The sequence below is a fragment of the Chaetodon trifascialis genome, chromosome 17, assembly GCF_039877785.1.
Source record: "Chaetodon trifascialis isolate fChaTrf1 chromosome 17, fChaTrf1.hap1, whole genome shotgun sequence".
In the NCBI taxonomy this organism is placed as follows: domain Eukaryota; kingdom Metazoa; phylum Chordata; class Actinopteri; order Chaetodontiformes; family Chaetodontidae; genus Chaetodon; species Chaetodon trifascialis.
Genome location: NC_092072.1, coordinates 5,815,520 through 5,958,242, shown reverse-complemented (window position 1 = coordinate 5,958,242; position 142,723 = coordinate 5,815,520). Strand labels below are relative to the sequence as shown.

At 43.6% G+C, this 142,723-nt stretch overlaps 9 protein-coding genes across 13 annotated transcripts in view; 4 read left to right on the top strand and 5 right to left on the bottom strand.

Annotated features, from left to right (window-relative positions):
* Positions 1-54,592: 54,592 nt before the first annotated feature.
* On the bottom strand, positions 54,593-58,640 carry cdca8 (cell division cycle associated 8). Its single transcript, XM_070984899.1, has 11 exons — positions 58,576-58,640; positions 58,132-58,224; positions 57,377-57,505; positions 57,009-57,049; positions 56,835-56,910; positions 56,575-56,642; positions 56,357-56,439; positions 56,172-56,270; positions 55,651-55,780; positions 55,368-55,454; positions 54,593-55,247 (listed from the first exon to the last, which is right to left on the bottom strand). The coding sequence occupies exons 2-11, from the start codon at positions 58,220-58,222 to the stop codon at positions 55,212-55,214; spliced, it is 840 nt and encodes a 279-aa protein (XP_070841000.1). The 5' UTR covers positions 58,223-58,224; positions 58,576-58,640; the 3' UTR covers positions 54,593-55,211.
* Positions 58,641-58,752: 112 nt separating this feature from the next.
* Positions 58,753-61,226, top strand: airim (AFG2 interacting ribosome maturation factor). The gene is made up of 4 exons (XM_070984901.1): positions 58,753-59,225; positions 59,465-59,644; positions 59,724-59,842; positions 60,293-61,226. Exons 1-4 carry the CDS (start codon positions 58,957-58,959, stop codon positions 60,331-60,333), a joined length of 609 nt encoding a protein of 202 aa, XP_070841002.1. The 5' UTR covers positions 58,753-58,956; the 3' UTR covers positions 60,334-61,226.
* On the bottom strand, positions 61,107-61,796 carry cldn35 (claudin 35). Its single transcript, XM_070984900.1, has one exon. The coding sequence runs from the start codon at positions 61,794-61,796 to the stop codon at positions 61,107-61,109; it is 690 nt and encodes a 229-aa protein (XP_070841001.1).
* Positions 61,797-68,975: 7,179 nt separating this feature from the next.
* Positions 68,976-88,042, bottom strand: ago4 (argonaute RISC component 4). 3 transcript variants are annotated; one of them, XM_070984145.1, is made up of 19 exons: positions 87,844-88,042; positions 80,829-81,000; positions 80,502-80,622; positions 79,876-80,057; positions 79,117-79,253; positions 78,249-78,383; positions 77,409-77,496; positions 76,596-76,743; positions 76,310-76,429; positions 75,952-76,113; positions 73,308-73,456; positions 72,536-72,720; positions 72,272-72,431; positions 71,779-71,950; positions 71,516-71,659; positions 71,275-71,409; positions 70,534-70,635; positions 69,627-69,826; positions 68,976-69,460 (listed from the first exon to the last, which is right to left on the bottom strand). In XM_070984145.1, exons 1-19 carry the CDS (start codon positions 87,860-87,862, stop codon positions 69,352-69,354), a joined length of 2,640 nt encoding a protein of 879 aa, XP_070840246.1. In that variant the 5' UTR covers positions 87,863-88,042; the 3' UTR covers positions 68,976-69,351. The 3 variants fall into 3 exon arrangements, with proteins under 3 accessions (XP_070840246.1, XP_070840247.1, XP_070840248.1); XM_070984146.1 differs by having other exon boundaries at positions 73,308-73,441; positions 87,844-88,034; XM_070984147.1 differs by having other exon boundaries at positions 73,308-73,441; positions 75,985-76,113; positions 87,844-87,998.
* Positions 88,043-89,422: 1,380 nt separating this feature from the next.
* Positions 89,423-101,140, top strand: LOC139346106 (claspin). Its single transcript, XM_070985006.1, has 24 exons — positions 89,423-89,449; positions 90,313-90,418; positions 90,725-91,149; positions 91,355-91,507; positions 91,814-91,876; positions 91,968-92,040; positions 92,168-92,270; positions 92,497-93,104; positions 93,483-93,671; positions 93,792-93,958; positions 94,063-94,247; positions 94,368-94,420; positions 94,575-94,765; positions 94,975-95,503; positions 95,764-95,797; positions 95,895-95,982; positions 96,095-96,219; positions 96,302-96,466; positions 96,830-96,951; positions 97,141-97,265; positions 97,455-97,575; positions 99,024-99,100; positions 99,641-99,802; positions 100,863-101,140. Exons 1-24 carry the CDS (start codon positions 89,423-89,425, stop codon positions 100,986-100,988), a joined length of 4,017 nt encoding a protein of 1,338 aa, XP_070841107.1. The 3' UTR covers positions 100,989-101,140.
* Positions 101,141-105,968: 4,828 nt separating this feature from the next.
* LOC139346397 (uncharacterized) lies at positions 105,969-109,596 on the top strand. 2 transcript variants are annotated; one of them, XM_070985443.1, is made up of 2 exons: positions 105,969-106,115; positions 107,965-109,596. In XM_070985443.1, exon 2 carries the CDS (start codon positions 107,987-107,989, stop codon positions 109,076-109,078), a length of 1,092 nt encoding a protein of 363 aa, XP_070841544.1. In that variant the 5' UTR covers positions 105,969-106,115; positions 107,965-107,986; the 3' UTR covers positions 109,079-109,596. The 2 variants fall into 2 exon arrangements, with proteins under 2 accessions (XP_070841544.1, XP_070841542.1); XM_070985441.1 differs by having other exon boundaries at positions 106,110-106,261.
* Positions 109,597-122,672: 13,076 nt separating this feature from the next.
* On the bottom strand, positions 122,673-124,232 carry cdca5 (cell division cycle associated 5). Its single transcript, XM_070985461.1, has one exon. It carries the CDS (start codon positions 124,230-124,232, stop codon positions 123,444-123,446), a length of 789 nt encoding a protein of 262 aa, XP_070841562.1. The 3' UTR covers positions 122,673-123,443.
* A 34-nt stretch (positions 124,233-124,266) lies between these two features.
* psmb2 (proteasome 20S subunit beta 2) lies at positions 124,267-136,115 on the top strand. The gene is made up of 6 exons (XM_070985462.1): positions 124,267-124,594; positions 125,139-125,261; positions 125,429-125,499; positions 134,447-134,609; positions 135,083-135,132; positions 135,895-136,115. The coding sequence occupies exons 1-6, from the start codon at positions 124,504-124,506 to the stop codon at positions 135,994-135,996; spliced, it is 600 nt and encodes a 199-aa protein (XP_070841563.1). The 5' UTR covers positions 124,267-124,503; the 3' UTR covers positions 135,997-136,115.
* Positions 136,116-140,087: 3,972 nt separating this feature from the next.
* Positions 140,088-142,723, bottom strand: part of tfap2e (transcription factor AP-2 epsilon) — a 13,582-nt gene continuing 10,946 nt past the window's right edge. For both annotated transcript variants that reach the window (XM_070985446.1, XM_070985447.1), the window contains exons 5-7: positions 142,496-142,614; positions 141,841-141,979; positions 140,088-141,175 (exon numbers count right to left, since the gene is read on the bottom strand). In XM_070985446.1, the coding sequence (XP_070841547.1) occupies positions 140,914-141,175; positions 141,841-141,979; positions 142,496-142,614 (520 nt within the window). In that variant the 3' untranslated portion in view covers positions 140,088-140,913. The remainder of the gene's footprint in view (positions 141,176-141,840; positions 141,980-142,495; positions 142,615-142,723) is intronic.

Below are 142,723 nucleotides of genomic sequence, written 5' to 3'. Positions count from 1 at the left end.
CTCATGCTCTTCATGTTTTTAGCAGCATTTTAGCTTTTTTGGATTTTTTTTCAATTGCAAACAGGCTCCAAAAGTCTCATCTTCTCATCTCAATCTTTATTCCAAATGTAAAGAAGTGAGTCATTTTACCTCCAAAGTCAGAAATGTATCTGAGGTGTTTTGATTCAGCTGCAGTGTTTGTTGCTTTGTTTTGCTGCAGTGTGTTGTGATGAAGCGATGAAATATTGTTCTTCTTTTTCCTAGTAGCTTTCATTATTCATGCTAAATTAGGTCTGTCCCTGAACCAGGATTTTTTGAGTCACTTCAGAGTTGGCACTTCAAACCAATGCATCAACTATGGGGCGGGGGGTCTTCTTCAGTATATTAATTTGTCATGTGCTTTTGGCTCATTGGTGCGTGCGTTTTGTTGTCTATAGATTTTTTCATGAACACTAAAGATTATTACTCACATCTTACGCACCTAACCTTCAAATATGAAAGAGATACAAAGTATTCCATTCCCCTTTTCTTCTATTCATTCCAAACAAATTGCTTTAACACAACATACATTGACATTTTCATTGTGACCACCCTAACACCTGCTGTCTGGAGCTGCAAATGCAAAATGGGCATACAATAAAACAGCTGTGATACAAACAGACGTGTATCATCACACTGCATATTACAGTTCATTAGTTTTCAAATGAGTGTGGGTGAAAGCTCTCCCTTTCATACACGTTCATTTACTGTAATCCCACGAGTCATATAACATGTACAACTGAACCTAATGCAATATGCTCACATGAGACAGAGACATTTAAGTCAGCAAATGTTAAATAAACTATATATCCCCTTTCAAATCCTTTGCTTGCGAAGTGCCTTGCAAAAATCAATAAGTCCTTCAGCTTAGATGACAAAGCAGGTCATTGTCACTGCCTTCCAAAATGAAGCATGAGGTTTTTTAATCCTGCACCTCTGTCAGCAGGACAATGCAATTTGTTACTGCCTTCCAACAACATTACATACAACTGTTGACTGATTTTGAGGTGTTTTAACTACACTGTCAATGTTGCATCCATCTTTCTTTGAGGCAGCAGCTCTGCCAAGCTGATGTATGAATCCTTACAGGTACCCTGTATGGAGTTTTAAAGCAAGTTTCAGCTCACTGTTAGCTATCCTGCCTGTAAACTTACTGTTGGTTCTCGCTCACTGCTATCAGGGCCTTGTTTACGGTGAAAGCAAGCAGCTGTTTTCCACAAAAAGGCTCTAAAAAGCTACTATGCACAACCAACTCAGCATTAAATGGCTGACAGACCCGACTGGTACATATACTTTAGCATTTGATGCTGTTCCTCTCTCCACTTGCATTGCAACCGTCACATGCAGACTTTTCATGTAGTACAACATTGGTGCATAATATTTACTGTAATAATACTGCTTCTTCTTTTGTTGTGCCAGTAGTTTTTTCTGAAATGGAAAAGTGATGTTCACCCTCTTGCGGTTTGAAAGTTAATACACATGAGCTGCAGAGAAATCAGTTGCTGCAGGGTTAAGCAGGAGGTCAGCGCAGGCGAGAATTTCAGGGGGTGTCATGTTAATCGTCACACAAAAGATCATCCCCTGAACCTCACAAATCTTTACTGCTATGGACGGTTTCACAAAAAGAAAGGACGTACAACAATGTTACAGACACAAAACAGAGATGATAAGGACACTGATATGACAGACAGTGAGGGAGGTTATGGGAGAGGCAGATAGAGGTGAGGAGAAAAACAGGTGGTCAAGGAGAGAGAGAGAGAGAGAGAAAGAGAGAGAGAGAGAGAGAGGTCTCTTGCTCTGATAAACTCAGTGATATTGATGTCTCCTCCCTCCCAAACGTTAAGAGTGATTGCTCCAGAGACTCATCTCTCTCTCTTTCCCTTTCTCTCTCTCTCCCTCCACCTGCCCTTTCTCTTCCTCCCTCCGTTTATCTGTCTGCCAAAGAATAGTAGGGGATATGGGACCAGAAGAGATAAACAACCCCCCAAAAAACACTCCCATGCACGCAAACACACTGTGTTTGCCGTGTGGCGCACGCATACACACACAGGTACTGAAGCCAATCAGATAACATTCACACAGCAGAATGTCATCATACACGCAGCCAAACCTATCTCTCACAGACATAAAATGGGTGACAGATACTCACTTCTCTCGCTCTTCCAATTCAGTTTATTTATTTTTTTACTGGCATGACTTGTAAATTCATTTGTGCTGCCGAAGCATGCGCAGAACGAAAGGTGATATGAGAGAAGAATTATGAGCACTAAATGTATTGAATGTTGCTCGCTCTATCTACTTGTGTTGTTTCGCTGCACACACCACCCAAACGCACACTCTGACGGAAAGCCAATTAAGTTAAAGGCAGACATAAGACATATCAAGACAGCAGAATGCCCTGCATGCAGGTAAACACACCCTATCATGAGCACAAAATGGCAGGATACATACAGACAGACACACACACTTGCACAGGAAGGCCGGCAGGAACAGGAGCCCACTGTAATGCGATTTTGTCTCGATTAAAATGGTGGGAATTGGATCTGAGGTAAAAGGCCATGTCAAGAGAGAACAAATGGGAGCGGCGGCATACGGAGGAAGATGAACGACTGTCTGGGAGATGGAGAGATGAGATGGAGGGGAGGAGGTGATGGAGGGAGAGAGAAATGATAGGAGAGGAGAGAAAAAAGCACAGGAAGAGTGGGGTGCTACGGGTCTATATTAATTCATTATGGAGAGGGCTCCCTCCCTCATATCTGTAACCCTCTTCTCCTCCACACATGATGATAGCACTGACCTCCTCGTATAGAGGGGAAGTCATGAGCTGAGAGTAGCAGTACATACATCCTCATCTCCCTCCTTTTTTCCTGGACTTTGCTCTGCTTTCATCTGCCTCCACCTTTGCTGCTCCATCTATAGGCTCCTTCCATTTACCTTCATTATTTTTGCCTTCATCTTTATGCTCCAGATGTTCTTCACTATCTCTTCAGTCCCTCTCCCATGTGCCTTTATTTTCCATTTCCTTCTCCTCTTTATCTCATCCAGCTATTTTTGCCACCAAATGTTTACCAAAATCTATTTGGTTGCCAGCTCCAATAAAGTAGTGGAGGGAGGGGGAGGCAATTTGGCCATTCATAGTTATGAAAGTGAAAGTTCTGTTCATTTTCTCCAAGGACACCTTTGGTGAAGTGATTGATGGAGCTCTTCTAAAGCTTGGATGACCACAAAAGTCTTCCAGGTGGTCATTAGTAAATGAAGTGCATTATAAAATATCAACTACAAGGCATTTTAAATTGGCTAAAGCTTCCTCATACCAGCTTCTTCTCCATAATATAGTTTAGCTGCTAAAGCTAATGGGTATCATGGTATTTAGAGCCATCTGCTATACCATATATATATAATTCTATCGCCCCCTTTTCCTCTGGGTACTTATACAAAGACTGACACACACACACACACACACACACACACACACACACACACACACACACACACACACACACACACACACACACACACACACACACACACACACACACACACACTTTCACCTGTCACTTGTCTGATAACAGTATATCATATATGCACAGTCAAGGAGATTCTACCAGCTCGTAGAATTCATGTATTGTGCAATAAACCTTTTTGACATAGAATATCTACATGCCCAGGCTGAACATGGAGACACTGATAACTACATATATCTCACATGTGTGCAACATTTACACACTGCATGCTGATGCAGAGTGGATATGACAGTACACACATGTACTGTCAAGAAAAACACAGGCACTACATGCACTGCTGACAGTCGTATAATATATTTAGTCTGTGTGGGACAGCTATATTTCTTACAGTGAACAGTCTGTAGATCTATTATGAGCATGGATGAGGCCATCTGTATATTTGCAGACAATCCATCTCACCATCTGAGGTTCTCAACTGAATGGAGGAACTAGTGTTGTGGTATAGAAGGTGCCTATGGAAACGTGGCTCAGTTTGAGTTGGCTGACCAAGTTTTAGAACGCAGACTGGAAAGGCTGCTGGAAAAATGTAATGATGATTAGTCCGAAATCAAACAACCACCTCAGTCTCAACTTAGTGTTTATAACTATGTCTGCTGTCTTGGGTTGGGTGTTGCAAAATCCTCCCGCAAAGAAGTTGTAATGCTTTGCAGTGTTTGGCTGTCTAAAAGGTCCTGTAACTGGTCCTTATTTCATCTTCATATTAGTACATTTAGCAGCACCCACACCCACTCAGACCCTGAAGCTTTTAGGCAACAGTCTGAGCACGGCCTTAACACGTTAGCCAACTTTGCCTTTGGACAAAATCCAATGATAAAGATTGGGATAGTATGGATTTTTTATACTTTGATACTGAATGCATCTACTGTCTGTCTGTCTTGAACAGCAAAAACTAATATCATTCAATTTCTTGCACCAAATGCACCCCAAGCTTTAGAACAACTGACACAAAGACACACTTTCCTTAAATTGTGATTTGTGCCTTGATATGGTAAAGTACATTGTGGCACAGGGTGCATTGCGATAAGAAGATGATCTGATCTGCCAGACAGCCTGTGAGGGAGAGCTGGCTGGCTCACTCTGTGATGAGATCTCAGCCAGAGAGCCAGGTTCATATGTAATCTGTCCTGTGTATTTATAAGTTTACCATCTACTCGCCCATTGTTGATGTTTCTGTAGCTCATCCACAGTGAATGCAAGGCTTTATTGTAACAGCACTGCAAACATATGCAGTGTATAATCTAGAGTGGAAACAATTAATCAATTAATTAACACAAAATGAATCTGCAACTATCAATTAATCTTTGAAAAAAAAAATAAAGCTGAGGATTTGCTGCTTTGCATTATATGTTGAATATCTTTGGGATTTAGACAGCAGTGTGGGCAAACCAAAGTAGTTGAACATGTCGTCATGGACAGACTGAAATGAACATTTTTCACTATTTTCTGATATGATATACATTAAACAATCAACTAATTGTCATTTTGTGTTGTCTCCTATGAAAGTGTGAAATTTCACACCTACTGCCTGGTTGGATAGCTCATAGGAGGAACGTAAATAGATCGCAATGTAGAAGAAATGTGTTAAAACTGTGGATTTAACACTTGCTATAGGTATTCACTCTTACCTGTAAGGTTGCGATTGTCTTTTACATTAAAATATCCTTTTTTACAGTGCACACACTATGGAAAAAATGGCAAGGTAACATTTATAGTGACAAAGTCATATTTCATTTGATAAAGGCTAGACAGGCTGTAATCATGGTATGAAGCATGATCAGAGTGGCTGTTAGGACACAAGCAGCCTGCATTGCAGAGCACTCCCTTGGGTGATTCTGGGCAGAGAAAAGTGATCTGTGATGAATCTCTTGTTAAAAGGTCAATACAAAATATCAGCTGGCCAGATTGCTTGCATTGATTTGAACTGGAATGTTTTGGAGACAGCCATTTGGCATTGGCCAGAGAACGGCACTGGTGGTAAAATGCTGTGTTGAAAGGCCACCCTGACAGTGATAAAGATTTCAAAAAGCAAAACAGCAGTAACTGAACCTTTCTGAGCGAAGGAGACCATCATTTCAATGAGCACTGCACTTTCCCTGGCATGGTGGTAAAAAAAAAAGTGTGAAACCCTGGTTCACTTTTCAACTCGAGGCAACCAGCAGGTGCTTTTTTTTTTTTTTAAACTTGCACCAGGTCAGTACTTCATGGACACAGAGTGAGCAGTTTTCTGTCAACACGGGCCTCCTCTTACCACAGGAGTGATTCCTATGTCTCATATAGTTTCACACTCATAATCTTAAGAGGCCTGGTAGGATTGGAATAAGATAAGAGAGATACGATAAGATAAGATTGCTCATCAGCTATCTTTTTCATTTGGCTTTTGTCACCATGTGTTAGAAAGCATTCACCTTATGTATGTTAAATAGTTTTAATGTGAAGCGCATTCACAAATGCAAAATGACGGTTACTCTCATTGTGAGAGCTGTAATAGCTTTTTGAGAACTGCTGCTCTTGTCTCATTATTCTGCCTTGGAGTCTGACCACAAAAACTAAAACTTTAATAAAACGCTGGAGGCAGCATTTTTAATCGCAAGAATATGTTCAGCACCAGTGCCCAGTTACATAAACTACCTTGAGTTTTAGAGTTTCAAAAACTAAGTTGCATGAGTTTGTCCCTTATGCAAAATATTTCCCTAAGACAGGGAGTTAATTTAGGAGCATTACATAAAGCCTCTTAGGTTGTCTCCTTGCCTAAATGATTAGACTAAGGCTTTCACAGAAGAGGAAATGTGAAAATATTAGGAAATAACCAAAAATCAACAGGAGTCGACAAAAACTGGTCAGATTCAATAAAACATTATAGCTAACATTAATATAGGAGACAGAGTTATGTTAACATTTGGGTAGCTAGCTACTTCAAATCTATACTCTGTAACAAGTTCCACACGCTCATAGAGTCCAGTGGGTTTTTCCTCTTTCCCCCTAATATCACATTTAAAATAGTCTTGCAACGGCTTCAGCAGGTCCCAACAGATATCTCCTGTAAATTAAAATGAAAAGTATGGCCCTGCATTACATTGCGTATTTAAATAGGTTCTGTTATGTGTAGTGTGTGTGTGTGTGTGTGTGTGTGTGTGTGTGTGTGTGTGTGTGTGTGTGTGTGTCTCTATGCATGCATTAGGACAGGTGTGAAAATGTGTGACAGCATATGAGAAAGAGACCGATGGAGGCTAGAGAAATGGAAAATGGGTATGAATCAGTGTTGACCCCTGGACCACAGAGCGACTGATGAAATTACCCTGCTGCTGAATATTGTTTTGAATGGAGCCAACTGTGAGATGGCTTCTAGACACACATGGCTGGACTACATGCAATCACACGCAAACACACACAAACACACACACACACACACACACACACACACACACACACACACACACACACACACACACACACACACACACACACACACACACACACACACACACACACAACCTTCCGTGCCACTTATGGAGCACACTCGTGAGAGGAAACGCACAATCTCACATGGGTAGAGAGGGAAAATATGGAGAAAAATCTTGAAAGTGGGAATTGTGGGGCGGAGAGAGAAATTGAAAGAGGAAAGATTGAGAGGGTAAGAAAGGGGTAGAAGACAGAAGCAGGCACCTGAAGAGGCAAAGTGAGAGGAAATAGATATGTATATGAAGAAGGAAAATGAAATAGACATACAAAATGAAAAGAGACGCAAGGACAAGCAGTGAAAAGGGTGAAATAGAGTGCAGCTTATTTGAATGGCTCTCAGACTCAAGTCTTTGACTTCCTTTCCCCTTGTTCCACTTTGACTGTGCTTGAGCGTACTAATGTATCGATCTGGGACAGAGACTGACTGACAAGAGCATGGAGTCATTTAAAGTTTAGTCTGACTTACTGTCGCTCTCAGAAGACAAGAGTTAGACATGATAGCTTCAACTTAGTAGTTCTGTCCCACTCTCTGTGTCTCGTTGGCACTCTCTGATTGTTCCTTCTTTTGTTATTACTTTATTCTTTTCTTTCCCTCTCCCCATGTGCTGTCTGTTTTAGCCCCACTTGTCATTTCACTGCTATTTTTGATATCTGAGATGTGACATTCTGAGACCACACCGCTGGGCATCCTGTTTTGGCCTGAAAATGTCCGTTAAAAATCTCCTGTGGCTGTGTATCTTTTCAACCTGCAGGCTCTTTGCATTTTCTAACTGTCTTTCTGTGGCTCATGTGTTGTGCTGCCTTCATATGATGTCAGGGTGTGGTTACAATCTGAATCTGAATTAAGGAAAATCAATGGATGCTAATAAGACTGTCATCACACAATCACATGTTAGAAATGACATGTTTCATAACAGCGAATCACTCCGTGGAAGGCTTTAGTGAACAGCTAAAGACCTCCCTTTTGTTAGTGTTAAGGTATGTTAAAAAACTGTATGAGTTTGGAGCGGAAACAATTGTTCAATCAGTCGATTAGTAGATTCAATTTGTTGCTCAGTAAGATGGTCTGGCAAAACAAGCAATGTGTCACCTTAGGCCTTGGGATATTTTAAAGCACCTTTTTCACTCATTTCTATTATTCAAGGCAATAAAGCTGCAAAATTCTCCAACATGACTACCTAAACGTCATTTCTAATCTGTGAAACACTGTCAACCAGCGCTCCTTAAGTATTCATTTCAAATTAGTGTAATCCTGTTAAATGCAAGCATTTACAACTCAGGCGGTTATGCTTAAAGCTTCACTTGACTGGAATTTCACAAGGCATTATGATTCAGAAAAGGCTGAATCATAAACTAGAGCTAAAAACCTGAGCTTTTATTGGTCCAATGTATTCTGTCAAATGACGATGTAAAGACTTCCTGGTGATTTGTTTTCTTCAGCAGCCAATATTAAAATAAACTGTCTCTGCTCATTGTTAATCCCCAAGTTATGTATTTTTTACACATTTTCAGGAGTTCACGCCTAAAGGCCTCCTGCTTCAGCATCACGTAAATGTTTACAGCATTGCAGTAATCATAGGACAAAACCTACATCTGATAACAATGCTGTTTTTCCAGTATTTACAGCTGATATCAGTCACGATATCTGTGATCATATTACAGTAATTGCATTACATGTAATCTCCAGCGTGAGATATAAGCAATCTGGAGCTCTGCAGCACTGCGTTGCTGGCTGCCTGGGGACGGGAACACTCAGAGCATTGTAGGGGCATTAAGAGAACATCACAGAGACAATGGGAACCATGACAGGGAATCATCATTGTGGGTTTTGATTCTATCATTGTGAACAATGAAGCATTTCCCCCCCTGAGGCTCAGTGGTGAGATACTACGAGAAACTGCAGGACTAATGCTGAGAACGTCCCCGGAGGATGTGGAAGATGAGGAACATATCAGTCTGCTCACTGAGATGTTTTTGTGCAACAGCACAATCGCACACACGTACACACCAATACTGTTGCCCGACAAGTAGGAACCATGAACGAAATCATTTCATTCCAAAATCATCAAAATCATTTCAATATCTCACATGAACGCACACACAAAGCATACACCAAATCATGTGTGTCTAAAAGAAGAAGCATGCTTCTGAGCAAACACAATCAAACACCCATTTTTCGATACTGAATGATTTGAATCATGTTTGTGTGACGTCTATCCTGAAAATATTATAAATTTTGAACAGCATATTTTCAGGTTACACATTTCATCTTTCTAGGCCGCCACAACATCAGATTATAATACAAAGGTTTATGTATAATTAAGTTCTAAAGATCTAATTTTCTTAAAACAAGAGAAAACATCTGCCAGCACAACTGCATCATTTCAACCTGTTTACAATCCAAATACATTTGTTTAAAGACTTTTAATAATGTGTTTATATCATGGTTTGTATTAAGAACACAATCTACTGTAGCCTCGCCATAACTGGCTTACCTTATGATTGGTTTTGACAGGAATTCTGCTGGCAAGCTAACGTTTTATGTGAGGTTACAGTGACCCTTGACGATCAAATTCTAATCAGTTCATCCTTGAGTCTAAGTGGATGATGCCAAACTTGAAGCAATTCCCCCAATGTGCCCCTGAGATATCATGTTCACAAGAATGGGACAGACGGGTGCTCTGAAAACAGAATGCCTAAAAGCATCAAATGCAGAGGCATCAAAAAAGTAGAACATTTCTGACTGCACTGGCAATTTTTTTCTCTTATTCAAAGGAAATTAGCCTTTAAGGACTTGATTTACAGAAAATAAATGACTTGAAAAAGTTTTATTTTTGCAGTGTAGGTGATCACAGGCCCTGCCATGACACGGCCTGAGAGATAGACTAGATGTTGAGCTCTGACCTGCATTAAGAGCAAATATGATTGAGGGTCCAGAGACAGACCTCCAGGACCAGGAAAGCAAACTAACAACTCACAACTAACTCAGCTGTTTTCCTTTATGAGCAGCTGGATTGCTATGTTGCTCTGCCTGTCCCAAAAATATAGCAGCGATACTAGTTCTTCATATGAACTCCGGACAATGTCGTGCAGCAGTATATTCGTGCATACACTGTGAATGACAGTGTGTAAATACAGCTTGAGGGATAGCTGCTGCAGTGGAAACAGCATTGCCAAATCTCTACCAGTGGATGCATTTCTACCATCACACATTATATAGCATCATACCGTCCAACTTTACAAGGGAAGCTATGATAAATTGTCATTCCCATCTCCCCACATTTGTCTGATCAGGCCATTTTCCGCTTGATATCATGTCGCCTTATGCCAGAAGTTTTATTACCCACATGTAGATGCATGTATCCTGCATCCCTTCATCGTTTTTACTGCAGGTACCATGAACACTACCATTTTCTCTCGTTCTTCTTCCTCCCTGTGTGTCTCTTGCTGGCAGGAGATAAAGTGGAAGTGACATTTGTGTGGGTAAGATGATATTTATGTAGCGCATGGAGGTCATTTATTAAAAGAAAAATGGCTTATTACCAGCCACGCATGATGAACACAAAGGATTTATTTTCTCCTCAGGTTTTTTCTTTGCAGCCAACCCTCCTTGTAAAACAACTGAGATTCTTTTTCTCTTCCCCACTTACTAAATCTATACATTTTCTCTCACTCTCACCTCCCTCAGACTCTCGCCCTCCTTCTTCTTCACTCCCGCTCAGGGCTGATTAACTCAGAGGACAAATTACAGCCTTGTAGCTATTAGTGCCGTCCAGGTGCTCTGGCCTATTGAACGATCAGAACTAAAAAGGTCTACAAAATACACGTGCTGTCAGGCCCTTTAGATTTAGATGAAGTCTATGCAGCAAAGGACAAAGGAACATGACAGTTTGGAGATTACATCATTTTGGTTTCACACCAGCTATCTGCTCTGCAGTCAGGTTGGCCAGCAGATTTACGATCTATTCACATTATTCTAACTGGCTGCTCTTGCTGTCCTTCTAAAATAAATGATTGTACACAGGGAGTTGATTTAATTTGTGCCATGCTGAGTCCCCAGTCAAATTAGAGTGAGTGTTTACGAGGAATAAATGCAAAATGGCCACTACACAAAAGACCTACAAACTGTAGGGGCTCTGGCAGCAAATGAATAGAGAGAAACAGTGTGAACTCCATGCTCACTCAGCTGGGAATTTGTTGCAGACAATATAATTTTTCCTATTTTTTGATAAAGAATGCATCATATGATGGCATCTCCAAGCTACATTGGGAAGCTCTGACATAGACTCTGTGGGATTTTTAACATTGTCATTAACAAAGATGCGGCTATTCAGTGCTTCTCATCTCCTCCTCAATTAACTCCTCACAATTAAAAAACAACTTACATAGTTTGTAACTGCCCTGAATGACACATAGAAGTTACTGATCTGATGCAGGACAGTATAATTTGTATGCGCCTTGCAAAACTGTTACAACCAGCCAAAATAAAACTACTTTTTCACCTAATTAAGGTCATCATCATTGTAAAAAGTCCGGTTGGTCAATATGCTATTGTCCAGCCACATTCTCATTGGTCGGTCCAACTGATTCAGATGTTTGCATTTTCACATTAGGGCTGTAAAACTGGCTAATAATTATGTTTAATTATTCCTTTGCAAAGTAACACATCGGTTCAAACCATTCAAAGATCTATTTCTGCGCATTAAGTCCATAAGAGGGGGAAAACCAGTACAACAACATACATACTACTTGCTATCTTTTAAAAGATCTACATAGCTACACATTACAAAATAAACAAATATAATAATGTCCTACACCGTGCTGAAAGTGACCTTGTGTGCAGAGTTTCCAGGTGGTGCTGGTCCACATGTCCTGGAAGATTTCAATGTCCCAAACAAATGTGAGACATGAGACGTGAGACACATTCAATTATAGGGCCCATTTTTCCATTTTTTTGTGCCCAAGTGACAAATGGAGACAACAGTTTTTGAAATTGGTCCAGTATTGAGCGACTGCACTGCAAACGGGCTACAATGTAGTCCCTCCGGGCATTTGCACACCATCAATGTACGTCCACTAAAAGTGCTTGTTTTTCCACTGACAGGGTCAGATTGTTACTGTTTATGTCTGACAACATTATGGAAAAGACCCCTACAGAGTTAGACCTTTTAGTTAAAGAGCAAGATCCTTTTTGTTTAACCAGGAACAGTCAATATATTGTTCTCGCCAAAGCCACCAGACTCTCATATTGTAAGACACACTTCATTCAAACTTGACACAAACAAAATATTCTTGGTTCATCTTAATGGAATTTACGAAACAATTACTGTACCATGATACATACCTTAATCGTGATATAAAATGACATACACTATGATACAAGACTTTAGCCATACTGCCAACTGTTAACATACAGTAAATAAACGAATTAAAGATTTAGAATCACACATGAAAAATCTGAAAAAATTTGAATGTTTTTCAGCTGATCATGGCCAAAAATATAGACCTATTTTACTAGTTTACTTTAAAAACATTAGGTAAACCTTTAACAGCATCAGAAAACAATATTTCAAATATGTTCTCCTTTACTGTGAATCAGTGTTTTAAAGGCAGAGTTTACCTAAATGTTTTATAGCTTTATACCACTTCTGCTAACATCATAAGAAATTTGAACACTTTCTATGAAATAAAAGATGACCTTCAAGGGGAAAAGACACAGACGTGATATTCCACACAGTGAGTGTGGCTGTTGTTTAGGAATTCACCCGCTAAATAAACTGATCAGGAGAAGAGATGATTCAGAATTGACGTAGCTCACCTCAGCTAAACAAGCTCCTGGGCAAAAGCTAAACAGACCTAGATCAGTCATACTCAAAATAATCCCATTTTCTGACTTTAAATTGTGATTTGTGGTAGTGTATGTGATCATTTTGTTTACATTTAGATTATGAATTATGCCTTTAATACAGTTTCCTGTACCTCCCCCAATTCTTTCCTCAGTACTAGATAGCTATGAGAGAACTGTTTTTCAAAATGGGAATCAAGGACAGCTCTGAATATTATTCATATCAAGAACATGACATTTACACAGGCAAGTCTCTCTCTCTCCCTCCCTCTCTCCCTCTCTCTCACACACGACATATATAAAATTGAATTAGATATAGAGGTTCATTCACCTGAATGTCATATGAGCTAATGAACACATCACAGACACAAAACAGAGGGTATAAAATCCAATTAGATGGAAGATATTTTCATAAGTGCAATCAAATAGAGTAACACAACCAAAAACATCACACATGCCTACCGCACATACCATTCGTGACAAAAACCCCAATGAAGCATCTTAAGTTCACATTTCTCAAACCACACACACTGATGTGCATGTATGCATCCACGAAGCCAGAGCCGCTGGTCCTTCATTACTTTTTAATGCTTTCAGACAACCTTCGTAACTGGAGAGCTATTTCAGGAGGCAGAATGATCTTCGAATCATCTGCCAGCAAGCCAATATCTCCCCGTGCTCATCACTCTCCCGCCCGACTCTCATCACTTTTTCTCCCCCGTCATCGCTCCTTTCCTGAGAGCAGGAGGCTGGCTACGGCCAGGGCATAACAGGTTGGATGTTGTGTATGTATGTGTGTGTGTGTGTGTGTGTGTGTGTGTGTGTGTGTGTGTGTGTGTGTGTGTGTGTGTGTGTGTGTGTGTGTGTGTGTGTGTGTGTGTGTGTGAGTGAGTGTGTGGGGAAGAGAGAGAAAGAAAGGGGGTCTACAGTGCATCATGTAGTTAGATAATGCCAGGTCACGCTTGTCTGACTCTGCATAGTCAAAGGGCACCCTCTATAGGTCACTGAGCAAACTACATCCTCATAAAAAGGGTCAAAAAGGTCAAAGAAAAACCTAAAAACCCATGTCTACAAATTATTCTGTTGCTATTCCTGTGTTTCTATCAATACTGAGAGACTTGGGGTCATAATGGTCTGCATTTCTGGCCCTTCCCATCCCAGAGACAAATACTTATCATGCAAGTACAGATTTATTTTGGATGAAGCAAGAAATATACTGCAGTCTTTTAACAGCTGCCTCCGTGGTGCAATACATTTGTCCCAAGCTTGTAGTGCTCTATGCTAGCCTACACTACAGTCAGTCATTATCCAGTCAAAATCAGTATCATGATAGCGCAAACAGCTCTTACAGGAATGATTTTCAGGATTTCTTGCAAACATTGACTGATCTACTCAAAGATTATCTTATGTCTGACAGACCACTGAAAATTAAACAAAAGGGGGAATGGAAGTGAATGAGGGAATAGGAAAGTGCATTCCCAAAGCAAATGAGCAGGAAGATGAGGCACAGAAGTGCAGCAGCGACGGATGATTACAGTAAAGGTATATGCAACTGAGAGCCAAATGGGGAGGGAAGAATGGGATGAAATAATGATAAAAGGATGAGAGTACAAGAGGGAACAATTAAGAAAAATGTCTGCTTAAATGAATGCAGCCCAGAAACAAAAATAAGTTTGGCTGTTAGGTGGAGTCTGCTGTTTGCTGCTGCAGCAGCTATTCTGTTTAATCACACCACCAGTTCTCATAAACACCAACAAGCAGAGATGCACAAGAGGAGAGAGGGGAGGGAAGGGGGAGTTTAAATGAGAGGGAATAAAAGGAAAGCAGCATAAGGTAGAGGTACAAAGAGACGGGAGTGTAAAGGGGAGGAGGGAAGTAAAGATTGGACCAAAGAGTTGTGGGCACCAACTCCATCCCTTGATGAAATGTGAGTATATACACAAAGCATTTGATGTGAAATTGGAGAGGTGCATTCATCTCGACAACAACTGAAAGAAATGGACAAACTTTCAAAATTTTTGCTAATTATACAACTTAATTAATTCCCTGGGAAAACAAATCCTGTCAATTCAAAAACTTGAATGTTATCAGTCACTTCAAAGGCTGTTTTAACTAGCCCCAAATGTATTTAAAATTACGAGCCTTGTTGCCTGACAGATTTCTTATATACAAATTTAGTGATTGTCAGTTGTTTTTTAATAAAATGGGTTGCCAACAGTGGTGAGAGAGAGAAAGACATTAGGGGTCGGTTGTATACAGTATGCCCAAAATATGAAAAAATTGTAAGAGTCTCTTAGAAAATTAACCCAAATATATCCAACATTTGGATCATCACCAGGGACAGGAACAGGTGTGAGGAAACAACAACTAACAAACACCAAGTGTGTCAACTGATTGCTCAGTTGCATCAATTAGGCAGATGATGTCACAGGCCTGAACGGTTTGTAAGAGAGACAATATTCTCAAAGTCATGCAGACAACTTCTGCTCCTCAGAAGCTTTACCAGACCACCTTTCTGAGAAGGTTTGTATCTGATAATGTCCATTAATTGTTACCTGCAAAAGAAGTAAAGTTGTTTTCAGAACATTAAGAGGAGTGGGTGTTGATTTGCACTGATGTTCAATCTGTTCAGGCCTGTGACATCATCATCTTAATTGTTGCAAGTGAGCAATCAGTTGGCACACCTGCTCATCATTAGCTGTTTCCTGGCACCTGTACCTGGTCCCCATAATGGTTATAAGAATATAAACAGTAATTTTGTTTGTTTGTTTCAATAGCATGATAAATTGCTTTTTTCTTTTAATGATGATGAGCATTTCTCACTTTTAACACTTATTATTAACCAGCTGCAAATGCTGGTAAAATCTGAAAGTGGCTGGTAGATTTCAGACACAAAATAATGATTTATTAGTGAGTGGCAGGTCAATTTGAACATTCATCTGAGGGTGGCTGGTACGTAAAAACCTAATTTCCCACCCTGCATGGACCGGATTTGGATTTTATGGCATTAAACTTCCACTGAGATGAAAAAGAGAGAAAGAACTTGTCATCGTGTGTTTTGGAGGTAAAGTTACAAACTAGTTCCATATTAATTCATAAGCCCTTGTTTCACTTCAACAACTCTTTCGTCCATTGAACTTATAAGTCCATGTACAGTTTCTGCCTGTTTTCATTCCATCATGCCAGTTTTGTCTCTCAGAGCTGTCGTTTTGAGGAATACTGCCACCCACCCTCATAGATCTTCATTCTGAGCCCACTGCAAACGTTCCTCTTGGTGAACACTGCTTAGGGGTGGCCAAAATACAGCTTTAAGCACAACTGCAAGCCTCTGCATCAAGAGGTTCTTGGACCTCCAGAGATACCATCAGCTTCAAATGCCTTTTGCTGCTCAGCAGTAGTGTTTTATAGCTGCCCCTTTAACACTATTAGTTTGTTTACAGAAACTTTCTTTCAGGCTTTATCCGAACAAATTCATCTGTGCTCTGAATCATGCACAAATCTTTTTAAGAGTTCATATTATGCTCATTTTCAGGTTCATATTTTCATTTTAGGTGTCTACTAGAATAGGTTCACATGCTTTAATGTCCAAAAAAAAAAAAACCACATTATATACTGTCCTTTACTGCAACATCACTGTTCTTTCTGTCTGAAATTTTAGCTCCAGTCTTCTTTATTTAAGGGCCCCTCTCAATGAGGCCAGTGTGCTCCGAGTAACAGTAATTTTACCATCATAAAACACACTTCTTTCAAACTCGACAGAAACACAATAGAACTCGCCAAAACCTTCTTTACCTTTCAATAAATCCTTAATTCAACAAATCGGGAGAGGAACGAGAGGGAGGGTGGACATTAGAGAACCAACAGGTGAAAAACAGTGTAGAGTCTAATTATTTCTGCATCTAACTCTGGAATCATTTTCACGGCACATTATGAATTGAGAGACTTAAATATGTCAGATTTCAACAGATTTTTCAGGTAATTAAAACTCTCTTTGTGTGACACACAAGAACAGCCATTGTGGTAGTGCCGTGGTAGTGCAGCTTTATTTCACAATCAAATATTCGTTTTCACCATCAAATGTCTGTTTTTACAATCCAACCATGGATTCAAACTTAGAGTATTTGTTGACAGCCCTATCATTTAGTTGGCTTCAACTGAGATTTAACATTCACACTGACTCTATATATTGCAAAATTAGTCAAACGATCGATCCATTCTTGAAGTTGTACAGTTATTGTAATTTATAAAGCAGGCAAGCAGTGTAATATTAAAATGCACACATATTTCCATCACAATTCCATCAAAAATGAAGTTAATCCCCTGGGTTTTAACATTCTCAGATTGTGGCAGAAGATGACGAATTTTATGTTGGTTCTTGCATCCAACAACAGAGCAGCTCCCATGCTTAGGTCTTAGCTTTGTACTGGCCTTCAAAGCAGTCCAAAGTAAAATGATTAGCACACACTCAAGAGTTTTCCAGTCCTTTTAGGTACCTTTCCTTCACATTTCTACCGAACACAAAATTAACCCACTGTGTCAGTCTGGCATGTCAAGCACTTCAAGAGCAGTGTTTTCTGTGGGAGAGAGTAATGCCCCTTCGGCATGGCCTTTGGGCTCTGTAACTTTACAGATGTTTTACATGCACAGAAAAAGATACGTAATCCACTGAAGGAAAAAGGAAAATTCAAAAAGCAAAATAGGGCCTCTCAAACAGTTTCATGATTTCCTTTCAGTTTTGTAAAATAATGTTTTCATGCCTTTCTCATGCCATAGAATAAATAAATTAAATAAATGAGAAAAAACTTACAACTAAGTGAACTGATATCCGACTGATACATCACTTGCACAAAAAACTTTGAACACAGGGTAGAGTGTATGTTTGTCAGTGTGTGTTTGTGTGTGTGTGTGAGAGAGAGAGAGAGAGAGAGAGAGAGAGAGAGAGAGAGAGAGAGAGAGAGAAGGTTCCCTGCAGGTTTCACTGCAGCTTTCCTATTTCACTTCAAATGCGCGCGCACATGCACACACGTGCGCACACACACACACACACGCACACACACAGAGTCATGGCTGCCGATCTACCGAGTCTTCCACAATGAAAAACTCCATTTTTGCTGAAAAAAACAAAAATACATGCAGCATGAGCGTGTGATCTCATCCTTCTTCAGGTCTTTTTTCCCTCCTTTGATTTGTGAAATAGAGTTTACCAAGCTTTGAAATCACAATATAAATCTCTCTTGTAGCATGTTGCATGATATTGATAGTTAAAATAATGCAACATCCAACATATAGTAAAACATATTTGCTGTTGTTGTTCATATTGAAAGCTGCTATCGGCCCACCTGATACTCTTACAAAAAATACATTGTACATATCATAAATCTGGCATCTCAAAAAACTTGACAAGTAAAATGGAAGGAGACAGTGTGCTACTGCAGCCAAAGCTCAAGAGTGCCTGAAACCCCCTGGAATAAGTTAACCGCTTCTTTGGGAGCAACAGCTTGACATGTTCAATGTACTGCAGAAAGTATAGAAGGGCTGAAGTACTGATCACCTTGTCTGAATCAGCCATGATGCTCATCAAATGAAGTGGCAACCACAGTCTTCTGTGAGGAAGAAAGCTCTACCATCTTCATGATTGCCCCAATCCAGGCCAAACTAGCAGAGCACTCCCAGCTATGTGAGCACGATGTGCCAGTGATTTTTGAGATGAAAGTCAAGACTTGTGATGACCAGGAAACAGATCTTCCAGACTTGTACCTCTATTTCCTTTCATCCCACAATTCTGACAACATGCTTTGCGTAATGGTAAGAATGATGTTGATGAGGAGAGAAGTGCAGGTGGTCAGGATTCAAGACAAGATGAAAAGCAAAAAAATGTTGTTCCTTAGATGAATCATTTGCACCACAAATAACCACGGCTTAGCCAAAACATCAAACTTATTCAGTCTCTTTTTCCTTTGAAAGGTTCAGTTTATTGTCATGTATGGAAATGTTCCAGAGGAAAGGTTGAGACCACAGAGGTAGTCAACATACTACTTTAGCATATGTTATGCAAACAACATATATGTGTGTGTATGTATGCATGTTTGACTGTTTTGAAAGTTAAATGACTTTCCTCTATCTGTTGAGAAACATCCAGTACATCATAATAAATTACATTGCAAATAGTATGCAACAGAGCCCATTTGAATTTTTCTCTCACATAACTGCACTGTGCTGATTTATGGTTTACAGGAATTTTTTTCTTGCAACTGATGTAGAAACACAGCAGAATTAAAATGGAACTGTTTATGCTCCACTGAATCATATCACATCATTCCACATTATGTCGCATCATACACTGAAATGATGCAGTATAAATATTTTAGACCACAGCAGTCTAAAATATATCAGTCATGAATTGGATCGTTGATCATATGTTGAAATGTGTGTCATGTGTATCAGTCTGGAGGGAAATATAGTCATCTATAATAAGAAAAAGGCAACGGCTGGTTCTAGGCAGAGTGCCATCCTGGTATGGGGCCTGCAGCTCTAACACACACCAAGCTCTCACCATTACATATTTAGTCCTCAATATGTATCAAGTACATCAGCACAGAAGCTCCTGAAAAGAACTGTCCAATCACAGCTTAGCAACCGTAACTAGGCACAGCAGGCCTGTCATGGTTTAGGCTGTGTCCAAAATCACCCTCCATTTACTTTGTAGTGCGCTACATTTACAGTCCACCATTTTATTTGAGTGTCCAAATTCTGCATGTAAATGTATCCACCCCCCAAAAATCCACAATGCAGCGAACAAAGCAACGTCCACGGCATTACGTTGTCACGGTCCTACGATGCAGTGAGCTGCATTTTACCATGCAAAAATGAATGCCCCATCACTCAGCAGCTGTCAGTGTGGAAGGAAAATGATGGTAAGCTTTTCCCCAATATACCTACCAGGACAAATTAGCTCAATGCTACAACACAAAAACACTATTGTTTCTTTATCCACATGCATGCTACATGGATCATTAAAGGGTGAGGCTGCTGACTTTTTGATCAGGACCTTCTAATTCTAGCCTCTGCCTTTTAGTATGACATCATGTACGTAGACGTCAAGTGGATAATTTACAACCTCCCTTTTGTTAAAAAAAAAAAAAAATAAGCCAACTGGAAACATTAAAAAGTCAGACAGAGACAGTGATTAGCTCATATGGAGCTGACATGGCTAAATAAGCTAGGTAGCTACAGTTGATGAAAAGTTATCTTTTCAACAGGTAGGTGGCTGAAAATGAGAAGATTGGATTTCTTTACTATTGTCTGAAATGAAGTGTGGTAAATCTGCCAGCGTTATCTGTAAAAAGCATATTTGCTCTGCTAGAACAGAAAACTTGTCAGAGCTAGCAACAGTAGCTAAGGGGGGCGGGGCATAGAGAATTGTCAATTACATTAACACATAAGCTGGCGGGCTTCTATTTTGACATTACCCAATGACCTCTTTAATCAAATAAGACCTGACTGTGAGCCTACAGAGTGACCCCACAGGGGTGAAGGTCAAATGCCCAAGATTTGACAGCAGTATACTGCCTCAATATGGTCAGTTGATAAAAGTTAGAAGAACTCAGCCCTGAATGATTTAGAGCTCTGCCAAAGTCTAGGAGGATATCACAATACTTTTGCATGTAAGAGTCTGATTAATGCAGAACAAACTTGCTTTGGTAGTTTAAAATATCTTTGATATTGAAGTTTGAACTTGGGTGAACCAGGTAGAAACCATCACCTGCCTCCCTCTCACAGTGCCACTCATGGGCAGTCACAATCAATTTACAACTCAGCCCTCAGCACTTCTGCTAGCTGTCAGAGTGATACAAGAGGTATGAGAGCAGTGTGGGCAACCTATTGCTTTTCTCTTTCTACATCCCTTTCTCCCTCTTGACTTCTTTCCCATCAAACCTGATTCACAGGAAACTGCTCATTCTAGGGTTACCTATTGAAGCCTGTGATTAGCAAGCTATTAGGCCTCCAGTCAGACAGAGAGAATGAGACAAGGGCCAAGAGAAAGAGAGGCATAAACACTACTGAGAATGCTACTGCATGCCTATGGCTCTTTTTAGTCAATTTCTATAGAATGACACTAGCGTAGCTGCATGAGGGCAAGACATCTGAGATGTAGTGTTGCTCACTACAAGGCAACTTCACAGCCAGATCTAAAAGGGCACTGTAGGGCGACAATAACACAGCGCAAGAGAGGGAGAGAGCAAAATGAAAAACAACAGCGAGGCCCTCAAAAGACAGGGACAAAAGAGCTTTCCTCCCGCTGCCTGCTCCTCGGACATGACTAATAAATCACCTTCACACCATCAATCACCAAGCATCAAGTGCGAGACTCACACGATCGATTCAGATGCCTTCATACCTAAGGAAAATCAGGGAGTAGATACGGAGACGGGGCTCTGTCATGTATGCAGGGGAGCACACAAGTACTCACAGGAGTACCCATGAACCCATGGGAACACATATAGTGCCTACACGGACACACACATACTACAGGCACCACTACAAAAAGCACAGAACTGCCATTACTCATCTGAGTATCAAACATGGCAATCTACTTCATGTGAGACACCAACTATTTTCTCACATACACTACCCCTCATTTCTTCCTGGTAGCCTAGCCTATAATGCAGTGTCACTGGTTCGATTTCGGCCAGAGACCTTTGTTGCATGTTGCACCGCTCTCTCTTCCCACATTTCCTGTCTGTTTCTAGACTGTCAGCCACCAAGAGGCCAAAATGCCAGGGGAATTATTACAAAACAGCTTCATAAAAAAACATAAACCCACATGAGCACATGAAAACAACAGGTACTGCAGTCGGAAAGTTGACCAGAGAACAACGGTATGAGGCTTTCTACGGTATCATTTTGTGTGTTAACCTGCAGTCAAACTCAAGGATAAGTGTTTCGGATGATTTTATGTTTTTGGAAAGCTGTAGAAGACTGACCTTTCTTGCCTTGATTGGAACAAGACTGTTTGCCAAATCTATCTAATTGAGGTGGTGGTAAAATGCTATTAGGATCAATAATCATAATGGACAAAAATACAGGATTAAGAACAACTTTGAATTTCCCTTTAAGCCTTAAAATGTGCACGTGCAATTTTGCGAGAGAAACTGCAGAAATTGTGTTGTTAATATCATTCTTGCAGAAAGTGTGGAGGCTTCATTCAGAATTGAACAATTTCAATTTGCAAAGTCAGGAAGTAAAAATACATTTTGTCAATACTGCATATCTCACAGCTCAGATGCACACACTGACAGATGCTCATATACAAACAGGAAATGATACAACTACACACACGCACACCAAAGTGACAAGGAAAAAGAAAAAATATATCACAATGTAAATAAAACCAACAAACCCCGCTATATGATCAAAATCCCTTTTGTCAGGACTATACATTTTCACTTCAACCCCCCCCCCCCCCAAAAAAAAGAGTGGACTTTCTGAACTCTGGCCCCCTGTTTCTGCAAGCAAAGCAACCAGAACAGCAACAGAAAGTTTCTTTAGTGCCATTCTCCCTACAGCAAGAGGAGAAGAGAGGGGGCAAGCAGAGGGAGAGGACAGCGCAGCACTTTGTTGGCTTCCATGGATGTTGCCTTCAAACGCCTTATACCCATCGAGGCAAAAGTGCTGAGAAACATGAGAGACTTTTATTTTTAACGCAGCCTTCCCTAATCTAATTACCTCAGCAATTAGAGTGTGCTGTCATGAAAATGAACTTGCAGAAGGCGGTGCGGGAGCTGTGGCATGCTCCGTTTGCCTTGGCCAGCCTGAAGACGGAACAAACGCTTCTGAGAGTTGGCATAAAATTTCATCAGTTTTTCCGCCTGTGGCAAGTGTGTGGCCATGCTTGTGTCCATGCCAGTATGTGTGTGTTGAAAAAAAGGATACTGTGCATACATGTATATATCTGTGCGGCTGTAAGTGTACGTCTCCTCTCTGGTTTTTCAAAGAGATTTTTCTTCCCACATCACTGACAGCTATAGCTCAGCTTCACAGCTTGTCGCAACAAAGCATCAGATCATGTGATCTAAAACAGGGCGTTCAGGAACACATCCATACCTCCTTGGTGCTGGACTCACGTGTTTTGGACACCAGCCTGAGCTTGTTGGCAAAAGGTAGTCACACACAGACAGAGAAATGAGAGGCAGCACACGGTTTGGTTTAAGTACAGACAGGCATGGACAAACAAGACAGAGGAGGGATGAATGTACCCAAGGGAGAGATGAGAGGACCATGAAGTTTGGCTGGTGGTCACGTGCCCATGAGAAGAGGAAATAATACATACTTTCATCATTTGTCTGTGTTTAAAGCTGTGTGTGTCCACGGTGTGAGTCTGCGTTTGTGTGTGTATCAGCTCATCTCTTTACCGCCCAGTACCCCAGAACACTCGTTCTCATCTCACCAAAGTCAAACCAAAGCTGATTTATTATGTATTTCCCTTGACGGGACATTATGGCTGCTGATTACCATACACTGGTGGGTGGAGTGTACACACACACACGCACGCAAAGGCATACACAAGAGAGCACCACCAATTTGCTGGATTGACAATATCAGCTAGCCACTAGATTGTATGGTGTACTTCTCAAAAATACTTATGTGTTCAGGTAAAATTCTCATCAAAAATATCGGTTGAGCTACAGTAGGCGCAATAAAAGTACACAACAGATGAAATGCAGACATAATGAGAAATATGTATGCACACAAGAGGCGTGACACATCACTACTGTCAATTGCATCTGCACCGCTTCGAGTACATCTGTTGTTTTTGGCAAATAGAGTGTTCCTGATTTTCATGACACTCATCACACTCACAAATATATAGGCACGTCTCCAACATTTAAACCCAGTGCCACCACACACACACACAAACACAGACACAGACACACACACACAGACACACACACACACACACAGTCATGTCTTCTGTCTCCAGTGGTAATTTTCAAGCTGTCAGTCAGAACCTTGAGATTAATGGTGACAGAGAGAGTGGAGTTACACACACATGACCACTGCATGTGCGTGTAGCCACAGCACTTTCTGAATTGCAGGTGATTGATTGACTGTATTTGATAAATGTCCAAACGCGTGTCATACAGGGAAAAGCTGGCGGCTGACCGTGTGCAAGTAAACTGATTTTTCAAATTGGTTCAATAATTCATTTTTGGGACAATTGCACCATTTCTTCTATTTATATTAAGAGATACTCACAGATACCGCTGTGTTTTTCTGCATGCAACTGTAGGGGGTGTAACAGTGAGATTAGTGCAGTTTAGTACCAACTGTAGTCACTGAATCCTCCAACAGTCCACAGGACATACATTTCATCCTTTGCCAATGTCTGCAGGGGTTTGCACGTTCATTAGACACATACATACCGACTGTGCATGCCTGAACACATACAGCACATGAACACAGACACATTAAGTCGTATAAATAATATCTGCTGTCCGCCCTGCTGTCCATCCATATCTGTTAAGAGTGTCTGGGCCTTTAGCCCACAAGTGACAATATCACATCCTTATATTGCCACTTGGAAGTATTCTCTCTGCTGCACTGAGCACATGTGAACTGACAGTTGATTGGACTTTTGATTTAATGCCATTTCATGCTGACTTGAATATAAAATAAAATATGCTAACTTTGAGTTGCTAGTGATCTTACGCACATAACATTCAGTAATTAAGACAAAATATGCAAATCTCCCCACTCTTCCAAACTGCATGCAGACATAAAGAAATGCATGCATGAGTAATGTTTCTCTGACTCCGGGTGAGTAAAGCAAAACTCTCCAAAAACAAAACAATCTGAATTCTGAAACTGAATTCTACTGGCCTGACTGCGCGGCAATAAAAGGATGTTAAACTTGGATTCTCTTTTGGTGTCGACCATCAAACGTGAGCAGACACAACAACAACAAAAGATTAGAGCTCAAAGCTTCTATCAGGGCAATAAATCAATGAGGAAACTCCTTTACCTGGCATAGCTGAGGAGCAGAAGTCCTCTGAAAACAACACTGTTGGCCTTGCTACTGCACTGTGCTCTGTCATAACATGTTGCTGTGCCACAGCCCTGCATGTAGTGGCTGTTTCATATTCATATTCCGTTGTCAGGGGTGTATGACATGAAGAAATAGAGGCGAGCAGAGAGAATTTTCTGAAATGTATTCCTTCACCTCATTCACTGCTTCCTCCATCTCTAAATTAAATCAATTTCACCCTCCTTCTCTTTACCTCCATCTTCCTCATTCTTTCCATCTCTCTCTCTCTCTCTCTCATACTCTCAATCTCTCTCGCCCGCTCTCTGCCCTGTGTGACTCCCCGGCTGCACTTGATTGATGATGAGAGAAATCTCCCAAGGACAGGCGCCTTGTTAAAGACAGGCCAGTGCGTTCTGTCTGTGGGAGCAAACGAAGATGGAGGGGGTGAGTTGGGGGGATTACAAAGAAAGCAGCACCCTGATATACCCCTGCTCCACATCTGCTAATTTTTTTTTCCCCTCTCCCAATTTCATTCTCTTCATCTTCTCTTTCTGCTCCTATTGCCTCTACACTCTGCCTCCTACTTTTCCATTTCTTTTTTTCTCCCATCTCTTGTTCCATATTTTGTTCTCCCCTTTCTCCCCTCCCCATCCTCACCAGCTTCACTACCAGGCCCCTTTTTAGCATCTCCACTGAGGGAGAGCCTCATCACCAGAGGGACTGCAGGAGAGGGGTGATAGCTGTCAGGTGGAGGATAGTGGAAGGAGAGGGAAGCTCTCAGGCCTCTGCTGAGCCCCCTCCGAGGCCCCTCCAGGGAGGGCCGAGGTGTTTTGGACGGGGGGCCATCCCAGAGAGAGACAAGCTGCGGTCTGATTAATGACAGGGAAGCTATCGTATTTATCACTGCCCCACATCAGCCCTGAGAGAAACACTGTTTGTTGCCAAGACTGGTGGCTTTTCTGCCTCTGGATATGCCTTTTTTTTTCCCTTCCAGTTTTCCAGCAATTAATTTAGAATAGTGACTGATGAGGCAAACAGAGCTAGAATATATTAAGGTAAATATTAGATAACTTAATGATGATAAATTAGATTCAGGAGGAATATTTTATATTGGCTGTGTAGAAAAGAATTTGCAGCTTTTCTCTGCCTTATGTGATATTAAACTGAACATCTTTGTGTTTTGTAGTGTGTGTGAAATTGTGACAGGCATTTCTCACAATTTTTCTGACATTTTATGTAATTTATATTTTCTATAATAATAAGTAGATTGATTATTAAAACAATCTTGACAATGGTTGCAGCCTGAGATGAAAGCATGGAAAGGATTACATTTGGAAGCATGGAAGGAGAAAAAACAAAAAGGCAATGAGATGTTGTTTCTGTCAACACTTTGTTGAATTCTCAAAAAATATTACTGGATTTGCAAGCAGGTCTTTGTCCAGACAGGGATTCTCCAAATATGTTACACTTGGAGGAGGAAGAAAAACGACCACCCAGTAACAGGCTATGAGCACCTGAACAAATTGTGATAAATTGATGCCTTCCATGGTTAAATCAGAGTGCTTGTTGTGAAATCCATGGGCTGCAAGGAATTTTAAATGAATGTAAATAGCTTTGTTTTAATTTACAAGCAGAATTTATTTAGTCTCTTAGTGCCTGATTAAACCTACAGCATTCAGTATACATGGTCATGCAAGGCAGATCATTACTTTGATGTCAATGACACAGACACGCACATGAGGAGGACGCTTTCTTAATCTCAAACGCTCATTACAGCAGTAAAAAGATGATGAAAATGAAAATCCCTTTGATTCAGGAGGAGACACACTGTGACTCTCTCTCATATGTGACATGTTTCGAAACATTTCCGTAATTTCTGAACAGAGGCCAAGATCATTTAGTCCTTCAGAGTCTTTTAATCCAGAAATAAGGCATACTACTGTAGTGACAACATGGAAAGTCACGTACGCACATGAAAACAGACTTTTTAAAGATGTTATAGACACACTGCACACATTAGTTAAGCATACTTCCTGGCCTTGAATATGTTCACCCGAGTCTTTCCCTCTACTGCAACCACCACCAACTAGTCACTTTTGTTCTCTTCCTCCTCTCATCTTCCTCTTCTTCCTTTTCCTCTTCCTATGCTGTCCTCTTTTTCTCTACTTCCTTTCCTCCTCCTCTCCTCTCCTCTCCCCAGGCCCTCCACAGACTCATACAACATTTATGACTGTCTGGAACATACGCTTGCAGCAGGAAACTGAAGGACATATCGTCTTATCCAAAAACCAATACTAACACTGTCTAACAACCCATCATGGTATCTGGCTATTAGAATCACTGGTATGTTTTCATTTTACACCGGACATCATTACACCAGTTCTCTTGTGTCACTGGCCTTCTGAAAACTTTTGCTGGAGCAAAAGTCTGAGACAAATTTCCCTACAGGGGGATCAACCTAATCTAGTCGATCTTAACCTCCCATGTGAATGTAAATCAGAATACTCCTTGTCTGCTGTGTTTCACAAATGCGGTACAGAGTGCAGGATGGAGGGTGAACAACAGTGCTGCAGCAGCAGTGCAATAAACCTGAAAAAAGTAGGACCTCTCGCATCTGTACACACTTCACTTTTTATTTGTTTCCATTGTTTTTGAATGGAAAGTTGACTGTGTGTGCAAGGTTTCCCTGCAGCACATTTACAAACTTTTCCACCTGAGACTGGTCTAATATGATCACAGCAGTCGGCCGTCGACCACAGGGCAGCTTCACTGCTTTGCTCAAGGGCACCCTGATGGTAGTTGCTGAGTCATTTCAGACTGAGATTTGCACCAACAACTTGCTTGTCACGGGCCATTTCTTTGGCCTCATGGCTTTTTCTGCTCCACCTGCATCTCTTAGTAGCAGCATGGTGCTTTGCTTTGTGGCAACACTTCTCTATATCCTCACTGTGATGGTTACTTGTCTAAGGTTTATCACAGAGGTTCATTTTAAGGCTAATAAAATTGCTTAGCCCTGCCTTAAATTTGAAGAAGTGACATTAAGACTAATTACAGGAAGTACATCATCTGGATTTGTGTGGTTAGAACATATAACTGTATATAATACACAGCACACTTGTAAAACAGGTATGTAGGAAATAATATTTTTGGCTGGTTACATGTTGGTCCGTAGGTTCATATGCATACACACATATACACACAATGTGCTGCACGGCAGGCCGTGGCCAACACCCAGCTGGTGTGCCATATGATCCACCACACTGATTGGCAGTGTGGTAGAGGGTGAGGGATTCAAAGTCACAGAGACCCACTGTGACTATGCGCTTTGAAAAACACTATAAGGGAAAGAAGGATGAGCTTAAAGTCAAGCTAGCAGGGTCAGACAAGCTAGGTCTGACCACCGACTACTGGACAGCTCTCACAAACAACAGCTACATCACAACTACCTGACACTTGCATCAATTGCAAGCAAGGTCTCCATTATCAGTTTTTTACCCGGAAAATCTGTTGAAGTCCCACATATTTAAGTCATTCCATTCATAATGTCCACTGATTATAATTCCAGAGTTATGTGTGAGAACATTCATCTCTACATGCAGTTTCCCCCCGCAGTTTCTCTGATGTCTGCCCCTGATTCAGTGAATTAAAGGTTTATTTCAGCCAAACCAGACTCAGTGATGATAGCTGGAACAGTGTAAGGATGAACCAAGAAGGTTTTGGTGACTTGTATTTTGTTCCTGTCGAGTTTGAATGAAGTGTGTTTTATAATCGTAAAATTAGTGTTTCTGTAAATGGAGTTTGGTGGCTTTGGCGATATAACAGCTGCTTCTGATTAAACATGAAGGTCTCTCTTTAGGGATCCTTTCCATAATGCTGTCAAGACACTTAACAATAACAATCTGTCAGAAAAAAACACATGGGAAAATAGGTCCATTAACACAGATTATACTTGACGAGAATTTCTCCCATTTGTCCAAGACATGGACATTACAAAATTAATCGTTTATCAGTTAATGGCTGTCGGGCAATCAAAGGAAAGATTAACCGAAACTGACATCCCTAGTGCTGACTGAAATCTCATTAAGTTGCTATAATCCTCAGATTTCACTCCTAGTTGACTGCCACTTGAGGTTACTTGTGGCCTTGAGCAGCTACTCTATAAGAAATGCAACAGCATACAACAACAACTTGCATCAGTTTACAGCCCAAACAAAGTATAGGCTGAGAGAATACAGCAGTCAACAACAACTAAGCTTTCTTTTCCAAATGGCCAGCACCGGCTTAGACCATTCACATCACGTCCTGTACATGTACTGTATGTGTTGTTTCCTGTGAATTGAGAGGCAGTTACAGAATACAAATACATTGAATGGCTGTTCAAAATAGGGGACTTCCATATTATCAATAGTATCACAAATCGAGTTTGACAGAAAATATCAAGTAATATAACTGCAAAGAATACAAAGTGTCTCCGTTGAACCACAATGAGCAATAATGACCAAAAGAAAACAGCTTCATGAATATCAGGTTGTGTGAGAGAACGTATGGTTTCAGAGCTCAATGCAGCAGTGTGGAAAGTAACTACGATGGACAATTTTTAACAACAGCCATTTTATTGGATCTCACACTTTTTATGTGGCGCAGTGCCATAACAGACCACCACTGAAGTCCTTAGCGAGCACACTGGAGATGAGACGGAGTTTAAGGGGATTCCACCAGTTCATATTTCAGAGGTTCTTTGATTTCACACCTTTATCCTGCCCATTACTTTCAATCATCTGTGTTAATAATGAAATAGGTGGTTTTCTTTTGTTGCTAATCTATCTTATTTGCTATTCAGCCACTTAAGGCCATTTCACTAGAACTCATATTAGAATACTGGGCCCAATGGGCATTAATATTGGATGAAGTGGGAATATAATAATGTGAGTTCCCCTCACTGGAGGCAAACCACTCTCAGCGCCTTTCTCTCGGGCTCCGCAGCAATATGTATGGAGGAATATTAATTACTGTCGAAGCATTATGGCTATTATTATGATTTCACATTATGCAGCTTCCAGGGGCTATCAGTGGTGGGATGCTAAACATGTACAAGCCACTTAAGATGATGAGGAGAAGAGGAAGAGGGGAAAATAAGGACCACATACTGAAGAACAGTCATTTTTCTTTCTTGGCCTTTTTCTGGTTGTTTTAATCTTCTGCTTCTTCCTGTTTTCTCCTTCAAAAAATATGCAATGTTCATATACTTTGTTTTCTCTTCCCTCCATTCGCTCCACTTCCTATCCTTCTTCTCTCTGTTTCTTTTCACTTGCTCTCCATCACGCTTTTTGGTAACTTTCTCTTTCCTCCTCAACCTCTGCCTGCCTCCCCCTCTCTGCCTACCTCTCCCTCCCTCCCTCCCTCCCTCCCACAGGCACAGTGGATCAGAGGGTTTTAGGTGATAAATACCCTGGACCAAGGGCTCACCAGCCACCGATTCCTGCCACTTTACTGTGTCACATTGTGGCCGAGGCCTCATTAAAAAGGCATTAGCCTCCTCTTGGTCCCATGATGGAGGCCGTGTCTGGCTCAGTCACTGCCGCAGGGATCTATTTAAAAGTGGCGGCAGGAATGGATAAGGAAGAGAGAGATAGGGGAAACAGAGAGAGACAGAGAGAACGAGATGGCCATGTAATGAAAGGGAAGATTTGGCTGGAGAGAGGGAGCGAGAGGCATCAATTCCATGTGTGAGGATGAACCAAGGTCCGGGAGTCCAAGGAGGCAGTGGAGGAGGAAGCAGAGATAACTAGCTGGAGCGAACTCCACTTACTTGTCCCCTGTGAGTTCATGTGCTTTCAGAATTTAATTGATACCGGCCAATTAAAGCCACTCAGGTTTCACCTTGAGGGGGTCAGGAGAGGTGGAGTCAGGGGTTGCGAACAGGATGAAGGCGGGGCTGGGGGATGATGACATGGAGAGGAGCGAGGTGAAGAGGGTAGATGAAAAGTGCAGCATGAAAACACAAGAGTAAGCGTTTAAAGCACATCATTAGTAAATAAGTAGTCTGGAGGTGATGACAGAAGAGAGGAAAAGGTGGGGGAAGGAGGCAAAAAGGAGAGGAGGTGGAAGAAGGGGCTGACATACAAGAGGAATGTTGTTTGGGGGTTGCGATAAAGGATGGTGAGAGTCCAGGCAACATTTGGAGGGTTATAAAACAGATGTAATGTGAAGTCTGTGGTTTGAATTTAAAAGAGTTCTTAAATCTCAACAAAAGACTGCAACAGGAAACTATTATTAGTAAAGAAGAGATCAATATCGTTATTGCTCTTCAGTGTCAAGTAAGTAAGTAAGTAATTGACCATGCATCAAAAACCAGGTATACAAGGCAATATTCTAATGTTCCACCTGAAGGTCAATAAACCACAAGAGGCACCATGAAAAGGGAAGTGATGCTGTGTATGACATTTCACGGTCCAACCCCTTTCACCACGGTGAGCAGATCCAATCAACAACAGTGGTCCCATCCCTAATCTTAAACCTACAGAAACAGATTTTTTTTTTGGCCACTTAGGGTCAACTGGGACAAGGTGTGAACAGAACACTGACACATCATTAACTTTTAAGTTGATATGGTAAAAGGTTGCGTGTATATATACATCCAGTAGTTACAGACAGCGGTAGAAATGTATGATCGTACAGCAATACCTGAATCTGTGTCTTGTAAGAATATCAACATCATATATTGGGAAGGCACTGGTAAACAGCCTACTACATCATTAAGGTACAAGGACAAAGCATTAACTGTAAAACAGCCTATAACAGTTAAGAGACACAAATAGAGACAAAGGAAAAACCAGAAAGGCTGGGCCTCAGAGCTGGAGCTGATAAAGTCAAGAAAAGCATGAAATGTCTTGACAGGCAAATAAGTAGATGCATATATAGAAGTGCTCAGGTGGGTTGCCGGAGAGACAGACAGAAAGACAGCAGACGCACAGGAAGACAAGCTGCCTCCTTTATTTATCAACAGTGTAGATTCCAATGCAACTGCCCTCTGCCCTCCTTACCGTGATGGAAGGATGAAGAATAAACGAGCAGATAGCTGTCACCTCCACCGCCTGTGTCTGTCCATCCACTGACAGGCTGAAGAAGCTAGACTGTGAGTGTGTAGGCAGCTCAATAAAAGAGAACGGGGTCAGGCAGGTAAGTGTTGCTCAGGTGCAGAAGAATGTATTAGCTAATAAGGATTTCTGGATAAAATAGCCACAGACAGACTGGGGGTTTTTTTAACGGTAAGTCAAAGCAGAGGTGAGGGGTTTGTCTAGCAGCGAGACAGGTAGACAGAGCTCATATTGTAGAGTAGCTCAAAGAGAAGAGAAGAGAAGCTCTTGCATCGATGCAGATCAAAAGGCCGAGGTCAGACAGACAGACAGGACTCAGGTGGAAGGAAGTAGATTAGCTATTGTGATTTTTTTAGCACAGCTTTCTTTTACTGTACAGTAACAGACAGACAGTCAGTAGGTAGTCAGAGGTTATTCCACAGAAAATAAAAGCCTTTGTTCAGGTGAAGAAAGAGAGAACCTGAAGTGAGGCAGGCTGAATTAGACCCGGCAGACTCTGGGGCCACAGTTCGATGAGCGCTATGTGGTGAACGATTCAGAGGACAGACAAGCAACAAAGAGGAAGGAGTGATGTAACACTGCAGTCAGATGAGCAGACAGATGAGGACTCGTTCTGTAATGATGCAAATCAATAAATTGGACAGAGAAAACTTCTCCACGTTTCGCCCCTCAAAGGCCTTTTCATTCTGTTAGGCACTTTGTTCTTATGCTGTTTTGTGTTTGGGCCAATTAATGAGTCTTCAAACATTTGGAGCCTATTGTTTATCCTGATGTGGTCATAAAAGCAGCAAAATCAGTGATGAGACTGTTTATTCCTCTGTATCTGTGTACAGTGGAAACCCCCATAAGAAAACTATTTCCAACCAGTAACATCTGTTGTTTACAAAGTCACATTAGTATAATGAAGTTAAAGTTTTATTTAAAAAAAAAATTGTAACTACAGCCATGAATCTTCACACTTTAGCTGCAAATTCTCACATGACTCCCACAAAGTTTCATGTGTTCTGTAAAAACTTCGGCAACACAATCCTTACAACACACAATTGTCTATTGTTTCTCTAACTGACACATGCTGTTTCTGACTCATAATTAACAAAGAATATTGTGTTTTTTAGGCTGGAAAGTTTAGGCCATCATGCGGTGAAATTGTTTGGATGAACTCTGGGGTGATGCTCTGTATGAAACAGAAGATTTAGAGTTTTGTATAAAATTATATGATAAAAAGAGGGGTGCAAACAGTAGTGACCCTGTCTCATATAAAGCTCAGGGACCAGACTATGCCCAGCTGGTCCCTCAGGAAGGCCAGATAATTAAACACTGACACATAATGCTCAGTTTAGCAGAGGCATGGTTCAATTTAAAAAGCTAAACATGTATTACTAGCACTGTTACACTGTGGTTTAATACAAAAACCCCACAAAGTGCAGCTACAAATCACGAGTCAGTGGTCTGATCCTCAGACAGGTCTTCGCCACATATCCAAATGGTCTTAAACAAGACATTAAACCTCACATTGCCCACAATGTATGTGAAAAACTACACCTGTCTGCCAAAATGAATGTCAGCTGAACATCAACAAGAAAAAAATTCACCTTTGCCTATCTTCTTAGAAAACAAACACTCATAACATACTGTAAAGCTTAAACAATACACTATAAATTGAATACATGACTCACAGTCTTTTTTTATCCCTAAAATATATCCTAACTGATTAAAGCAATAATACTCAATGGTATAAAAACTGGCCTCAAGAAACTTGCAGAGCTTCTCCACAGGCTTCACACGCACAGCCAACTGGTGACTGAATAACAAATAAAGGTAAAATATGAGGTAATATTCAATAACCTCAACAGGCTCAGTCCCTGCTGACGGTAAACACACCGCAACAACCCAACAGCTTCAGTTTCTAGCCAAAGAAGGCACAGAACAAAATATAACCTCTATATACCCAAATACATACAGCCAATGCAGGACATTTAACCGTTCGTTACTAGCAAACGCAGCTAACACACAGACGTGACATTTGACTTACTTTGTCGCCGAAATCGATTCTCTTTCCCTCCATTGGCGGTAAACTAGTCCAACTCGTGTCAGAAAATGTCCCACTGCACTTGTGGCTGTGATGGTAGTCAACTTGCTGACAGCCCTCTTCTTCATTTCTTCCGCCATGCTAACGGCTAACTAGCCAAACGAACGCGTTAGCCGTTAAAGTTAGCAACACTTATACAAGCTAACTCGCCTGGTTTCATTTAAACGATGGTGAAATAACTCGCTGGGAGCTTGTTTTGGAGTTCTGTTCAGTCACTATAGCGAAATGAAACGGTGGCGACCGTTTCTGATACTAGTTCAGTCGCTGAACTTCGCTTCGCCTCCGCGGCTCCGCACTGCTGCCTGCGTAAAAGAGCGCGACGTCGGTTTTGGCCGCACGGGCTGCCTGACTCACGAAGGCCGCTATAATCCAGAGGGGGCGCTGTTTCACCCTCTTGAAGAGAATGAATGGCAAGCGTCTGGATTAGAGAATATATGTCTATCATTCTTGTTCAACCAACAGTGATAGCTATTTGTGATATTAAAGAGAGCTGCCTTTCTTTGGGCCTCACTGTGTGTAATTCAGGCGAGGCACAAAATGGTCCAGATTAGTTGTCACAGGGGCACCAGGCACTCATTGGTCCAACTCTAAAGCCCCAGCGGCTAAGATAAAGTCAAATGCCAATTCATTAGGTCCACTGAGATAAACTAATTCAGTTTAATGCAACTGCACTGCAATAAATCTTCCATTCATGAAGGTTGATGTATTCAGTTTTTGCTGAAATTGTTTTATAATCCTTTTGAGGCTGCAGCATTTCTATTATTTTGCCCACCTTATTCATATCATTGAGTATGGGCCAAATATCAGAAACACCTCTCTGTATAATGTACTACAAAACTATAAAACTGCGCACAATCAGCTTCGTGTAGAGGGTATTTGTTACAGGGCTGCAGGTTTTAATGACATTACTGCATGTCCAGTCCCAGTGGGGGTTTTTTTGAGCCATGGACTATATGTCATCTAAACCTGTACTGCAAATAAGACTGATTTTCATTACTAATCGAACAAATAATTTCTTGATTGACAGATAAATCTATAAAATGTCAGAAAATAGTTAAAAACTCCCACCACATGTTCCCAGGGCCCAATATGACATCCTCAAATCGTTCATTTTGTCCAACCAACACCTCAAAACCCAAATATACCACATTAACAATGGAAAAAGCAGCAACTCCTCACATTTGAGAAGCTGAAATCACAGATTATTTGGCATTTGTGCTTGATAAATTACTAAAATTTAATATGAATTAAATAATTAATTGTTTGAGCTAATGTCATTTCTCTGTCTATGTATTTTATCTATATCAAAATAATATATTTCTATTATATTTACTATTACATGTTTTTATATATATAGTGTCTTCTCTCATCACATCCCATCTTCATTCATCTAATCTGCCCATATTTTCAAGATTAATGCACCTCCATACAAATTTAACGTGTCCTCACATGACTGCACAGCTACCTTGGACAGACCTCTGAATTTATTAAACTATGTAGCAGAAGATTTATCAGGTTTACCACAAGAGACCAGTGTATGTTTTAATCATCTTTGGGTACGACGGTGACCCTGAACGTATAAACTGAAAAAAAAAAAAAGTTAAAAAAGATCTTTAAAACTCAGCCCCAACTTATTTGTGTTTAGGTGAAACCTATTTTTAATCTTCTCCAGCAAACTTTGGAGAGCATAAGAACAGGATAGAAACTCCCAGCATCTGGAGGAAGTTGCTGAAATAGCTGGACAGTAATGAGACGACAGGAACGCAGACATTTTGCTGACGCATGTAGAACTCTCCAATCCAATTAATAATAAAATTCCCCTACATCCTTCTGTATCCCCTATCCTGGTTATTATGAAGCTGTGTTTAATTCATGCTCAGAGGGTGCCGAGTTCCCATGAGGATGCTCTCTTACAATAACCCCCCCGCCCCAAAAAAAGGTCAAAGAAAGTTGAAAGGCCATCAGTCCCCAACCTTATTCACTCACAGATGATTTACTCTGTGCGTTTGTATGCAGGCACGACTCCAGGGATACCAGTGAGGTGAACTGGGACAGGGGAACGGCTGGTGACAACAGGGTCAGGTTGGTTGTTTATTAAAATAACAAATGGCCTGTGGAAAGCGACCCTCATATTGGGGTCAATGATATGAGGCACTGATGGAAAATCACTGCATCATAAATGTACGCAACACTCGTATCTTTTGTTTACCTTTCTGTGTGTGTTGACTGAACTCATTTTGGATTTTTTTTTTCAGGGAGGGAATTAGGTGTCACTTATTTCTTAGATTGCTGCTCGTATTACTGATCTTCACACAGTGTGTATGTACATATGTGCAACATTTGGAGAAAATAATGCACGCAAAGATGCATGCAGAGTAAAAAAAAAATCCTACAACTCCATGTACACCAAAATTACAAAAGCACATCACTTTCTGATCATCCATGCTTTATAAAGGATTTCTCAGTTTCCACTAGTGGCTGTATGTAATGTTGTATAGATCAGTAATCAGTAAGCCATTTATAAGAACAATTTTTGGGTTGCCCGCTTGTTAAGAATATACTGTGCAGGATTTTCATAATAAAAAAAACAATGAATAGACTCGTAAAAATAATCCCTCTCATTCATCACTTATGACCCACTAGAAGTGTATGGCTGCGTATTAATCTGCAGAGACTCTGACTCTCGGAGGCCTCTGCTTGTACTTTTTTACCTTCTTCTTATTTTGCTGCATTCAGGACATTTCTGGGCTTCAACCTTTGTGCAGCGGGTTTGTAACCACCAGCCAATAGCAGTGCACAGATGTGGTCGGGACTTTATCAAAATGCCAGGTGACAGACCACAAGGAGCACGCGTCCAAGGGTGGACACATTATGGTGGACACACTGCTGAAACATCAACTGACAATTCCAGAAGGTCTGTGGTTCAATGCCTGGCCTTGGCAGCCTACATGTCGAGGAATCCTTGGGCAAGATATGAAGCCCAAATCGCTCCTGATGCTGTGCCATCATTGTGTGAGTGTGTCAATGCTCGCAATGAGCAGCTGGCCTTGCCGTTGTATGAATGTGTGTGTGAATGGGCGAATGCAGGGTCGTGTTGTAAAAGCGCTTTGAGTGGTTGGCAGACTAGAAAATCTTTACAAAAAGACAGTTCATTTATCATTTACTTTAAAATCCAGGGAATGGACTGCCTCTGTCTGCTATCCTCTGCGGCTGTCCACTTTCAAGACAAACGTAACGAGTAATGGGCCTGTTTAAAGTTCAGTGATTGTAATTGCATTACTTCAATTGAAAAAGTAATTATTCACATTTCTAATAACCACTAATAATAGTGGAATAACACATTATTCCCAACACTGTTGCCCATACCACATTATGTTGGTTGAATGAGAAGTGTGTGTGTGTGTGTGTGTGTGTGTGTGTGTGTGTGTGTGTGTGTGTGTGTGTGTGTGTGTGTGTGTGTGTGTGTGTGTGTGAATGGTTCAGTGTAAAGGCATTCAGAAGGACAGCTAGAACTTGCTGAGAGGGGTTGTATCATTAGGGGTGAGGAGAGGTTATATTGCCTAGTGAGCAGTAGTTTTGACTAATGGACACTGAAGTGGGTTAGGTCAAAGGTTACTAGCTCAGGGCAGAATAACCTCTAACCTGTTCTCTGGCAGATTTGTGGGTTTGCGCAGCAGTAAAAAGCCCACCCCGACAAACCTTTAACACCTACTGCCTCATAGAATCAGACGCATGATGGATTGAGACAGCTCTGAGGTGGTGACTGCCATCTGGGAGTGTGTGATACAGAGGCCAGTGATTGACTGGGATTTAGTGGAATCAGGCCTGACTGTGTGGCCTGACAGGGACTGATAGCCATGCCATCATCATTCTGGGTCACAGCAGGGCGGTCCGCGCTCTGTCGAGGAGCTCAGGATGGAAGGACGGCAGCATATGTGGGACGGTATATATAGAGAGTATGGACTGAGTGCATTCGTATGAAGTGTGTTTTGTTCATATTTAAAGTGGGAAAGCAAATGTACTCTCAGTTTTACCTGACATCTCCATTATGGGACATCTAGTTCATGATTTGATTAATAAAAGAGATGAAATTCTTTCTCCTCCTTAAATGATTTTGTACAAAATGTAGAGAGCAAATCTTAACATGTAACTGTCTGAGCCGAACGGTCCATCTTAGGCTGTTAAATCTCACCTACCTCACCTTCACTTCACTCATAAAATGTAAGTATGAAGAAAGAGGGGAGATAAAAGAGGAAATTTTAATTTTAACGCTGGCATTGACTGAGATACCAAACACATAAATTTACACCTTTTCAGCAACGAGTGTAGCTTTTAACCTGCCGTCTTTTTTCAGTGTTAACATGCACGCAGATGCACGAGATCCAGGGTCACTTCAACTGAAGCATAATGATTACAGAAATATCAATGAATGTAACAGAAATACCAAATAGATGTTTAGATTTAATTCACTAATTAACCATATCACACTAATTGCTAAGAAAAAATTGTGAAACTACACAAAGTAAAATTGAACTTAAAGAGTCTGTCAGAGAAAGTATGCATAACATATACTGTACAAGATATGTGGACAATGCTTGATTCTTCTGATGTTAATACTGAAAAACTAGACAATTAACAAAGCACCACTTCTGCTGCAAAAAGGCCAACTGTGTCTTCACACAGCATTCTTACTGACATATAATCAATATGTCACAGTACGTTTCTGATCTGCTTTAGACAACTCTAATAAAGCCAGAGGAGCAAAAAATACCACAAAAATATCCACAAAGCTTTATCAAATCTTACACATCCAAAAAGCCAAACATACCCAAAACATAAGCATTTCCACCAGCTCTGACGCTCTTAGCAAACATAAACCAACCTCACAACAACAAACTGAAATGCAAAAGCTGAACCTCCTCTCATTAGCACCTCATCACATCTTATCGCAATAAACAAAACAGATATACAGCATATGCTTATTATAACCATATTAGTGCGTTTTAACACAATGTGCAATTAAAACTGTTGTTGTGATGTAATAAAAACAATCAACCCACCATCAACAATTAAACTTTGTCCATATGGCATTTCACCTGCAGCAGCATTCATTTCCAGCTGCACCCTTTCTTTCAGATGTTAATCCATCATTAATTAAGCTCATCATTAACAATGCAATAATGAATGAGAGGTTACTGTAGCCTCTGCCAGTCTGGGGATAAAGACATTCGATTATTAATTCTATGCTCCTCGTCTCTGATTTCATTTTCCTCTCTCCCACTAGTTTTCCTTTTGTCCCCCTCTCTCTCTTGCAGTCTTTTCTGACTACTCTTTTCTTTCCCTCTTACACGCCTTCACTTTCCGTCTTTCTCCATCTCTATTGCACCCCGACTCTGTAAAGCCTATAAATCACATGGTGATAGATTGGCCCCGTTGGGAATGGCTCAGCCCAAGGCTTGGTGCAAGGGTAGCTCACCAGATATGGCTCCTTTTTGTTCTGCAACCACGTCATGAGGGGATATTTACATGAAGGGCACAGATCCCAGTCATTGTGGCTTAAAAGAGGGGAAGAAAGGGCTATATTCATGTTGAAAGTCCAAGGACAATAAAAGGGTGCAATAACAGATATTTTCAAGGTACCAAATTGCAGGTTATATTCAGACTGAGGCCTCTGGTGGGGCTGAGTACTACGATTGACTATTTATATTGCAGCTTTGTGACTTCACAGAGAACGGTCCATCGAGGTAAAGTGTGTGTTTGAGTTCAAGAGGCGGATCCTAGAAAGTGAAGCATGTTGCTGCCGTGTGGAAGACATGCTGGATGAACATCAGCCGGGGGTGTTGTTCGCGTCCTGCCGCCTGCATCTTTGATAAGTGGTTTATACCCCAGGCCACAGAGCCCTAACCTGTACGTCGTCTTTGCTACGTTGGTAAGAGTACAGTTTAACTCGTGTTTCACACAGTAAATTAGACACTTCAGTTTGAAATGACCTTCATCCCTACATGCTGCCTCACCGCACACTCTCGCCAGCGAGCCGCCATGGAAAGCTCGTGAAAAAGACACGCTGCGAGGGGCTCGCACCATCCATCACACCTCGCAGGAAACGCAGAGGTGGCTGTCACACAATTCTGGTGGCTTGTTTCACTTTTAATGTATTTATCTCTGTGCAGGAATGCCAAAAGCAACAAGGTCACCTCGCGTCATCACAATTTGCCAAAAACTCCTTCTGCCATAAGTCACTCATCCCAGAATTTTAACCCTGGGCATCTCTCACAGTAGGATTAAATATTTATGCAGCGCAGCGAGGGTTCACAACAATAACAGCAGGTGCAGCACAGTTTAACACAATGCCAGGTGGAGTTAACACCTTATTGTTAATGACTATAGACACTATATACTCCAGGCTAAAACAGATGCTACACACAGCACTCTCAGGGGCTTGTGGGGTTCAGCCCACTTCTTCTGCAAAGCTGCCAGTCTTTGTTACTGATGCACTCCCTGATCTTACTGTAGTTCCCAGCAGCATCCTCAAATCCAGAAGTGTAGCTCATTGTTTTGAAACTGTGAACTGTATTTTAAAGCATCACCAGTCGGGGGCAGCATTGGGCACTGAAGCTCATAAAGTAAGCTGGTGAACGCTACAAATATAATACCTGCTAGCCATTAGCATGTTAGCATGTCATTGTGAGCATGGTAACATGTTGATGTTAGCATTTAGCTGCTAGCATGGCTGCAGACAAACAACATGTGCTATCAGTAAAGCTTTGATGCTACAGAGTCGGACCACATTCATAATCTACACATAGTGACTTCAATGTTAACATGAGAAACCCGCTGTGTGTTTCTTTAGAGTCATTTCAAACCAGAGATGTTATTATTCCCATTGCTGAAATGATGAAAGATGGAAACACACAAAAAACAAACTAATGTGAGCCAAACATTGCTGCCAATAAAAAGGACCATACGTGAATTTCCTTTTGAAGTTTCCCTGTAACGTATCAACAGGCACACCTCTGCCTTACAACAGAAGAAACATCATCATTGCAGGGAGATGCTTTGAAGAAGCCTATAAAATCTGACTCTGAAGTCATTGGAACTGCAAAACATGACATGACAACTTGACAACAGGCATTAGACATCCAGAACAACTCGGGTTCTTGGATAAATAAAAAGAAAAAGAACAAACTCCCTCGCTAAGCCTGCCTGTAATTGCTTTTCATTATTAAGTGGTCAAAGGCAAGACCTGATTTAGCAAGTTTCATTCCACCTCTCCTCAATGCCTTCCCTCCATTAGCTTCAGCAGCTCATGGGAGATGGTTCCCTCCTAGAAATCTGCCGCAATAATGTACAATGCACAGTGACAAGGAATAAGACTTTTTAATAAACGAATATAAGAAGAAAATCCTGCCAGGAGACAGGACCAGGAACCTTTTGTGGGCTGCCTGTTGAAAGTGTCTCGGTCTGTATTATACTGTGGAGTTTTTGGGGGGCCTGCTCCAGATAAGGGTAAATAAAGCCTTTTATTGCCTTGATTCCTTCAAAGATAGACTCAGCTGTGTAATATAGCCACCGAGATATCAGGGGATTGGAGACAAATAAGGATGGGAGCAAGGTAAGGAATATATCATATGAAAGATTTTTTTTATTATTGTGGTTATAAAATATATGCAAAAATAGCTTGGAAGCGATATGAGACTATTCTTTATCATCCTAAGGCCACAAATCACAAGAAACTAATTATTTTTTAAGTGATGTGCCTGTTTAATGAAGAAATTCAAAAGTAAAGATTCAATAACGCTTTAACTGTTTGTCCTCTTGTGACAAGATTACAGTATTATCAGAAGATTAAAAATGCATTTCACCTTATAATAAAGTGCATTTCCTGTTGCCTGTCCCCTTCAGGCTGCGATACAATTAATGATTACACCTCCACTCATAACCTGCGGACATGGTGACCTGGATAAACTCGGCCTGGTAATAAGGTCATATCTGACAGCAAACAGTTTCCTTTCATTACCTCCATCTGACACTTAATGTGCCTGTTCACATACTGTAGCGCTGACACGAATCGATCGAGTATTAAAACTGCTATAGGGCTCAGCCTCGAATCAATACACAAATACTTTACCAGCTCTCAGACAATTCCTCTTCTCTACCATCAAGTCCTCAAGTGGTTTAAATAATTTCTGTCGGCACAGATGAATGCTCCCCGAAATTGCTTTTTTGTGTCTTATTAGCAGTTCTATGATAATTTGGCAGTGATTTCTCAACTTGGCTGCTTTGCTTGTTCACATTTTCTGACGCAGTGCCTTCACGGAGCAACTGGAGCGACGTCATTCACCAGCAAGGTCACTGGAAAGTAAGTCTCTGCGGCAGTTTTAGTGGACTTTATTTCCTACCACCTCCACGATTTAAGGTCACTTTCACTCCAGGCAGCTCACACAGACATGCCGCTATCTTTCTCTGTCTCTCTGAGTTTAATTTTACTTTGACTTGTTTATTTATTTATTCTTTCATGATATTGTCATTTATTCAAATTGCTTTGTTTCTCTTATTAGATGCCCAGTGGGTGGTCTGTCTGTCCATCTGTCTGTCTGTCTGTCTGTTTTTGAGTTGTGCATAAAAACACTTGAGTGGAAACATCCAAAAGCGGGAGGGGAAAAAAAAGTCAAACCATAGCAAAAAAGTTTTTAACTTGACAGAGATGGAAAAAGATGCTAAAAAGCTAAAAAGAGAGAGAGAGAGAGAGAGAGAATGAAGCAAAGTGCAATCGAAACATATTCAGCAAATAAATCATGAAACATTCTTCTGAAACATCGAAGTGATGGAAAAAATGGGTGGCATCAGATCTGTGTGGCGCGGAAAGCAGACTGTAATGTTTAATGTGTGTGTTGATCCTCAAATCAATATATGAAACATACATAAAATGCACCATTTCCATCATGTTACATCTATTTCCTATACCATTTACGGTTTGACTGTCACTCCTTCATCATCTGGTTGCACTCTCTTCTTCTACAGTGGTATAATGGCACTGACTGGAGCATTAGCGCCACCTAGCCCTTATTTCCAGGAACAACTCCTAATATTCGCATAACAGTTTTGGATGGAAGCATGCATGAATTCACATTATATTTTGCAGATTTTCTGTAAATGCAGCATGAAGTAAGACCTCTTGTTGCTTCCTGCTTATATAAAGGGTGAGACAACCGAGATGTGAAGTCAGCTGTGTCTTTATAGTCAAAGATTATCACAAATTTCCCTTAATGGGCTTTACTACCTGTACATTGTAGGACACCCTCAGACTCCTGAGTACTAAAAATACTTTGAAGAACAAGAAGGAAGAAACCTAATGAAGAACAACAGAGGACAGATCTCAACCACCACAAGTAACAGATAGAAGAAACAACAGTGAAATTACAATATGGATAAACAGAATTACAGCATTAGGTAGAGAGACTGCAAACATACATGAGGACTATGAATGCAGGAAGCTGATGTGAGCAGCACAGGTGATCCTGTGACGTTAGATACATCCTGAGCTTTGGATCGCAAGCCTCTGCTTTTCCAGGTGGAGTTCAGTGCACATTGTAAGAGCATGTGACAAATAAAAAGTTTCAATTTTCCAATCTTCAATACTGAACTCTGCTGTCCAAAGCAAACAAAGCTAACAGTCAAGGCAATAAGTCGAAGCTTTAATTACTGTGAGAGCAGCTGACCAATAAAAAGACATTTTCAGAGAAGGACAGTTGCACTGAGACTTGTTTATTGGATAATATATTTGCAGACGACCATATGACACCGCATATGGCTGCATTGCTTTCTTTTGTCGAAGGAGTAGTGGGAACGATGAGCTGTGAGGGCGCTTTGTTCTTTGTGTTTTAACCACAGCACGTTTTACAAGATTTGAGAGCACACCACTGGAAAAACAGAGAAAAGTGCACAGTGCTTTAAATGGATTCAGTTGTAGTATTAATTTACAGAGCTGGGGCGGAAGGACGAGCAGTCTCAGAGCAGAAGTCACCTGAGACCACGCTATCCTCAGTCAATTTAAATCACATCAGTGTTCTACACAACCCCCTTTTCCCAAAAGCTAAATTGAAATGAAAAAAAAAAAATTACTTTGACTTTTTCCACAATGTTTTTATTCTTTTGGGTTCTGCTGCAAGGATGGAAAACTTGTTTTACATGTAGCCGACCACATCAGCTGTCGGTTCTTATAAAAAGAGAACAAGGGAAATGGAGAAAGGGTCTTTCAGCAGGATACCAGCAATAATCTGCGTTAAACCTGCTGAGCTGCTGTATTGCTGAAGCCTTTGGCAGGTGCAGCCACACTGTAGCCCCGCTCAGTCAGTCTGAATAAGCTCTGCGTGGCTATGATCACCGTGAAACCTCAGATAAGCACCACTCGCACTCAGACACGCCAGAGGAAGGCTGAATCTGCTCTGTCGCTCCCGCAACGTCAAAATAAAACCCAATCATGATGCAAATAATAAACATGTTTATGCGGCACTGGAATCTGAAGCCGTATTGTTTCTAAAGAAACAGCAGGCACACGTGGGAGAGGGAAAATCATTCGAAGACACAAACAAGAGCTGAGCGTGGCTACGAATGTCATGCAGATGTTAGAACACTGGCTTGAAGCAGGTTTTTAAATCCATTTGTTTAATTCGCTCATTTGGGATTCTGTTGGTAATCTGTTCCATCAGCGGTGACTGTCCCTCTTCGAGGCCACAAAGAAGAAAATGCTCAAATGAATACACACAGCCCGTCACTGTTAATGTGATGCAGCGATTATGCAGGAGGGGGAAAAAACTGCAACTCAGCAGCTTGGTAGGCATGATGTGCATCTCTGCCTCTTTAATGTTGTGTCAGGGTTTTTTTTAAACCAAAAACAGGCAAGGAAATGGGCACCTGCTACTAGAGACTTGAGGGTCGAGCACTTAAAGACACTTTGCACATTTGTGCGACCGAGCGGGCAGACGCGGGGGTCTGAAGGTCGACAGCTCTGTGATGCATGACAGAGGAACGGGCCTCTCTGTTAACAGCACACCGGTGTTGCTTACAGCGAGGTCAGCATTTTACTCTGGCTCTGAATTTCTGCTCCGAGGCCTCAGACACATCAGCAGACTGATGGGCCAGCAGCCTGTCTTCACCCACTTATGTGTGTGTGTGTGTGTGTGTGTGTGTGTGTGTGTGTGTGTGTGTGTGTGTGTGTGTGTGTGTGTGTGTGAGTGTGTGTGTCAATGTAGAAAAACAACTAAGTACATTTCCTCAAGTACTGTTTTACAATTTTGAGGTACTTGAATACTTGACTACATTTATTTGACAACTTTAGTTACTTTCCTTTAATAATGTAAAATATAATGACCTCACAAATTATGATGTAATATTAAGATTTATACTTTATTGATCTCAGAGAATAAATTCACAGGCTACCCTGCAGATAAATGATATGAAGAAGTTAAAACACTTTTATCAGCAAAAGGATAAAAGGATTATCAATTATAATCCAAAGATGTAATATACATTATTCAGAAATATGCCATTTTACACAGTGAGTACTTTTACTTTTGATACTTTAGGTATATTTAGATACTAATAGTTGGGTACTTGAGTAAAGATTATAATACATGACTTTTACTTCTGACAGTATTTCTACGCTGTAGTATTTTTGTATGAACGTCGTTAATGGAGAAAGGAGAACTATCACCCAGCTCCACAGCTCATCCTCATTCCCCTCGTTTCTCCACTGTCCACCCTCCAGCAAAGGCAAAAAGTCCTAAAACTGTTACTTTAAGCCTTATTCTGAAGGGAAAAAAGAAATCAGTTGATGCAGCTTTCAAGCATCAGTTCACTCAAATTAGGAAAACCTTATCTCATAGTGGCACGTAGATAATTTGGGTTTTATTTGGCCAGGCTTTGAGATCTATTTCTTGTAATGAAGACCGACTCTTAAAAGGGAGCCAAGAGGTGTTGTGTATTAAAATTTCTTCTGACACCCTCCCATTCTCTCTCCTCTCTCTCAGTAAAGGAGCAGCCATTACGAAGGAAGAGGCTGAATCAATAAGTGCACTATGTTCCGCTGAAAACTCCCAAAGTTAAAAAGTCAAACATCTCCTTCTTTCATGGGGAGAGATTTATTGACGAATGACTTGTACCAGAAAAACTACTTTCAAATGGGTGTTAGAGTTTTCAAAGTTGCCTGATCGAGTCCTCCAGCAGCAGAACTGTTGTCAGCCATCCCTCCATCTTTGGCTGAATTTTGATCTCTCGCTCCGCTGTGTGACCGTTTAATGAAAAGGCTCTGGTGGTCCCCGGTGACTCAGACCACTATACCGTGCACTCTCAGCTCCATGCAAGATGCTGACTTGTGTGGTTCTTTATCATCTCTCAGTATAAAGTTTGAACTCTTTGCCTCCTTCCTGTATATGAACGCAATATAACTCACCTTTAAACAATTTAAAAAACTGACATTAAATTTTATTGTGTTGAGAAAACAGAAAGTAAGCAACCCCCGCATTAGTGTTCTCCATGGGGAGGGAATTTTTGGTTCCAGCTATATTCATGAGTGCATTGATTGGTACAATATCCGCATAGGAGGGCACTAAAAATAGTTTGTAATATCACTCCAATTCCAGCAGTTAACTAGCCAACGTCGTTGGCCGTCCATTAGCCTCATCTGTCATTTAAGCTGAAAATCACTCGGCAGGTGAACGTGTTAAAAAACAAAACAAAACAAAAAAACATCTGTGGGCATTGGAGCAAATGTTGGCAAGCTAGGCTAATTAGCCAGCACAATGGTTCCTCCAAAGTGTTGATTGCATTAAAGGGGAAGATGTCTTAAGATACTTAACCAACAGCGTGTGGGCTTGTTGAGAAATGAGGAAAAATAAAAACCCACAGTCCACACAGTTATAATGTGCTCCAGTCAGTGGCACACCACAAAAGCGTTGTCAGGCCTCACATGTCAGTTGACTGCTGCCATGGGAACTGTCCACCCAGAGCTATAATATGCCAAGTATCCGCTCTATAATTACAGTGTACGTTCTTACACACAAAAAGTAAGAAGAAATCAAAATTCCCAGTGTGACTTTCACAAAGGTTTTTTGAGCCTCGCTTAAATTTACTACATGGTGTTTGCTCCGATGGAAACAAGCCTGAATTATGAGAAATATTCACTGCACATTTCAGTGCTAGAAAGGAATATTAATTACAGATTATATCCTCTTTTCTTATGTGAAGAGCGACTGTTGTTTCGTGTGCTTAAATTTGTTGTGTGTGTGATGTGAAGTGGTAGAAGAAGCCCATTGGGCAGCAGATCTTGAAGCAGACACCCCTAATCATATCACTCAACACGGCATTTAATAAAAAGAGAGGCTGGAAATGAAGACAAATTGATCCCCCAGCTTTTTTTTTATCATGTCGGTCTGCTGCTGTGAATCCAAGAGAGACAGGTGTTTCTCAAATGATCCAACAGCCAGTGTGTGTGTGTGTGCGCGTGTTTGTGTGTGATCGGTGTCTCACAGCACCAACATAATCACTGTTAACTTCATCTCTGTATTGTTTTGTGCCCAGAACCACAAGCGCACACCTGGGCATCCACCACACCACGTTCAGCAAGCAAACAAGACCCAGTGCAGGGAGGCAGATTTCTTTGAAGCTGACCGTCTTGGAAGCAGGGAGCTTTAAAAGCAGGTGCAACATACACCACATACGGGTTGTATCGGTGAAGCATACAGGTCGCAAGCACGCCTCATGAAATCACACATAAGGGACCAGTTACAGGAATACCGCAGAGCATGCGCCATTGCTGCGAGGCAGTATCAAGGTCTAGGTGACAGAAACGCTTCGACTAAATGTCAACTTTTAGATAGAACCTGAGACAAAAATGAAAATGAAACCTGCGAACTCATTCCTGCATCGAAGTTGAAATCCATCCTAACAGAGAATGTCAGCCCAGTTGCCTCTGCTGGCCTGTCTCTGAAAATACCACCGGGCGCCCCCAAAAACTCAATGAGAAGCTGTCAGCTTGGCTTTTCGTTTGTTTCCACGCCGTCCGAAACACTGCACAAACTGTGTCTCTCAAACTCAGAAAGTGAGCTGAGGTGTAGAAGGTCCGGACAACAGCTCGACTATTCACTGAAGACTCTGTGCTCTTTTATTTTCTTTTACTTCTTCTTTTCTCGTACAAATACCCCTGAGAATTAATGTACAAAGACCTTTCTTTGCATAGACCAGAGTCTCTCATCCTGTCCATTTACTTCCCAGCGTGCCTACAGGAAAACAAGACCAGTGAGTTTGCAGCCATGCTAGTGGCCTAGCAATGCTTTGAGGTCAGTATTTGCATGAACATGTTCATGGTGACATGTTTAGCAGGTAAAATGTTCACCATGTTCACCATCTTTATTTCCGAGTTTCAACATGCAAACATTTGCTAATGAGCTGCAAACACACTTCCTCAAAAACATGACTATAGTCCATTACAATGACATCCCAGGGTCTTAAAGTCATCACTCTGATTTAGTCTCACACAGCCACACCTATCTGCACAGCGCTGTGTCAGCACTGGAGAAAGCTCTGGCTGCACCCATTATCATTCTGGTAGAGGGAGAAAAACACTTTAGCTTGTTTGCATTTCTTTAAACCAATCACAGTCATCTTTGACGGCAGGATGGGGTGCAACAACGGCGCCCTTGCAAAACAGTGTTGGGGGGAAACTTTTTGGTGCAACATTTACTCGTGGGGAGGCAAACTATGCTGTTAAAATGGCTGAATCCCTGCAAAGGAAAAGGTAACAGCTTCTAGCTTATTGATATCAGGACCATCAGAGACCCAGTTGGGTTAGGGTAACTTAGCATAGCCAGTGTGTAGGTTACAAGCTGTGAGACTGTTGTTGTTTCCGGTAGCAAAGGGTAATACATGGCCAATGGGAGTCTACATCCACTAAGTGAGACTGGTCAGAATAGGTTTTCTCAAGTCCTAACCTCTTAGCAGCTTATGAACACATCGCACTGAAGGAGTAACTCACTGAGTCTTTTCTTCTCAGCAAGGCAATAATAGGATACTTGAGCAAAGCAGAGACTCGCCAGTACGGTGAACTTAACCCAGGTCGTCCAGCTGAAGGACATTCAGCCACGCAGCCATCAATACTGCCTCAGCTGTCAGCAACATTATAGCAGTTCAACGAGCAGCACATTGCCCATCATCGCTGTCCTGCGTTGACCTTTGTTTTTACAGAATGATGTATTGTTGCAAACGCTCCAGACTGTGTGTGCTGTTCATATTTAATTGTGGCATTTTATCCTCTTCTGCTATGATCAATGTTTGCCTGACTGGAAAATACAGCATATTGCATTAACAGAGGACGATCCATTGGCTTTCCTCCTCACACATCAGCCATTAGAGCAACCTGTTTTTCCACACACTACATGTCACACAAGTCATACTTAGTGATCAGATCAGCCTGCAGACACAGCCTGAGACAAGGTGAACAGTAAGGCATCCGAACTTAAAGTGGGATTTTCTGTTGGAGGACAGAAAACGGACCCTTTGTCTCCTTCCTGGTCTCCTAATGAATTGGTTTTAGCCTGTTTTGGAGCACATTATCCTTCCCTCTCCCCCTAATTTTCCAATTTGCTGTGTCATTTATACCTAATTGAGGACCGCACTGGGCTGTATTACTCTCACAAATAGGGTGATATAGTTTATTGAAGGTCTGCTTTATACAGAGGGGCTGGTAAACCAAACATCAATTGAAGACCGTACAGAAGATGAGGATTTTTCCCAGAGGCTGGGGAGCATCGCAAAGAGGCTTTAATTATTTCTCAAAGGCAATCCTGGCCATTGCTCCGCTGCTCATTTTATGGTCACTTTCCTTTTCTTTCTTTGAAGGAGGTAATGAATGGGGTGAGAATTCACTTTATTTTATCCCTGCTCTGTCGCGCTCGCTGATATTTGCATCTCATATTCGTTTAACTAAATAAGAAAAGCTTGTTTTCAACCTGCCCAGGCCAGGTCCAGCATAGGAATGAATGGCAGCGCACAGTTCAACGCAGTGCTTTCCACATTAAAAGCTCCTTCTTCTGCATGCAGCCTGGTTGGCCCTGTTAGGAAAGTTTGTGCCCTTGACTCTCAAACTGTTCATAGCCCAAAAATGGCTGACGAAATCAGAATTGTTGCACCACAGGGTTTATCTGATATCGCCATGTTGGTGCTGTTCCTACATCATAATTAATGTTGCTCCAGGAGCACACAGGGAGCAGATCATGGTGGATGAATGGGTCAAGCATGGCACTTTTACCCAGGAGACTGGGGTTTGTGTCCTGTGTGAAATTTATTTATTGTTGACTTGTTATTTTCAGTTTCTTTTTTAGTTTGCAGTTTCCTGTTTGGGTGACCCTGCAAACAGCTTGTGATCCCTTTACAGAGGGGTCTTCATTCTTTCATTCAGCTACAGCACTCATCAACAAGCCCAGTGTGCGTCCAGTGAGACACCTTGTTGTCCACCATTTCAGTGGAACGAAATCAAAACACACCACTGAAAAGGATGAAGGCTACAAAGCTAATTTCAGCATCAGAGGTGGCTCACTGAGGCCTCCGCTTTTAAAAACTTCGAACATCCAGAGGCACATTAAGGAACGTTAGCTTTGTTAATTTTGCATGGGTAATGTTAATCTTTGATGTTACCTTGTGGCTTGCGGTGTGTTGGGCTTTTAAATTAATGTGCTATAGAAAGCAGTTATTCTAATGTAATGACAAATTCAATATAACATCTCATGAGTCTCATCCACAGGTGCTGTTTTTTCATTATTTTGACTGGTCTGCACACCCAAAGAAATATTTAAATGCAAGTAACCTGAGTAATTTATTAACCAGGGACTTTTTACTTTTTATATACATTGAGTAAAGTATACATTTTCAGCACTCTACCTACATCTGGTAATACCACAATAGTCTGTTACAAGTCATAGATTCAAAATTTCTCTGAAGTGCCTCAAAAGTGCCGAACAAGTCAACAGCAGGCAGGTCTGTTTTCTTTCTGCTTCTCAATGTCAAGAGCAACAGCAGCAGATAGAAATTTCATTGTCGTCTGTAACTGATACTTAACTGCTTTCATCTCATTTCAACTGCTGTCACATCTTGCATACAGCACTGACACTTCAACTGCTTACAGTAGACACACACCTCCATCTTCTCCAGCACTTCAATTTAAATCAAATGGCAGTTCAACTGGTTTCATGGCTTCAGCTGACAGCCAAATCTGTCAACACTCACATGCGACAATAGGGGAAATTTTCCAGCGCCCACCACCTTTATAACTGTCTACACCCCCCTTACATTTATTATTTCAAGACATTTTAACCTGTTTACAATGTTTGCACCTGAAATTTACAGCATGAGCGAGAGCTTTTTCTTTTGGGTTGGTTTTACCATGAATGCTCTCCCATCTGCACCACACCATCTGCACAAACCTGACAATTACACAAAATCAAGACATTTCATATACACATGACCCAGAAATGTGAGTACTTTCTTGACTCACAGAACAGGATAAACGCCTTTTGGTACCCACTGCAAACAAAAATCTGGATTTCAGAGCCACTGAGGGGCCTCTCAGGCAAAAGTTTGTCTCTGTGCAATCAGCAAATGGCATTAACCTCCTGCCTCTCCTCAGAGCAGCCCGTTATTTTCAGGGCCTGATTTACACAGGAATTTTTTGGCAGCAGATGTTCCTCTCCACCCCGCCCATCATCAGGGGTGCCCAAGCGACAGAGGGGCCGCCCATCAAAACACCATCAGGACCCTGCTGGCCACCAGATGAACACATGCCCAGAATGCATCATGTGGGGCCCGTTCAGTCCCATTTAACTCTTCCTCCCGTCTGCCGCTACACTTTACCGTCAGCTTGTGTCATCCAAACTCTCCATCAGCGGAGCAGACAGCACAAAGCATTCAGTGACACTTTCTGGGTTTGCGCTGACAAACCAACTTAGCAAAAGACGAGTCTCGACCCCTGGCTGGCTCGGTATGAATTGAATGAGCGACGGTGGCAGACGGAGGTGTGGGCACGTGAATAAATCGATTAGCGGGGCACTTGACGGATGGGATTTATAGGAGGCCTCGACGCAGCAGAGAATTAATTTCTCTAGGAGAACATGCCTCTGCCAGGTTCATTCGTCTTGGCAGGAAATTTGGCAGTTTCCCCAGGTCTGGGGGCTCAATTAACCAGCGGCTCGGCAGTTTGGGGTGGGAACAGCTTTATTGAGGAATACGCCACGTTCATGCGTCAGACACATGTGTTAATTATAACGGATTTTGGGAAGACAAAGTGAAAGATTCTGTGAGAGGGTGAGGTTAAGTGGTGGTCAGAGGCTGAGAGACGGGCTTGGTGGGGGGAAGAGGCTTATTGTAGAACAATGGAACAAAGGGAACGGGAAAGAAAAGGTTCATGGAATGCAAAGGTAGCTTAGATAGGACTGTTCACACATAATTACCCTTATGCAGTACATAAATGACCTAAGTTAGCTACTTTTTTTTTGGCACATAGTTGGAACAGTTCATTAGCTAAATTACTTATATTATTAGATTGTATTTGAATGCTTTGCAGCTATTTTGCCATTTTGTGACCACTGTTGTCAGAAAGTCCTCTTACCCACAAACTGGAATTACAGTTCGGCCAAAGTGATTTGTTTTTATAACTTGGAGGCTCATAGTTGATGATTTGAAAGCTACGGCATTAGCAAACAATCACGTGCACCGCATGTTGAGATAGCATTCGTATTCAGTCATGTTACCCATCTGTGTACCGGAGTTTTCTGAAAACAGCTGCCTGCTGCATCTGGAAATGGGTTTGATGAACCAAAACGATGAGCTGAAAGACACCAAACCACTCTGTAAAGCTGAGGGGAGCTCCATGGATTTATCACTGGTAGCAACACTTACCTCATTATAGGCAACAATTTGAATCCATTGTGAACTGAAAACTTTTGATAGGTGCAGCTTTACTGGGCTTATTTCCCATGAACTATTGTAAAGCAGGTGAATATAAGACTGCACAGAATGGATGCTAATACAGAGCTGATGGCTCAGTGTTGAAGCATCTCTGCACCGTGTCTTCCTCCCACTATCTCAGGTTCCAGTCCCTCATCCTGAACATCTCAGCGGATGATTTATGTAGCAGTGTTGCTCTGTGACCTCAAAATCCGCCCCATCCATACCGCACCTGTCACTGCGCCACTGCCTGCGTGCTTACTGAAAACCAAGCCATCCGTGCAAAATGGCAATTTTCCACCCACCTAGAGAATAAAAAAAAAAGGATCCAATCCATTCAGAGGCAAAACGAGGAAAATTCTATGATATGTTGAGCAGGTGCGCGAGGGCTCGGTGCTCAGCTAACGAGGGAGCTGAACTGCACGCACCGCTGACCACAACATCTGTCGTTTGTAGGGATGCAGAGTTCGGTTTTTACCTCTGCAACACAGTTTGCGCAGCGAGAGGCAGCCGATGATGAAGCACTTAAGATGGATACAGATGGAAGGGACCGGGACGGTTTGAGCTGGGGACACAGAGTTCCCATGCTGTGGCTTGGTAGCATATGATGCATGAGAATCCAGCAGGACAAGCGAAGAGTTATGCATGTCTGTAAGGGCCCAAGGTGAGGCCTGGTGTAACCCGGTCCACCATCCCAGGTGGAAACCCTAACGAGCTCTTCAGGCCTAACGAAGCTTAACAAGCTCCTAATTGGCAGCGTTATGAGGTCCCCGAAGGTCAGAGTGCAGGTTTCTGTGCCAGCAGCGGGACAGGCTGCCACTTCCTGCCAACAGCACGTCACGTGACCCGCTAATGTCCCTCTGTGTAAACAAAGTCATGAAAGGACATGAGGAACTTCTTACATAAGCAAAAGCAAGAGTTTGTTAACATATAGAGGAAAATAACACACAAAGCAAAGCGGACAGCTCTGATAGCGACACTGCAGAGTAATTCAACCTGCCTGTCACCATTAACTGGATAAAGCTCAGCAGGGCAGTGCAGCACAACAAAGCAGTGAATTAGCTTTTTTTCACCTATAGATATGCAAAAAACCCCACTCATCTTCACTAAAGTATTCAAATACCAAAACTATGATTTTGTACTGTGTTCTTACAGTGAGTTATTTTTCCTGATGGTCAGAAGAAATGAGTATTGAAGCTGGTTTTGATTTGATTTTTGGTCAGTTTGGCAACAGCTTTAACACAGATGGACAGGATACAACCAGAGAGAGGAAGCAGGACAGTTAGAAGTTTTAACTGATCAAGGTAAGAAAGTCTATGGTGAACTGCTGCCACCTACTGGTCCCCACACAAAGGTACAGCTTGGTGAACACAAATTGGTCATCAAGAAAAAAAACCTATCCAGTCAACTGCACTGAAACATAATTATAGCATTTTAAATCACTGCTACAATATGTGATTTCTTGTGATCAAGCTGCTCATCACACTCTTATGATCAACAGCGTTTTAATTCCAAATAAACCATATCACACAAATTTTGAGCTGTGGTAAAAATCCTTTATCAGTTTTGCAGACAAGTAGAAGAGGGATCTATGTACAAGAAGTAAGGTTCATACTGCAAGCTGATTTAAAGAAACACGGTGGATCGCTGATTCAACGATGACGAAACACAATAAAATGTAGGATTAGAGTGCACTTACAAAACAAAGGATGAACAGTTAAACACGAGTTCAGATCTGCCAATAATCATACGGGTCTTACAGGCTTGTAAGGCGAGGAAAAATCCAGACTTCAGAAGTCTGAATGGTCAGCAGGAATAAAAGACCTGAATAGCACTCAAATCCCCCAAGGATTAAACCTAATGGTACAAAGGCAGCAGAAAATAGCCACGTAAAAATGAAAGGTGAAGTAAGTAAGGCCGTTAACTCAACTATCTTACAAAAGGAAACGAGTAAAATAGCAGTAAATGGCAACATAACACATTTAACCCACATCTGTACATTTGTCAGCTTTGGTTGAACTCCAGTGAAGGTGTTGGATTTAAAGAAAACTAAAACAAATACAAGACTGACAAAGAACCTGTGTATGTTGCATCTTTTAAAAAGCTTTAAAATACAGATAAAATGTCTTAAAAGCGATGTACAAATCCACAGACTGTCGAGTCACTCTGATGTCCCACAGAGGGTTGTGAGGCGATTCTGTCGGGAAGAAGAAAAACAACATGGTTGATGATAAAAAGCTCTGCAAATATATACAAAGTCTCGTAGCGTAACAGTGATACTGCAGAAAATGCTGTCCTGCAGAAGTGATCGATATACCTGCAGCAGCCGAATGCTCTTCAGAGCGGTTTCGTCCAGGAGTGACAGGTCCACTGAGTCCATCTGACTGGCCAATAGCTGAATGCTCTGGATCAACATATTACAGGACATTAGCATGGTAAATTAGCCTGCTCAGTCATCTGAAGTCCTATCAGAAGCCTTTTTATAGATAAAACACATTGCAAAATAAATACAGGCCTACTCACTTTTCAGCCCCCTGGTAAAAACAATTTCTAACCCCTGCAGAGTCCAGAACACTGAGCCCAGCTAACTGTGTGCTCACCTCTCCGTTGCCGACGGGAACGTTGATGACAATGTCCTCATTCCCTGCTGCAATGGGAGAGCCGTTGACTGAAATGCTGTAGACCCTCTCTTTGTGGCGGGGAACTCTCACAGCGGGGGTCTTAGGAAGCCTGAGGAAATGGAGCATGTACGGTGAGCATCCTGAATGCCTCGCTGTGGATAATGTCTCCGATTTCAAAAAGAAAACACAAGATCCCTGGGAGGAAATTGCACCCGTCGCCTCATTGCACCGGCATCTCAAATTAGCGAGCTGGCTGCAAGAACAGGCCTCTGACGGCCATCGTGTGTTACACTCATACAAAGACGCTGCATCCACATGCAGATCTTTTCCTACTTTATTTGGGCGGGGAAGTTTAAACTTTCAGTGGTAGCAGAACATAATATGTGCTGCATCAGTTTACGGACAGTGAGACATCCTTTGCTGCAGAAACAGGGAGAACAGTTCACGTATTTTAACGTGAAAACTGGTGAGGTGCAGCTGTAACTATACAGCTGGCTTACCTTGGGTCGAAGCGCGGGGTGACAAGGGGGGTGGCGCCTATCATCAAGGAAGAATCCAGCATACTCCTGGCAGGAGTGACCAGCGGCTTCCTGGTCGACCTGGATTCAGAGACGTGTTAGTATGGATGTTATTAGGCTGATGAACTTGATAAAGGAGTAGACAGAAAGAAAGGCAACGGACTCACCGTCTGATGGAGCTGTTCTGCTTGCTGACTGACAGCATCTTTGCCCTTTTTGATGTCGTTGGAGGTTTTCTTGTTGCTTTTCCCTAAATTAGGAATAAGCAGTTGGTCATCCACTCTGTATATTCATGATCAGAATATTTGTTTTATTCGTGACGCCCTCGAACACTCAGCGGCGTTTTGTTCCTCCTGTGCTCGGTTGAATGAAAACCCAGCCTCACCTTTCTAGTCACGCCCGGGGTGTTTTCATCATCTGAACTGGATTTGGCTCCACCTTTCTTCTTTGAGGCTGTGGGTTGGAGACAAAATGAACAGGATCAAATCCACTTCAAAAGCGTGTAAGTTTTCCAAACCTGAAATTCTTGACTGGATAGAAAGAATTCGGACGTGTTCAGTTCATCTCATCCAAAGCAGTTTGTTAATAGAGTCGTTTCATTTCAGAATACTTAAAAAGAAAACACCAAAAATTGCTCTGACATACTTTTCTTGACTGACTTCAGAAGCACTGTGTGGTCCTCAGCCACAACGCTGTTAACAATAGCAGCTTCCTCTTCTCTCTGCGTGAAGGTTTAACACAGAACAGGGTGTTCCTGTTTAAGCCAAACATATTCTGAAACCGGCGAGACACTGAATCATGATATGATCCTCAACTCACCTTTGAATTATCCACTTCTGGAGACGCTGGTTTCTCGAGCTCTACAGAGAGAGAATACATGCTTTTCATTTAATGATAAAGGATTAAACAACATAACCTTTTCTCTTTTTACACAAGCACCAGTGCATCTGCTTTCCAGTGATCAGGGCAATGTGCCTAAGTTTGGGTCATGAAACTCACTCAAAGACAAAAAAATGTACAAATGTTCTTCTCATTTCAATCAAAAATAAATAAAAAAATGCTATCCATTTATAAGCCCGGCACCAAATGCCGACGTCTCTGTGTCAAAACTGCAGTATTTCTTAAAGCACTCTTTGTGGAATCAGGATTTGGGTTTCGAACGTGTGAGCGAGTTTGTGTCGACTCACTGCAATGCTCCATCCAGGTTGTTTGCCTCACAGCCTTGGGGAGCTTAATTAGCGCCATGTTGTAGCTGTTGTCAACATCTTTCAGCAGCTGGTTGAGCTTCTCTTTCAGCTGCACAAGTCTGGTATTCACTGTGAAAACACAACAAGTGTTGTTGATGCCGTGTTGCTACCCATTAGTTTAATGGTAAAAAAAAAAAATCAGTTCTGAACTGATGAACCACAACATTAAAATGCACTTTGCAATAATCAACAACATATAGCAGGATCAATAAACCAGCCCACCAGAGTACAGACAGGCCAGACATGCGTTATAGAGACAGCGCAGTTCATTTTTCACCTGCACGATGTCAGGCTCAGTACATATCCTGGTCACAATGCTTTAAATTCAGGTGATCCTTACCGATTAAAAAAAGAGATGTTGGTACATGCACTGCTGTTTAAATAGACATAGTTCAATATTCGTCTCATCTGTTTGCTCTCAAATGTAAAAATATCTGTCCACATCTGAAATAATACCACATTCTAGAAGGGCCATTCTGCATTATTTAGGGTCATAGCACTGCTAAGGTCCAAAGGATGGAAACGTTATACCCAGCAACAAACAGCAAGCCAAGGTCTGTGTGAATCTGCATTTAAGTCAAATGAAAACAAACCATTCATACAGCACATTTCACGGGGCTCTGAAGTGCAAAGTGTCGTGTATACTGAGGAAACTGCAGTGCTGTCTAACCATACGCAAACGGTACAGTATTCACCTTCGCTGTCGAAATCCTCCAGGAAAGCCTCCAGCTTGGCCGTCTTGGGGTTATTTTTCCGTTGTTTGGTGGTCCTCTTCCTGGGGGCCATGTCTGCATGGACAGGCAGCGGAGAAGAAGTCAGTTTACCCACGATTGTCAACACAAGACAGTAATGTCACTCGATTACAATGTGTATCTTAAGGATATAACTGCACCCACGATTTAATGAAAAAAACCCGCCGACATACGGATGACTGACAATCGAGCTAGCTAACGTTAGCGAGCTAACAGTTAATGCTAGCGTAACTCGCTCTGCTAGTTAGCATGATCACTTGCTTGCTCAACTTGGTCGACTGGCTTTACTCTCAGCTTCTTTGACGGGCGCAGACATTTAATAATAAAACCCTGAACAATATGTTTTGACCACTGTAATATTTATTTTACAAACAAATTATTAATTACCTGTTTGGCTATGTTTTCCTTCCTCGGACACTCGACTACTCCCTGTCTGCACAAAGCCGTTTTCAAAAATCGGCGCGGGGAGGGGCCACACGCGCTGTCAGCCAATTAGAACGCGTCTTTGCTTTGCATCGAGAAAAAATGGTTCTCGGCCTATCGTAACGCGCAACGTCAGTTTTTACGTCAGGAGGACGGAAGTGGGTTTAGTCAACATGGAAGCAATGTGATACCATGAGGAGCTAATGTTACTACACTTTAAAGGCTTACAGGAATCACCGTAGGGGTCCGTCGTTTCTAAACGGACTAAAATATTTTAAACACAATTTATTGTTCACACGAGGCTTTGGTTTTGTCGTCAACTGATGTCTAAAATCGGCGCGTGAAATGTCCAAACCTGCAGTAGTTTCTCTCCATCAGGCACTGAGGAAAAGCTTCCAGAGTCTTGAAAACAACCAGAAAGTATGGAATAGCGTGGTGGCCGAGTGCAGTCCACTGATGGTGTCTCTCGGGAATCTGGCGGAGCAGTCGAGAGCGCTTTCCAACGTCCAGCTGTGCAGCACACCGCTCAGAGACTTTCCAGACCTGGAGGAACGGCTGCGCTTCAAGCTCTTACAAGCCACGGATACAGTGCTGATCAAACTCAACGAGAAGATGTAGGTAACTTGGAAAATGAAGACTGTGGTAATATTACAGACGTAACACTATTTCTTGGCACCTTCCTGATGTGATTGGTTAATAAGCATTCATTGAAACAGCAGCCATGCAGGGCTCAGGCAAAGCAGTATGTGTTATTTTTTGTGATACTTGGATTGGGATTATGCTCCATGTGAGCACCACATCAGCTAAAATAACAACCTAACTCCTTCCTCCCATCCCTCCTGCCTCCCCTCAGGTCCTCTCTACAGTCTGTCAGAGACTCCATGAATAACCAGGTCTCTGCAGTCTTCCAGCTCTATGAGCAGAACACAGACAGTCTGGATCTGCTCACAGTGACCGAGCGCTCGGCCACCACCCCGTCACTCTCGGACATGCTGGAGTGGCTGCAGGATGCTGAGCGTCACTACCGCCAGCAGTATCCTTTCTGTTCATGTGCTGAGTTGGGTTTGCTTTCTGTTCTGTTTGGGTCTTTCTTCCTCAGCTTGCGTGTTCAGATTTCTGAGGAGGACGACTCTGCTGCAGACACTGAGAACAGACGATCTCTCCCTTTTAGAGTCTGCTCCCAAAAGATGGAAATCATTGGAGTCTCCCGGTGCAGACGACTGCATCACAGGTAAACGTAACTTCATTGTGATGTTCTCCTCAAATAATGCACATTAACTCCTGCAACATGTAAACAATAGTACACAAACAATCGTAGCTACTTATGTATTTATTTGTAGTTATTTAACACCTAGCAGTGCTAACCATGCATAAACTAACCACTAATCTGCCTTTGTTGTCTTTGTGTCAGACACATATGCTTCACACAAAGCAGCGATGGTCATATGTGACTTGAGGTCATGACATTATCATTTCCCAAATGCTCAGTTTTACATGTAAACATGGATACAGAGAAACTGGAGCTTTGAAAAGTCTGTGCATTAGAAGGAACTTTTAAAAATCTCTGTTTTAGTGACTTAGAACGGTGTTTGTGTGTGAACGAGAGGCCCAGTATAATATTCTATAAATATTTGGTGCTAAAGGTTTGAAGGTGAACTGATTGTTTCTCTGTTTTTTTCAGATACGCTTTGCAAAGTGTCCTTCTTTATGGAGTCCCAGTGAAGAGAGTAAAAGCGACTGTGAAGTGAAGTGGACTCCTTTCCGATGAATGAGAAGAGAAGAGTGGGATTATTAAGGTGTATTTAGAAAATCCACATGTATTCCTCAGATGGACCCATTTAATGTGGATGTCAGGAAAAGGACTGGAATTTGATTTTGTCATGCTAATGCTACATGAGCTGGGATGGGACGTGTGTGGACATACCAGACTTAATATGGTAATTCAAGAGGAAGAGGAGCTGACTGATGACAGTGTTGTCTGTGATGGTCAAAAATGGCCCAAAGCGGATGTATTTCTGAGAACACACAGGGATAAAGACGGCTGCAAAACACCGTTTGTGAAGCACGCTTTAACAAACTTGTTTTATTTCACACTCGAGGTAATGACATTGCCGGAGAATAACTGCTTGAGAAATCACTGCAATCTTCACGTCACAGGCCATCATAAAAGCCATCAGCGCAGTCGTACGTTTTCGTGAATGCTCTCGATTTGACAGTACAGGCAGCGGGCTTTCTTCAGGCGCTACTATAAATCACAGTGCAGTAAAAGGCAAATTTCAAACACACACAGATGCTTTTAAGTACTGAATACAAGTCTAACATTACAAAGAGATATACAAAATCAGCAAAATATACGTTGAATATATTCATAAATATATAGATTTCAGTGTATAGCTTGAAATTCACAGACCTAAAACTTGAGACGGGGTAAGTTTAGAGTTTTTAACAGCATCCACTCTTTGCTTTACAGCTGCTGGTGTGCCTCCTTCCTCTTCCTATACATACTCCTTTAAAGGCAGGCTATTAGATGTGATGGGTTTTGGGGGATCTGGCGCTGAGGCGGGTGAATTCGCAAAGCTCCGGCCGATGTAGCCCCTGCGGTACCTGCCGCTCCTCTCCATGAGGGGGCAGGTGCTGCTCAGCACGGCTCCGCTAATCATAAGAATAACCGCAGCTGCCCAGCCCAGATAAATCGCCTGGCCCAGCTCTCGTTTGTGCATCAAGGGCACGTTGGGGTTGTAGAAATCCTGGATGACGGTGTTAGCGGTCCAGGAAACGGGAATCAGCACGCACAGGCCGGTCAGAATGAAGAGGACCCCGCCTGAGAGTGCGATGCCCGCCTTGGCCCGCCGGTCATCCCCGGCGCAGGTGGTGCACTTCATGCCGCAGCAGGACACGGTGCAGGAGAGCCAGCCCATGAAGATGGCCAGACACATGAGGGCGCGGGCCGCCTGGATGTCCGGAGGCAAGGCCAGCATGGAGTCGTATGTCTTACACTGCATGTGGCCGGTGGTCTGGTAGATGCAGTTCATCCAGATGCCCTCCCATTTGATCTCAGAGGTCAGAATGTTGCTGCCGATGAAGGCTGAGACCTTCCACTGAGGCAAGGCCGTGACGGCGATCGCCATGATCCAGCCGGTCACCGCGCAGGTGAAGCTGATCAGCTGCATGCCAGTGTTCACCATGATGACCTCCTTTGTGTGGCTCCTCTTCCTCTACTGCAGCCCCCTCTTTGGGGAAGTCTTATTTTCTTTGTGATCACTCTTTTGCTCTTTAAAGTCTACCCCTTTGGTTTACTTGCCCTCTTCCTGTCCGGCTTGGTCAAGCTTCCTACAGTCTTTGCCCCAATGTCACTTTTTCAGCAGCCATCTTCTTCTCTTTTTCTTTTCCTCTTCAACATCAGCTCACTGTTTTCACTTCCACGTGCCCTCAGTTCGCGGCGTTATCCACAAGTGATCGCTCGCTTTCTCTCGACAGTCGTCGGCCTTTCCAGCGGGATCAGAGGCTCGCACACTTTCTCCTCCTTTTCATTCCTGAGTTTGAGTCAATGCATTATTGAGCAGCCGTTAGCTGTGCAGCCACCTGTGGCAGCCCGCAGAGGCAGGATCGATCAGGCTTCAGCGTCCAGGCCCTGTGGATGAAATGGAGCTCAGCCAGGCTTCATTTATTCAAATTTGTTTTTTTGTGCTTCCTTGGCTTCAGTTCTGGTTCAAACCCGGGGGGGGGGGGGGCGACTGTTGAGCTGCAGAGTATTTCAGTGTCACACTCCTGGTTTGGTGTAGCCTTACATGGATCAGACTGATACAACCTGATACTTGGATTCAAGGCCAATGCTGCTGTGAGTGTATCCTGTCACAGCAAGGTTGAAATAGTGATGCTTGATTACACAGAGGTGAAATCAGCATCGCTTTTTTTTTTTTTTTTTTTACCTCTTCGTCGACAGAAATCCTGTTTAGTCCTCACAGAACGAATGAAGCGAACATCCTGTAGAGATGAGCGATGAGCTCGTCGAAAGAAGTTATTCCAGTATCTTATTTGAGCAGGTTTTTAAAGGCTTTTAAATCTCTCTGTAATTCAAAAAAGGGCGCAGGTTTCCAGAGGAAAACAGGCAGCAGGACTCTTCATCACACACCGCTGCTGCTGCCGGCTGAAGTGTCTCCTTGTTGACAATAAATGGCGCTGAGGTCCAAGCCCTGACGAGGCCACTTCAGCTGCTTCACCCTCCCCACGGCCGCTTCCTTCAGTAGCAACGCAGCCCAAATGGGTCAGTGTGGTTCCAATAAGGGTATAAATAACAAATCAAGGCCGTGTGGTCAAACTCCTGAGCAAATACAGCTTCGGTTCACTCCTTCCCATCTTTAGCACTGCTGTTATCAAACCTGCGAGAGCAACACTGAACCCCAGGTAAAAAAAAAACAAAAAAAAAAAACACCCCAGCGAAAGGGAGGGGGGGGGAGGGCAAAAGAGGGTGAGACAACAAAAGGAGGGACGGAGGCATGGATGAGGATGGAGAGCTGTCCGTAGGTGGATCAGTTAACACAAAGACAACATGGAGGGGCCCTCTACGATGAGGATTACACACTTTGTGCTGCTTCATACAGCACAAACGCGCGTTTTAAAGGAGCTTTCACACAAACTCGCCCTTTTTGTCTGCAGTGAAAGAGAGAAGCAGCCTCACAAAAGGGGCCATTGGGTTGGTTTTTCTGCCACAACAATTCTGGTTAAAATGCTGAAAATCCACAGGAGAAGCACACAGGTCAGAAGTTAAAAAAAAAAAAAAAAAAAAGGTCACGTGCCTTTGCAAGCGGAGTTGTCCGGACAAAGGAAGCGACAAAACCCTGAATTCTTCTTATATTTTATAGTTTCATGCCATTTTAAACTGTGGCTGAAAGTGGCAGGTCCACTCTGGGGATTTAATTTATTCTGCTCATTATCAATGGTTTGTTAAATAAACAGCTGGAGAAGTTTACAAAATAAACAGAGTAACAGAGGGATGTGACAGCGCCTCTTTGTCTTCATATTCAGAAATGTCCCTGCTACCCAAGACCGCTCTCGCTCCATCTGCATTACACTGAACCTCGGTGTGCCATTGTGCCGATGAATTAAATATCGTGGCGTCAAGATCTGCGGTTCGGGTTTCCTTTCTTCTGTAGCCTCCGCTCTCCTTGGTAACGGTGGTCATGACAACCGGCCGGGACACAGGAAACAGGAGAGGAGAGGGGATGAAACACAAAGGGAGGCAGAGGAAGGCGACACATACCAATGATGGCGGTCCAGTGCGACACAGATGGAGGTGTCTGCCGAGAGCAGTCCAACGCAGGGCTGAAATGACACCACAGTTAAAGCCAGGCAGCTTTACACTGAGTCCAATGAGGAAGAAAGGTTCAGAGTTTAATGGCATTTTACAGGCAGAAATGCTGAAATTACACAAAAATTCAGCATTATTGAATTCCCTTGTACCAGTGAGGTCACATCAGCTGACTCCATGACCTCTTTTACCTGAGGCGCCAGGACGGGAGGGAGCCGACACAGCAGCTCTGCATCCAGAGACACCAGGGAAAGTGGAAATCATCGAAATGTTTTTCTAAATTATAATACACGTCAAGACCTGATGGTTAAAGCTAATGTGAACATTAAACATTTAGTGACACTCAGTTATGGACAAATGTGAGATAAAATCCTCTTTTTAATGGATTTAATTCATTCGGTTTAAACTCCTTGCTGTTTGCTCTTGTATTTCATTGTTACAGTACATCAGTGTTATGTTGTTTGAATTACTATGGTAATAAATAGGTCTTAAATGCTCACATTTCTTACATTTTGGACTGCTTGAGTTACCAACTGATAACTGATTTTTCTCCACAGACACAAACATTTCCATACATACATACATTTTTGAACACGTAGCATTATATGCCGCAATATTTAACTGATGCTCTGCAGGAGCATGAGACATTCATATGATAGCAGTGTGTGTTGCTTTGGTGGAAACGTGGCTTTGAGTGATTTTACACGAGATTTGTGGAGTTTTAACAACACGGGAAAGTCTTTAGTTTTGTGTTCAGAGAAAACCTTAGTTTCAGGAAACAGCTGTAATATCGGGGCACAGAGAGGAATCCTTTGCAGAACTTGCTCATGTTGTTGAGTTGCACAACTTATTTCCAGTGTTTACAGTTCAGGCTGCTATATTTTCATTGACATGTCTCAGTAAGGCCCTGAGCTACAGATAGACTAAACCTTGAATGTTACTGCAGTGGACTGGAGGAAAGCCCACATGCCCAGTTGACATTTGGTTCTGTATCACTGCATCTACACTGGTTAACCTGGTCAGAGCACAGATGTGTAAATTCAGTTGTTCTTAAAGTGACGAAACGGGCAGCTCATTAATGTTTTACTGTCCTCAGTGATCATGTGATCCACTACCTTGGTAAAGAATGCCATCTAGTGACAAAACAAATACACATGGAGGCCTTGGTGTTGATTGGTCAACCAGCTCATTTAGGACATTAAGAGCCCCTTTTCAATAACAAACACCACCTGTCATCAATGACGAGACACCAGCTATGTTAGAGGCATAAAATACCAATTTATTACTTTGCACATTAACACAAGAATTCCCTGCAGGCTAAAAAAAGAAGAAGAAAAAAAAGATTTGAACATGTGACATAATAGCAATAACAGCGAGTGGACGGCCCTCTGCTGGGGGCGGGGCTAGAACATGCCCCGCCCCATCACAACCGTTCAGGAAGGGCTCCGTTCATTCACAGAATGGGAACGTTCCATTCATGGTACTGGAATGTTCCACTTCTATGATTCTTATTGCTATTAGACAATCACACAGCTTCAGAGACCACTAGCAGGAAAACAAAAAAACAAAAAAAAACAATAAACAAACAAAAACAGCAGAGCTATAACAAACCCCCCAAAAAAGAAACCAAAAAAGGAAAAATAAAATTAAATTAAAATACACAATACACAATGTCAAATTACAAATCCGTTAAGATATAACAATATATCAAAGTGAGAGGAATTTAAAAATAATTCATGCTCTCTTTCTATTGGGGCACAGAAAGAATTATGGATCTTTTTTTTGTTTAAAAAGGTTAAAAAGAGGTAATCCTGCTCCGCTGGTGCCATGGGGACCCCTTCACAAAGAGGAAGTGCATTTGTGAGGGGTCAGCAGAGTTGCCATGGAGACAGGAGAGCCCCCACCAAGAGGCGTGGCCACAGGTACAAACCAGGAACGAGGAGACGAAATGGATGCTCGCTACAGTAACCTGGCGAAGACGAGAGGGGTTAGGTCTTTAACGGGTCCACGTTTGAAGAAAGTACCTCGTTTGGATTTGGACACGACGCAAAGAGCTGCCCCCCCCCTCGCCTCAGAAAACAGAGTGTACCTCCCAAATTACTGACATTTGTGTAGGAATCTTTAAAATGCGTCTTAGAGAGACCGAACAAATATTGCTAGCCTAAAACAGTCCCACTAACTTCATAAACATTTACCAAAAAAGAAAAGAAAAAAAAAGCGTTTATATTTTTTCTTTCTCATAATAAATATGATTCCAAAAAGGGTTTTTTTGTTTGTTTTTTTTTTGTTTTTTAAAAGGACAATACTCTGGCATGCAGGCGAGCAAAGTCTACATTTTGTTACTTTAAAGAAAATTGTCTAAAGCCTACATAACTATTCCACCAAATGCACATTCCCACTGATTGATACAAGCAAATCAAATGAACTAAAAATAAGAAAATAAAAGTACAGACACAATTGCGAGAGTAGACCAACAACCACAATGAGTAGAATTATAGCTTTGCTTTTCCACATTTGAAAACTAGAACTGGGTTAATATTGCTTTGCAATGTCATGTTACAAACGGGGAGGGACCGTTGATCGGACTGGAGTTTAATGATCAAATATTGTGACGATATAAAACATCAAATCATTCCATATCAAGAGATGCCAGATGAGTATCAATCACAGCCCACTTGGCTTGGTAAAACTAGTGCACGGTTTTAAAAACTGATCTGCCCCCATTCAACAAAGAGTAAAACTTATTGCATGCAATGCCTGGACAACACCCTCCCAATCCCCCCCCAACCCCTCCTCATGTCCTGCCTCTCTGCTCCTCGCCAAGCCAACGCCCACGCCTTCAACAGGCAGGTGCTCAAACTCATTCATAGTAAACCTGCTGCTTTACGGGTGGTTTATTACAAAAGGGCTTCCACTGAGCTGCCCCCCCTGATGAGGCGTGCACGTCGACCGCTTCTCCAGACCCTCCTGTCCTACGTCTTTACCCAGCTGCAACACCAGGGGGCACCACCTGTGCCGCCGTCACTGCGGCTCCCATGCTAACAGTTTGCAGAGTGTTTGTACAGGGGGTCCAAGGGCAGTGCTTATGCTTATTGTCGATTCATTTAATCCAGTGTTAAAAATGCATAAAAATATGAAACAAACACCGTCAAATAGCAGAGACTTTAAGATGGGTATACTTCAAATACACACAGAGTAATAGAAACCATTTTTTAAAAAGTCTAAAAATTCAACTCATTGCCTATCGCAGACCGCTTTTTAACAAATCCCTTAATCTAGGTTCACTCTGATTACGATCCCTGATTGTCTCCATCCATCCCATCGGAAGCCAACGACACCGGCCGAGTGACGCACGCGGCGGCAGATCCGTCCTACCCGTCAGAGTGCTACACATACCTCCAACCTGCCGCCAAGTTTTACCCACATCAGAACCTGCGCAGCATGAATTCATCCATCCACCTCGGGGCCTCCTTCTTCTCACCATTAACCAGAATGCTACAAAAAAAAGTCCAACCCAAAGTTCTAACCCCTTAACCTGCAGCTCAACAACTGAAGTCTATTCCTGAAGTCGCACTAGTAACTATATAACTGGCTTTGCTGCCAACCGGAAAATTTCATCACAATAGTAACAACATTGACAACAACGATAACAACAACAACATCAATGGTAAACCACTAATTCTAACAACAGTTTTTTTTTTTAAGATAACCACAAAACATCTTATATTAAACTTTTACAAATCTGCTTTGTTGATTCGTATGTATAAATGCATAAAGGTAGGAGAGATTGAGAGTGCCCTCTGTTGCTTGCCTAGCGTCCCGGGTCAGTGCAATGAATTGGCCAGTATTAGCAAAGGACACCTCAAAAAACTATGTTGGTTTCCGGCCCTTTAAACTACTACAAAAAAAAAAAAAAAAAAAAAAAAGGAAAAGAAAAGCAACGTCCAGCTGTGTCATCATATAATCTTTCTGATAATCAGGTCCAAAGAAAAATAAGATTCTGCTTTTCACACAGAAAGCAAGGCTGATAAGACCATACTCTGTGTTTAATGCCTTCAGCCATTCAACAGGTCCCAATGCTGAGCCAGTCACAGGCCAGACCGCGGTTACTACTGCTACACGTCAGACCTGGCTTCACTTACCACCTGAAATGGATTCAATCACTGTTTTTCTGCAGGGGACTTGATGTTTTGAGGCGCCAAAGGAGCAGGTGGCTCCCACAGGTGCGAACACACATGCTCAAAATGTAACTCAAAGCACTTCAGTTACTAAGTGAGCCAGGACTGCTACAAATACCCACACCAGCCTCTAGGAGGCCTGTTTAAGTCATATGTCTCAAAGTTGCTCTATAGATGTAAATATATGCTTATATGTACTGTATGTGTGAATATAAAAACAACAAATCTGAGGCATTTACAGCAGTTATCTCCTTGATTTCCCTTTACAATTCAGTGGCCTGCCATGAAACACACGCGCGCGCACACGCACACAAACACACTCTCATACAGCAGTACATGTATATACAGAGATGCACACACAAACACACACGCAGACAGACACTCGCGCACATACAGACCTGCGTATTCTTCTAAGATGGGAGGAAAGTAGTAATGGGCATGACACCCAGGTCACCTCGCTTGTAAAAGACGGTAAAGGAGAAAAAGTTAAAACACACGCTCATAAAAAAGGAAAATATATATATATGTGTATATATATATATATATATATGTATATATATATATCATTCTCAAAAGGTCGACTCCCCTCCGTCTCTTTTCCTGTAGAGTTCCCTCCCCACCACCCAATAAACCCAAGACCTTGTGACAGATTTTGCCCAAAAGGGCTTTGAGGTAAAAGTAGATAAGAGTCCTGCTTAGCTGGGAGAGCTGAAGAGCTGCGCTGGCACAGACTGTGCCAATCCACTCCCTTGCTCAGTGTATCTTACAAACACAAGAGTGCAGACATTCAAATAGAAAAAAAAAAACAAACTCAAAACAATGGCTCAACTTGTAGTATGTGTGTATGGTTTGTTTTTTTTTTGTTTTTTTTTTCTTTTGTGCACCAGAAACCCTCGGGGTTGGCGGCGCTAGATTGCTGGTTTGAAAGGCGGCTTGATTGGGAACGCTGGTTGGAGAAAGTTCACGGAAACAAAAACCTGCCGGACGTCGGGACACAGCAGATTTCCCCCCCTGTCCAAGAGCCGCTTTGGTGCAGATTCAGAAGATGAGCAGAGTGAGTGTGGAGAGAAAGAGACAGACTACGAGGAGAGAGATGTGGTGGAGAGGCGGAGAGAGAGAGAGAGAGAGAGAGAGAGAGAGAGAGAGAGAGAGAGAGAGAGAGAGAGAGAGAGAGAGAGAGAGAGAGAGAGAGATAAGAGCTTAAAAGAGAAGGACAGGGAATCCGCAGGTGGACTGGCTGACGTGCTTGATAGCTCAGGCGAAGTACATGGTGTGCTGGGTATCATAGTGGATCTGGACTGCCTTGGCCAACGCCTGGGGGTCCCGGCCGTTACTCTGACCCGACACATGGCTGCCTTCAGCACTGCAAGACAGAGAGAGGCGGGGTTCAGACTGACTGTCAGGAATGACACAACAACATGGAAACACAGGACAGGAGGATGCAGGGATGAAAACAAGAATCAGGGGACACATCTCTCCTGATTAGAGCTAACTGTCTTTCTAGAACTGGAGCCGCAGGTATCCCTCACCTGTCGTGGTCTTTGTCCACCAGGTGGTAGCGGGCTCGGAAAGCCACTAGTCTGGCGTAGTAGGCCGGCGCTGGGATGGAGACGGAGCGTGTGCAGCGGACGTAGGTGTGGCACAGCTGGTAGGTGAGGAGCTGCAGTTCATCGGCGGTGAAACAGTTGTCATCCCACAGGACGTGGTAGTGGGACGGACGACTGGTTCCCTGAGGGAAGACGGAACGTGTTGGTAGTCGGTGCAGTGCCGGGAATTTCATGCAATGTTACGTGATGACATTAGCATTAGCATTAGCGCCCCACTGCAGTTCTTCTAAGATACAGTACATAATCAAACATTAATTCTCCCTTTCCAGAATAACACATTAACTAAACACACTGCTTCTGTGAGCAGGTGCAACGGTCTGAAAGCCACCCGAGGCTCATTTGTTGGTCTTAATTACCATTTCTTTACAGGAGTTCCTTTATGTTGACGTGTACTCACCAGTACAAGAACCGAACGCTGCACTATGATCAAACGCCTGCAAGTGTCTGTTTCCACTTTTTTACAGCTGTCTTTTATATTTACAGCAGACGGGGATTTATATCGAAGAGACAGTTTGCGGATAGAGCGTCGCTTTAAATAACAGCCAAACCATCCGATGGGTCAAAGAAGAATCCAAATCATACCGTTTATTGTCATTAAACATCATTACCGCGGTAACCGCAGAGCAAAATTGCCATAGCCTTGAGGACAATTTCCAGTAAAATAATTGTTTGTACCCATAATTTCTATTTTTTTGTGTGTAAATGTGCCAAATCCATATACCAGTTCAAAACTGCGAGAGAGACTTGGAGACTTGGAGAACTGGAGTTAGCAAAGTTGCATGAAATTTACCACAAAAGCTCCTGAGTGAAAGGTGTGTGAGTGCCTCACCTGAATCCCAGCATGGCTGCACAGGTAGAAGTCGAACTCGGACGGGTGTGTGATGGTGCTGTCCACCGTGGTGCCTGCTGGGACGTTTCCGCTCTTCCCAACCTGCAGAGATTGATCGACATGATATTAGTTAACGGTCTGAGAATGTTGTGCAACAGAAAGCAATTAAAGTGTCACACATCATCAGCTGTGTTTCCATACATTGGTTTTTACGCACATTTTGAAGTATCGCATTTGAAAAGAGCGCTGGAAATGGCAAAACTCTAAAAAGCTTCGTCAATTTAGCAAACAAGTTGTCAAGCTCATTGAGGAGGTTTTGCCTTTTTTGTAAAAAAAAAAAAAAAAAAAGCGTTTGCGCTTGATGGGAAATGATGTCCTGACATAGTGGATGTTTAAGTCTCATGGGTGGAGCAGCTGTTTCTACTGTAAGAGAAGATGGAGGAGGATGAGCAGAGGAAGAAGCAGCAGAAGAAGAAGCAGAAGTTTCCGCCTCCTCCATTTTTCTCTCTTCGATAGCTGAGGCGACTGGTTTTGTTTCTTCTTCTTCTTCTTTAAGATTTATTAGCACTGGCTACTCGTGACCACCACTTCTTCTACTGTTTATTACAGATATGCGTAACAGCCCATACCGCCAACATCTGACATAACTATCCTTTATTTTATGACATTTCAAAAGTTTGCTTCAAATTTGCTTGACAGTTAGATAGAAACGCCGCTACTGTGGAGCGAACTCCTACTGACCCTCTCGGCTTTGTCAGAGCAGAAGAGACGAGTGTGGTGACGTTTCTGAACAACAATGTAGGTAATGCCCGGCCTGTAGTCCTCCTCCAGACTGATGCAGGCCTTCCTGATGGCTATCAGCTCCGGCCACGCGACCTGATAAAACACAAAAAGGACAATTGCTCATTTCAGATTTCAACTTATTCTGAAGGCACTGAAGCATGACAGCACACGGTCAAACTGAACAGTGCTCAAGTCTCACCTGTTTCATTTGTCCCTCAGACACACCTCCACGATAATAGATGATCCGCGTGGGCTTGAAGCGCGTCGATTTGTAGAACTGGATGAGCAGCTCACGCACCATGTTGGTCAGGTCTTGGATTACCTCCTGGCTGAAGAGCTGCTCCTGCAAGCGTCAAAAACAACTGATTTAGACTCAAGAGAAAAGAGGAGGGGGCTGCACAGAGAACTCAAGTTTAAGGGTGCACACTTGGTCATCTAAATGTGCAGGCAGACTGCGGTTACCTGGGACATGTCCTGTCTAGATGTCTGGACTCGCACCGTGGCGCAGTAGCGGCTGGGGTGGCCATCCATGCTGCCCACCACCGCCGCGATGGACGGCTTCTTCCCATCACCCGCTGGAGGATGTGTGACATCCGCACCCAGGAAGATGACGGGCTGCTGGAACACAGAGGGCCTGGACCGAGAACAGGACACACAAACAGATGAAACTTTGCATCACAGCTCGACTACAAAGAAAATTACGCGAGACCCAAATTGTACAAATTTGAAAAGATTCTCGGAATTTAAGCACTAGATGAAATAAATGCCTAGAACAGCAAACTTTATATGAAAATGACGCAGACTATTACTAAAACTTTTATTGCTCTTTCCCACATGATTACCGGGGGACTATTTGCTCTCAGAAAACATGAGACCAATCTACGGCACTCAAAGCCAAGAAGCATTCCAGACTCCCATCTGGACGGCAGCGAAGACACAACAAACCCACGCTGACCTCTGATGAGGCACCAGGACGTTGTTGATGCCTCCCAGCTTGGCGTTGATCTTGAGGCACAGGTTGGATAGGGTCTGAGGGGACGTCTTCACTACGTTCTTCACCTGCACACACTGGGTCGCCATGCCAAGGAGAGTGTCCCCCACCCGCTTCACCTCAGCTGTCGAGGGAAACAGACATGACCAAGGATCCATCTTGGAAAAATCTAGTTTAACATTTTTTTTTTTTTTTATTCACTGCAATGCAAAATTCGGGCTTTCTTACCATACACTGGGGTTTTGCCAGGCAGGATGACCACAATCAGCTGCAGACCTACATAAGACATCTTGAGGTGTTTGAACATGGGCTCCACGCTGTCAGCTCCCTGGGCGTATTTACAGAAACATGGCTGGCCTTGAATGGGCATCCCGGCATCCTTGGAGATCTTTCGAAGCTGGTCGGTGAAGCTCCTATTGAAAAGCATTAAATGCTCATCAAGCACAAGCACGAGGAGACAACATGATGGCAAAATTCAATCTGAACACTGAGAAACTGCTTTAGTAACTGAGTGCAAGAGGAGTGTAACTGCAGGTTGTAACTTGAGTCTGCAGCCACATTAACGGCTTTGTGTGGCTGCACTTGGTGCTTTGAGCTAAATGCTAACACACTAATGTTAGGCTGGTGTAATGTTTACTGAATTTAGTGTTTGCATGCTACCATTTGCTCATTCGCACAAAGTGCAGCTGAGGGAACATTATTAATCTTGAAGGTATTTGATCATAAACTCAAGTATGGGCCAAACTCAAAATATGACCTAATGATGTGGCTGGAAGACAAATGACAGGATGGCCATTTTAATAATTCATCCCGAGGATGACATGAACGTCTGCACCAAATTTCATGACAATCCACGGCTGTAAACCTCAGGGTGCCGCTAGAGGAAGAGTCGGGACACATCTGACAACCAGGAATGTTTGTACATCCTGAAGCCAGGGCGCCATTTTCCCTCTGGGACAAGACTCACTGCAACAACACCTCAGCTGATGCCACGACTCACTTGAGCAGGTCCTCTCGACACTGTTTCTGTGGAGCGAAGCAGGCCACAGCCCAGACCTTGATCTCGATGCCGGCGTAGAACTGCTTCCCTCTCATGTCCCACACGCCCTGGTTGGGCGTGGCCACGGTTTTATTCTGCGGAGAAAGTCCCTACTCTCTTAGTCAACCCCCCGGTTGGATGAGCCAATACAACAGCAGGTACTACAGCCTAAGCGTACAAACAGAAGGCATAATGCTCACAGACACACTGTTAGACAGATCAAAATGTTTTACGTGCATTGAATGGCTTCAAACTGGTTGCATACTGGTTTTACGGTGATGACGTTCTGTGTGCATGAAGCACTAACCTGCCCACAGTCTACGCTAAGCACTGTGAGACTTTAAGGGTATTTAAAAGACATACATATACAAATATCCTGCTCGTATCAGGAGTTCTGACGCGTGCGGCCAACAAGAGGAGTGTATCTGATCAAAGACGCGTCATTAGGTTAGTGCTGCGCTGCGAGTGTGGATGTGAATACAAATTCAAAAGGGCAGCGGCTTTCAATTAAGTTAACGAGATTTGCCGAAGGCCATTAAGAGCTTTTACTCTCCGAAACAAGTGACCACAATGAACTACTTGAGAATGGCGTGCCAAAAAAAAGTCATGCGCTTCTCCATCTCATTACAAGATTGTCTCAAAAAAAAAAAAAAAAAAAGTGTTCGGCGAGATCAAAACGGCCTGATGAACGATGATTATTGACGTAAACGCGTCATCACAGTTCACGCTGCATTTGAATTAGACTGCTGCTTTTCCCGCCTCACATTTTGTCCATACAGTCACTTCAGGGAGTACTCATCATTTGGTTCTGTGAATACTTTGTTGTAACTGTACGTCCACAAACAACAATACGGCATTTTAAAATGAAAGGTGTGTGTTTCATTCATTCGGACGGGAAAAGCTTTCAGTCTACATTTCACTGGAAGCCGATTAGACTCGATATCCCAGCAGGCAAGTGGCCAAGCCTTTCAGAAAGAGAGCCCTATGATAGGATCTTGGGTAAATTAAGCAATGTATAGTTCAGGTAGCCAATAAAGGGATTGTAGCTTGGCACTGGCACATATGAGAATTTCTTTCCAAGCAACAATCTGCTGTAATTATCTGAGAAACAATTGGAAATGAAGCAGAGAGTTTAAGAGAAATCTGGCCCATACACTGAACCAACTTCCCCACAGGGATCATTAAGTTTCATCTTAGCTGAATCACTGAGTGCTCTCTACATGGGGTGTTACAATCCAGCACCTGTAGTATTTATATTAACCTTTTCAATTTCGTATGGGAGGTAAAGTCCCATTCCCTCCACAGATTTACAGGTGAATTTTTAGGTGGTTTTTATGTTACTGCTGGGTGGCTACGAGCCTCGTCGCCTTCCTGTCGCTTCACATTCATTCGTCCCCCCTTACACACAACCCTTGAATCCCAATTCAGCTGCTCACGCCCAAAAACGAGGCGCTAATGTGAGAGTGAGAGTTGTAAAAACACGGGTCAACATCGATTCCTTGTCTGGAATCCCAGTTACGACTTCTGTTGACGAGCTGGACGCAAATGATTGCCTGTCAGATCCATACAGGTCTGTACGACCCTCCAACCAGAACGGCTGACTTGAGATTCAGAGGGTGAATCTCAGCAGTCTGCAGCGACTTGCTCCTCATCTCCATTCCTTCTCTAACACAGACGCCACTGAACGCAACAGCTGAAAACTCAAGCTTTCGGCTATGTGCACAGCGATATTTACAGACTCGCTGTGTCGGTGAAGGGAGAGAGAGATGCACGTAGCAGACTGCAGAGATGAACCACAGGATTATAACACGGGGCGAGATCCAGGTCTGCGTGTAGTTCAAGTTAAATACTTGGTTTTCACGCTTCTTTCTTCCCATTCGAATTTCTCCTTTTAACCACATCCTAATTTTTCTCTGTTAATTTGACTCATAATGCAAAGATCTGGCCACTTTTTTAGATTATTACAACAACCTTTCTGAAAAAATGTTTTCTCCTTCGGTTTGGCGTAGCAGTTGGCCCTAAATACTACAATACCCATGATCCTTGGCTGCTGTTGCTATGGTGAAGTGGCCAGCCAGAGGCACAAATCGAACATCATTCGTACAACACTGCAAACGTGAAGCTTCTACCTGTCACAGGTCACAGAATCTGGAGCTCTGTCATTGGATGTTTCTTGCTGAAATGCACCTTGGGAGTTGGAGTTAACTTCCCACCAGGTCTTTTTACACACAGGACTGCACCTGCAAAGCAGCCAGATCTTTTCTAACACAGCGATGAGTCAGCTGTGGGAATGTGATGTCCATCTGAGCCGTAGAAGTGCTCCAAATGTGAGTCACCTCTCATTGGCTACGGGGAAAATGAACTGAGACTTTTCGCCCAAAATACCTCCTCCCACTTTGTAACTGGACCATTTAGTAAAAAAACATGAGCTTTAACAGCAGCCCTTTTTAACTAAACACTTCATTAACCTCAAATTTGCTTCAGGAATCTCCTGTTCAACCTGGATCTCCCCCCACGTCCCAGCATTCATTCTGTGATGCCCCCACCCCGTGTGGTCCCAGTCAGGCTTTGCGCCCCCAGAGTGCGACCCCTGCCCAGTACTCACCCTGCCACAGTCCCTCCCTGTGTCTGTACTCACCCGGCCCCCATACTGTAGCATGGGTGCTGGGAGAACACGCCCTGTCACCTCCGTCATGTCGTTGTGCACCACAATGCCAAATTCTTTCAGGTAAGGGTCCGGGCCCCCGACCATGCTGTTACTTTTGACCTGGGAAAGGAGGATGAAGTGGAGGATGGTTGAAGGAGAGGAAATCAGAAAAGAACGAGACGGTTGGTTGAGGAATGAGAACGAGAAAGAACAAGACGGCAGAGAGTTCACAGCAGCAGCTGCAACTGAAAGAAGCGAATGCCAGCAGCTCCGGCTGCCTTTCTGACTCCCACCCCCAGAGGGAAACAGCACTCACCAGTCTGCTGATCTCTTCCTGTCTGTCGGGGGCTGAGCGAGCTGTAGCTTTGATCATGGTGGACGTCTGGTTGTCTGTCAGTTTTTTGATACAGCGCTGGCCTGCCACGATGTTGCAGACCTACAGAGCAGGAAGAAACATTTCATTAATGGAACAAAGTCAGATAAGAGGAACAACAGCGTGGAATTAAAGGGATGAATGCTTCCACTGAAGAAGCATTCAAGCTTTATCGTCTAAGCCAAACTGAAATGGTGATATTTAAGCATCAAAACAGCCTGTTTCTCACCTCCAGGGGAAGGTAAGTGTGCTTCTGTTCTTGCCCTACTTGCAGGCAGGGTAAGTGTGGATACTTGAGCTGCAGATTGTACTTCTGCTTGAAATACTGAGCTACTGTGCACTCCATGGCTTGGCCGTTCTCGAGCTGTAAGGGGAACCTGTGGATAAATGGAAAATGTAATGTAATGTAAAACAAAGGCAACCAAAGTTTCAGTAATTTGTTAAAAGTTCTGGCAATATTGTGACTTTTTGGGACTACACAACACATACAAGTTGCCCTTTGAAGTGAAAAAAATACAGAATATCTCACCAGATGCATTCAGTCATACAACCGATTTTCATCATTTGGGTAAAGTGTGTTTAAGCCTATGCTTCATCTGGTGAAGATAAAACAGGCCTGAGGGAGGTTGAACTCCCAGACTTAAACAACAAACAGATTTATCTATATGCCAGCAAGATGCACAGATAGATCTGGATCATATGTCTCTTAGATTATGACACAAAGCGGCTCTGTGAGGGCAACCTCTTCACTTTAAAACCAGCAGCGGGACGCAGTGCTGCCGATAACGGGAAAACACGCACTCATGCGACACCTCGTGTTACTGAATGCCTCCTTTTTGCATCCAGACGACATTATCTGTGACAGCAGCACAGACTGTGTGTGCACAGCGATCAATTCGCTCTGGTGAAAGGCTGCACCTGATCAGTTTACCAAACAACCAAGACAGGCAGCGCTGCTTTCCAGGCTGCGGTGGGCGACTAGTGGGGCCTGCTCTGGTTGTTTGATGAAACCTCGAGTCGGGCTAAATTATTGCAGACTTACGTTTGGTGGCTGGCAGGTCGCCGCGTTACGTTGCACACACGGTACTTCCTCTTCATTTGACCACAGTGTGTGACCTCAACTTTCAAGCCTGTTTGAAAACATGCAAGAAATAAGGGTTACACACACTCGCGAGGAGGCAGTGACATTTTCCAGCCAACTGCAATTTCAAATATTTTGATATCATTAAATTAGTGGGTTGGGATTGTCTTCCTCTGTTCCTCCATTTTCAGACCTGCAATACAGATAAATGCTGACAAGGCAGCCAACTGTGCGCAGGGTGTTTGAGCTCTCTGCAGTTTCCCCTTTACACATTTTGTCACAACTGGGCTCAAAACGCAAACCAAAAGGAGAACTGAGAGCAGCTGAAATTCCACACGGATACAAAATGACCTGAAAAATGCCATTCTGCACGGCTGTTTGGTGGTTCTTTGTGTATTTACAATAACAGAAGTGAAGAAGACAGAGACGAGGACGGCTCTGCTCCGGAGGTCTGTTCTGAATCTCACGGCCATATTTTCTGATTTAAAGCAGGATAGTTTGAAGAGGCAGAAACACAGTTCATTACTACCCTCAGGTTAAGAACAAGTGCGCTGTATGTGTGGTGGGTATACGGCATGATTAAGCGTCAGCAGTGGGTGTAGACTCTCTAGCTCTTACATACTGCATAAAAACAAACATGCATGTGCCTTGCAGGCCCACACCTTACTGTAATCTCTGGTGGATTTCATACACGGTGAGTCACAGACATCGTGGAAGGAATGTGTGTCTGTCAGTGCTGGTCCTGTTTTACTGGTTGGTAAATGTCAGAATATTGTGCGTGCGATGGCGTCGAGTGCTCACCTCGTATTTCCTTGGTGAATTTGACGCGCTGCGAGTCGGTCAGTGGTTTGGTCTGTTCGTTGATGTTCTGTATATCCAGCACCTCGCACATGAACTCGATCACAGGCTGAGCGCGGTAGAAAGCCGTCGCTGACACTGAGGGGTAGAGCGGACATGACGTTATTCAGCAAATCAGTCCCATAAAGTACAAACAAGCCGGAGAGTCTGTGATGTTTCTCACAGGCAGCCGGCGGAGTGAGGATGCAGCAGCGACAAAGGGAGCTTTAGAGCAACTTCTTTCAGCCATAACGAGTGCCCTTATCTCATCAGCAGCGGCTACAGACTGCTGAACATTTTTCCACTTTGTCTCCCTCAATGTACAAACAAAGTATCTCGTAAGCGAACCATTTTCTCATAGAATTAGTGTTTTCAGTCGTCCCAGCCACCACTTTCCACTCTTAGATTCAGGAACTGGCTTCAGGCAAAAATGTCTTGTGAAACACTGAATGTTACAATTTCAACTGACTTAACTGGTGTTCAGATCGAAATCAGGCCTGGAAGTTCAGTTTGAGCAACAGGGATGAGCTTAACGGCTTATCGTTTGGTTGAGATCGAGCTTCGGTTTCTACTTTGCTCTCACATATGCAACCACTACTTGAGGACATCAAATTCTCTGCCTAATTTCCATAATAGCAGATGTATTTAGTGGGAATTGTATCTACTGTTACAGCCTAGGCATACAAGAAAGAGGCACTGATTATCAGTGATTGTGCACATGGAAATACATCAAATCCTGCTGGGTAGAGCATTAAACATTCTTGATCTGGTAACATCCATACCAAATATCAGTACAGTTATAACAAGCTGATCGGCTCCGCTCAGGTCTTACCATCGATGTTGAGCATCATGTTCCACATGGCAGGACGGACAGACTGATGGAAACCAAACCACACCTCCCTGCCCCCGCCCAGAGGATGGTAGTAGCCCTCCGGAGGTGAGAAAAACGAACGCCCCACCGGAGTATACCTGCGTACAAAAAGGCACAGAGGACAGCAGAACAAATTAATCAACATGGACTCAACGAGATCCTTTTTTTAATAATCAGCCAGATTAAGATTCAAAACAGTTTATTATGCAAAATACTTTCGACAGTTATATTAGACAGTGAAAGCACTGGAGGACCACTTGAGACACATTTCATGTCTGCTAAAGGCTTGCAAATTAACAGAAAGGGGAATTAAATCTAACTAAGTGTGTCTGGAAATGTTCACTTAATCATCTAGTAAATAGTCTAAACCCACACAAAGTTATTAATACCAGCAGATAATAAGGTCCAGGTGGAACAGAGTGCAGCAGATTCACAATTTTGGTGCGATGTGGTGTCCAAATCAAAGTCAACAGATGTGAAAATCCAGTCAGAGACGGACAAAGATCACTCAGGGATGCACTGTCCTGTGGTTCAGTTGAAACGCTGTTGTGCTATGAAAGCTGCTGGACCCAGGTCGGGCATCAAACACAACAATTATAACGATTCGATGAGGAAGACAGCAGCAGGAAATTAAGTAATACCAATAAAAGATAAAAAGCAATAACTGTCAACAGACATGAAAAGGATGTGGGTGGTGTGTGAGAAGCCAGAGGCGGTTACCTCATGGAAGGCAGGTGCCGTGTGATGACATCCAGAGCCTGAACGGAGTCTTCAGGGACCTCGTTAAGGTGACCCGACAGGGCTTCCAGCAGCATCTGGAGGCTCACCACAGACACCCACTGCAAAGACACCTTGAACGTCTGGTCTTTCCCCTCACCAGGCAGAGTCACCTCCAGGTCCACCTGAAGACGGAGAGAGGGGACGACGGCGGCACAGAGGGCGGGGGGGAGACGGAAACAAAAGGTGAGGGCCGAGGGGTTGGAGAACAGCGAGAGATGGAGGACGAGTACTCAAGGACAAAGAGCAAGGATGAACCGGTTTGTCTTTGAAATGACAAAAGATGAGTCAGCATTCAAACAGTAGAGCCGCACAGCGTCAGCAGGTGGAAACAAGAGGCCAAAACTGAGAAATATGTGCTTCGTTCTTAATCCAGTTTGCTGTGGGAGCAGAAATGTGAATGAAAGTCTTTGCAGCCATTAGTTCTACAGTTAGTTATTACAGTCTAAATGCAAACTATTTCCATCTTTAAGAATCCTTTACAGCTCATTCACACACTGTTTTTAATGCACACAAATTAGTCCGGGCACACGCTGAAGACACAAGGGTCGAGTGTTTAGAATACAAACCCTGTCTCTCCCGATTGGCAGTGGGTGTGCTGTGTACATGTTCCTCTTCCCGTCGTAGCCCGGCTGCCGGTCTCCAAAGATCTGCATCTTGAAGTGCCGCACCATGGTGTCCACCACTTCCCTAGAAGACAGGGACAACAGGACGGTGAGACAAAAACGCAGGCCTAACCGGTGCCTTCATATTTCTGATGCAGTTTCACGCAGCCATAAAACAAAGATACTTCTTTTTGCACAATTCTTGGACTCTTTGGTTGCAACTGCTACAGATCCAATAGCGCTTCAACATCACCAACACAAAAAAAACCTCAAACCTGTCTGTAGATTTACCTGTTGACCCTCCGAGGCCGTTTCTCAGGCTTGATGTCGATATCATAGTGATAGACATCAATCTTGGGAATCTGGACCTGGAAGTGGTTGGCAAGGAGCCGGATGGGTTTCCCCACCGTGCCAAGGCCGGGACGCCGTGGAGGCTGAAACAGAGAGGTTGGGGCGGGCGGGCCTGGAGAGAGCAGAGGGAGAGGCAGTTACTCAATGATATGATGACATGTGAATTACCACCATCTCAGAGTTTAGAGGGGCTTTTATTGACTTTGCAGATATGAAAATCAGTAACATTCTTCGTTTTAATGGTGAATTCATATATTAGTCACTTTCCTCCTCTCACTGGAGGCTTAATTCACCCGACTCTTGAAAAAAACTGCTCAGACTCCATATAAAAAAAATCAAGAAGCTTTAAATAAATCATGTCTGGCACTTATTTTGAAGGCGAACAAAAGGCGGCACTTATCTCTGCATTAAATGTCAAATCTTAAAGACGAATGTGCGCGGCGTAACGCCAAGCTTGTTGCAAACCATCTCATCAGTGACACCTGCTTGAATGCACTGAAATGGCCTCACTGAGCCACATACACGCTTTGATTGATCCGTAACTCTGGCCCCTGACCTACATAGGTCAACAAGGGGTTGGCGAAACAATGACCTCCAATTATCTTTCATCCCGCCCCCAGCTCCACCCAGACACACAGGGCGCCCACCCCTCACGCCGAGACAAAGACCGAGCGCCTCTCAGACAGACAGCAGCAGGGCCATATGGAGGGGCGCCACACTGAGTCTGGGATTACCGTTACACACACACATCTCACTCACACGCGCATACATACATACAGCATACGCACATGTACACAGGTAGCTGACACAGGTGTGGTGCCTGCAGGTTAAACCGCAGCATGTAAAGCTGCACGCAACGGAGGAACACAAAGTCTTGAGTGCAGCCGTTAAAAAGACTTCAGGCCTTTTGGCCTTGTGCTACAAGTGAGCCCGATAATGGCAAACCATATCTCACACATCATCAGCGACGTGGAGGTAAGGAGGCACTGGGACGCCGGCTCTGTCTGTCGGAATCTCCCTTGATCCGTTGTTTACGCCTGCCGTGCATCACTCTGAACGAGAGCGTCTGCAAAGCGCTCAGAGGAAACGGCACATCTTCGCTCTGAATACAGCGGGGACGAAAAGACGGAGCGTATACTCGAAAGGCAGAAAAATACATATAAATGAAGTTAAAACAACATTGTGTTGGTGGCATTTGGAGGAGGCCGCTTTATGCTTTTGTCAACTGACAGCGAAGGGACTGCAGGGGTCCTCCTGAACTCCATGCACCCACACGCTCCAGTTAGCAAGTGAAGCGCGAGAGCACGGACAATCGGGACCCTCCCCATCGCTTCCTGAAAACACGCTTCCCAACATGCCCTCATCTAGCCTGGGCCCCAAATCACCTCCCCTTCTCCCTGCGACCCACTCCTCCCCCCCCTCCTCCTCCACCATCATACAAATAAACCATTAGCTTGATTATAACACCATCCAGCATTATGTTTATGATACAGTCTCAAGTAAGAAGCCATTTGTTGCATGTCTGCTTTTCTTTGTCACGACTTGGATTAAAATGATGTGATGATTCACTCCACTTTGTCCTACTGGCCTTGTTACTGATGGCAACAGAAGGCGTACCAAGTGTTCTACGCTGAGCTGCAAGCTGAACATTGTGTGTGTAATTCTTCATTATGTATCCGTTAGCACCGTAAAGCATTTGGAGCACACTGTAATTCGATAGCGGTGCGCGTATTTACAGTACGTCTCCCCTTTGACGGCTTGTGTTAATGGTGAGGCTTTAAAAGCAGGAAAATGTGTCTTTAAAACATTTTGTCCTCTGCTGTACGTACACGAGGGGTGGACAAAATTGGGATAAAACACGGTTTAAACTGCCAGACAGCCGAGTCAAAACCGCTTTTATCCAATCTGAAAAAATAAATACAGGTTTGACCTTTCACAAGGCTAATTCAAACTGCGAGGCTGCTACTGTATCCAGGGTTTCTGCAGGGTTCAGTTAAATTTAATACATGTTGCATGATCATACTGTGGCTGCAACTGAAGACTATTTTCACATCCATCATCTTTCGGATTAATCGTTTGGTCAGAAAATGTTGAAACTTGTTCAACCAACCGGCCTTAATTAATACCATTCAGCCAACAAGGACATGAAAATCTAAGGGAAACAAAATTCAACGCTGTTTTTAGACATCCTGTGCATTGAATCATAAGACACTGTGCATTTTGTTTCCTGCTCTCTGTGCACCAAGAGGTGCAGAAAGACTTAAACTCCATGTGCGAGAGGCAAAGCGAGCTCTGGGTCTTCCTCTTCCACTTTCACCAAAAACAGATATGCACCTATATATAGCCTCCTCAGCTGCCACACTACCACACTTAGCCGTGTGTGCGTCTCAACGTGAAATGCCTGAACCCATCCTTTCCACCACAATCGACGCCAAATAAAGGGTTATGGCTGCAAGTGACAGTTACTTTCACTGCCTAATTTCAGCCAGTTATTTTCTCGATTGGTGTATTAATTGTTCAGTCTGGAAAATGTCAGAAAACAGTCCTCGAGCCCAAGCTGATGTCTTCAAATCACTTGTTTGTCCATCAGACCCAAAGATATTCTGTTTACTATCACAAGACAAAGAAAGGAAACAGCTCACAGAGAAGCTCAAACGATTAATTTCATTAGCTAAACAGGTGCAGATTAATTTCATGTCAGTCGTTTCGGCTCCAAATGAGTTTCTAACTTGTAACATCCAATTGATTGGGCTCGTTTCATCATTCAGCGACAGCTCAGGTCAGTTTGTGTGCGCAACCGAAATGCCTACGAGCTAATGAAGGAACAGATACAAATGCGTGCAACTGAGAGAGGAAAAAGTGGGAAAGATACCAAATGCAGGGCTGCAACGAGGATTACTCTGATTTAACCATTTAGTCAAAGATTAAAAACAATGAAAAGCTGCCAAGCACAAGCCTGAGGTGTCTTCTTCTGAATGTTTTGTCTGCCTTACAGTCCAAAGCCCCAAAGATATTCAGTTTTCAAGGATATATGACAACGGCAAGCATCAAAACCTCTCACGCGTGAAGCTGAAACCAAAGTACGTTTGGCATTTTTTCACTCTTCTTGCTTTGAAAAATGATTATTTTCTGCCTGTCAACTAATTAATCCTTTGAGCTCAAACCCAATGACATCAGACCAGACGCAAGAAACGAAAGCCAACATGCATGGGTGTGCTAGCAAATAAGAAACTAGAGCAACGCTTGGGGTAAATGTTGGGTCACTTCAGTATTTTGCACTGCCTCTGCGATGAGATGGGAAAAAAAATAACTTGGCCTACATTCATGCAAATGAGGGTATTTTAGTTTCCCAAAGACCCATCATGGGAAAAGATGGTCACAGGCAAGCAGACAAAAAAAAAAATCCAATAACAGCTTCTAATATGAGAAGGTTAAGAAGAAAGATCATGTGACCGTCCAACATTAACGGTACGACCTAATCAGAAAATATAGTTTGGTTTTCATGTGCATGTTGATGTTCATTCGTCCAGTCTTTATTAAAAAAGGCACATTTTATATTTCTATTGTGTATTATACATCCCTGCAGCCGTGGTTCAGGAGGTGGTTCGATCCCTGGCCTCGGCAGCCTGCATATCGAAGCGTCCTTGGGCAAGATACTGAATCCCAAATTGCTCCCGATGCAGTGCCATCGGTGTGTGCTCGTAATGAGCAGGTGGCTTAGCCGCCGTAGGAATGTGTGTGCGAATGGCTGAATGCAGACTTGTGCTGAAAAGGCGCTTTGAGTGATCGTCAGGTTAGATTTACTTTAGCGGCTTTGTCGTGCATTATTCAAGTCTTAAATTGCAGCATAAAAAAAGTCTGAATCCTCACAGAAAAATGTACCAATAAAACATTTAAACAGATCTGGATATCTCCTTAAAGGGACCCTTCACACTTGTCAAAGGTGGCATTTAGACTTTAACAAGCTATCAAGTGAGCGAACTCCTTCGTTCTATGCTTCTGCTCCAAGAGAGACAGAGCGGCATCGACTTTGAGTCACAGAGGAAGTGAAATTAGCTTTTCCTGGCGCAGAAAATGACAGATGCACTCGAGGCCAACAAGTCTTTCTGCTCCTTATGCAGTCCCGAGTGCGTCTTTCAGCTTGGATCCAAATTGACCACGGGCCACCTCCAAGGAGCGAAAACACAGCGCAAAGATTATCGCCTGCCCGTCCGACCGCGCTGATTTTTCTCCTCGTCGATCTAATGTTGATAAAGCTCTACATCGTGTGCAGCGTACTCATATTTGCAGGGGGTTTGCTACTCGTGCACTGCAGAGCCTACTAATGCTGCGAGTGTCCCTGGTAACCACGGTGTGATCAAGCAGGGAGACAGCTGGTCTTAAGCTAAGCATGAGGATGATGGCTTGGCCTGGTGATGAGTCAGAGACTAACGGCACTGAGCAGGGAGCGCGCAGACGCCCACACCTGCAAATCACCTGGATTATGGTACTACACTGGACTGTGGAAAAGGCAAAAGTACAAAGAAAGACCATTCACAAGGAGGAAATATCCACCGCTCAGCGCACAGACGTTTCATTCTTCACTGTTGCTTCAGGAGCAACTTATTTTGACCTAAACTTGTGAGTGCAGATACAACGCTAAGCATTATTCGTTATTCCACCTGTGCAGTCCACGCTCACTGTCCACAAATAGCCAATGGATGCATTTCCTGACTGGCAGTACAGCTGTTTGCCGAAACAACACACACCCAGTCTGTGTGTAATAGCTCTCACTGAATCATCAAACGTACCCAGATTTTACCAGGAGCTGTAGCTGTTTCATTTCCTTTGCCTCGGTTCACGCCACCTAGAGTCAACTGTTGTCTCTCTGCCTCCATTTACATCTTTTCCTGTGACAGCCAACTGCTTCAGTTTGCACAAGAACACCACTTCAAACAGCTGCATCTCACAAAGGCTACAGAAATTAAAAAACATAAAACCAGCTGCTTTGTGAAGACACCCCGGGCCTTCATTGCATCGTTACCCACAACCTTTCGGGGGGGGGGGGGGGGTGGGTCCTGTTCGAGGAATCCCAGCGACACTTAAGGAAAAGCCAAAAAGTGCATTTCCAGAAGAAATCCAGCATCTGAGCCAAAGGCGGGCTGACAAACGCACTTTTTAAATTAAACTTTGCACTGTGAACACTTTGTTCTCAGGTGAGTTATTCTATGCAGGGTTGGACATTATTAAGAGTTTGTCCATCAGCGTTAAAAAGCATCCTCCTCGTATCACTTTGCTCATGCTCTGTGGCTGATTGCAGAATTGAAACCCTGTGATCTTGTGTGTCAAAGGCCCATTTCACACATACATCTTCAAGACCTTTCCGCCACACACAAATGCAGTTTTTGTTTTCACTGAAACGGGCGCTTTGGAAATCACCACCGTGGCGTGCAGACAGGGGAAAAGTGCACATCACTTAACACTGCTGCTGCGTAAGTTAGGCATTATAAAAAGCTTGTTTTGGGCATAAAAGATGCATCCTACTGTGGGCCAAAATGAGTATAAAGGTGTGACGTTAGTAGAGGACACAAAAACAACACTGCCCTATTCTAACTGACTTAAATAATGGCTGCATCCACACTCTTTATGCATTGCTCCTCCCTGAAAAATTTATCCTCAGAAGTATCAGAAGAATTTTGTAGAGTGGCAGCTGCTGTCATCATGGACAAAAACCTGATGGCTTGCACTGATTGTACGTGTCAATGAGGCTGCAGTGGCTCACACACCTGTGGATGGTCACACTATATCATTACCTGGACCCTCATGCAGCACCGTGCATCGGTTTAATATTCATGTCAACGCTAGCAAATGTCCTTAAATGATGCATTTAGGTGCGTGGTGCGTTGTGGAGCAAGTGTGCAAAGTGTGTGGACACACAGACATTCAAGGAACATGAAAAAAACAAAAAAACAAAAAACAGCTTCACTGTCGCACTAAATGTGATTTGCTCTGCAAGCTGCGTTCAATTGCTCGTGCATATAAAGGCGCATTTCTGAAACAAAACGAAGAGCTATTTGTGTGTAGAAAAAATAAAAAAAAATGATGTAAACACATTTCTGCATGTAGTGCATCGTATCGCTTGGTGCACAGGTGCGCGGCGGATTTTTCTCCGCATACCTGATCATCAGATGGCTGCATCGCTGCAAAATAAGTGCCTTTGTTATCATATAGGGGATGGATAATATGGAGCTGGCCCGCAGATCTGATCGATAAAAGCGCCGTTCATCCCTGCGGTGGTCTCGGTTTCACAAACACAGCGAAATGAGAGTCACAAAATACGCACGTCTGCTCATTTAGCGCCAGTAACGCGTGTTTCCCTGGCTTTTATTTTGCTTTCCACCCATCGCTGTCATCTTGGACGAGGGCAGCCCGTAGAGACGCACTGTTCCTGATGGCGATGGTACAAATTTAGACGGTTTAGCAGAAAACGAGTGAAACATTCGGCGTATTTTTGTCAAATTTCGACAAGATTGTGCGTCCTCGGTGGAGAAACGAGGTCGTAGTTATGTGGCTAAAGAGAAACACCGTGAACAAACATCAACGTAAACACCACGACGCGGAAGGAAGGAGGAAGGAAGGTCCTAGTTAAATCCCCACTCACACAATGCCAGACCCGACACGACGGGCTGTGCGTGCTTCAGATGAATAAAACCGCGCAGACATGACGGGATAACCGATAAAACACACCGACCCTCCTCGGGCAGGCGGAAAACGTGGCTTGCGCTCGGTGTAAATAAAGACAGCCACACATTCACACAGACACACGGGCTGGGCCTCGGTTTGTTTTCCCGTCAGCGCGTCGAGGCCTCGCTGCAGCCGCGGCCCCCAGTGAAGCGACGCATTTGCGCACACGCGCCCCACACACGGCTCGCGCTCCCCGCTCCTAGCTCGTTCTCTATTTTCTCAAATTTCTTACCGGGTCCGAGCGCTTCCATGGCCGAGGCCTCTCTCTCCGTCTCTGTCCCGGCCTGGCGGCTCCGTACCGACGCTGAAATTGGGGGCGGTATCGCGAAGCTTAAAGTGGCTAATTTAAGAAAAGGGAATATAGATAGATGCGTGGATGACTGCTGCCTGGACTGACTGACCTGAGCTACCGCTGCTGCTGCTGGTTCTGGGGATTTGTAAGTGCGCATGCGCCAGTTAGAAGCTTAGGGGTCCGCTGTGCGCATGCGTAATTTGCTGTACCGCACTGGCAGATCAAACTTTAATGATCCCAGTCAGTGGGGGGGCGGGGAGGACTGTACTTGCAGCATAGTAATAGGATACAGGTCATGAACAGATATCTGTGAGTATGATTATTAATACACACAAGTTAGATAACCAACACCAGGTGAAATAAAGTGCGCGAATAAATAAAAAGTTTGGAGAAAACTCGCAGTGGAAAGTAAAGTACATTCACTCAAATACTTTACTTTGGTCCTTTATACTTTGTACTTGAGAGCCAACTGCACTGTGGTGAAGTACAGTTAATATGACACATTACTATAGAATTAGTTACCTAGTAGTACATAAAGTAATCAAAGTTAAATACTGAAGAAACAATTTCACCGAAGCATGGCGTGTGCATGTTGTGTTGTGATTAATAAAGTAAAGTTTTATCTTAATCTCAAAATAAGCCCTACTTTTTTCAGCTGCAACATTAAAGTGGTACTTACACACTGATGGATCAATAATCCAATAATATATAATAATATATACTATTCTGAAATGGGCCATGCCTCATAATGACTTGAAAATTTTACATAGGTAAAGTACATAAGCATATGCCATATGTTTTGTATATGAACTCTTAATCTGAAAAGTAATAACTGTTTTGCTTGAATTCGATGTCAATAATTAATGCCTGGCACGTGGGCTATTTCCCTATTTATTTATCTTTATTTATCTTATACTCAGTAATATCCACAAGGTTAATCTCTTCAGGTCCTTAGCAGCCTTGCATATGTACTTAATAATGGCCTGTTTTTTTTATTAAATGAAAAGCTGACGTGCTTTTGCTTGAGGAAAAATATTCATTTTCTTTCTTTCTTTCTTTCTTTCTTTCTTTCTTTCTTTCTTTCTTTCTTTCTTTCTTTCTTTCTTTCTACAAAACCTCTCAGCGCCCTCACTTTTGCAAAGACCCTCCGCCCCGCCCGCCCGAGCATTCCCGGTATTTAAAATCAGCTTTCGCCAAACTGTGTCGTCAAACTGGGCGGATACAAAGTTAACCAATGGGAAAGCGAGAAGGGCGCGATTGACACCTCGTTCAAGAAAAACTGCGGGCCAGCTGTCACGGCGCGCGAAAGATCAAAATTTCTATTCGGTGTGTATGGAACAGGCGGGAGGAAGAGAAACAGCCCGGCTAAACACTTTCTAAATGAGCTTTGAACGGCTAAAATAGCCTTTGTCCTGCAGACATTTGCTTTCCCACGTCTGTTGTAGCTGCCGGGATTCGACGAAGAGTTGTCTCCGCTGGTTTATTTTACATAAGAGCGTAAACTAGCCGGCGGACAAAGATGAGCCTGGTTATTTCTCAACAACAGGTGAGGGAACACTCAAATATCAGTCGATAGTTTGGACGTCTATTTAGCATCAAAGTGTCGGACTTTCAGAAGTTACAGAAAGGGGCTGGCAGGAGCAAAAGTATTTCAGATCAAATGCAACGCTAATGGCAAATATTGTTAGCGTTAGCCACTTAGCTAGCTCGCTAGGTTCGGTTTAGCCAGCTTGAATGGTGGTTGTTGTCTTGGCCTGGTCACGTCGATTAAATGCATGCTTGGCATTTTACTTTGTTAACCACTTGAAATCATATCTGCAAAGATTCTGATATTGGGGATCAATCGCGGAAATCGATCACTCGTGTCTGCATGTATGGAAACGTTACACGTAGCTAAGGCTTAGTGAACTAGAGTCGCTGAAAAGAAGCAATGTCGCTAGCTAACGTTTGTGCTCATTGTTTGGTTTATTGCAAGGCGCCGCTGATGTAATTTAACAGCCATTTGGCTGCATACGGTCCCACAATCGACCCTCATGATTCATGTTAACTTTGCAAAAAAGTTACTTTTGCTCCATGTTCTTTGACGTGTTCGTGAACACAACCTATAACTTTGGTTTCATAGAAAAAAGTTATGCAGCGACATGTGCCTCTATCAGCGGTTGTAATCTGCCACTTTAACCATAAAATGAAATCCGTTCAGTACCTTTGGTTTTGATTAAGATATGGTTAAAGTACAGAGAGCAAGATGACTAACTCTGAACTCTAGGGTAGAGTTAGATTAAGACTGTATTACACTGAATGTAGGGTGTTTTTTGCAGTAAACAAACATCAGACCAGGCTGCAGTGCCTTCATACTATGGAAAATGCACTTCATGATGGATGAATTCTGCTTTGTGTCATTGCACCCAGGTGGAGGGACTCCCAGCTGCAACAGAGAGCGACTCGGACAGCGGCATGGGCTCTCCAGAAGAGGAGATGGCCATGGAGGCAGCCACCAATAAAGAAGAGCTTCCAGGTGAAGTAGCACAACAATGGATGATGGTCCAACCTGAGACAGGCAGGGCAAAGCCCCTTTGGCTGTAAATGAGAAAAACAGTTTAGTGGACACTTAATCACAATGCAACAGCCAATTTACTGTTTAAATGGCATCCCATGATCTGCTGTATATTAACATACAAGCACAATACAGAGGATAAAACAACAGAACCAGTTCCAGATGAGACGATTACCACAGTTTACCTACATCACAAAAATATGTTTTAAGTGATTTGTGATTGTTGCTCCGTATTTGACTTTTTCTCAACTGTTATTTTGTTTTCAGATTCTGATGACGACGAAGACATCACCGTTCACAGAAAGCCTCATCGTAACGCCATCAGAGACAGTGACAGTGAGGAAGAGGAGGCGGCTGGGGAGAACAGTTTTCACATGGCGGAAGCTCTGGTTTTATCTGCCTCCAGCGGAGAGGAGATGGAGACTGCAGAGGAGAAGGGCGAGAAGAAAGAGAGGGGGGCGCAGAGGAGTAAGAGAATAAGCCGTGCTCCCATTGACAGTGAAGACAGCGAGCCCGAGCAAGAGAAACATGGAGAAATGGAGGAGCGACAGGAGGAGGTGAGGAAGGAAACAAAATCTATGAAGGAACACAAGAAGAGAGAGAAGAGCCAGAGGCATCGAGAGAAAAAGGAGAAGCGTAGCAAAGCGGTGGAAAAGCTGAAGAAGAAGGAGAGGTTCTCTGAAGTGAATGAGGTGAGGGCAGCTTGGCATTTCCTCTCAGTGGTGTTTGTTTTCTCATTATGACTGAACTCTTTACACACGGGGGTACATCAAGGTTAAGGGTAAAATTGCACCGGACACCCAAATCATCAATTTAAGGAATTAACACGTACATTAAGAACAGTAACTGTAAGATTATGTCGTATAGTTGAAGGAAACTTTGTACTCAATTCCCCAGAACACACCTCTCCCTCGGGCTTTGAACGACAGTGGGTGTCTGCTGGGTGACACAGAGCTGTTTGACACTGGTCTGGACGACGAGGCAGAGGAGGAAGAAGAGTCTCTGGAGGCCATCCGAGCTGCTGTCAAGCAAAAGATGAAAAAAGACACGGTACAAAATAAATGATTGTTTACAACTGGAAGTGTTCATTCAGTGTTTCAGCATTATTTCCTCTGACTTTTCCATCAGAATCAAAACAAGCTATTGGATGTAAACGGATATGGCAGCTGTTTAAGATCTTGCTCTTTGTTGTTGTCAGTGTGCTCAGCTTGACTGATGCTGGAAACAGAATTTGTTAAAGTTAATGAAGTTTTGGTGAGATGTGATGAAAAGAGTGGCACAATGTGTCATGTGGCGTTTTGCAGACGCTTTCTACACAGACCGTTTTGTGATCAGTGTAAAATGTCAATGCTACAGGATCCTCTCCTGCGTGAGGAAGCAGATGATGATGAGGAGGCACCAGAGAAACCCCAGCGGACGGTATGCAGAGCCAAAGATCTTGAATTTATTTTAAATGCTTTCAATCAATACCAAAGTGCTGTTTCGTTCTCAACATGTGTGATGTTTTCAGGAGAGGAAAGCTGCACGTGCCAGCAAAGAGGCAATGAAGCAGCTCCACAGTGAGTCTCAGCGGCTGGTCAGAGGTCAGTTTACAAGAAGCACTTCTCTTGTCTTTTGACAGTTGTGGCAGTGTGTTAACTCTTTCCTGATTACTGATTGGATCGCAATTTGAGTCTGGTTCAGATCTTTGACACATTCCTGTCTTTGTAGAGTCTACAATTGGCCTGCCCTATCACATCCCTCAGCCCAAGACCATCGACCAGTTCTTCAAGAAGAGGACCAGGCCAGCGGGTTCTGTCATGGCGCTGCTGAAGTAAAGACAAATCTAACAGATGATGCACATATGTCAGGGCAACAGCTGGCCACACTGTCCGAAAATGACCATCTGCTGCCTCAATTTTATGAGATCACTTATACTAATTAGATTAGATTGTTTGCCAAACAGTTTTTCTTTATTTGTCACACACAATCAAAATTCAACAATAAGTTTCAAACCTGCCATAATGAACTTAATTGAATGATAATCTCACTGTTTTCAGATCTACAAAGTATTCAGCCATGATGTTGGAAACACCGTCAGCTCCTCCACCTCCCACCAACCCACCCAGCGATACCCTGCAGCCATCCACAGAGCAGGACTCTTCTCCCTCTAGAGATCTGTCCTCCACTCAGATCCAGCCCATACCTCACCCCGCCGCCACCTCCTCCCCGCAGCAGGAGAGCCTCAGCCAGGATGGAGAAGCAACTGCAAGCCTAGATCCTGAACAGGAATCTGGACCAATGCTTTACCTCTCAGAGAGTCTGCAAGAGTCGCAACAAAACACAACAGATGGAGTAATGAGAGCTTCTTCTGACTCTGGAGAAGAAACCTCTCCTCCACCCTTAGAACAAGGACAGACCGCAGTAACGCCTGACTGTGACGTCCTGCAAAAAGAGCCCTTATCTAGGGCTTTGGTGGAGCCTTCAGCCACTCAGTGTGGGAGCGCCGATCCACCTGCAGCAGAGCCTTCAGCACAGCCGCCCACCAAACCTAAGAAGGACAAACTGGCCTTACTGAAGAAGCTTGGACTGGACCCCCCGCCTGTCGCTAAATTGTGTCCAGACGAGGTAGCCTTTGTTCAGCTCGAGCCTCCACAGCTCAACCCTGGTAAGTGATTCTATAGGATTTCAGCCCAGTCAAGTCATCCATTCGTTGTCCTCCACTGTGTTCTTCTGGTTAGAAGAGCAGTGTGACTCAGTGCGTGTTGTGTGTGGTTAAGAGGAATGAGAAAGGAAGTGACAGAAAAGTGACAGTGAATCTAAGCAGCGGAAAAGGTTAGCAGGAAGTTGTCAGCCTGGCAGTAAATGTACAGTACAGTGTGTCAGTTATGGTATGGGTTAGGTACAGCTGTGAAGGGTACTATACAAAAGTGGAGGAAATGCGGCTTTTGAAGAACAAAAGATGGAGAGTGAGAATGTGCGAAAAGTCAGAATGAACCGTTCTACTACGACATTTAAATCCTGCGTTTACCTCTTCTTCACCAAGGCGTGGAGGCTCTGAAGGAGCGTTATCTCCGTCACGTCCAGGCGCCCATGCGCCCTCAGGGAGAGCGCACGATGCAGCTCAGCATCATCTGCAAAGACAGCACCCCTTCTGGTCAGGAAGAGCTGCACACCGAGTCCGTCACTGTCACTGTTAAAGAGGGAGCAGAGGAGCCCGTGGCCACCAAACCAGGTATGGATGTGCACGTCGAGGACGGGGCTTCTGGAAAATTAGAGAAATTTGACGGGTGTACTTACAGGGAGACTGTACTTCCTGACTTCCTAACACGACTTTCTGTCCCTCTTTTCGTAGGAGAGAAGCTGCGCACTCTGAAGCAGCGCCTGCAGTCCGCCATGGCCCAACGGAGACAGGAGGAGAGGGTCCGCAGGGCCGAGCTGAATCGCCTCGACAATGAAGAGTATGGAGAGGAGGAGGAAGAGGAGGAGGAAGATATGACGGATGAGTCTGAGGAAGAAGAGGTAAGAAGATATGTTTCTTGCTGTTCTGGAGCAGTGAAATTACTTTCTACACATTTGTGTTTTTATTCCTTGGCACTCACATCAAGCCTGATATTTTTCAACAGGGTGTAGATGACTTACTGGGAGGTGAAGATGGTGAGGCAGAAGAGGAGGAGGAGGAAGGCAGTGTGGCTCAGAGTATCAGGAGCCCTTCTCCTGTAGCACAGACTGGACCCTCTTCAACTCCCGACCTAGTTAGCACAGATGGCACACTCATGTTGTTCCCGGGAAACTCCTGCTCTCGCACCGGGTTAGTGTGTTTGTCTTTGCTTTTAACATTAAACTCTGAGTCACATATATGTTTATATGTTTACTCTGTGTGTGTTTATAAGTAGCAAAGCTGCTTCACATGCACTGTTTTCCTTTTCAGAGATGGTGTGAGAAGGTCTGGACCTTCTGGGCAGGACAGCAGCACTAAGATGGGTGAGTAGAGTGAACGACCTCATTCAGCTTGTCAGCACCTTTTACACTCAAAACAGGCTAATTTATCGTTTTCAATAAAAAGTTATGAAAGAAAATGCTTTAAAATATAACGATAACAATCACTTTCTCGCTATCTCGTCCTTCTTGTCTCCAGAAGAGGACGACTCTCTGTCCCTGGTGAAAGACAACAGCCACAACAGCAGCTTTGAGCTGGCGGGATCGATGATAACCTCCTACCAGCCTGTCAATCATCAGCGCTCCACGGGAAAAAACATCTCCAACTCCTCCATTTTCCGCTCCCCGTCTCCCTGCCTGTTCAGGCCCTTCCTCGGCTCTGCCTCCAAGGTAAGATAAAGCTTTTCATTTGCTTTAATACTTAAAACGGGATCACCAGGGGTTCGAAATCTCCTAGACCTGCCCAGGGTTACATAAATGTGTCAGTTCAGTCAAACTGATGAGGCAGACAGAACAACCCACCCATGCAGGAGCGGTAGGAAGCTAAAAGCTCATCTATAAAATAAAGTGGTTTAAGTTTTCGTCTTTGTTCCCACCAGAGTTCAGGAAAACTCTCCGAGCCCTCTCTCTGCCTCCCTGTTGAGGACTCCCAGGACTTGTACGCACCTCCATCCCCAGAAGCAGATTTAGTGCACCTGGGTGGAGCATCTTCTGGTCCTGGTCTGGGACTAGACTCCCAAGGCCGCTTCTCCCTGGAGGACGACACCCACTCCCAGTTACTCGATGCAGACGGCTTCCTTAACGTGGGGCCACGTCCCGGTGCGCCTCGCTCCCACAAAAGACAGTTGATTTTGGACAGCCTTGATGAAAACGCAATGGACGCCAACATGGGGGAGCTGCTGGGGTTGTGTTCGGGTGTTTTCGGGGCAGCGGAGAGTCAGCCCGGAGGCCTCGGAGCGACGCAGGAGGATGAGCTGCTCGGGCTGTGCTCTGGAGCGTTTCCACCGACGCAGGCTGGAGAGGAGCAGGTGGAAACAGATAAGAGCAAGGAGAGAGAGCAGGATGAAGGATCTGATAATACCATGGATCAGCTGCTGGGGCTCTGCTCAGGGAAATTTCCTAGTCCAGGTAAAGGAGTGTGCTGCCCCCCTTTATTTCTGATGAGAACACATGTACAGGCTATTTTCTTTGAAAGCTCCTAAGGTCAGAATCACCTGCAGTGGACAAAATCCATTTGGCAGACAGGTGGAGACAGAGGGATTAAACAGATACACTGTGAGGAACCTGTCACAAAATTTAGATTTTGAGGTTTGAGAAGGTTGTGAGCGTCTGTGTTTTCTGTCCAGTTGCACATTATGTACATTTATCTCTTTTTCTGCCAATTTTAGGTTCTGCTCACTCGGCTTCACCTACACCAGACAGGTACAGTACAAAGACCATTAGTAAGGTTGTTTTAAAGGACTAGGGGGATAATAATACATGCAATGTAAGGTTCTCATAGTGATTTGTCTGTATAAAGTAAAAAGAAGCCAGAGGAGGAAGAGCAGGAGGAGGAAGAAGACTGCGACTTCCGGCTTCTGTCAGATGTGGAAAGTCATAGCGAACAGGTGAGATCAGATCAACACGTGCCTCGTCGTCTCTTCTGATTGGGCTGGAAAAGTTCCACTTCTTGTTTAAAAGACACTGGCAGCAAATGGAGCGTGAACTGTTGGTTTACAGGAGGACGATGATGAAGATGGAGAGGAGGATGAAGCAAATGGTGGTGAGGAAGAGGACAATGATGTAGAAGAGGAGGAGATGCAGGGCGTGTTTGCGCCACACCGGCCGAAGAAAAAGAAGAAAATGTAAGTGTAGAATCAGTCAGCATTTGTCGGATAAACCGCGCCGCAGCACAGGTTTTAGCAGGTTCTTGCATACTGTTCACAGGCGCTTGGCTGACTACCTGGAGTCAGAGGCTGAGCTGTCGGGCAGTGACGACATGGGCAGCGACGACGAGGACGACGAAAGAGGCAGCGAATACGAGGAGGAGGAGCTTCTTGAGGAGCTTCCCTCCGATGAGGAGCTGCAGGACCAGGTCAACAAGATCCACATGTGAGTAACCGACCTCAATCCATCTGAAGATTTTATGTTTGATATGTGTGAACCTTGTGTGCTGAGAGACTTTCCAGTAAGTTACCCAGTTCATCCATGTTTGCAAATAGGTTTACCACCTAATTTCCAGTTCTTAATGTGCTGTCTAGTGTATTTACTGGTGGGGTTTATGCTCCTTCTAGTTGGTCTTTTTCAGCCAGTCTGCAGGTTTATCTAAAGCTTAAACTGCATTAATGCAAGTGCAGCGTCTCCTCCACCGTTGCTCCAGTCATAATAGAAATAATCCTGTTGTAATAACACAAGGTGGATATCTTCAGTTTGAAATTTGGTGGTTTAAATTGAGAGATGAAAATGTTCCTACAGGAAACAGGTCATGGACGATGACAAGCGGCGTCTGAGGCTCTACCAGGAGCGTTACCTCGCTGACGGCGACCTGCACTCTGACGGCCCGGGACGCGCTCGCCGCTTCCGTTGGAAAAATATTAGTGAGTTTACATGCTGAGGTTTACATTCTTAATTTAGAATTTGATTGGATTTCAGGCATTGGTTGTTTAAGGACGAGATGACCCAATTAGTGTGTTTCTGATGGGCCAAAAACAACCCAAAAACTCTTGAGTGCATCAACTCTTCTAGAAACTTCGGTCAAAGAAAGTCTTCTTGACTTTTCTCTCCAGATGATGGTTTCAACCTAGACAGAACAGGAGCAGAGGAGGAAGAGGACGAAGATGAGGACGTGGACCAGTCTGAGGTCCAAAGAAGGAAGGAGAGACTGGAGAGAGAACAGTGGCTCAGACAACAGGTGGGTCGTCCTGTACATGGACGATAGTGAGGAGCCTTTAACAGAAATACATGTGCAGTATTGACTTGGGCAGTTTCAGAGTTCAGTGCAGCCTGAAAAGAGCTTTATCCCAGAGTCACCCCCCCCCCTCCTCTGCAGCGGGCTGTTGTTATTTTATCTTCATTCCTTTCTCTGTGTCTCTTCTCACAGTCTGAACAGAACGCCAAGAAAGGGGAAGACTTGGATGTAGACGATGAAAAGATTGGAGAGGAAGACAGTCACTTTATGAAGCTGGCCAAGAAGCTGACTGCCAAGACTCTGCAGAGAAAAGGTCGGTTTGTTACGAGGCCTCACAAGAAGAATCCCGTGACTTCGGTAATGACTGAACAAATAGTCTAACAGCGAACAAGTAGATGGAAACAAAACATTTAAAACAGTCACCAGATGGGTTTTTTCACAGCTTGGCAGCGTTGCCTTTGTCTCCAAATGTGTTTTGTTTGAGCTTTTAAAGGTTGTTTCATTTTTTTCTTAATTAAATCAGCTCCAAAGGTCAGGTGAGAATTTTTAGTTCCAGTTGAACACAGCATGGCAGCAGCCACACACCTGGGATTAAAATGCAGTCCGTATCCGGATACGTTATAAATGATCCGATCTTACCTTTGTGTTTACACCTGGTGTTTTTCATGCGTTCTCGTTATCCTGGTTGAGATCAGATCTCTGTCCTCCAGAGCCAAACCTGCCCGTGAGTAACTTGAGGTGGTGGCACATCAGCCCCAGACTCCCATTAAAAAATCATGCAGTTTTGTGAGTCGTTGAGTTAAGGCAAACTTTATAAACTGAGTCAAATGCTGTCTGCGACAAATTCTTAATTATTTGTCTCCTCTTTCAAATTCGGCGACTGTCAAACATGAAGATTTTCCTTTCTTTGTATAAAAACATTGTGTCGCGTTGTCCGAGCGTGCTTAGGCCGCTCGCTGACTAGATAAATTATATGCTTTGTTAACAGCAGATCAGATGCACAGGTGATATTTCTTAGTGTATATCATTAATTTCCCACCTCTGTTGCTTTCATCGTTCATGCATTTATGTTGAATAACACCTCTTTTGGCACTTTCATGGCACAGAATAGACGTATATACAGAGATTAGAGGCCTGTCTCTTACAGCCTTCTTGCTCGCTCGCTCTTTTAATTTTAATAACTAACTAGATATATGCTTTTTAATCTACTTAGCACTGTCAGTTGAGAAGGCTGGTGAGGTAACTTCACCTTATTTGACAGAGCGCGCGCGCGCACACACACACACACACACACACACACACACACACACACACACACTGAAACAGTGGCATGCGTCCCAGCAAACTAAACCAGAGAGGAAAGCGCTGCCAGTACTGTCATTGCTAAATGGCAGGTTGCTTCAGTGTTCATTTCCCCACAGCTGTGGCGTTCTTGTGTTCCCGGAAAAATAACTGTGACTCAAACTGAATGGCCACATGTAATATTCATGAGTTTTTGTTTCTGGCCACCTCACGTCCTCAGATCCAAAGGACAGAGCGCGCTCTACAGAAGGACGCAAGTCAGATTAAAAGGGTGTTTTAACTGTCTGCGCTCCAGTGTCCTTTCCGTCAGTGTATCAAGATTAACACATTTCTGGGCCACAGATGTAACAATGAGACAAATAAGATCTTGAAATTTTTTGATTTTTAAGTGTCATGATATTGGGAGAGAGGTTATAGTCAAAGTACTTCACTGTCTAACCTTCCACATGTTCGCACCAGAGCCCCCTGTGGCACCACAGCCGGAGAAGACCTCATCAGCTCTGAACCCCTTCCAGAGACCCTCGCGGCCCCTACAGGTACGTCACTGTGGCACAGCACAAGATAAGATCCTCCTCTATTCATCCCATGACAGGGAAAAGTCCAGTTTGAGACATGCTGTACTTTTTTCAAGGTTCAGAAGGTGTCTACTGAATAACATTTTTGCGGCAAAAACAACTCTATATTAAGACTGTTTTTGCGCAATCTTAACTTGATTTGATGTGTTATTTTGAATACCTATCCATGTTTTAACATTACTAGCAGCCAGATGTTGTAATTGTTGTTTACTCACCAGCCACTTTGGTAGGCAGGCAGCCAGTGTAAGGAATCTAGTCTATTAGTGGCTTCTGGAGGAATGCTAGTGCGGCTGGTAGAGAATAAACATCAGATTTCTGCCTGGTGCTGACTTTAACTAAACCAGCACCTCAATAAAAAGGATTCAGAATGATGCAGAATGAGAGGTGTGAGTGGATGCAGGTGATTGGCCTTTTAAATATTTTACCCACACGGTTCATTACATATTCCCAGTGTACTATACAAGGTCAATCTGAGGCTTATGTTTTATTGATTTGTAGCAGGTGCGGAGGGGTTCATTACTGAGTCAGCCTCACTCCGTCCTCCAGAAGCTGGCTTCGATCTCGGAGGGGAATCCTCTGGCGCCCAGAAACAGCAGAGGATTCCTGTTCCAAACTCTGTCGCCTGAGAAGGACAACTCGACCTCAGATGCTCCCCAGAAGCAGGTGAGTGAAAGGAGTGTCGCTAACCAGGTGTGCTGTGTCCTCGTGATCATGGAAGCTGAGATGCAATGAGCTTGAATAGCGTCCCATTGAAACCAGTCAGTCCCACGTTGACACCCGCACTGAGATAAAACTCAAGATGTTTTAAGATAAATATACAAAATATCTTTGTAGGGGCTTGTTCAAAGGAATGTTTCAGCCTAAAAGTACCATACCAGCCTACCTCACACAAAGTAGTTAAATGGTAACCAGTTAAATGAGCGCCGTGTTTCACAAATTGCAGAAAAATGTGAGTCCTACAGGGCTCTGGCGTGCATGGATTCCAGTATGTTTGTTCTGATTTAGATGAATGTTTCAAAGGACAGAAAGAGGGAAATGATGTCATGTTGCAAATCACAGCTTGCGTGATGCAGATTTTATTAAACGGGGCCCATGAGTACATGATCACAGTTTGGCACTGATAGCCAAACGGCTGCACTGATGGAAACCCCACATGCTGACTCCTCTCATCTGTCCAGCCCGTCAGACAGCTGTTCTTCAAAAATCTTTTTGATTAAAAAGGTGATGTTTGTAGCTAACGCTCGAGTAGAAAAATGAGCAGTCATATGTTTTGGTTTCGTAATCCTCGGGGCAAGATCGCTGATCGCTAAAATAAGCACAAAAACAAAATACTTTCCAAAGATCTTGGAGAGATTGCTCAGTGTGATAGTCATGTGAGTGTGATGGGTGAGTTTCTCAGTCTGCTGTCTTCTGCATTTAAGACACTAGATGGAGCCAAAGCCCACTGCTCCTATTCCATACTATGAAGTAAAAGCACAGAAACGATTGCTTAGCGTTTTTGTTTTTTTTTTCTTTTAGCACAAGATTCACTGCACTTTGGTTGTTTTTTTTTTTCAAATTACATTTGTATTAATTTAACCACAAAAAAACATGTATTCTTTCACTGCACCAACACACCAGTGCCTGTAGTCCTTTTGTCAGTGCTCAATCAAGGATTTAATGTTTTGTACAAGAGTCTCAATGTGCTAAAAAAGCTTTAACTTTGTGTTTGTCTGACCCTCAGATGATGAAGAAGAGGGGGCCGGTGGGAGCAGTGAACCCGGCGGCGAAGAGGGTCTGCAGGGAGAACAAACCTGCTGGACAGACTAAAGGCCCCCAGAGGAGCATCTTCAGCTTCCTGGACCACTGAGGTCGAAACTGAACGCTCGTCCATCAGCAGGCTGGAAGCGGACTGATAAAGGTCAGAACTGACACCGTTTCAGCCAGTAAGACTTGACGAATGAAGGAGGAGGTGACATGATGGTTACGGGATGTCCTCCACTCATGTACCCGTTTATGAAACACAAATCCGGATGCTTGTATGTGAGGTGGCATGTTTACATCGCCTTAAAACGGCACACTAAAGGCGTCTTCTGATGTCTCACTTTCTCGCACACACATCTGCTGTTCAGCTTGTGTGTCTAAACTTTAAATCCGTAACGCCACCTGAAGCGTTGATCTGTCACGTCCTGACTTAATTTCAACTGAGGAGTCCATTTAAAGATGTTTTATCATGTAAATATGATTGATTTTGGATTTTAAAGGTTCGGAATTTTTTTGTATGGTGGTTTAAATGTATTTCTTTTGCATTGTAAATAAAAGTGTATTTTAAGACATCGCTCTTTTCTTCTCTTGTCAAACCGGATGCGAGCGGTCAGGTGTGTGCAGCAGGTACGATGTGCATTCAGTGCATTTGAGTGAAGCTACAGCCACAGCTGTTGAATGGGTTGCCATGAAATGCGGTGCATACATTCAAGCCCCCCTCAGGATTAATTAGCGCCACCATCAGATCAAAATAAACATTTTTTACTTTTGTTTATGACTAAATAACCTGCAAAACTGACATTTCATCAACCTCAGCTGTATTTTCTGGTCTGTGCTAATTAGCAAGTGTTTGCATGCTAGCGCGCTAAACTAATATGTGTTAGCATTTAGCTCTCGAAACACCACCAGAGTAGAGTACAGCCTCACAGAGCTGCTAGTCAATTTGGTCAATTTTGTAAAGACAATTTGTCAATTTGTAAAGACAGCTGCGCAAACCAAAGGCTACTGGGAACCAGTATAAAAGACAACTTGGCACAGCGATATGTAGAAGAAACTCGAGGATCTCACTCGTGTTCGTGGGGAAACACGGAGGAAAGCTTGTAAACAGTTCATGTGAAGCCACTTTTCCACCTTTCCTTTGCTGTAAATCTGAACACTTGAAGCCTCTTTCTACTCTTTATTTCACTTTTTCTTCCTGCTTTTAAAACATAATTGCAGTTTAGAGACTAATGATTTGCTAAGTGGCTAATAATAGGGCAGCGTTAAAGGAGGGTCTTCTAACGAGCCCTTTTATGTCTCTCCATCTCATTAGTAGCCACGGTGATTAGGAGGAGGTCCCGGGGTTAGGAATGGGCGCAGGAGGCCCCATTACACATCATTAGGGGCCAACGCCAGCAGGGTCTGGAATGAACCCCATGGTGGGCCCCTCCTATAGCGAGCTGCAGTACCTGCAGGCAGGCAGGCTTAATCCTGGTGCTGCTGGAGCCGTGATTACATTCTTACCTCTGTCAAAGCGTTTCTGCCTCGGTTCTGTTTGTTCGTCTAGTTGGAAGTCTCGAAACATCAGTGGATTTCTGTGAAATTTTACGAGCCAAGTGGCTTTGGGCGAAGGAATAAAATGATCTGAGAGCGGAGCTGCATCTATCATTATCTCTGAGCCGTTACAATTCAATTAATCGAGATAAAGACTTGACTCCAAATCCTTAGGGTCTGTTTGCAGGGTCAAGAAATCAATTCCAATTAGGATATAATAGGAATCATTTCCATGCATGTTGGAGGATAATGCAGCTCCCCCTTTTTCTCTTTCTCTGCATCAACACCACACCCGCCTCTCCAAACTGAATTTCACAACTTTGTTTAACCCCGAGAGGGAATTACGAGGTCAATGCACTAAAGCCCCCGCCACCCTCTCCCTCCCTGAACTCCCCATTCACTCCACACTTGAGAGAGGAGGAAGGTTACATGTTTTGGCATCGAGGCCCGGCCTCTAAATATCTAGAGGACACAGATCTGGCTTTATTCAGATTATGAGGAGAGGGCAGAGGGTGGAATAATTGAAGAGAAACACGAGCTGTCGCACCCAAAGGGAGTGTGTGTGCTCGTGTCGTGACGTATGCGCCGTATGCGTGTATGAACTCACGTCTATGCCTAAAATAAAAGTGTAATTAGTGTGCAAAAGCAACCCCATGCTGGATTAGTGCTTCAATTTAGCACGTCTTGGCTGATTTGGCTGATTTTTAAGCGCGCTGGCTGTGAGCTGGAGGTCCGGCAGGCTTCTCTTTACGGTCTCCATGCATCTCAGCACCGGGGATCTGACAGCGAGGCCCCGTGGGTGCTGCCGGCCGCCCTCGGCCGCTGTCACCGCCGAGACTGGTGCTGGAGCAGATGTGGAGCCGAACTGAGGGAAGTGGGTCACGGTGCTGCAGGCTGTGTACAATTCAAACAAGGTCTTATTATGCGCAAGGTAAGTCATGCTCCTTTTTTTTACTCGGTCTGTGTGTGTGAAAGGGAGAGGGCGATGAGTTTTAACATTACAATAATCTGTCTTCCCCCAGGAGGCCTCACAGACGACCCTCAGCCCTCCGAGTTCGCTCTATCTCTCCTTGTATCAGTGTCCTCTGTAGTTGTCTTTTGTAACTTGGGCTTTTCTTTTTTAGAGATGGAGGGAGAGATGATTTTGCGTGTGACGAGGCCTTGGGCGGACGGCTGTGTTTGATGTATTTTTTATGTGCTTAGGCTACCAGTGAACGATGGGGAGAGGAGGGGAGGGAGGAAGGATGCCTGGAGCTGATGCACTTGAATGGGGATGTTGTTGAAGGAGAAAGGGGGGGGGGGGGGGTAGGGTAGATCTGTGTGTTTGTTTGTGTGTGTGTGTGTGTGTGTGTGTGTGTGTGTGTGTGTGTGTGTGTGTGTGTGTGTGTGTGTGTGTGTGTGTGTGTGTGGAGAGAAGAAGGAGGAGGACGCAAGGTTCTTTCTGCCGCCAGCGACGACATGTCAGGGGGATGAGAGCAGGGTGGAGAGACAGTGAACACTTGTTAAGTCTGTCTGATGTAGCCTCTCTATACCTCACATGCACACACACACACCTCTAGAAAACACACTTGCATGCATGCACGCGCACACATCCAACTGCCATGCCTTTAGATGTCAGACTGACAATCACAAAAGCAGCCAGTCACCAGTTTGGAGAAATATCACACTGCAACAAATCCTGCAGTCCTCTCTTTGCAGGGACTGGAGATATGACGTTGCCTGTCAGTGTTGCATTGTGGGTAACGGTTTTGATGCCTAAAGCACACCTGTGATTGTAGATACCTGGTGATGGTGTGATAGCAAGACATAACGATTCATCCTCTGACACTCAGCTTGATGTCGAGATGTTCAGTGTGTCTACCAGAAAGCTTTGATCCAAGCTGACTGTGTTACTTCCTCCATTTCCCAGAATGCTGTTCAACAGGCTCCAGAGGATGGGCACGGCCTTGCTTGCTGAATTCAATAAGAGGAAGGTGGAGAGAGAGAAACAGTCATGGTAACAGCCCAGTAAAACCAACAGATGGTGTGTTTCTTTCCAGTGAGTGAAAAGTGAGATTTGTGTCTCCTTCAAGTAACAAACAATTAAACCTTCATCGCCTTTCGCTGCTTTTCCTGCGATCAAAGTCCCCCTGCATGACTGCCGTAAAACTCCAATGTAATGATGTATTTCTGAAGGTCTGACCCACCCAAAATCAGAGTACTTTTAATGCGACAGAAAGCAAAGAACAAAAATACCTTGCAACCAAACTCCTACATGTGGTCTTGTTCATTTGCATGGTGAGATGTCGACTCATAAACGTGCTCTCCTCGTTACTTCACTTGATGTTTGAGAGAGGGACACTAGAGGGCTGTTTTCACATGTATCTGCTGGGGGGGGGGGGGATCTGAGTTCAAATCACGTGCATGAGCATCATTTACGACACTGCATCTAGTTTGGAAGCCAATCATGGTCCAACATGCAACGTGTGATGTGGAAACCAGCGCACAAACGATGGAGACACCTCCGTCCAGCAGTTACACCTTTGAAATGAAGAATATCTGCACACTCATACAATCTGGATTTTTGTCAGTGAGAGGATAGAGAAGGAGCCCGTGTAATTTTTAATTTGGTACTAGAACTTGTGGAAAAAAAACAAACTCTTATTCCATCTCTTGTGTTAAAACGTGTCTGGAGGGGATCTTTAGCTTCACTGTCCTGTGAGGTGAAACACAGAACGCATACAGACCTGAGCATAAGATAAATAAAACAATGAAATGCATAAATCATGGCAAAAACATGCAGAATATATGCTAAACTCCACCATGCAAGCTCACACAAAATACTAACAGCATCATAACATAACACAAAGCCAGATTTGGTTGAAAATTGGCTGATTGGCTTTTTAAACCTCTTGGCTGCACGATGCACTCCTTTTGTTTTAACAGCATTTCAACTAGTATTTATTCACTTACAGTAATTTGAATGCATTTAAAACAAAGCCTACATGTAACCTATACCCACCTAACTATTAATCATTTATAAGCAGCATATAAACACTCTATAATGCAGTTCTGAGCAGATTTAAGTGTTTGTTAATGCGCTTGCGGAACAACTTCAGCTCCTTCTCCGGGCACGAGTGGGAGCGAATGCTGTACATCAAGAAAAGATGTTCTTATCGCTTTGGGCAACAACTTTATAGTGTGTTGTAAACCATTTATTAAATGTTTGTGTACGGCTCATAAATGCTGAATGGGTTAAAGACCCCCAAAAAGAACTTTTCAGCCAGATTTTGCCAGGTTTAACTGCTTTTAGTGGTTTTTGTTTTAACACATATGCTGACATCGGAGGTGTTATGCCATATTATTCTGACACAGGGCTAAATAGACAAACATTTCAGGATGTCACTGAAATCGTGTAATCATACAGTGAACCTGTTGCTGTACAAACCTACATTCCAGTAAAATACCAGCACAGCCCTCTCTGGCCTCACATTGTTTCCATTCATTCTCAGCGCTTCCCTTCTCCTCCAGCCCCAGCCCAGTTTAGGAAGTGGTATTAGTCAGCCGGTCCTTTATTTCCCAGCAGCACCGCGGCAGTGACAGGATGGGAGGAGGAGGAGGAGAGAGGAAGATAAACATCACATAGGAGGGTCGGAGGAGGGGGAAAATTGGGAGGGCGCAGCGTCCAGCCTCCGCACCGAGCAAGCAAACCGGCAGAAAGGTAAGACCAGACCAGAACCTCGTGTAAATATCCTGAGCCGGATCCGTGTCAGTCATTTGACTTATCCAAGCAGTAAATAGGAGATGAAAGGAAGGGTCTGAGCTTGTTTTTACTCAGGGACAGAGAGGAGACAGCACTGATATGGGGTGAGCGTTACATAACGCCCGACGCACATGAAATATTCCTGTTTTTTTCTGCGTTTTTGTCTAATTTCATCACGTCAAGAAGACACGTCGAGTCCTTTTTTAACATTATTGGTCCGCGGTTTATAATAAGGATGTAAAACTGTCGTGTTTTGTGTTTTTTTTTTTTTTTTTTCACATTATGTTCATCTCTGTGCCGTAAATATGCAGCCTGCGTGCGCCATTGGTCGCCTTTTTTGCGCTTTCTGCCGTCGACCGTGCAATGACAGGCACCTTTTTGCACAGATAAGACACATCCACCCTGCAGCAGGACTATTTTGGTATAATTTTCTCTGTTTTCCATCGCGTGTTGCTGTTTTTGCATGGGTGAAACGCTGAAAAATGATCAGAAATCCATCCGTAAGCAGCCTGCGCATTGTTCTGTGACACTACAGATTATTTTTACTTTTATAATTCAGCTCTGGAGCGATAAATGTGCCGATTTTACGCGAATGATCAGTTTTTTCCCCTCCTCGTGATCGTCAAGCATCAGCCTGCGCCTGCTGCACGCGCGCTCCCGTCCAAGCCTCGGTCGCTGTCCTTCAGCACCACGTGAACGCGCGTGCATAGGAGACGAGAGGAGAGGAGAGGGGGGATTGATTGACAGCAGCCTCAAGTCAGGATTAGAGAAATTTCCATTCTGAGGAGACATGTAAATATTTGATGCTAATACAAGTGGAGTGTGCAGACCAGCCTGTAGTTGGAGACATTATAAACAAGAGTTTGGTGTGACCCAGCAGTGTGTGTGTGTGTGTGTGTGTGTGTGTGTGTGTGTGTGTGTGTGTGTGTGTGTGTGTGTTTGGGGTGGGGTGTTTTGGTGAACCAGACTGAATTTTCCTCAGTTTTACTGTTGCTCTGGCTCATCTGTTCATCTCTTGTCTTTAATTCGTCTCTTTTAACCCACATTTGCAGACACTTTACTTGCACCGTAGCTGTACCGCAGCCCATGGCTTGTTTTTCTCTTTATCTTCTGTGCAGCTGCTGGTTTTGACTCATGTTCAAACTCGGAATTATCTTGCAGCCGCTGTAAAATTGCTGTCAAAGTGGTGCCATCATTGGTTGGTGACTGCTGCAGTTGAAAGCGTGGCTTGTTTTGAGAACTCTACTGTCTATTATCAGAGATCAGGGAGTTTACAATCGAACAGGATTGAATTTACTCACTGTTTTCTCTGGAGATCAAACTCAGGAGGCAAACAACAGGGAGGCAGAGCAGTTGTGAATAGGGCAGGTTAAATTTGGTAGTTTCATGCTTTTTTCCCACCAATAGCTAACGAGTGCTGGTTAATTTTGCCTAAACTCAAGCAGACATACAAGAGCTTTGTTGTTGTGTTGTTGTTAGAGTTGAAATATAAGCGAGCCTGACATACAGTTTTCAACATCTCAAAGACTTATTTTCGCCTTTACTTGATGGTGACGGTGAAGATAAAGAAAAATAGAAAAGAAGAAAAATAGAGAGGGAGCCGGGTGCAACATGAAACTAAGGTTCAGGTTTCAGCTGATTGCGTTAGTGCTAAAGGCAACGTGATGTTGGCGGTCATGGGTTATCTACCTCAAGCATGTTCAGTTCCCTGCAAGTTGATTTTTGCATTGTTCTGATACGAAGTTAAACTCGGAAAACACGAACTGAACGACTTATGGTATGCGTTTTCTGTCCCTTGTCATTTCAGTGAGTCTCAGTCGAGGTCAGTGATGCTGCACCATCAGGACCAACCTCGGAACTCGGCCTACGGCGGCCAAGGAGGCTCCAACAATGACTCTTCCTCCTCGCTGCGAAACAGGAAGTGCGACAAAGATGGCAACTTCAACTTCCTGCCCGGCAAAGATGATGAGGGCTTCATGAACAATGGAGGGGGAGATGAGAACCGAAACCAGGTGCGTCCCCGCAACCTGGGCCCGCTGGGTCGCGACCCTCCCAACACCTCGTATCACCACAACTCAGGGCTTCTGTCACCGCGCTCCCGCCTGCCCTGCTGGAGCCCCCTGGAGCCCCTGCCCGAAATCGAGAGCGGGGACGACGGTTATGGCCGGGTGCCCCCTGACGGAGCGGAGGAAGGTAGGATGGAGGAAGAGGTGAGGAGGGTGATGGTGAGCCAGAATGAGGAGAAGCAGAGAGAGAAACAGTTGGAGCAGAGACGGAAAAGCAGCTCGGCCTTCAGAGGAAAGAGGGAAGAGGAAGGCGAGATGGGACCAGAGGACAGTGACGAATGGGCCAACAGCGACTCCGAGTCTGAGTTCAGCTACCAGTCCGGCGGTAGCATGTCCTCCCTCAACTTGGACAGCGGAGGCGAAGGGATGCTAATGGGAGGCTGGGACCGCATTGGAGTCGGGGAACCCAAATTCAACCACCAGGAAAGCGACCTCACCAGAAACAGCAACAGAGAACCAGCTGTGAGACACAGAAGCTTCAGCCGCAAGTCGCTGACAGGAAGCAACCTGGGGAATCTCCTGGAGGAAGGAGCGGAAGAGCAAGACGATGACGACCGGTCCTCAGACTCCGACGGCGAGCTGCCAGAGCTGATGGATGCGGTGTGGACGCTGCGAGACCGCGAGCGCTTCAAAGCCCAGGAGATGGAGAAGCACCAGGTGCAGCTGACCATGTACCGCCGCCTGGCGCTGATCCGCTGGGTCCGCACCCTGCAGAGCCGCATCCAGGAGCAGCAGAACCGCCTGCAGTCCAGCTTCGACGTCATCCTCACACAAAGGAAGGAGCTGCTGCGCATGGGCGCCGCCGCCGCAGCCATGGCCAACGCTGCGCCCGCTGCCGCCGTCAGCCAGTCGTAAAGAGAGAGGGGAGGAACTGAAACAGGAAGTGGTTCAAAAACAGCATTTTTGTTCTGTTTGCTTCTATCCTGAAGACATTTCCCCTGAAAAAAGACAATGTCCTATTGTCCTGTCTGACATCTTTGAGCCTTGCATTCACGTTTCTGTCTGTAATGATGCAAAAACTTGGGTTTTTGTTGCGTTTCTTTATCGGTGTCCCACCCAGAGCATCAATAAATGTACCAGCTGAAGGCTGGTCTTAACCCCTGTAGCTACCAGCTCGCTGTTTGACTTCTGGTCATAGAAACAACATGTTGAACACTTTATTGTAAGATTATTATTATCAAAAATATTCTGTGTGTCTATGCTGTTCTTCTTTGTCTTGACCTGTGCGAATAAATCACCTGCTGTACCAAAAAGAACTGGAAAATATCGTGTAGATTTGACATTGTTAGAGATGATTTATACCCTGAGATCAAGCTGTGTATATAGAGATAATAAGTAAATTAAAAGAATGAATAAAACTATCTTCTATCAGAGCATGTCGGTGTCCTGGTTTGTTTGCACACTCATAAAACCTGATCTAATGAAATTTGAGGTTTTGGAATACAAATCTAAATAGATTAATCTGAGGGGGAAGTCCAAAGATGATAAAACCAGTTTTAGAGCCCAGAGCTTTAATTTCATTCCAGATCAGCATGTTGATTTCAAGGAGCTGGTTTATCAAAGCCCCCTCAGTGCAGATACGACTAAAGAAGGGCAGTTTTTATCTTCTATAGCTGTACTTGCTGTACTGGGGCCCTGGAGCAAGTGACCTTTCAGCTAACAATTGCCTCTTTGTGAGCTGAACAAAGTTGGTTTGTATCGGCTCATCACACGGAGCTGGGGATGCTGATCTGCGGGGAGTGTGATAGCCGTGTGAGGCTCAAGCGTCAATCTTTACGGCTGTGGCTGCTGCCGCGGGCGCTCCGAGATCATCTCACCTCGTTCCATGTGCGTGTGTATGTTCACAGAGATACCGGCCGCGTTGCCACCCTGTAATCTCCATCCAGAGCGAGTCGCGGGGAGGGCCTCCCCCCCGGGGAGCCTGTCAGTCTGCGCCCCGGGGCCCTGCAGGTCCAATCCGGCCGCGTTGAACAGACGCCGGTCCGGTTGCGCGCAGGAGAGCCAAACCCCGGGGCGAGTTTGGGATAATCCCCGGCTATGCCTCCTAACTAACTCCCGTTTATTCTCCGGGCTTATCGCCTCTCCTGGACGCAGGCATCGCAGTGAAAGTCTGAGTCAATTTCCATATTGATCCCTTGTTCGCTGGCTGGAGGTGGAGGTTTGAGACGCACGTAGGCGCGGGGATAATATGTTTACACCGGAACAGAGACATGTAAGCGACGTGCAAGCAGCCACCTCTAAAAAAAGGACACCAGGGAGGAACAAACAGGCCTTTGATGGTGATTTGTAAACCACCGAGACTTGATTTCAGGGTAGTTAGGAGAGGTTATAAATGCATCCAAACAAAGCTTATGAAACCCTGAGATAAATGAGCCCAAGAGCTACAACTCACACGGGGAAAGTGTTTCACCGCAGGAAGAAGTATTTTGGAGTGAAACCATTTCCTCCAGTTGGTAAGAATTAAATAAAATCAACCCATAATTGGAGTTTAGAAAGTGGAATTAATTAATGGTTAATAAATCATTTGTTTATAATGAGATCGACTTTTAGCTGTGAGCAATCTCTTTTGGCTGGTGAGTCATTAATAAGAACAAAATAAAAAGTAATCAAATGTCAATAAGTAATTAATAATAGGGGTCACATGTTCCCACATTCTAATAAGCAAACGTTAGTGAGACAGCTGGAGATGTTGACTTCTACAACAAACTAAAAGTTACGTTTAAAAAAGATTTTGAACCAGATGCTCTTCTCCAGCACTCTGCAAAAAAAGGGTCAGAGGTCAAACGGTCCCATGGGCAGACCTCAGTGATGAACCAAAGAGCCAAAAAGACATGCTGTCAACGCTGGAGGAGGATGAACGGCGTGCAGAGAAAGAGACTTTTCACAACCTGCCGACCGGACACGCATTATGGTTTATCAATTCACAATAAAGCCTTTACTTACAGACTTACAGCTCATAACGGGTGCAAGAGACAGATGACTCCAAAATATTTATACCCATTTGAGACCGTGCAGGACATTCTGTCCTCGCTCTGAACACATCCCGCAGTGATCGCCGGGACTCCTGCTGCAGGCGCACTGACAAACCGCATTGCGCACACTGTCTCTGTCTTTCTCTGCAAACCTGCAAATTCATTAAGTAATGAGGGAGGGAAAAAAAAGGGGGGGGGGGGGGGGGGGGGGGGTGTCGACAGGTGTGGTTTTAGATGTGTTTATTTATTTATCTGTTTGAAATCAGTGCATAACTTCCTGAGCAGCAAAGGGCGCGCGCAGGGCTGCGGGCCTTGTGGCACCCTCGTTGTCACATGGAGCGTCATGAGGAGGACTTCACCTTCCGCGCCTCCAAACAAGAGTGAGACGATGAAATTCCCACTTCTCAACGCCTGAAAATGATTCAAATGATTTCTCTTTTATCCCGGAGAGAAAATAACTGATGCGTGGTCTTGCAGAGATTGTGTCCAGGGTTTCAAATCTAAAGCATCGCAAATCATATTCTCATGTTTTTGAGCTATTTTGATGCCATTTTTACACATCCCCAAAACAAAAACATCATCATTTATTTAACAGCAACATTTACCTCACCTCCTCAAATGTATATAGCCGAGTGATTGATTGAATTTAGGCTCTCTGATTATTAAAAACACACAGCAATGCTCCCAATAATCCAGGATAAAATCTAAAAGCATTATTGTTTATTTCCATTGTGGTCCTGGACATACAACAGAAACACACAACATGAAAACCATTCATTCCTTTTTATTCTGTATACTCACAAGTGTTCAAATCTATGTGAATATAAACAGTCACGAAACAATACATATTCCTTAGAGACAAAATAAATAAATAATGTTTATTACCCTGTCAAACAACATACAGTGGTGGAGTGGAGAAGCAGACATGTTCCAGGCTTTCTTCAAAATCTAAATCAGGCTACAAATGACTGAAAAAACATCCTCTGAAACCAAATATGCTCTCCGATGTGATTAATTTTAGGCTCCATTGTACAGCAGCAGAGTGGAGAAATGTGTTTTTACCCATCAAGCATGACAGAATGTTACAGGAGCACTAAACAAGCCTTAATGGAGGATTTGAAGGTTATTTCCTCTGCGTGGGTTGACCTCAGATTGCCTGACCTCTGACCTGCCTCAGCTGTTTTCAGACTTCTGGAACAAAAACAATCTTTCCCAAAAATTGCAGGCGGAAAACTTAAAATCCCCCATGAGAAATTCTGTTTCGTCGCACTGCATGGACACACACGCGCATCTCTGACCTCGAAGACGCACGGTTTTGTGAGGATTAAACAGCGTCCACTAGGGGGAGACACTCCATCACAGACACGCTCGGATCAGACCCGCAGCTGCTGTAGTTCCCCTCTTTTCATACCAGGGGGCAGCAGTGTGCACACAAGGGGGATCATCCAGCAGTGGTGCACCGAACGGGGACCACCTGGGTCCAGGATCGGGGTTCCCATTGGGAGGATTGTTTTTCAGTACATGTTGAATGATATAATGCAGCAGTTCCAAAGTGAGATCAGGACCAGGTTAGATATGAGCAGTCATGGGATGATTTACAGGATAGGAGAGCAGAGATGAACATATCTCTATTACACTAAACAATATATATTTTTTTAAATGTTTCTCTAATCTTTGCTTCATTATTAAAAATTCAGATGAAACAAAGAAAAAACTGTAGACTTGCAGATGCAACGACAAGGGGGTCACAAGTGGGCATGGCTTTGTTTGAAGGGTCACAAGGCAAAGCAGCAGAGGGGAACACTGATACAAGCACAGGGGTGGTTGTTTTGTAATTCTAGTTATTTGAATAGTAAGTTTTTTAAAGTTTTGATCAGTCTGCCTCCTTCTCTACAATTTTCTGGGATTATAAAGACATTTTTGACACCGAGTGACAGAAAGAAATGACAGATCACACTCAAGGTCACTGATACTGTCATTTACAGACTTTATCCAAACATCTCGCAGGGAATTTTATGTCCACGTACTGAGGGAGTTGGCCTCCGTCCTTTTCTATGCTTTTTCAGATCATTCAGATATTTTTGAGTCGAGAGAAAAAAAGAAAGAAACGACAAATCAGTGACGTCTTCTTTGCAATCTCAGGGATTACTGCATGACCATGTATTGCATGAGTTTCCTTAAGTTGCTTGAAAAGAAAGAAAGAAACGCTTTAAACATCCTGTAAGAAATTATACATCCATGTAAAATTTCATAACTTCTCTCTATATTTACTCATCTTTTACACAAAAAATCAGGAGTCCACTGTAAAATGTGGCTCCACACTGAGAAGTTAACTGAAACATCTGTGACATCTTCCTGATATTGTGCTGCTGCCCTTCTCTGAACCACTTTACGAGCAGTCTTCATCCTTAAGGTTGGAAAAACCCTCTCATCCCTCACCGCCTGACTGTATCACACACTGTATATTCTGTGCCAGCTTGCTCCAGCTCGTCATTGATGTTCACACTGAAGGAAATATTCCACATTTTAAACACATTTCCTCATAACTCGGACATATTTAGTATCTTTGAAAACTCCACTAGAATTTAAAATAGGCCTCTGTGGGTTTGAGATATATTTGGCTGCACACACTAAAAATCACTGGGTCAAAATTGATCCAACGACTCTTTACTGGGTTCACTTTATGTGAGTAGAAAACAGTCAATGGACATTTTTTTGGTGGTTTAGTGTTACTGTTGAGTCATTTACCCAGACTAAATGTATCATACGTAAACGCACATGTCATCATTTTGTTACTAATTTTTGCTCATAATATGTGCATCCTTTCAGATTTAAACGTCACATTGCCATTGTTTTGTACAACTAATGACACATTTGCACCATTTTTAAGGTAAAACTTCAGCTTTTTGTGTCTAACATTAACACAGTTGGTTATTTTGACCCTGTTTGGATAAATAACCCAACAGTAAACCAGCAGTATCATAAAGATAATACTGGGTCAAGACAAGCCATTGGCACTGGATGAAGCTTCAGACTCTTATATCATGTCCTGCTGAAAGTCCTTTCAGAATAAGATTCCTCAGGACAAAATCTGATGTCTGTGGTCTCCTATCTGGACGCCCTTGACATGAAAAAGTTCGGGAATCCCTGCCGTAGCCTGAGCTTTAGCTGCTGTGTGGAGCTTTTCGAAACACAGAAACACATATATACCCTATCACACTCCCTCTCTCTCTCCCCTTCTTCCCTCTGCCTGATGTAGTGTGACAGTGTGTTCGCCCGCAGCACTCTGCTGGCGTGGAAACAATCAGCTTTGACAGAAAGGGGGTGGTGGTGGGGAGGATGGAGGGAGGCAGAGGAGTAGGGAGGGATGAAGGCAGAGGAAGGGGTGAGGTTGGGTGGAGGGGAGGCTGCGGCCCGAGGCCTGTGTATGATGAACTGGATAGAAAGACCTGTCGTCAGAGGAGAAACAACACAACACATAGAGACAGACAGACAGACAGACAGACAGACAGACAGACAGACAGACAGACAGACAGACAGACAGACAGAGATAGATAGATAGATAGATAGATAGATAGATAGATAGATAGATAGATAGATAGATAGATAGATAGATAGATAGATAGATAGATAGATCTGGTCAAAGTTGTTTGCTCTTTTCTTTATTCCCTTTCTTTTTTGTAAGTGTCTGCGTTGTGTTGTGTTTATTTTAATACAATAATCAAACCAGCAATTTGGCTAAAACTCTCCAGAAAAAGAGACTTTGATCTCAAGAGACTTCCCCAGTTAATTTTAGTCCAAATAATAACAATGATCATAAAATGTGTTAGATATAGTTTGAAAAAAAAGGGAAAAATGGCTTATTAATTACAAATAATTAACTCCAAATAAGGAAATGCACCTGTTTAATTAAAGGTCTTATTGTGCTCAACTGCTAATCATCATTTTGCATTATTTTGCTTATTCCTGCAGAACCTGGTTATTGAATTCAAAATGACTCACACTCTCATCAGCAACACAGTCAGAAAATCTAATCGTTCCTGTCGCTCATTGGACTCTAAATCGCCTTAATTTAACTTGACCTGAAGCCTAAAATTGAAAACCGTGGACATGCTACATGTTGCACACCCTTAATTGACGAAGAAAACAAAACCAGGTCAAATCCTCCATTGAAATGTTGACTTTTTATTAACCAAAGCATCTAATAATGTGCTGAAACAACCTGTTGACTCACACAGAAAACCACACAGCACTGAGGGCCTCGCTGACCCCGGTGTTACTCACCCACTTGACTCTCTTGACTGATTCAGTTAAAGCAATCAGGTCCATTATGAGGGCCCCTCTCAAGACTCAGCATCCTGTCAGGGTTTGATTCCAGGACTTGAAGCTTGTGTGTGTGTGTGTGTGTGTGTGTGGTGCGTGAGGAGGAGGGGGAGGAGGAGGGGTGTGTGTGCTGATGGTTCAGCTGCCTCGTCTGCTATAACCAGCTAATAAATATGAAAACAGCAGGTTAAAACTTTTTTATTCGTCCTGTGCCTGAAAGGATTATACCCTTCTATAGAGTCCCGTGAAAAATCCCCCAAACCTCATAATGCCCAATGTTGTCCCATAAAACTGTGCTGGACAAAAGGCGGAGAAAGGGGGCTTTTTCACGCATAAGGGGTTTTCTCAAGAGCACATTGAGGGGAGCCCCGGCCGGGACCCGCCCATAGATTATCTGGCTGTCGGTGAAAGCACGGCTGGGAGCGGCAGGTGCGTGTGCCAGGCACGGGGGGTCACGGGGGCAGGGGGTGGGGGGGGGGCCGGCGACCATGCAGAGGGTGGTGAACTATGGAGAATGCTACGCAGCTGCCGGCAGGAATGTTTGCAGATTGTCACTTCCATTTAACTTGCTCTTTTTCTTTTCTCTCCTCCCTCCCCACCCCGACCCGGAGATGGAGCCGGTCTCCCAGGTTCCCCCCTCCCACTTCCACGCCGCGGAGATAGGGCTAAACGGCGACACCCCGTCCACAAAAGCGACAAGCGGCGCGGGTCGTCCTCGCCTCAGCGCCGTGAAATTGTGGATTAAACTGATAAGAACGATACAGATCCCACTTTTTTTTTTTTGTGAGGGAGTCTTACGGCACTAAATGAATGCCAAGTAACTGATGAGGCGAGGTTAACCCACTCCTTAACTCGTCTCCCTTCAGGCCCCCAGAGGCCCCTCTCATACAGGTTATTGGATTTCAGGTTTCAGAAGCGCAGAAATCAACATATGGTGGTCTGTGGATGAAGCTGTTTAATAATGCAGCTCGTGCTTTCATCTGCACAGAAATTAATCAAATAACACAAAGAATGCAAATTGTAAATTCACAATCTTTTGCCACGTGGCCTCTCGTGGAAGCAGCACATCTTATCTTCATTTTCAGTCCAAATAAATGTATTATTACCAGAACTCCTTGATCAGAGAAGATAGTCGTCCTACGTGTTGACCCACGTAGGCTGCGTCTCCGCCTGGTAATGGCCTCTCTGCCTTGGTACCTTGGTGCTCTAATCTCTGCCGTCCAAACCGTGTCCCCTTCCAAACTGTGGCCTGAGGCTATGTGTGGGTCCCCGACATAATCCCCCTCCAAACTCTGCAGTCCCTCTTATTCCACTGGGGTTTGGCAAAAGTGCTTCACCTCAGAGCGACACGACGCTGCTTTTTCACACCATCTTCCAGCAAAAAGGGATTAATGTCCCCGCCATTATGAATAATGAGAATGAATAACAAACAGCCGTCTGTTTATCCCACACCATCAAATAAAGGAAAGAGTGTCCCTGTGCTTTTCACTGAAGTGTGTTAATGGAGGTGACACACAACCAGCAGAATGAGATGAAATCAGTCAGTGAAGTTACCATCTGATGCTTTAAGTGTTGCCATCGAATTAATCCCTTAATTAACGTCTGAACTGAGAAATTTGGTGTTTGTGTGTAAAGAAAGCAAAATGGCTTTTTTTGGTTTTATTTACTTATTCATTTATTTATTTTTTTTGTTGTGAATTTCGGGATTTAGTGGCAGGAAGTGGTGACAGCCTGCTGTTAAAAATACACAAATGTTTTTTTCTGACGTGTTTAAATTTTAGTTTTTTTAAACACTAAAAGACTTTAATGCGTGGAAATGAAATTAACAGCAAGTACAAATGAACAGTTTAAAAAAAAATGCAAAAAAAAAACAGAAAGATTTTTGTTCTTTATCTGAAAGGGGTGCGGGGGGTCACTGGAGGACCTTGGTGTCTAAAAATCCCGGTTCCGGCCCTGTTCATGGGACACTATACATGCATGGAAAATACTAATAGAAGTTAGAAATTATGACCCGTGTGACCAAATCAGGCTCCTTACAGTGATGCTGTGTAACTTTTGAAAGAAGAAATAAATTATTCTTCCTCCTACAAATGAAACGTTGAATTCATGAGCAATAAAACACAGATTGTTCGATTCTGATACATTTAGACTTGTCAAAGGATTAACTGCTGTAACTTTACTCGGTCTGGTATGACCATTAGTATATAATGTTAGCTTTAGTCAAAGTAACTAGCATTGCTGGGTTAAGCCACTGACTTTTACACTATATAAATACATATTTTAGCTTTAGCATTTTGTAATTGCCACTGTTGCTGCTGCTCATTTCACTTTAAAATGTCTACTTTTGTAAAGCTGCCTGAACACTGAATATGTTTCCCTGTGAGAAGTTCAAGCCGCCTTTAATAAGAATTTACAAAATTCCCCTGAAGTGTCTCCTCTGTTTAATGGCCATTATATTTCTCTCTCTTTTATTTATTTATTTATTTTTTGCTTGATATTTTCCAACATTTATAGGGTCATAACTCATCAGCAGTTCACAAAATGGACAATTCATCCAGTAACAAGAGCGGCCTCGTGACAAACGACTCCTGGCAAAAAAAGTATGTCGACAGTCATGCAACACATGACCAAATCAACCTAAAAAAACAAGAAATTAAGCTGCTTTTGCTCCAAAGTGTGATAAAAATTCCCCTTCAGCATCTTGTTTTCTTCTGTATTAGTCTTCAGTTCACCTTTCCCCCTTTTTGCTCAGCTTTCACATTGGATCATTTCTCAGTTCTGCCTAAATGGTGAAAGCCACTGAGGATGAGGATTTGAAATGGGTCACGTTGCTTTTAGCAGAAGAACAAAACTGATGGTCAGCTGAGAAAATCCTGCAAAAAGTGAGCAATAAAGAGCAATGTTGGATGTGGGTGTTCATGACCTGAGCACTCTTCCTCCCATCTTTGCCTCCTCGTGGCTCTCCAGCACACACTGGATCATAAACTCTGTATCCACAGCTGCCAAAACGGACAATGCGTCTGGGAAGGAGAATATGAAAATGAAATATGAAACAGTGGTGTGATAAACTGGTAGATAATCATCTTTTCATTAAACTTTCATCCCCAGTGACTTAAATATTCAAGAGCCCAATTACAGAGCTTGTATCTCTCTCTCACTCTCATCCTCTCTCACTCTGGCTTTTCTTAACAAGAGCAGTCAGGGGTGGAGGGGAGGTGGGGGGAGAGGGAAGGGTGGGTGGCTTAAGGCCTGAGTGAGAGCATCATTATGGTGCGGTCACACGGAGGGAGAAAGAGATGACCCGCCGTCCCCCATCGAGGGCGGCGTGCAGCGGGCCTTAACGCGAGCCTGTCCAAACGGCGGGATGCGAAGAGGAGGAATGGGGATGGAAGGGCAGCAGATAGACATGTGGAGAGTGACGGATGGAGGCGCGCAGGTCTGACGGACGGAGGGATGGTGGGAGACGGAGGAAGAGGCGGAAACAGGCAGAGGAGCGCGGAGAGGAGTATAGATTTTCCGGGCAGATAGTGGAGAGATGTGTGCATCCTGATGAGTGCCACAAACAGGGCGCATGACTCTCTTGTCTGCCTGCTTTTCTGTGTGTGTGTGTGTGTGTGTGTGTGTCAGTGTATTAGCAGTCAGAGCACTGAAGCCCACGGGCGATTCCTGTGTGTGCTTGCGATAAAGGGAAAAAGGGAGGAAGTATAACGGGGGAAGCGGGGCGTGGAGGAGGGGTGAGAGGAGAGATGAGGAAGTCGGTTGAGGGGGAGGGTGGGGGTGGGTGGTGTGTGTGTGTGGGGCGGGGGGGGGGGGGGGGGGAGAGAGAGAGAGAGAGAGGGAGAGAGAGGAAAAAAAGAAGAGAGGGAGGAAAGAGCATCCAGCAGAGCAGGGAGCTTCCTCTGTGCTGTCAAAGCCTCTGGATCATGTCCCCATTGGTCTTTCTCCTCCACACACACACACACACACACACACACACACACACACACACACACACACACACACACACACACACACACGTTCCCTCACCCAATTGCTCCCTTCTCCCTCAAACCAACCCCTCTCCTCCCTCCCTCTCATGAAAAGAGTGTCTTGGCAGGGTAATTAAGAATGGCCTCTAAACACAGGAGTATGGCAGGAACGCTCCAGATGAAAGTAAATGATTAAAATAATTACAGGCTGAGAGCTGACGAGCCGGAGTGTGGGGTGGCCGCCGGACATTTGTCGGTAATTAGATAATTAATCTGAATGCAAATGATGAGCCCTAACGAAGCAGTCAAGCTGAACCAGCGACAACTGCCGTGAGTGAAATGTGAAGGGTGGAGGGTGGGGGGGAGAAAAGACAGGAAAAAAGCAGAGGAGGAGGAGGAGGAGGAGGGAGAAAAAAAAAACATATGAATATGAGTGTAAAATATCCAACCTCCCTAAAAATCAGCATGAACAGACTCAAAAGCAAAAGCCAGCGCAGGCAGAAGCAGCAGCATCGCAAATCAATAAGTGCGTCTGCAGCGACAGCTCACAAAACAGCCTCCTGCCTCTGCTTGGAAGTCCCAGCGCAGAAGCACCTTGTTAAAAATATACAAAAAGGCGAGCCACCATGTGTTGTGCTCTGCAGAGAAAATAACAATAATAATAAAAAAGAAGAAGAAGTCTCCTCTCCCAGGGAGCTGAAATGCCAAATGAAGGGTATGAACATGAAATGGCACCTGAGGAGGCAAACAGAGCAGGCTGCGCGCGCCCTAAAATGCGTGAACAAATTGTGGATTTACTCCCTTGCTGCTGCACACACACACACACACACACACACACACACACACACACACACACACACACACACACACACACACTCATTATCTCTCTGTGTGTCTCTCTCTCGCTCACAAGCATTATCGGCATGCTGCGCGTGCTCCCAGCAGATGTAAATAACCAACTTCATAGCTTATTCAGACAGGGTTTTTTTCTAGGTTGGTATAACAGGTGTAGATGTACTTGTCAGCATCCTCTGCAACACCGTGGATCTCTTGTTCAGATGTAAAGATCTTCAGGGTTTATTTTACAATAAGCACAGCCTGTGAAAGGTGTGGCAGTTTTATAAATACATACAAGAGCATCTTTACAGTGTTATGAGCAGGGATTTACTGGGTACAGATTAATAAACTTCAGCACCATCAAGGGTCTCCCAAATCTTACAATATGACAGCCGTGACTCTTTAAATGGTATCAAAAGAATAAAATCCCCAAATCTCATCTATTGATGATAAATGGAAGAATAATGCTGTTGCTGCCAGTGCTGAGGTTTATTACAGATGCCAAAACAAGCCTTTTTTTGATAGCTTACTTTGTGGAATATCGACAAAACCGTTTTTTTAATTGTTCCACAAAGGAAGCCAGACTTTAAAATGTTAAATGTTGTCTGAACGCACGTCCTACGAGAACTCTTCCTGAGTAAATTAGTCGAAATAATAACAAAACTATGACTTAAATCATCACACTGTGAAAATACTCCACTACAACACAAAGCCCTGCATCCAAAACTTTGAGTAAAAGTATGCAAGCGTAATCCACAAAATGTACTTAAGGTGTAAAAGTACTCATTGTGCAGTAAAACACTCTGTCAGTGATATCTATTGATTAATATTACTGCTGCATCAATGTTTATGTTGCATTTTACTGCTGTAGATGTTTAAGATAATTTGAGCTACTTTACAAACTGTTTCATCTACATCAATGCATCATCTTCTCTAAGATCATCATGTGTTTGTAGCGTGGCTGTCCTGTGAGAACCACGTATCTCTAAAAAGTTTCATGAGCTCACACGAACAGCCTGTTTTCAGCTGTGACAATGTTTTTTCCAGCTGATCCAGGAGACTTATTAAAGAGTGTATTCAGCTGAAGTGAGTTTTCTCAACACATGAAACAACACTTCATCCTTCAGTTGATCAGAAATGTTCAAAATCACCACATTTGGAGATACATGTTTTTTTTATAGGTGAGGAGGGATATGATAGAGTGTGATCTGAAAAGTAACTAGAGCTGTCAGACAAATGTAGTGGAGTAAAAAGTCCAACATTTGCCTCTGAGATGTAGTGGAGCAGAAGAATTAAGTAGCATAACATTAAAATACTCAAATGTGTACTTAAGTAAAAGTACTTAGTTACATTCAACCACTGTTTGTTAAGAAACTCTTCTCTTGCCATATGTTTTTGTTCTGACGGCCATATTTATTTTATGAATGAATCAAACTACCAGAGGTAGGAAGAGTAGGAAGAAGTCATTTGGCTGGATTCTGAGTCTCCTTAACTCTTTGGGAGATATTCACACAGATCTGAGTTTAGATCTGGTTCAATCTATTCGTCTCATGATTCAACGACCTCCTGTGCCCTGTATGAAAACATCTGTATTTATGTTCAATCAATTATTCAGGGTTTCCTTTGATGTGACGCTTGTCTGTACATCAGCTGCAAAATCCCCTTAAATCACATGTCATGTAAAGCCAAACTAACCCGTACAGACCAGTTTATCCGAGGCTGCACCGTCAGAGGCAGGCGGGAGGGCTGAGCACATCCCCCCTCGTTAGCGGGAATTATGCAACACATCCACTTACAGCTTTTAAGAGACTCTAGAGGACAGCGTTTTACCTGTCCACCATTCTCATTAAATCCAGACAGATCGCCCACTCACTCATTCAGTCTGCCTCAACATAATCACTGGAGACCAATGCTGTGTACAGGAATGTGCTGTTAGACAACATGTTTGGCTATCAGACACGTGCCATCCCCCAAAATCTGAGCTGTGCACGTCCGACAGTCACATTTTATAGCGCAGAATACTTTTTGACTGTTACACAAACAGGTATTGTTTCTTAAGAGGTGTTTCATGACGTAAGCTGGGACACGACTTGAGATTTTGTTTAAATATTACAACAAACACAACAAGGCCAACCTTCCGCTCTTTTTTAGGAAAATCTGTGCAAAATTTTAAATACCTCTTTGGTATGATACCTCTTTGACAGCCTTTGTTTAGTGGTTTCATTAAAATTGACATCACTAAATCAATCACAGATGCCTTTTTTTTTTTGCGCATAATTAAAGATTTTGGTAAAAACAGACACTATTGTGACTGAAAGAACCTCTAAGTCTACTGGCAAGTCTGGTGAGGTAATTAGTTGAGTATTTATTTACATTTACAAGCAAGCAAAAATATTTTCTTTTTACGTTTAAGAAAGGACAGAAGAAGCATAAAGGCAATAGTCCAAAAACACCACTGACATGCTGTCTTGGAGTCATATTCAAATGTTTATGTCAATCAAACACGAGTGCAAAATGTTGTGGAAAGGTGGTTCAAACATCTGAACTGCTGCCCACAATTCTGCTGTTTCCAGTGATTCAAATGTTATGAACAATGAAGAAAAAAAAGGAAAATGCCAATTCAATCTAGCCAATTTCATCCTGATAGAAAATAATCCCTTTACAGCGACTAATGAGTTTATGAACGGCAGCTTCCACATGTAATTATAATGCATCTTAAACTGTCAGACTTTCCTTCCAGGCGTCATGAGCACAATGACCAGTTTATGACGATGAAGTCAAGAGAAACAGTCAAAGCCAGCTGAAAAACAATCCGGCTGGACCTTTACGAACAGCTAATGAACACGTAAAACAGAATCTGTGTAAATGCTTCCATAATTGGTCATTTTGAAGACCAAACAATCCTCACCAAATAATGTCATTAAGAACATTTCATGTCATTAAGAACATTTCAATGAACAACAAAATTTCTGAAACTCTGAAGAATCAGAATGTACAATATAAAAAGCTGGACGTCTACAAAAACTTCAATGAGGCGCACAGATAAGTGTCAGCGTTTTTCAGCATGTCAGTGATGAAAATAACATATCAGAGATCTCTCCAGTCTTTCAGTCGCAGTGTTTACTCCACGACCAACTCAAACACCTCCGCTTCCTCAAACTCTGCGTTCATCTTGGCAGCCATCGCGTCCAGCTCTGTGGGGTCTATCTGCTGGACCTTCAGCCTCCTCCTCTTCTCCTTCACTACAGCCACTCCGGGAATGTTTGTGTCCGGCTCGGGGAAGGCTGCACCACAGTCATCCGCCTCGAGCAAAGACGTGAATGAGTTCAGGCCAGACAATGATCCGGAAACCTCCAGACCTGTCCTGGGCTGACCGACCCTCCGGACCACCTCGGGGGTTTTCAGCTTCTCAAAGCCGAACATGGTATCTCGAGAGTCGGGGCTGTTGAGGGATTTGTCGCTGAGTCTGCTGTAGGACCGGCGCACTTTCTGGGACCACACCGCGTCCGCCTTATCCGCGGCGGGCTGCTGGGGATGAGAATGGGGCGGCGGTGAAGAGGGGAGGATCGGTGACGGCATAGCGGCCTTCTTTTTCTTGGCCGAGGAAGAGCCTCCACGGCCCGGAACAGGACCTGGCGTGGAGACCTTTGGCTTCTTCTGTTGGCAGCTTTCTGGCCCCGACCGTCTCGGCGTGTTCTCCTTGTTGTGCTCCGACGGGGCGACGGTTTTTCTGGGTGCTATTTTCCTCACAGTGATGGAGCGTTTCACAGCAACAGAGGCCAGCGCCATTTTGTTGTCGGTTTTAGCGTTAGCCTGAGGAGAAGAGCTCAACCGCGCTGAACGTCTCCGCTGCGAACCGTTAAGATTATTCGACTCCACCATTATTTGTTCAGGCTTCCCCTCGTTCATACCGACGTTGCACGGGTGAAATAAGCGATTCCCCTTGGATTAACTTCACAGTCGACGCAGCAGTATCACAACACGACCGGCACGACAACAGCAGTCCGTTCAAATTGCCCGCCCGAGTCGCGTAGTAATGACAGAAGAGCTGTTTCCGGTGACGACAACAGCCTGCGCCGACTATCGCAAACTTTTGCTGTGTAATCTGCACAGGCGAGGAAGATACGTCTGCTATTTCAGATTATTGTAAAAATCTTTCAGCCGATACCTGTCATACAGAATGGAATATTTAATTGGGATACAGGGACCCGATTTCGTCCTGGTCGCCGCGGATAATGTTGCAGCCAGCAGCATCATTCAGATGAAACATGGTATGACAACGCGTTAGCTTAGCTTTAGCCATTGAGCCGGTTGATTCAATGTTAGCGAATTTACACCCGTGAAAAGACTTGTTTAGTTGTCAACATTGAAGTCAGATTGTGATATTGATCAGTTTTGCTTAAAGTTTTTACTTCTTTATATCAATATGTAACTTGTACTCTCATTTTAACGTAACCACCCTGACTGTAACTAGCTGCTAGCAATGCTAAACACAGATAGCATTCTTTAGGTTAAAGTAGCTTAGTGGATAAGTCTTTCTCAGTCTATTTTGCCCCGTTTGGGTATTTTTAGGTCCATAACCTTTCACAGTGTGTACAGAATAATTGCCTCGTACTGCTATAAGTTAGTCAAATCCATTGTACGTTTTTGAAAATCAAACTGAAGTTGGCAAGGTTAGCTAAAGATGACCAAGCAGGCTTCTGACAGTGAAAGTGAAAGTAATAGTTGAATTAACCGTGCTCGTTCTGGTAGTCTATACCTTTATTTATTCATGCACACAAACATAATAAAGAAACTCTGTTGTGTGTTTTTCAGACTATGACAAGATGTTCAAACTGAGTGAGAAGATTTTGCTGCTGTGTGTCGGAGAAGCTGGAGACACAGTACAGTTTGCAGAGTACATCCAGAAGAACGTCCAGCTCTACAAAATGAGAAACGGTAAGGACGTCTGAGGTGATGACTCTGGGCTAAAACCTCCCGTTATTCTCCTCACAAGTCTCCAGTTTCATTCCAGATTGTTTAATCTTCGACAATAATGTCACATTGAAAGGCAAACAGTTTTTGGTAAAGCTTTGTTGACATGTTTTTGCCTCTGATTTCATTAGGTTATGAACTCAGTCCAGCAGCAGCAGCAAACTTCACACGAAAGAACCTCGCGGAATACCTTCGAAGCAGGGTAACTATCATGATACACACTAAATACTCACCCCGTGCAGTCTATAACAGCATGTGGATGTTATCAACATTAACTGGCCTGTTAAACCATACGATCTCTCAGCTGTGTGTAGTTTTATTCAGAGAAACATCCTTGAGTGTCTCCTCTAACTGAGTGGCAGAGCAGCTTTGTGGCCACAGTGAAGACTATTAACGGTTTACACATCAAAACTGTCAGTAATTCTGTTAAATGAAGTTGGGATATAACGGCTCAGACTGTGAGTTGACATTCACACCAGCGTCCCACGGCAGGACAGACTGAAAACGCTCCAGGCCAAAGCGTCCAGCTTGCAGTTAATTGTTAATGTTCACACAAACTGCACAGATTTAGCTGATTTGCTTTGTGAGGTTCATACCCGACTCTGATATGATCCAGTTTGACTTATCAAATAAACACTGGCTTTAAAAAAGTCCAAACAACCGAGCTTGCAAAGCCAAAGCATAAAAAGACCGCATAACAGAGTGGAGAATTTTATGTATTTATTTTGGCTTGTGTCACTTGACGCATCCGGTAGAAATTTGTTTCCTTGTTTTATTTGTGTGTTTGTTGGAGATAATTTGTCCCTGTCGGCGCTGGCCTTTACTAAATGTTATGGTCTTTTACTCTCAGCCCATTAAACAGCCATCAGCCTCCCATAAAGTAGTGATAGTAGCCATTACTCTGTGGGAACTATTTTGTCATGCCCTGGGAAGATTGTGCCTGTTTTAGTGAACAGTTTGATGAGAGATGTGACGATAATCAGAACCAATAACTGTTTGAGTTCAGGGCCACGCTTTGTTGTTTGAGTCTCACCATTACATAAAGATATGTCTTTTTGTGGGTGAGCTTTCTGAGGTTTGTGGCACTCTCTGCCCTCACACCAGATATCCAAAAAGTTGTCGCACAAAGTTTTTGCTGGAGGAAATAAGCTCTTTGGTGAACAGCCTGTTGATATGCGCACAGTATTTATTTAACAAGATAATCTCCACGAATCAACACACATGTTCTTTAACAGTACATTTAGGTACCCTTAAGAAGCCGCTTAAAATGCTCAGTTTCCATGAATCAAAAGGGTTTTCAAGGTGGAGAGAGAGAGCAGTTATAATTACACATGGAAACTTCTAAATAACTAACACATTTAATTGAAAGTGACATTAATGCAGGAAGACAAACTGAGCATATCCGGCAAAGCACTGTAGCACATTTTGCTTCAGCACACTTTCCTGTACTACGCTGTGAGATGTAATTGTGTGAAGTTGAAGTTGTCTTTGAAAGTACGATGACACGCCGTTAGTCACAGAAAAGAGGCTGAACAGCCTTGTGGTGTCTCCGCAGATTCAACTTGCACAGGCGCACCGTCTGCTGCGCTTTGTGTTGCCATCCTTTACGCTTCTAGTTTATTTTTTTTTTACTGGTGTGCTTAATCAAACTTTTCAAACCCACTGTTAAGACTTTCAAAACCAGTATCTTTTTACATTTCCTCAGTAGCTAATTAATCCCCTGTACCAGTGGTCACCCTCTGAATTAAGCATATTCATTGTGGAGTAATGAGTGAACATACCTATAAATATTTTAATTTCTATTTTAACTTAATTACATTCCTCTGTTAGCATTTGCAATCTCATTTTGCTGTAGGGAATAAATGATAGAATCACAAATTAATTCCCATAAGTTAAGGTAATACTCACTTCAAATGGCAGGGACGGTCGCCATATGTGGTGGTTTTACTCATCCGTAAAAATGTTTTAATTTCTGCTTGAAATGATTCGTTTTGCCTTGAACACTTAAATGCAACAGATGCCTTGCTTGTCGCGATGACGTGACTCTGCTGTGTAGGAGTAGTGCTCTGAAGTTCAGGTGGGAATTAAGTCTCGTGTTTGTGTCGTTATCATCTTGAGACATCTCAGCTGAACCAGTAGATGCATTTTGACAGAGCCAGGTACATTTGTCAGCTTGTTGTGAGTGATGACGGAGGTTTCTCCCCTTGAGACGTCATGACAACACCTGAGCCTGCAGTGCTGCCCCCCCTCCCCGCCCCAGCTGCACAGTCACTCTGGGTGTATTATCAAAATAAGATGAATTTGACCTTCAATACCAAAACTTGGCCAAACAAAATTCCACACAAAGGTGCATTTTCTTCCCCTCATCACTTCCATAAGCTTGGGTTTACGAGCAGGCACGTTAAGCAGCTAATTTATCTGTCTGCGTTTTTGTGAGTGGACTTGTTTATTTATGTGGAACACGTCTTGAAGAGTGCAGTGCTTTTTGAAATTATTCTGTGTGTCCTTGAGGCCTTGCAGACACCTCAGAGCCCCACAGAAGCAAAATCGACTCTTATACCAGAGAGCAGAGAGGAAGGCAGCAACTAGATTTAGGTTCTTTTATGCTGTGTACTAAAACCAATTTTGAGACATGCTCTTTGAATTAAGTAATTGCTTGCATATTTTGTTACAACCCTGATTCCAAAAAGCTGGGACACTGTGTAAAATGTACAGAAAAACAAAATGCAGTCATTTGCAAGTTAAGTGTGTTTACTGTCACCGGTTAAATGAAGTGTCCCTGAGCTCATGTAGTAATATCCTTCATGCAATCATGTGTTCACAAAGCGGTGAACCTCGCTTTTGAACGGCTGAGCCTTTCCAGGATGCTCCTTTCATACCTAATAATGATCACCTGTCACCAATGAGCCTGATTACCTGTGGAAGGTTCTAAACAGGTGTTTTTGGAGCATTCCATTACTTTCCCAGTCTTTAGTTGCTCCTGATCCAAATAGTTTGAAATGTGCTGCTGCATCAAACTCAGAATAAGCGTATATTTACAAAAATCAATGAAGCTGATGAGGTCAAACATTAAATTTATTGTCTTTGTGCTGTTTTCAGTTCAGTGTATGTCAAAGAGGATTAGTAAGTTATCACATTCTGCTTTGTTGGAATCTGTGTTGTAGTTGTAAGAAGACTTTCTCTCCACTTTCATGTTGATTGACGAAGTTTTTAAGGTCAGCGTAGGTTCAGGCGCGCCCCATTTGCAAGTCTGATTGAATGTACCAATCATTATGTATCTGATATTTTCACAAGGGCTTTGCAATGTGTACAACATAGAAAACCCCCTGTGCTTAGAGGAAAAAACCCCAAATCTCTTAAACAAAAGTGTGGCAAACTGCTCGTTGCATCAGTGTTAAAGAACTCCAGCTGATTAAAATATAATGATCCAAAGTGACAATCGTCTTGGTTCAAAATGGGAACACATTAAAGAATCTGAGCACCGCGTACCACCAGTCATTTTATATATTAATCAACTGTTTGGTCCAGAAAATATCCAATGATTTTACATCTCATGTCACAGTAGGCCTGGAACAGCAGCAGACCTCCACATGTAAGAAGCCCGAACAAGATCATGTTTGACATTTGTGCTTAAAAGTGACCAGTCAGCCATTCATGTTCTCTTGATTGACAGAGCAGTTCACTGACCGGTTGTTTCAGCCCCAGTATGTGACACCAGTCTTAACTTGCAGTTCGCAGTGGCATGTGTGTTTTCAGACGCTTCTCGTGGCACCGCGTTGTGCCTCCTCCACTAATTTGTTAAGAGCAGTGCAGCCGCTGCCTGTCACAATAGCAGAAGGGTGAAAATAATTACAAAAAACAATTAGTGTGGCAGAGAAGGGAATGTGGGACACATCGAACGGGGGATAGGGGTAGAGCTGGAGCAGCAGGAGGAGGAGGACGAGGAGGGGGAGGAGGAGGAGGAGGAGAGGGGGTCCCAAGGGGAAACAACCAGGCCCAGTAGACAACACTGCACAGACTGGAGTGTGAGAACGAGTAGGAGTCAACATACACACAAATACAATATGCATGCACACAGAGGGACCTATAGGATCAGGATCGTTTTATTCTGTCAAGGTTGTGCGTGTTGTGGAGGATAACATTTATATTCATGTCTTGCCATAAGCTGCGAGTGTATCGTTATTTTTGTGCCTCACGGTGATGAATTTGGTTTTATGAGTGCAGGATTTACTAATGCTGCGTCCTCAGGAGTGCTCAGAAACTGAAGCAATAGCAGTTTCTCCTCTGCATCCCACACCTTCCTCAAGCTATGCTCTCCTCACATTCATCAACCTCCAGAGTACATGGACATTTGCAAATTATGTTGTATAAACAGGTTTTTTTTTATGATGTTTTTTCCCCCAGAACCATCTTGAGTATGTAGAATATGTAATTTGTGTTGTCCATTTGAATGTGAGACAGAGAGAAATCGTCTGCTCGAGTCTTGAATGGTTTGATATCAACTCGAAGTAACACTTTTGAACAAATATGCCGGAGAGTTTGCAGGAGATCGACGAGCCTGACCTGTTTTTCTGCCTAATTCTTCTCTTTGAAGAAGCATCTGAAGCGTGAGGGTTACTTAAACCGTGTAGTACAATTAAACTGTCGCGTCTTTAAGGCTGCACTTACCGGTGAATTACGTTCACCATCAATCAATCTATATTAATAGATTCATTGTTTGGTTTAGGAAGTGTCAGAAAAAAAAAGATGCTCAGCAAAATTTCACAGAGCCCAAGGTGTCTTCTTTGAAGAGCTTATTTTATCCGACCAAAGACCCAAAACCCCAAAGATATTCAATTAACAGTGATTAACGAAAAACGGAGGGAGGCTGAAGATCCTCACATTTCAGAGTTTCACTGTGGAGTTTTTGTCTTTAAAATTGACTGAAGCGATTAATAAAATTGTTGGGAGATTAATTTTCTATCAGTTAATTTGACTGATCACTTCCTATGTAATGTTAATTAGAGCATAAACGTATTTTTCTGCACTTTCGACTCGTTCCATCAACACTTCTGCTGCCATTTAAAGGAAAATGAACTCTTCAGTGATCTAATGTGGTGCAGTTCACTTTTCAGAAACAAAACACTTCCAAAAAACACAAAACATGCACAGCGTAGATCAACTTTCAGACCACGAGCTGCTTTCTCAGACAGACGTTAAGCCTGTTTGTTGACTAAAACAAAATTTTATGTTGAATCGTTGAAAAGCGCCCGTGGTCCAAGACGATGCTCGGCTCTCGTCTGGGGAACTGGCTGCATATGTTGGAATTTATTTTAATTAATCTGATTAAATCATCGCAGATTAAAGTTTAACCCAGACAGAAAGGAAAGATAATGATCTGCTTTTGTACATCAAAAGCAGATCATTTGCTTTTTCTACCATCCTTAAATCATCTTCTGAACCCTCCTCCCCCCCAAAAAAAATCATCATGTGAACCCACTGGCATGTCCAAACCCCAAGGTTAAAAACCACTGGCTGATAAATTAATCAGTGGTATATTGTTAATTCTGATGGCCTTATTCCTGCAGGATAAATTACAGATGAGTCCTTTAGTCTGAAAGATGTCATACCCCAGTGGCTGCAGACCTCCGGGAGGTGTAGTTAGCTAAAGTCAGCCGAGCATGTCAGCGCAGAGGAAGCGAAACCCGGCTCACATACGACTGTGCGCTTACCAGCCTGCCGTCCACAAAAACAACTCCACTAACCTCTGGAGTACTGCATTCACTCAAGCTTTAGAGAGGAGACAAAGAAAAAAAAAACCTAGCGGTAAGCATAATCACCTGAGGCCTCGACTCTGCTGCATGCATATCAGTAATGATACACACGAAATTCACCACAAAGCAAAACAACAACTGCAAAGTTTTAGGGGCATACAAACTCAGCAGCTGCTCTGCCTCTATTTGCTTAAGTTTCCTGTCTGATGTAGTTTAATATTTGCCAAAAAAAAAGTGTATAAATGCAGATTGAATTGATATTGAATTGACAGGTAGAGCGGTGTGCTAGTGGAAAAAGTTCAGCAGGATTGGTTGGCGTAGGAGGCGGAGACACGAGGTGAAATTGATACAGCAAAACTCAGGGGAGGCAGATGGTTTATAAATATCACATTTGATTTTTTTGGGGGGAGATTATGTAGAAGCCTAAAAGCCTTACAGTCATCAGCATAGAGGTGGTTTGCTCTGCAGCGCGCTGAAGAAGTCGAATTCGTCAATCTGTAAAGTTTGAGCTGTTCGTTTTCAGATGAGGCCGCAGCAACAGTTAGCCTCCGTGCTGCGGTGGTCTACAGCCGGCCCCATGTGGGGTTGTAAGATATTTTTTAACGCGGGCACACAATGGGCACAAATAATTACTGGCGCCATATTGCACACGGCTCCCCAGCTCCTGCACAGATGAACAATTAATACAGCAGATTGAGGAGAAATGCCAATAAAGGGAACATGCCCCGGGGCAGGGTGCAAAAATAGGGGGAGGGAGGGAGGAAAGAGAGGAAGGAGGGAGTGCTGGAACGTGGAGGAGCAGAGTTTGGGGACGAGTTTGTGATGATTTTGAGCGGCCTGACCTTAATTTATGTCACAACCGAAGCTGCTTTTGCTCTGAATCCTACACTGCTGGATGTCTTACAGGAAGCAATGCGGCATTTTGGGAAATTTGTTAGGACTGAGCCGGCTGTCATGTCTGTACACTGCACGTGACGGGTTAGGAGCCGCTTAGCTTAGCTTCACAATGCCTCTGCCAGCACCTCTAAAGCTCAGATTGGTACCAGAGCTGCAACGTTTAATTGATTAAACATTTGATGGATTACGAGACATCTGATTTGATAGAAACGTATAAGACACATATGGTAGCTAACCGTTCCCTCTGTTTCCAGTCTTTGTGCTAAGATAAGCTAAGCTAAGTGGCTGATGGCCTCGGCTACCATTTAACCGCACAGACATGACGGCTGTGTTGATCTCCTTGTCTAACTCTTGGGAAGGACACAAATATAAGGACATTTTCCAACATGTGAAACTGTTCCTTCAGAAGCAAGTGCAGCAGGTTTGCCTCTGCTGAAGGCGGCGGTGGCAGCGCACAGGTGAAGCTTTTGTTTCGCAGCGCAACGGTCGCCTTGTTTGGCTGAGAGCGAGAGCCACATTGGGGGGGGGGGGGGGTAAAACATATGTGTATTGTTTGCATGTGAACCTGGGTGTGAGTTCAGGTGGCTGGGTTAACAAGGCGCCTGGTTCCCGCTGAGGTGACATGGGAAACGAAGGTTATTTTGATGCCAAGTCCATATTATTGTTACATTGTAACCAGTGAGACAGGTGTCTGGTGGGTGGGGGTGACGCCACTGGGGCGTTCACAGACTCACGGAGGAGTTAAAGCATACACACACACACTCACACACACACACACACACACAATAAGATATTCATCCTGAGATTCACGCCCGTTGTGTACAGTCACAAACACACTTTCTCTAGTGTGTGTGTGTGTGTGTGTGTGCGTGCGCGTGCGTGCGTGCGTGCGTGCGTGCGTGCGTGCGTGCGTGCGTGCGTACGTGCGTGCGTGCGTACGTGCGTGCATTCAGAACCATCGTTAACACAGACTAAAGCCGACTCCACAGGGAGCATAACGATCATAATTGCCCTTGTGGCAAATGTAGCGCTAACACACAAGTCACAGAACTAAGCAGGTCGGCCGAGACATAAATTGAAATGAGAGGGCAGGTGTGCAGATCGCAGCTCGCCCGCCGTCATATGAATCACATTTGCCTCACTGCACAACAGAGAATGCAATATTATATTTTTCTTGTTGCGTTTTAATCAAAACCGCTGCACTGCTTCTACCTCCGTCAAGAATTTAGGCCATAAGTTGTTTTGAAATCCCCCAAAATTGTCTGGCTTTAAAGGGATTTTTTTGAAATGGGGGAACAGTGGCTCGCAACAACGAGGAGAGAAAATTAGTGTTTTGGAGGAAGAGAAGGGAGAAGAGGCTGGGAGCGTAAAAGATGTAATTTAAAAAGAGAGAACGGGGGGAGGAAGGGGCAAGAGAAACGACTTTAGAAGTTTTTAATGAGCCCTGGCGCTACTCCAGGGCACAGGGTGAAGGCGGCGGAGAGGGGAGGAGGGTGGGAGTTAAAGAAGAAGGGATGATGAGGGAGGGCGGGCGGGCGCAATGGAGGGGGCAACAGGGGTGCTGACTCCTAGCAGATGTCACACTGCCATAGACACCCTGATCTCCCCCCTACACGCACACACACACACACACACACACTCTCACACACTTACCTCGTCCGTTCTGTGACGCCCTTTCACCTTTCCTCGCCCTCCACCGCTCTCCAGCGACCCCTCCCCGTGCTCTCACCCCTCTGTTTATGCTGCGTTAATGTCGCCGCTATGTGCCGTCAAACTGGATTATACAGCTCGGGAAAGTTATGACAACAACAAAGATTTTATCTTTCTTGCTTTACTCCTGCACTCACGGTAATCCAGCAGGAATGTGTGTGATTGGTCGACGCAGCGCCTCGAGTCCGTACGACCCTGCGTCGTTTGCAGCTGTAAGGCTGAATTGTCGCTCTGTACATTCACTCAGAAGTTAGAAGGTGTAGACATTGTCTGATGGTGTTAAATGTGCTACATGATGCGCTGATGGCTGTTCAGAATACAATGGTGTTCATATATGTGGCTTCGTCAGTAACACATACCCACCAGGTGATGGTACACGTCTCTGAAAAAGGCGTTTAGCTGGACATGTTCACGCCCATGTTGACCGATACCAGTGCAGGGTGCAGTGACGACATGAAAGCATTGCATGTAATGAGCAGTGCCTTGAAAAAAGAGCAAATATTGTCATTTTAAGAAAAAGGAGGCCGCTGCTTTATTTTGGGTTACGTCTAATACCGGCCAGATATCAGCATGTGAGTCGACTGTCTTTCCAGTTTCTGCCTAAACATGTTTTCAAGTGGTTTCATTTCAGCTCCTGAGTCTCTTTGTGAACCAAAACATGGGATTATAAACCCAATTCTGTCCAGGAGTAGCATTGAATTTGATCAGCGTGCATCCCAGACTGGCACCTTGTAAAAACCTGTCTTGTGGATGTAAATATTAATCCTCCTCTCTCTCCTCTGTATCCAGACTCCATATCATGTGAACCTGTTGCTAGCGGGCTACGATGACACAGACGGCCCTGGTCTCTACTACATGGACTACCTGTCTTCCCTGGCCAAGGCCCCCTTCGCTGCCCACGGCTACGGAGCCTTCCTCACTCTCTCCATTCTTGACCGGCACTACAGACCAGGTCAGTGCAGAGAAATGCCTCATGCATGTGTTTTTCTCTTTATTGTTCCCGTGAGGCTGACTGCGAAGACGAGAGACGAATAAAGAATGTGATTCGAGTTTGGAGAGCGTGCAGTGCAGAGGTTATGGAGTTGATTCACACTTTATTCATGGTACAGACTCATGGCGGCAGGAGGGGTCTTGTTAAGTAGAATTATTTTACCTGATGGGAAGTGATTACAGTAGGAACAAGACAACAACTTGTGTGTTAACTCTGCTGTGATTCGTCGTGAAAATATCGCTGATGAATCCAACAAGGTCGCATCAAGTGTCATTTTTCTCATTATTCTTCCTCACAAGGCGTCCACATGAGGCCTTTCTCCCCAACACCACACTGCAACTTCATTTCTCTGTTCATACAAGATGTCTTTTGTCTTAATTTCATGCTAAAATATGTCTCCACCGTCCTCATTTTCTCACGTTTTTTTGTCGTAGATCTGACCCGAGATGAGGCCGTGGATCTGCTGAAGAAGTGCATTGAGGAAGTGAGTTCAACAAGTTCAACAGTAGCCTAACATTTTTCCGTTTACTGTAACGGAGGACGATTCAGTCTAATTTGGCCAATTGGGATTTACTCTCATTCCTGGGAATCCACGTCAAAAGCGAGACGTGAGCAGCGCTGTTTGAGCGTTCAGTCCACTCTGACTCCGACCTGCAGGAGCTGAGAGGACAGCTGCAGGTCAAACTGTCTTCACCCGACTGACCGACAGCAGAAATTTACTGAGCAAAAACAGTTAATTCCTGTATTTTTCCAACAGGACAAAATCAACATGGCTTCATTTATTGACTCATTGATGTTACGGGATTCTGCCTACAGTGAAACCGGCACGCTCACACTGGGAGCTTTGATCAGTCATTACAGATAATGTTAATAAGTTCACAACATATAAACAGCGGGAGGTTTGTGTGATTTAAACAGCTGTCTGAGGAGATTATGCTTCACTAAGCACGCCAGAGAGAAAACACACAGACCCTGAGCGTAAATAAACGCAGGGTGTCTGGGAGTCATTGTGGATTGATATATTTGATAAAAGAGAAGCAGATCTGTGACGGGCGTCAGAAACACGTCTGAAAACGTTTCTCTGCGGTTTGGCCTTTAGCCTTAATAGTCAGTATCCCACTTTTTTTTATCACTCTGCTTCTTTGTTTTCCTGTTAGTGTTTTCCTTGATTCCGCATCCATTCTGCTTACTTGCGCCTTCATCTTAACATCTCTTCCTCTGTCTTGTCTCCCTCTCCCTCCTCCAGCTGAACAAGCGCTTCATCCTGAACCTTCCTTCCTTCAGCGTCCGTTTGATTGACAAGGAGGGCATCCATGACCTGGAGAAGCTCACCTCTGGCGCCAAGTGACCGCTCACTGCTTAACTACCAACCCTCACACCCTCGTTTCACTCTGTTTTTTTTTTTTTTGTACCGTTGACCTCCTTGCTCTTTCTGTTCCAATAAAAAGTGACACACAGTTGAGATACAAGCTCTTTGTCCCTGTGGTGCTTTCTCGTTGCTCTCTAGTCTACTCATCTGCACATAGAAAGAGAACAGCCTTCTGGCAGTGTACTTTTGCACTTGTACTCAGTGACTGTGAGTGTGGGTAATGTACACTCGCTCATGGTCGTACACGTGTAGTAAAACACGCATGCACATACGATGTCAAAAAAAAAGGAAAAGTAGTTTTCTCGTAGCACTTTGTTACATTTCCCTGAATGACCAAACTGCATGGAAATATTGGTAGTGTTTACCGTAAAGTTAAAAAAGTACGTTTAGTTTAAAGATCTCTGTGCTTGTATAAATGTTATATAAAGCAGTAAAGCTCTTAAGCTGTGTGACTTAAACATTTGATACAAGGGAATATGTGTTCGCTACTGTATGTTCGAATAGTATCTAATAATTGTTTTTACACATTTTAACGAGCAAAAATCTGACATGGAGCCCCGATGTTAATAATAGCAACGCACTGATGTACTCAAATTAAAACATGACAAAATATGGCCTGAAAGAATCACCGCAGAGTTGTATCAACACCTCTCAGACGCGGTGTCACTGAATGAATAAACATCACCTGCACAAAGTTGGCATCAACTGCAGAACTAATGAATCAGGTAACGTACAGGTGTTCTGATTGTGATTCACTCTGTGTACCTAAGCAAGGCTGTCAAAAACAAATCCGGGTACGCTTCAGGAAATTATATTTTTTTAATAGTGCACTCTGTTTATTTCACCACCAGCCGACGCGCATCCTGAATTTAAATCAGCTCGAGCCGAAGCCCACACTCGCTCCAACTCCAACCTTGGAAAGTTGAAATTTGTGCCAAAGTAAATTACTCTGTGGTGGGTGTATCATCGGATATCCACTCCCTCAACAAGAAGGCCTCTACAAAGGCCAACAAGCCAAACAAAGATAAAAACAAGTGCTTGTGTGTGTTTTCCAGACTCAAGGTCCACTTACCTTTCCAAGGTTTTTTAACCACGTCCCATGGTCTTCATCAGTGTTTGCTCAGGTGTCATGAATCAGTTTTCACCTTCAGACAAGCACAATAACATATTGCTGTGGTACTGACGTTGAAGTGAAGAAATGTTTTTATTGTTTTTTATCTACTACTATTACTTCCATTCCTGTGGTCAACAATGAACTGTAACGCTAAAATGTGACTTTTTCGTGTGATTTTTTTGAAATTTCACAATTTATACAGATGGAAGGATGACATAAGGAAAAACATTTGCACCTTAGATTCAAAACCGTTAATAGCTTTTGTCTCAATAAGAGTTGCTCCTAAAACAACTACAGCGACACACTTTTAAAGGGATGGTGTGTCATTGATCAAGTGGAAAATCAAGGAGCTTTGTAGGGCATGGCCCACCATCAGGATGCAAGCCTGTCAAAATCTTAAATGTCCGCACACCTGCTGACAGGTCAAGTCACTTTTACTTAAATAGCACTAAATCATAACAGGGCACTTTCATATGGAACAGGTTTAAACCGTACTCTCTCTAATATTTGCAACAATTCCACCTTGAGCAAGCATTTGATGATGATAGAAAGGAAAAACTCCCTTTTAACAGCAGAAACCTGGAGCAGAACCAGGCTGTGCAGCCATTCGCCTCGACCGGTTGGGTTAAAACACAGAGAGGGAGAGCAAACAGCAGCATAAAAGAGTCGTGTAAATGAAATATGCATTGAGTTCCTGCACGCTGTCAGCACTGATGCCATTGGAAATGCAGCGTTTTTGTTTAAGACATTTGTCAGGCGTCAAATTCGTAACATGAAACAACATCTTGATGCTACAGAGCCACAGGCATAAGCATAAGCTTTTTTTATTATTATTGTTTTTAGATGTGCTGCTGACAGCATGCAGAAATTCAACACTTTTTTTTTTTTACACGTTCTTGATTTTAAAATTGGTTTTGTAAAATCAAGAATGAGCCTGCAGGTGTGTTTGCAGGATGATCCTCAGGAAGAAAAAAAAAAACCTTCGCCCGTAATGATTTGCTAAAAAGTAGCTGGTGAAATAAATTAATTTTGACTGTGTACAGGGAGCGTCACAGTGAATGAGCACACTTATATACAGCTGTAAATGGAAAACCAGGCCAAGTTGGTAACACTGTGTGTGTGTGTGTGTGTGTGTGTGTGTGTGTGTGTGTGTGTGTGTGTGTGTGTGTGTGTGTGTGTGTGTGTGTGTGTGTGTGTGTGTGTGTGTGGGCTCTATCACCGTCTCCTCTCTCCACCACAGACAGGTGATTAATAAACATTAAACAATCCCTCCTCTCTCAAACACACCGGAATCTGACGGGAAGAGCAGCATATGTTTGCCTGGAGGCACAGAGAGAGATGGAGAGCGGCCCGCTGAGTGTCAGATAGAGGGAGAGAATGGGGGAGAGGAGGGTGAGGAGGAGGAGGAGGGGCGGGGGGGGAGTTAGGTTACAAGAGAGGGAGATGAAGGCATGAGGGGGGAATTGACACAGGAGGGTAATGAGATGGGAGGAGAGAAAGGGACATACGGCAGGTAGAGATGAGTGATGTTTGAGAGTGTTGGAGCGGGCGACACGTGTATGTGCGCCGTCCCTGGAAAGCAGTAATTGTGTTGAGTGTCTCATCCTGGTTAAATAAAGCGAAGGACTGTGCAGGAGAGGTGAGGGGAGGTCGGTGGGAGGAACGCAGAACAGATGGGTGGAGGGGGAGCCGAGGTGTGCGCTGGGGGTCGCGCCGCCGCCTCGGTTCTCCCAGGTACGGTGTTCAGGGCCGCAGCTGTGACGCCGCTGTCCCCCTGGGCCCCTGCTGGAGCCCTGCATGCATAGAAGGGCCCTGATTTTTCTCCAAGCATCAGTGTGCGATTCAGGCCCCTGCTGAAGCGGCTAAATCCCTTTAAGCTGTGCTAAACCTGTGCTAGACAAGTGCTAAAACAATTAGTATTACATTAATACTTCAAGTGGTTTATCAAACTACAAGAGTCTGGAGTCTCTGTGAGGACTGACAGAGGCTGCGGACTAAATGCAAACATCAGCATGCTAATGTGCTAATGCTTAACATGTTCATCTAAGTGTTGTGTGTTAGTGTGCTGACATTTGCTAATTAGTACAAAACTCAAAGTAAAGCTGAGGATGATTAGCTGTGTCATTAGTCATTAGGTTTGCAGGTATTTGGTCATGAACAAACAAAAGTTTGACCTGATGATGGCGCCACATGAAAGGTATTACAGTTCATCCTGAGGGGAACATGAATCTCTGTCAAATGTCACAGCAGTCCATCCAATAGTTGTGGAGGCATTTCTCCCAAAGCTGCAGCTGTCAACCTCGTGGTTTTTCTAGAGGAAAAGTCAGATGATCGCTAAAGCCATGAGGGCTCATCCTCCTGGAACCATGAACGTCTGTGCACAATTTCATCGATTTAGTGGTTGATAAGATATTTCAGTCTTGACAAAAGTGTGGACATAATCATCTGCTAGTGTGGCTGAAAAGACCAAACATTTACTGTTTCTAAATGTTTTTTCTGATTAATATCATTGTAAATTGAATATCTTCTGGTTTTGGACTGTTAACACAAGTAAAGTGAAGACATCATTTTCGACTCTCGGAAACCGTAATGGACATTTTTCATATTTTCTGACGCTCTATAGACTGAGCAATTAACCACATAATCACTGAAAAGCATAAAATGAATGGACAGATCGATCAATATGACCGTTAAGTGTTAGTTGCAGCCCTCGCTATGACCTTCCTGTTGAACTCACAGTACTCACTTTGCCTGCAGGGATCAATAAAAAATATGAGACAAAGGGAAAGAGGACGCATGAAGAGCACAATAAAAGCCCGCTGTCACCTTTGAACTTCAAAGCACGTTGACGCGGGCAGTTGTAGTTAAAGGTGAATGAAGATAGGAAAGCAATTACTTTTTATTCTTCTGACATCAGAGATCACGACATTAAAACACACTCTTGAAATGCAACCCATCAGTTCTTAATTGTTTAATAATATATTACATTTATGCCGTAATACAATAATAATAACAACAGTAATAACATTAATAATAAACATACACAGAAAGTACAAAATGATTTGTGTTATTTTCTTAAGTTACCAACACGCAGTACTTCAAAATAAAAGAAAACAATTCTCCTTTAGCTGCCTTTGACTCCTCCGTACCCCACTGCTTGAGAACCCAGAGAACTCAATTTCCCATGACCACCAGTTAAGAAGAACTACATATGGAAGCTGTGCTTGTCCAGTCAGAGTGGAGTTAAAAGCCTCCCGAAGGTCCAAAGGAGCAAAGAGCAGGTCGTCGTCTCAGATATGGCTTGCAGCACTTCCCAGATGAGTTCAGTCCAAAAGAGTGTGTGTGTGTGTGTGTGTGTGAGTGTGTGTGTGTGTGAGTGATGAAGGCAGGGGTTTCTAAAACACAGGTAAATCCTACATGTTTAGCAGAATTAAAAAAGGGGGGGGGGGGGGTAAACAAAAAGCATACAGCCATATGTGGGAACTCATCCTGAAGAGATGTTTGTAGACGCCATCGTGACACAAACCAGCTACTGAGAAGAGAGGTCCATGCGGCATTTTGAGTGAGGTGGTTGTGGACACACATAACAGTACAGATATCATCATGAACCCCCGCCTCCTCGGCCGCAGGGGTTTCTGGGAGGTAAAAGTCTCAGTTTTGATCCTGAGGGCGAAGGTAAAGACGCAGAGGGGCATCAGTCACTTTCTTCCCCCCTCTTTTTCTCTCCCTTCCTGCCTCTCATCCATCCGTCCGTCCACCAGCACGTCGGCCTGTCCTCCCGCTTATTTGCGGTGCTTCATCTCCTTGTCGTGGTGGCTCTTCCCTCCTCCTTCTCCTTTGTCCAGCATTTTGATCGCCTCCATCAGGTAGCTCTGGAAGGCGGAGAGCGCGGCGCAGATGGCGGGAGTGCCGAAGCCGTGGGTGAGCAGGCTGAAGTGGGTGAGGCTTCCCTGGACGCCGGGCTCCAGGCAGGGGGTGGGTCGACTGCCGCCCAGCGGAGAGCGGTCCTGGGACATCAGGTCCACAAACTCCTTACAAATCTCCCTGAGAGGAAACAAGGCGTTAGTTTGTGATTATGGCACTCTGAGATGTGATAAACAAGATTGAGGATTGTCAAAAAATGACTTTTTCAGTAGTAGTTCTGATATGTGGATTAAATGTGGCCTTTACCCTGATTGAAGCCTGAAAAAGTGAAATTATCTGATTTTTACACCCACAACAGAAAGGCCAGCGGGCTCAGAGAGGGCCAACTCAATGAAAGGGGCTATACTAATTATTTCTAATTTGATCAGCATTTGGCATGGATCTGGTACACCTGGTATACAGCTCTACCTGTCCTGAAAAAACTCTTAAAGAGACTCTCCAGCAATTCAGTATTACCCTTCTTTTAAGTTGCGTGACCCGCAAGGAAGAGTCTAAAAAAAAAGATTCATCAAAACTGAAGCAGAAGAGGATGAAATATTCTGATTTTTATTCCTTCAACCTTCAAAAACAGTGGATCCTACACTTCCCATAATGCAGCTGGATTGCACCTTTTGCTAGCCTCCCTCCCTCATTCAAACTCCTCCCTTCTCAGTTTGAAACATGGGCCTTCTGTCCAACCTCACTTGAATGTTCTCAGACTTGACGCTGACGAGCAGAGCGACTTTGGCGTGGAAAATCGGCGGCGTGCTGCTTCTGATGTGCAGAGGTGGGGATGAAACACTCACTTGGTGGCGAGCAGCATGCTGCGCCGTGTTGGGAGCTGGTCCGGCTCGCTCTGCCTGCACAGGTACTCGGCCGTGGCTCTGGCCGGAAACTCTGTCTCACACACGTAACCGAAGTCCCGAGCCAGATGGACGGCCTCACCTGCAGGAGGAGGAGGAGGAGGAGGAGGAGGAAGAGGAGAGTATTAAAACTAGCACAGCACAAACAGGGATAAAACCAACTATTCCAAAAAACAGAAGAAGCAGCTGCTGCTTTTGTCTGCTGCTTAGAGTCAAAGGTCAATGCCTCAGCTTCGATTTCATATCAAATAATTATCCGTATAAACGCTTGTGAACGGCCCGCAATCGAGCGCCCGGGTCGGGTCGGGTCATGAGACGAGCTCTGCAGCCGTTTTTCTCACTTTAACTTCTCAAACAGTTCACTGCGCCTTGGCTTCGTGGGGCAGCGTTGGCTTTTCAAACGCCACCCTCCACGTTTGTGTGTGTGTAGACACGCACACACGCATGCAGCCACCCATGCGATGACTGTTTATTCGTGCCTGCTCACGCGAGGATATTTCTATGTGAATATGTGTCTCTATCTGTCAGCATGTATGCAGGTCACTGTGTGTGTGTGTGTGTTTGTGTGTGTGTGTACGTGTGTGTGTGTTTTCCCTACCCTCCACTAGAGATGTTAGGAGAGTGACGTTGGCTGCCTTGCGTCGCCCGGCGGGCAGGTTGAGGCCAATCTTCTCCAGACGCTCTCTCAGACAGCGGCCACCATTCTTTGACTTGGCCCTGAGGGGGGACAGAGAGACAGAGAGAGCGGTTTTTAGGAGCTGGCCCTTGTGTGTGTGTGCGTTTGTGTGTGTGTGTGTTTGTCTTTATGAGTTTTGTTGTGGTGTGT

Bases quoted from the DNA above. Each gene is read 5' to 3' on its own strand.
- ago4 (XM_070984145.1), bottom strand. The intron at 72,432-72,535 runs GTAAGAAAGCCC...TTCCCTCGACAG, and splicing joins TGGCAAAACCCCAGTGTATG to CTGAGGTGAAGCGGGTGGGG. The intron at 71,951-72,271 runs GTCAGCGTGGGT...TTCTCGGTCCAG, and splicing joins GTCCTGGTGCCTCATCAGAG to GCCCTCTGTGTTCCAGCAGC.
- cdca5 (XM_070985461.1), bottom strand. From the start codon at position 124,232: ATGAACGAGGGGAAGCCTGAACAAATAATGGTGGAGTCGAATAATCTT.
- cdca8 (XM_070984899.1), bottom strand. From the start codon at position 58,222: ATGGCCCCCAGGAAGAGGACCACCAAACAACGGAAAAATAACCCCAAG. The intron at 56,643-56,834 runs GTATGTCAGAGC...TCCAACCCACAG, and splicing joins TCTGAAGTCAGTCAAGAAAA to CCTCAAAGAAGAAAGGTGGA. The intron at 55,781-56,171 runs GTAAGCCAGCTG...CCATTTCCTCAG, and splicing joins ACCCCGCGCTTCGACCCAAG to GCTTCCTAAGACCCCCGCTG.
- cldn35 (XM_070984900.1), bottom strand. From the start codon at position 61,796: ATGGTGAACACTGGCATGCAGCTGATCAGCTTCACCTGCGCGGTGACC.
- psmb2 (XM_070985462.1), top strand. From the start codon at position 124,504: ATGGAATATTTAATTGGGATACAGGGACCCGATTTCGTCCTGGTCGCC. The intron at 125,262-125,428 runs GTAAGGACGTCT...TGATTTCATTAG, and splicing joins GCTCTACAAAATGAGAAACG to GTTATGAACTCAGTCCAGCA. The intron at 135,133-135,894 runs GTGAGTTCAACA...TCCCTCCTCCAG, and splicing joins TGAAGAAGTGCATTGAGGAA to CTGAACAAGCGCTTCATCCT.
- LOC139346106 (XM_070985006.1), top strand. From the start codon at position 89,423: ATGAGCCTGGTTATTTCTCAACAACAG. The intron at 91,150-91,354 runs GTGAGGGCAGCT...TCAATTCCCCAG, and splicing joins GGTTCTCTGAAGTGAATGAG to AACACACCTCTCCCTCGGGC. The intron at 96,952-97,140 runs GTGAGTTTACAT...TTTTCTCTCCAG, and splicing joins CTTCCGTTGGAAAAATATTA to ATGATGGTTTCAACCTAGAC.
- airim (XM_070984901.1), top strand. From the start codon at position 58,957: ATGTCCAAACCTGCAGTAGTTTCTCTCCATCAGGCACTGAGGAAAAGC. The intron at 59,645-59,723 runs GTATCCTTTCTG...TTGCGTGTTCAG, and splicing joins GAGCGTCACTACCGCCAGCA to ATTTCTGAGGAGGACGACTC. The intron at 59,843-60,292 runs GTAAACGTAACT...TGTTTTTTTCAG, and splicing joins TGCAGACGACTGCATCACAG to ATACGCTTTGCAAAGTGTCC.